Source organism: Podarcis melisellensis (genome assembly GCF_964234715.1).
Source record: "Podarcis melisellensis genome assembly, chromosome: 12".
Classification (NCBI taxonomy): Eukaryota; Metazoa; Chordata; class Lepidosauria; order Squamata; family Lacertidae; genus Podarcis; species Podarcis melisellensis.
Window position 1 is genome coordinate 30,042,520 of NC_138544.1, and position 138,753 is coordinate 30,181,272.

Genomic DNA, 138,753 nt, shown 5'->3' on the forward strand with positions numbered 1-138,753 from the left:
TGGGGCAGGCTGTGCTTAGTGGGAAAAGCAAGCACTTCTGGGAAATTAGTTTTTCTATAGCAGGACAAAAGCCATGGCCAGCTGTACTTCCAGATGATGGCAAACGCTACCAATCTCCATTATTTGAAAGATGAACTGGAAGGCTCGTTGCTCATCAAACTGTCAAACTTTACTTCAGCCAGCACATCCATCACATCGCAACTCTGGCACAAACTTAAAATGAAGCAGTGGACTCATCAGAATGTCAGGTCCTATCCATTGACATCCATTAACATCCGGCCCCACGATTAGCATCTGTCAGATGGGAAATTGATGGCGCTCTTCAACCTTTGTCCTCAAACCGTGACCTGTGTCCAACGCACTTTCATCTCTTCGCCTCCGCTCCACCCGACCTCCCTGGAATGAATATGCTGTAGCAATGAATCCCATGTCAAACTCTTTAGAAGACAGGCAAGAATCTGGCCAGCCCAAATAACAACGATGACAAAAACGACAATTCTCCAGAAACAGATTCCAAGACAGCAACACTGATGGGGCCGGGAGGTTAAGCAGAGCCATCCCTGATGACTGACTGTGGAAATGCAATGAAAAATGACTCGGAAAAATTGCTTTAAATTTATGGTCTATGTCTACACACACAAAAATATATATATACACACATATGTTACACCAGAAGCGGTTTAGTCATGCTGGTCACAAGACCCAGAAAGCTGTCTGTGGACAAATGCCGGCTCCCTCAGTCTGAAAAGCGAGATGAGCATCACAACCCCATACTCACCTTTGACTGGACATAACCATCCAGGGGTCCTTTACCTTACATATACATATATATTCATATATATGCATGCACGTACACACACAGACACACATATATATTCTTAACACCAAGATTTGGTGCTGCTTCTTTTCGAAACAACTGTTGTTAGATTGTTTATTTGTTTAAAGCCTGGGACCCACGTATAATAGCTGAATATTTTACAACATAGAGGCTATAGACTGGGTTGTTGTTTTTTACACCAAGGAACATCTGATCATTTTGACTTTTTTGTATCAGATTATATTGTTATTGTATGTGTGATCTTTGCTGTCTATTTTGTTGTTTCTTCAGCTTGTAAACCACCTTGAGTATAGTAATATAGAAAGGCGGTATACACATTAAAAGTAAAATGAGAAATGAAATGATTGACGGTATGATTCTTGTCCCCTAGGTTGTGGAATTTCCTCCCAACAGAGGTGCATCTGGCCTCTTCACTATATACAACTTTTGTTGAATACAGTCGTATCTTGGACCCCAAATGCCTTGCAAGTTTTGGCTCCCAAACACTGCAAACCCGCAAGTGAGTCTTCCGGTTTACAAATGTTATTTGGAACCCAAACGTCCGACGGGGCTTCCTCGGTTTTCGAATGTTTTGGAAGTCGAACGAACTTCCAGAACGGATTCTGTTCGACTTCTGAGGTACAGCTGTGCATTGAAGTGTCTGGAATTTTGAGCAGCAGCTCTCAAAACTGCAACATTTCATTGCAGCCTGATACACTGTTCCCCATTTCAGAAACACTTGAGCTAAAAGCATACACCCAAATACAACAGCACTGGCTTAGAATGTAAGTTTTTGCCTACAAATGGGTAACAGTGCCATGGGGAACCGTTTCCTGTGAACTCCTGTTCCTTTGGAGACCACCGCCACCACCTCCTCTTATCTATAGCAACACTTTTGCTCAGTGCTCAAAGGGCTCCAAATAAACTATATCAGTAATTGTAAGCAATCCTATATGGCATTTCAGCATTATTATCTTCCTATTGCAGATGGGTTGGGGTAGGAGCTGTAGGGGAAATACAGTGGCTTTTCTTAAGCTCAGCCAATGAACTCAGCTCAGCTGAGATTTGAACTGTGGACTCCAGCTAGGAGAAACGAATGGAACTGATAGAAGCCTCTTCCTCTGTTCACAGTCCGTGCTGGGCTCTATTTCTTCGTCACAGGATCATGTGACAGAATGTAGGAAAATTATCTATCAATAGATAGATAACCGCATGCCATGAATGTCTCTGAACAAGTAAATCTTGGCAACAGCAACTGTCAGAGTTCCCAAAATTGCTTCCCAGCTGTGAAAAATAATGAGGTGCTACTCCCTGACCAGTAAAACACATGACCTTTCCTTTATGAGAGCTCTGCTTATGTTAAGACTTAAAAGAAAGAAAAAGAACTGAACTATATTTTTTATTAGATTTACTTTATCAGTTACCTGTCCCCTAAATCAGAAATATTTTTTTAAAAGCTACGGGGGTTGAGGGGAATTAACTCATGAGAACAGCTTCTCGTCCAATTTATTTGCATGGACAATTGTCAAGTCTGGGACATTCATTTTTAGTGCCTCAACACACATTGGCAAACATTTTAATTTTCAGTAATAATCATGGTGTGCATAATTTCTCTTCACAGCAGGCCAATTCTGCAAGCATAGCACTCTGAATCATTTTGGAAAATAAACTATGCTTAGGGCAGTGGTACCTGCTGCAACGGCTGGGATAAACACCAGCTTTTTTTTCTGTAGCAAACTCAAGAAGCATGAAAGCCTTGAGTAATCCTATGCATGTTAGGTCAGAAATCCCTCTGAGTTTAATGGGGCTTGTTCCCAAGTAACTAAGGATTGAATATATCTGATAAAGAATATTGGTTAGTAAGGACACGATAGACCTTGCAAACATTTAACTGGGTGCCACTCCTGCAAGTAATAGCTCAAACTGGGTAGGGTAGCAATTCCTGAGTTTATTGCTTCTGCCCTGAAAGTCACCATGGATGTTCAAAGGGAAACTATAGCATGAAACTGTTGGATTGCCACACTAAAGTAATACATTTATTAGGACCAGCAAAATTGCACCATTTTCACTGGTCCTAATAAATGTATTACTTTTCTGTGCCATTTGGATTTTTCCCCTGTGACGGGGTGATGCAAGTACCTAATGTCTTTTGAATATTGAAAAATAGTTTGTGTGTGTTGAGTTTTCTTTTAGTTTAGGGCTAGATCAATTATATATTTTCCCAAGCACCTGCTAATTAACATAACACAATTATCCAAGCTTTGCTGTCACCTATTGCTAGATGGCTGCATTTCTGTGTAAATTAGGGCCCCACATTAATGTGGTATGATCCTGTTTGAAATGTTTTAACAGCCATGATTTCTGCTAAATAATCTTGAGAACTGTAGTTTGCTAGGGAAAGATCAGTTTGTAAGGAAAAGATGAGGAACTTCCAGTTCCATTTTTGATTAACCACTTATGTCTGCAAACTAAACTGTCGTTCAATTTAAGTACAGTGGTAAAGGTAAAGGTAAAGGTACCCCTGCCCGTACGGGCCAGTCTTGACAGACTCTAGGGTTGTGCGCTCATCTCACTCTAGAGGCCGGGAGCCAGCGCTGTCCGCAGACACTTCCGGGTCACGTGGCCAGCGTGACGAAGCTGCTCTGGCAAACCGGCACCAGAGCAGCACACGGAAACACTGTTTACCTTCCCGCTATAAAGTGGTACCTATGTATCTACTTGCGCTTAAGGGTGCTTTCGAACTGCTAGGTGGGCAGGAGCTGGGACCTAACGACGGGAGCTCACCCCGCCGCGGGGATTCGAACCGCCAACCATGCGATCGGCAAGTCCTAGGCGCTGAGGTTTTACCCACAGCGCCACCCACGTCCCTACAGAGTACAGTGGTACCTTGGGTTAAGTACTTAATTCGTTCCAGAGGTCCGTTCTTAACCTGAAACTGTTCTTAACCTGAAGCACCACTTTAGCTAATGGGGCCTCCAGCTGCCGCCGCACCGCCAGAGCACGATTTCTGTTCTCATTCTGAAGCAAAGTTCTTAACCTGAGGTAATATTTCTGGGTTAGTGGAGTCTGTAACCTGAAGCGTATGTAACCCGAGGTACCACTGTATTGTTTACTTAAACAAGCCAATCTCATAAACCACAGTTTGAAGCTGGCTTCCTTTTAGGAAGCCATAGATGGGCAAACCATGGATTGTCCAGGTTTGGACATAAGTTGTGGTTAGTTAAAACCAGAAGCAAGAGCTACAAAGCTCCTCAGGGCATTGCTGTAGGAGAGAAGGCAGCAAACCTGCAGCTTGCTCAGGCTCACCTTCTTAAACTAAACCACAACTTAGAATTAAGTGCAAAAGAATCTTATTGTGCCGTTTTAATATTATACTGTCTGCTGCCTTGGGTAATTTTTTTTAAGTGGAAAGGCAAGATATAAGTACTTTAATCAATAAAATATTACTGCTGTTGGTCACTATACTTATCTTGTAAATATTTCAGTTTTACGCAGACTTGTCAAAGACATTACCTCCTGCCTTTCATTTGTTATTTGACTCCACCATTGACAGTTTTCTGGTTTGTTTGTTTGTTTGTTTGTTTATTTATGTATGTATGATGTGGGTGAGACATACACACACACTTGCAGGGCAATTGTATGCACCCCAAAATCAGAAGGAAATTCCCTGGCATTCAGCTCCCATACACATACACACCTTAATGTACCTGCTGAAGTAGCTCCAGTCCATAAAAGCTGGTGCCACACTAAAATCTACTAGCCCTCAAGGTACCAGAAGATCCTTTGTTGTTGCTGTTGCTGCAACAGGTGCTCAGCAGGGAGATGGTCTGGCAAACTCGGCTAACTTATTAGATGGATATCTCTGCCCCATGGGCTCAGAATAGCTTGCAGCAGTTTTCCCAAACATAAAACTTTCTGTCTCCAAAGGGGTTCACAATCTCCTTGAACTTTGGCCTGTTATGCAGCTGCTCCCAAGGTAAGGAGCCTGAGAGGCAAAACAGAAAATCCTCAAACCTAGCTGAGAAACTGAAACTTGGCTGGGCAAGAGCTGGTGGGGGAGGGTAGGAAGGGGAAGGAGGGAACAGGAAAGAACCGATCCTGTTGTCAGCCTGTTGTAATGTAAAACATTGAGATGGTACCCCCCCCCCCCCGAAAAAACCCTATTAAAAACAAAAGGTGAAACTTGGCCAAATGCCAATCTATGAGTTTCACAGTTCAGCAAGAATTTGAACTGCTCTGAAACTGCCAGAGCAGCTTATTTAGCAAGATAGAACCTGAGAACTTGTGTGTTTGACTAAAAGACTAGCATGGGCAATTTTTAAACCTCTAGTATTTCTGCTAAGAACCGTGACCTAATACTATTTCCTTTAACAAGGAATAATCCAATTTTGGGTTATACATATTACAAAAAAACAAACAATGCTCTCTCACACCCCCATTTGTTTGATTTGCCTACACTTCAGTACAAAATGTCAAATTAAATAACTCTCCCCCTCCTTTTTCTTTTCTTTTTTTGAGAGAAGTCCTAAAGCAGAAAGCCTACAGGCCAGGTTTCAGATTAGTATGTGATTCCATGGCTTTTAACTTTATTATGCTTCCTGAAACAGTAACAGAACAGAAATGCTGACAAACCCAAACTCTGAGCCAAATCTAATTGCACTATGCTAAATTTAAAACTTTGTGGCGCTCACATAGTTTGAAAAAAAAGCATAATTACAATAAAAGAAAGAAAGTGAACTGTGTTGTGTTCGTTCTAGTGATTCTATTGCAGGCGCAGCAGTGCATACACAGATATTTCACATAGAAACATGATGCTTCATGGCTGTACATGCATAACGGAACATGTAATGTGATTACCAGACAATTCTAAAAAAAAAACAGAGAAATCAGCATTTTTTATTGATTACCAGCAAAACTGAAAATGTGAATCCTGTATTGTTGCAGCAGCCATCAGGACTCAGGGACAATGGGAGTCAAGGTGTTTGTGAGGCTGACTGCTGAGCTTAACAGATTTTGTACCTTCAACATATTTGGAGAGAAGCCTCAGATTGGGAAGGGTTCCAAAAGTAGCAGGCAAGCATTCACAAAGAAGAAGAGCGCTCTTAAGCACTCCTGTTGTTCCTTGCCGCTAACCACAACTAGTCTTTTCCATGGCAGTAGATTTGCTTTTGAGACAAGTTGGAATAACCTCTTTGAGGGCAGAGGAAGTACAATATATTAAGATGTTAAAAGAGTCAACATGATCTACCAAATAGGACTTTTCTCTAAGGCCGGTTTAAATCTTAGTTCCACCGTAGTGTACACGGGCCCCTGGGCAAGTCTCTCTCTCAACCTTATTTGCTCACCTGTAAACAACAACAAAGGGGACGCAGGTGGCGCTGTGGGTTAAAGCCTCAGCGCCTAGGACTTGCCGATCGAAAGGTCGGCGGTTCGAATCCCTGCGGCGGGGTGCGCTCCCGCTGCTCGGTCCCAGCGCCTGCCAACCTAGCAGTTCGAAAGCACCTCCGGGTGCAAGTAGATAAATAGGGACCGCTTACCAGCGGGAAGGTAAACGGTGTTTCCGTGTGCGGCTCTGGCTCGCCAGAGCAGCGATGTCACGCTGGCCACGTGACCCGGAAGTGTCTCCGGACAGCGCTGGCCCCTGGCCTCTTAAGTGAGATGGGCGCACAACCCCAGAGTCTGTCAAGACTGGCCCGTACGGGCAGGGGTACCTTTACCTTTAAACAACAACAATTTGCCTACCATTGTAAAGATAAATAAGTTTGAGGACAGATGTTTCCCTACAGGAGAGACAGGGAAGATGCGGCCCTTCAGATGTTGGACTCCCATGCAATGCTGACTTAGGGCCAATGGGACCTGGATCCAACAACATCTAAAGGGCTGCAACTTCCTCGCTCCTGTCTTGTAGCACCTTCTGGGCAGGGTTGCATCCTTTCTGCATTGTGTACACTATTTACTACAGTGCTGGAATAAACACTGGACACTGCTTTCAGGCTATACAATAATGCCGCAGCATTCTCTCCCCCCCCCCCAAAGCACGGTTACTTTAGTACAAAGGTAACAATGTCAGGACTACTAGTGGTATGACGTTTTAATTCAGAAAGCAAGGGTACATTATTCCCTAACACAAAGTTCATGCAGCAGAAGCAAGTGTATTTAGATGGATTATCTGCCCCAGTTCCTGTTCTTATTATGGGAAAGCAATCAGTTCTTCGTGAGAATCCAGCACCACGCTGAGCCACCCTGGGGCTTCTGATGGTCCGGCATTTCACTTCGCATTATCATCTGGTAGCAGCTACATCCTGTGCCACAGCTCTATTACAAAGCAACAAAGTCAGAATGGAAGATCTATGAAGCCTCATGTCTGAGTGGAGGGGGGGGCAGTATTTCAACACTCTGCTAGACCTGGATTAAAGGATACAAAGGCACCTCTTTTAAATTGCACCTTTTGATTTTATTTTTTCTTCTTACGGTCCTGCTGCTATAAGGAAAACTAGCTGTTTTAAGAATTCGGGATCACCTAGCTGTGATCTACTTCTTGAATATGGAGTTCATTCATAATTCTCTGTTGCTTATCACTCCCCAGCTTTCTTCCATTCATTCAAAAGTTTCACTGAATATATCCCTCTGTCAGTCAAGGATGGCTTTTCCATTTTGCCAGACACAGGAGGAGGTAGAAGCAGTTTTCTACCTGACAGCAGCATATGCATGGAGGAGATAATGTATGCATACATTTAGTACACGAATCCTCCAAATTCAGCGTGTGCCCAACACATTTTGCTGCCTGAGGTAAAGGACAAGTGCCAAACCACACCACTGTATATCTTGAAGGCAACTGGACTGGTACTTTAATTTTACTTCGGCTCCAGGGGTGAGACGGCTTCCTACACCACATCTGAGGACAACAGACTCAACTTAAGGACTGCAGGGCAAGCTATGTAGCACACACAGCTCTCTTCTTCAAAACCTCATCTCTGCTGGCCATCCCACAACTGACGTCTGACATCGCTGCTGGATGGCCACACATTATTGACAGAAGCTAACAGGGAGGAATTTCCTATGCGTTTTAGGGGAGCCCTAATTGCACAACTTGTGACCTTCCCCCAAAGTGGCTCCTCAGCCACATGCAGATAGTGGTGGCCCCTCCAGGGCTCTATGTGGCAGCGTACACACCATACATTTAAAGCACATCCCACCCCACAATAATCCTGGAAACTAGTTGGTAAAGGGTGCTGCGAATCGTAGCTCTTTGAGGACTACAGCTCTCCGGATTCTTTGGGGAAAAGAAATGTGCTTTAAATGTATGGCATATACATTTTCATTTCTTGACACATGCCTACAACAGCAAAGCAGGGATAGGATGGTGTGTCATGTAGACCAGCCTGGCACATAATGTATGACAAGTGCTGCACTCAGCTTTGTGAGTCACACACAATAGCCTTGGGCATGGCCTTGGAGATTCATGAATCTTTTACCTTATATATTCCACCTTTCTTCCATCCTGAGTTGTATGTGTATTATGATTCCCAGGAGGTCTCCCATCCAGGCAGTGACCAGAATCGGACCTTCTTAGCTTCAGTGAGAGGGTGATCTCATCTGCCTTCAGACCATATATCTAGGAAAGTGGTGCTAGAAGGAGCTAAATACCTCCTGTGGTATGCAATCCCAATGCAACTTGGAGTCCCCTTGAACTGTTACCAGTCTTTGAATGAACAAACGATGGGTAAGTCAGTCAGAGGCCTCCAAGATCTCTGCATTCCTTAGAGGCAATAGTGGAGGGTTGACTGTGCTAAAATGCAAGTGGCACAAAGCAGATCTATGCTACATCTTACAGATGGCAGAAGTGGGGAGAGAGAGAAAGGGAAGAAAATGTCTCCTGAATTTCCAGTGTGGTGTTTAAGTGCCAGGCTGGGGGGCTGCAGTGGTGGGGTTGGGGGAGAGATTAAGGTTGCCACCTTTTCGGCTGGTTTTGTCCCTGTGCTTTTTAACAGCAGTTACATTCACAAAATAATCAAATATAACCTTCCCCCTATCACTTTATCTTCGTGCCAGAAAACCATCCTGCAACTTCTGTTCCTTGCCCGAAGTAGCTGAGTCAGGCACATCTGTTCTGCATGAAAGCATTTCTAGGAGGAAAAGGGAGGAGAACCGGACAAGTCATGAGTGCTGTTACCATTGATAGAGCTTGGGTCGGGGCTAGATAAAGGAAGTAAGGCCCAGCCTTCTTAGAGCAATAGCCTATCATTCCGATGCACACTCTGCAGATGAGTGGGAGCTCCCTGCCTTTCCAGAAATCGCTGCTTCATGCAGAAGATGCTCTTATTAATAATGCAGAAGTGGTATTTTGCATATATATATATCAGTAGCCCATTTCATATGTACTCTGAGCACAAGTTGCATTTCCAAGACTACACAGAGAAACAATTGCCAGATACCTTCGTGCAATGATCAAAGAAAGATATTTTCCCCCCAATGAAAAAGAAAATGGCTCAACAGAGCAGGATGCGTATTCTGGACATTTTCAGCGTTTTGTCTACCACATTAAAGCACGAGATCTGTCATGCTTGAGGTCTGCCAGAAACTACAAGCATTTAACACTGGGTCGCATCACGAGATGGGTGTTAAAAATGCCAGCAGAGCATTTCAAGCAGAGCTCCCGAAGGCTGCTAACACAACGAAGCTCATCTGATCTTAGCAACAGTGGGATATTTTTAGAAATTGTCCCTATTGTACACAAGCTGAAAATACTCCACCTTTCCATTGCTTCTCAGATAAGCCAGCTTTGCATTGGGACTTTCTCTGGCAAACATGAATAGAACACCAACACTGCAAAATGTCCCCCACCCCCCACCCCTGTCCCGTAATAAGCTTCTGAAATAGCCTCATCCCAAAGCTAATTTTGCCATCAAGACCCTGATAATTCTGGCAAGTACTGTAAATACATTGTTTTAAGTTACTTATGGTTCGGGGGGGGGGGGGGTGAAGGGAAAGACTGTTCTACAAAACTCAGGTTTATAAGAGATGGAAAACAAAGACCAAGGTTTGATAGGGAATTGGACAAATGAGTTCTAGCAGGCACCCAGCTGCTCCAAACAGCTGCAAAAACCTTAGCATTAAACAGGAAACTAAACTAATTTTCAATTTGTTGACCAAAACAAGGTGCTAGATAGCTTAATGCCAAACCCACACAGGAATCTCCAATCACTAAAATCCTGACTGCCAAGTTTCCCATTTCCCCCTACTGTTCCCAAAACGTCCAGACCCCACATCTATTTCCTGCTTCCTCTGCACTGCCACAATATTCTCATTTGAAAAGAAACAAAACTATTGCCACTTTCTTTCTTCTTTCACAATCTGCTTACAGGGCAAAAACTCTTTGATGACTTTGCCCCTAAGCAAAATATAAGAATGCCCAAAACCTGCACAGGCCCCATTAACTCTCTTAAGTGTGTAACAGGATAGACTGCTCCTTAAATACTACTGTGGTTTCAAACAGTCTCCTCCCTCCTACCAAGAGAAGACTTGTTCTATACACCTCCTGTCCATCCCAAAGCTGAAATCATCCTATATCCAATAGTGTGTTAATAGTGAACTAATTCTCTGGGTGTTGATCCTTATGAAACCAAAATAGCACCATCCATCTGCAAGAAGGAAGATTATCAGGTGAGAGACCCTCTCCCCCAGCCCATGTCCACACTAAGGGGAAAAACCTACTTGGGGGCTTAAAGACACCCCAATTAGGACTGAACATGCTCAGTGGCACACAATGAGATGGGGAATGAAGTATTCTGAAAGGAGATACAGCAGACTAACTGGCACCGGGGGCCGATTGGACCACTCTACACTGCTTTATTTTGTTGTAGGTCCCACTTCTTCAGTGTTTTTTTACTCCATACAGCCATTGTTGGAAGCTGCCCAGAGTGGCTGGTGGGGTATAAGAAAATTAATCATCATCATCCGAATTTATTCAGTTTGTAAACACCTTTGAAATGCACCCTATATTAAAAAAACAAACTGGTGCTCTTACAGGTAGTTGCTAGAGAACAAACAATGGAAGAGCCAATCATGCTGTTCAGTAAAGAGTAACAACAAAAAGAGATGAGATTTTGTCAGCAGAATGGGTCAGCTCTGAAGTCTAAGCTCAGTTGCCAAGAAAGGAGGTTGTGAATACTGTATGTGCAAAATAATATCAAGGCTGAGAAAGGAACCTACCTATATTATGGAAGTCCATAATTATGGAAGTACTTCCAGGTGCACCTGGAACCTACACTTGCCCCATTTCTCTAGAAGCAGAAGTTTAAAATAAATTCTTAAAATAAATTCCTGTAAACTCGATGAGGATGTGGGGAATATCTAGCAAATTCATTAGGGATTATATAGATTGAAACACTGCAATAAACTTTTAAGAGACTGAAAAATATGTCTGCATTAGAGTACCTGTAAGCTACTTAAAAAAATCAAAACAGATTGAAATAAAGTACCTGTGAGCAAGTTAAACTTTTCTAAATGCTCAATTATGCTCATTGGGTAGGATCCAGACTAAGTTAGTTGCACTTAGATCCCACTACTTTTCACATAACCTATGTTAAAAGTAATGGGGTTGACGTGCAACTAACCTAATCTGGATCCAACCCATTGTAGCTATCTTGGCCACACGTTTATATTCAGCATGATATGGTGCTTATATACAAAACCTTTCTATCTATTGCTTATCAACATAGATAGCATCTCTTTCAAAATATTCAGATAGGGAGAAACAGCCAAGCATAATTTTAATGAATCACTGCAACACAAACAATGGATTTCCCCATAGAAGAGCTATAAACAACTATCTCCCTGGCTGAATTCCCTAATTCTACATGGTTAGATCTCAGAAGAACTAGTAACACTTTCCTTCAGATTAAGATTCTTTCAAATGTCTGGAAACATTCATCCTGCAGTGAATGTCATCCAACTTCATTGCCACACACACACACACACACACACACGTAACTAGTTATTGCTACTGAGGCATAACACATACTACAGATGTGTGGCTGTAATATTGCCTTGGCTTTAATCATGGATGGAATAAACCAATACAATTACAGTTGCACTACCAGAACATGTGTGTCTTGGTGCATCATATCACAAGAACTTCTTTCAATATCATACTAAGCTTTACTAAAATGTTTCATAAATTAGCCTTTAGAAGCACAACAGAATTTCATTTAGTGATTTAAGGATGTGTGGCTGCCCTGAGTTCTTGCAAAACTGGGTGAACCATGGAGTACCATGGATAATATACTGGCTTGTGCCAACAAAAAGAAAATTGGCTGCTTTCCCCTCCCCCTTAAATCTGTGGCTGAAGTGTAGTTACTGAATGTCCAAAGAACCAACCTTATCTACAGAGTGAATCCTATTAATCTACATCAAAGTCTTGCACAGGAAGAGGGATAAAAAAAAGGAAAATGTTTTTTCCCACCCACTAAGTATTTCTCTCAGCAGGTATTTCCTCCCTTTCATGTCCATTTTAGTGGAAAGTTTCACCTAGTCTCAAAGAATCCCTAGCTTTAACCCAGAATTGTTAGTTTCCAGTAAATCTATATTTTGCTTCTAGTAAGTACACCCCTTTCAAGCAAGAGTAAGGAGAAAATGAACCATGTTCAGCAAACCCTGAAAGGGGGCGGGGAGAGACTCAAACAAGCAATTGACTTCCTTCTCTGGCAGACACACAAAAAACACCACATTCAATGGCCTCAGAATGCTGAACGTCTGGCTTGGGCAAACTGGATCTTTCCCAGCAGCAGAATACTTAGTTCTTCCTGGTGCTGCCACACCATGAAGGTGTGAGGTGGGGAGACTAAAAAACACCTTACTGCAAATTCTCACAGCTGTAGTTTTAAGAGGACACACCTTTACAAAAATATTGAAAAGGAGTACTCAGCAGACAGCTGGCTCCATCTAGATCAGCTAAATTGACTATTCAGTCTCTAAACAACACAGCAAAATCGCACTGCTTTAATAAGGCATCACCTTATGTTTGACAATTTGCTTTTATAAAGTATACTTACACATATTGGGAAACCACCAAGACTTCTAAAATGCTTAAAGGCTGAAGTACACAAATGTAAGCAATGGTAGTATGACCCTGTCAGTCACCTACTGAAGTCCACAGGATCAACCTAGAGGAATTCTTGGCAGCTGCAGGTATTTTCACCTCTCACATGCATATGGGACACAGCACTATAGGTGCATGCAAGAATTGTTTGTGTAGCATAAGAGTCTTATGCGAAATTCATTTGTATTGGGATCCTGTGGTGCCCAGTGGCTTAATTCGAACAGTCAGAGTCCTGCTACTTTTGCTTAAACTCCTGTTTGGCATTGGTTATTTATAATCACTGAAAGTGTACTTTAAAACTATGTAGCTAGGGGAGATAAAACCCATGCATACTCTTCTGGAAATGTATTTGCTATCAATGAAGGAAGGGAACACCATGGCTAGCCCCTTATACTTCATATTCAGTTGTGTACATAGGGCCTCCGAGTTAAAGAGCAGTTATGAAGAATGCTGAACTGTGACAAAGCAACAAAGAATGTCACACCTTTTTTAAAAGCAGTTGAACTTTTCCACAATTTAATGAGAAAAACCTATTTTATACCACAGTATCAGGCACTGTAATAAAAAAAGAATTTTAAACCACAAATGACTATCAATAATATTTCTGTTGTAAACATAGAACGTAATGCAAATTGCCATTAAATCTTTAATAAGATACCTGCGATTTTTAACATTGTCACATTTACAAATCTCACATGAATAAAGGGTTCAGTTTCATGCAGACAGTTCTGATAAAAAGTATGATCCGCACAGTAAAATGTTGTCAACTTCTGTTGCTGATGACTCATTTGGAGTTGGGTTTATTGAGGTTTAAGAAGTTATCCACATTTCTATAAATATAGACATTAAGTGACTTTTCAATGTCACTAGTGCAGGTACATATAACCAACGTACAAAAGCTCCATTGGAAGCTACTTCAATTCTTTCAAAAAGGACCAGGATTTCATTTTTTTTTAATTAAAAAAAAGCTGTCACTTTCAGTATTGGAAAACACTAAAGTGCATTTTTGGTTACCTTCTAAGCAGTATCTGGCTATAAAATTTGATTTTATACAAGTATCAATAAGTTATGTTTCCTGACATTCAGATAGCCTCCCTATTTTCCAACTAATCCTCCCTATTATCTGACTAGTAGGTAAGAGAACATGCTAACTGTGTTGTGGGTTGTGCCAAGTGGAGAAGTCTCGTTGCCCCTTGAGCTGTTCTCTTACCATGGAATTATTCTTATGTTTCACAGCACCAGTAGAGTAATACAGGATTCACGTTAGCCCTTTAACCTGCTACCCAAGTTGCCCATTTATTTATTTTTTAAAAAAACTGTACCAGTAAGAAAACTCATTTATTTCCATCATATGCTGTCCCACCTACTTAACACTGTTTGCATGACTGTAAACAAGGAAAGCTTAAAGCATAATTTGAGCAGACACAGGTCATCTTTAAACTCTTGTTTTTCCACAGTGTCAAAATGTTTCAAGTGTATAAAGCTTTGATACATTCCTAAGAGTACTGCAAGGGTAATAAAATAACCTGGCAGTACATTTTAACAGCACTGGGCACGTGGGACATGTAGTTTTGTTGAATTTAGCTTAATTTACAATTCATTATGATCAAATTTTATTGCCATCAATTTCATTTAAAGGTAATATTGCACTATAAAAATCCAGAAACCCAAGTCCCTTATGGTCATAGTTTACTTTTGTCTCATTGTTCAGTGTTTGTTGCGAGCAAACATTTTAGAACATGTCTCCATAGGACAAATAAGTATGGTCCAAACCTGATTAGCACTGCTTAACGATGCACAGCTATTTCTAAAGAACCCCTACACACCAAGACATGCTACATTATCAGGAAACTCATCCATGCTCTTATATATTCCATACTTTTTCCCTCTATCAAGCTTCAGATAACATGAATACCACAGTAGTGGTAGTTCAAATCCTCCAAGCCACAAGTGTTATTCTAAGAGAATAGATCTAAAAGCATACCATACTGCCAAACTTTCATTAAAAACCCTCCACATTCACAGCCTCCTTAAATAATGGTATACTAGCTCCATATATGTTAAAGGATACTATTTTAAAGCTGCATATCTTCATCTAAACACTCCACATACAAGCAGTAGTTGAAAAAACACTGAATGCCTTGAACGCAGTTTTCTTGCAAAGGCACTCTCAAACATAGTATTACACCACCAAGCAGAACACTCTTCATTGTTTTATTTGGCTATTTAAGATATCCAGGTCACATTTACCCACCCATCTGTTTCCTGATCATTTTGTACTATGCAACAAGGGAGCTGTTTCTGTTTTGCTTTCTTTATATAAAAAAAAGTAGTTGTAGTGCCAATAACTTGTGGGGAAACCAGGTAAAAGGGTCTGCGTCTGCAAAGCTTCCCACCAGGCTGAGTGTTTTATTAGGCTGTACAGGATCCAAACAAGCAGGCCAGGTGCTGGGAACTGTTTTAGTTCAATGCCAAGAAGGAATTACCCCTCATGCCTACAGCAGCTCATCTCTTCTTTTTTTGCTGCCTCAGCATTTTCCTTCGCTTAATTATCATATCGTGCAGTTTCTCGAGTCCTTCTTTCAGCCCATCTCCTATGATAGCACAGGTAGGCTGCAGGTGCCACGGCGTGGAAGCGCTCAGCTCGCCTGTGGCCAACATCTTTTCCATCTCCGAGAGCGACAGCGAGTGTCTCAAGTCCTGCTTGTTAGCCACTATGAGCACGGGCACCCCTTGGTTCTCCGAGATCCGCGTGATTTTGTGCAGTTCCGTTTTGGCTTCTTCCATCCTTTCCACATCCACAGAATCCACCACGAAGACGATGCCGTCCGTGCAGCGGGTGTAGGACTTCCAAAGGGGCCGCAGCTTCTCCTGGCCTCCGACGTCCCAGAAGTGGAAAGTGACCGTCTTGTTGTTACCCAGCGTCACCTTGATCTTCTCGGTGTTGAAACCTTTGGTGGGGACGGTGTTGACGAACTCGTTAAACTGCAGCCGGTAGAGGACTGTGGTCTTGCCGGCGCAGTCCAGCCCCAGGATCACGATGTGGAAGCACTGGAAGGAAGGAAGGCTCGACAGGATCGACGTCTGCTCCGACAACCCATTCCCCATCGCAGGGGAGGGGCCCGGGGCGAGCTGGGGGCACCAGTCGCCCGCCGCCGCCTCAAGCCGCCCGCTGCTGGTCTCAGGCTCCTAGTCACGATTCTTCCCTGCCAAGGAAAGAAGCGCAGGGTCAGACCCTGAGGACGATCGCGGGGCCGGGGCGGGGAAAGGACGACGACGAAAGCCCGTGGCGGGCGCAGGAAAAGACTGTCGAGAGGCGCCCACCACCCCCTAGGCGCAGCTTTCCCTCCGCCGCTAACAGTAGCTCCAACAAGTCTCCCAGTGACGCTGCAGCAAAGGAGCGCCGCTGCCTATGGCCCGGCCGCGCCTCCTCCCTCTTCACCTAACCCCACACGCTTCCCGCCCCTTTTCGCACAGCGCGCTTCCCATTGGACGCAGAGAGCTGCGGTGGGCGGGCAGCGGGGCGGCGCAAAGGCAAGCCGACCCTCCAGCTCCCTCTTTTTCTCTTTGGGCCAGAGACACGCCACTCCGCCGGACTGCTCTTGTTCCTTCCCGCCCATTGGTCGCCGCGAAGCTGCTGGAAGGCGGGAGGTAGCGCACGTCGCCTCCTTGCGGCCACCCTCGCCTGTAACCCACCCACGCTTTCTCCTTTGCCGGGAACGGGACGTGCTGCAGCGCCCGGGCCCTTTAAGCCGTCAAGGTAAAGGGAGTCACGTCTTGAAGGTGGAGAAGTGTAATAATGAACCCCCAGCTCTAGCCGCCCACAACCCTTCAGGCCCCGCCCCTTTTCTGACAGGACACCCGACCTGCCTCCGGCAGCGCCGAAGGTCGTCCAGCGCCCCGACACGAAGCCCCGGGGTTTCAGGGCGCCGCCTAACGGCTCTCCTGTCGGCCATTCCTCCCACCTGTTAGCCGCGCCGTGGCCCATCTCCGGGAACGCCACCCTCGACAGCCGTCGTGTTCTTCGGTCACGAACAGAGGGAAGGAAGGGACGCCGCGTTGTCTCGCTCACACGTCTTCGCCTCAGGCACGAGGAAAAAAAAAGACGCGCTGGCTTCAGCCGCGCCACACCAGCCGCCCGCCCCTACGCCTTTCCCCTTCAGACTGGCGGTGAAACGCCGTCATTGTAACGGAAAAGCCTTTCCGTTGAGGCGCCGCCCCCACCGGCGAGTCGTCGCCTAGCAACCCCTTTCAAATGACGCCCTCGCGGAGCTGCAGCTTCTCAACGGCTAACGCCGAGGCCCCGCCCCTCTCGAAAAGCCCCGCCCCTCTCCTCCCAGAAAGAGATCCGTGTGCTCGCCGCAGGCTCAGCTCTCCCTAGCCCGTCTCGGCGGTCCATGTGCCGCGTCACGTGAGCTGTCAGATTGCTGGCCGCGTGTCCGTACCTGCGCCACCGGCGCTTGGGCCACGCCCCCTCTCGCGCCTCTACAGCTGCTAGTTCTAAGCCACGCCCCCGCTGCTGCGCCTGCGCCGCCGCTTCCCAGTCCTTTCCTGCCTGTTGCCTCTGCTCTGCGGTTTCTCCCGGTTTCATTCCGCGCAAGTCCTCGTTTGGGTGCGTTGCTTGCTGCTTTTCTTTCCTGCCCAGGGCTACTGGTCCCATAACTGGGTCTAATGAACTGAAAATGTGATATGTTCATAACGAAAGCGGTAGATTTTAACCCGTAGGGAGGAGGAGGGAGCACTTTTCACACCAGGGGAAAAAAATGGACACCTGTTGGATTTCTGCCTGTTCCATTGAAGGTGCAGGCATCTGGTTAGAAAATGGCAATGATAACTTTGGAGAATTCCTCCAGACTTATACACAAGCGCAGGTCACAATGATGAATTGCAACTGCGGAACAAAGAGAAAGATTCCCCTCCTCCTTACTTAATTTTACTTATCTTTGTCCACCCACCTTCCCACCCTACTCAATATTTGTACTGGAGCAAAGGCTTATTCCTCACAGAAGTGGCTCATGAGGTTGGAAGCAATCTATCTCCTTACAATCTTCAAAAAGCGCCCTTCATTTCTAATTTACCATATCAGTCCACCCTAACATAATAAAACACACTGCAATAAATCATTTTTTTAAAAAAAGACTCTTAAGGTTCTGTTCACACTCCTGCTTACCGTGCACATTCTGCATTTCCAATACTGGGTTTTTAATCCATATTCACATGACATCCCAAATGTGTATGTATCCTGCTTGTATTGTTTTTCAAACTAACTTCACACCCACTGGAATCCTTAAGCCATTTCTAATTCATCTCTAGCTAAGATGTGAACCCTTTTGCATAGGGTAAAGACATCCCCACCCAGTCATCGCCCCCTGGTGTGTACACAAACAAAAACAAATTGAAATGGTGCTGATGTGAATTTAATTTACCTTTCATTTTATCTTCCAAAAATACATTTTTGGCAGAACTCATTTATTTCAGATGCAGAAATCCGGGACTTTGCTCTCGGCTTCCTTTAATTTGTTCTTTTCCAATTTATCTGGACATTCTACAACCTTGTAGTCACCAGAGTATTTGCCCAGGGCTATCCAAAGAGGGCCATATTTTAAGAATGTGTTTCTAAGTGCACAGGTTCCTAATAGATATTTGACATGTCATGTATTAGCCCTACATTTGCAGAGTATATTGAAAAAGCCATAATGAATAAACAAGAAGACTCTTGCGGCCTGAGGAGTTCCATGGTTACCTCAGAACTCCTGCTTTATCGGGCAATTTACTTAAGTTGCTGTCTTTTCTTTTCTTTTTCTTTTTTTGAGTTTTAGTTTAGTGTTTTGCTTGCTGTTACATATGTGTTTTTACATGAATAAAATGTGGTTCCTTTAGCTGTTGTCAGACTTCAACACCCAGCAACCCCAGCCAGCATGGCAAATGGTCAGGGATTGTGGGAGTTGCAGTCCAACAGTTGGAGAGCCATTCCTTCACCATCCCTATTCTATGTTTCTAGAGGGTGCAAAAGAGTTTTCAGAAGACCATGAAAGAACATTGGGAACAGAGAAATATATCGTTAATTTTTTAATCCTCAGTTTAAACTCAGACATTTCCTACAGTGAGTTCATTTTGCAGTATTTAAAAATAAGGGTCTTTCTTGGCAAAATGGCATGCATGTTCTATGGGGATTTTATTACTAGAGTATTAACATTTGACTGAAAATGTGGAGAAGCGCAACATAATGCAAATAACAAGTAAAATTAACTGGCGTGCAATGTAATTTGAACAAAGTAGATTTTCATAATCTCTGCAATGTCTGCTGAACACTTCTCCAATAATTTGCATGTTGCCAGCCTGAGTTGTTTTGCTTTGATATTGGAAAAAGTAGTTGCTGGACGAAAATCAATTTTATTCTTTAGAAAATAACAAAGCTTATAATCAGCAGGAGTTGGCAGTGATTCATATTACGATGGAAATTTGTTTACCTGACTGGACTACTCGATTAACATTGCAATCCTACTCCTTGTTTAAACCAACCCAGGTGGGGTTAAGATTGCTCCTAAATCCACCTTTCTCAACAGAGACTGGAGGTGCACCGACTATGTGGGTACTGCAGAATCCTTATTCTATCAGAGCTTGGTGACGTTGGAGAGAAGGTGGGATGAGGAACTGTTCATTTACATAATAGCAAGCATTTTGTATTGTTAGTGTTTTTAAACTTTCTCTAGTTTTAAGTTGTTATTTTATTCTTGTCAAATTGCTTTGAGGCTTTTTTACTGTAAAAAGCAACTTATAAATGAAAGCAATAACAACAGCCACTTGCCTATTCTCACTCAGTCTCATGTGCGACAACAACGTACCAATACACCTATAAGAGAGGTGATGAAATTAACAATACAGGCGACTCCCAAATTACATGGGGGTTACATTCCAAGCACCACGCGTTTAAGTGAAATTGTGTATGTATATTTGAAACGCCTGCAAACACCACATTCTGCCTCCGCCCCATTCTGCCCCTTTTCGTGGAGCTTTAGTGACATTTTTGGGTCACTTCTTTTTCTTTTAAATATTTTATTATTATTATTATTTGTAACAGTTTGTAAAAACAATTATCCAATTTTACATTTTTCAACCCCCCCCCCCCCTTGACTTCCCTCATCTTCCCCTCCTGGGTTTGTTACGTTTTTTTGTTATCATCTGCATGTTAATATACATAAAATGTTATTGCATTGTTTTTCTCCATGTTTTACTTAAATAAAATTGTGAATGTTTATTCAAAACCTGCCAATGAGTCCATCTCTTTTTGTTGTTTCTGTAGATAAGTTGTAAAAGATTCCCATTCTTTTTTAAAGTCCCTATTGTCATTTTCATGTAATTTGTCTGTTAATTTTGCTAATTCTGCATAGTTCATCAGTTTTTCTTGCCATTGTTCTTTCGTTAGTACTTCTCCAGTCTTCCAACCTTGAACTAATAGAATTCTTGTCACTGTTGTAGCATACATAAAAATTTTTCCACCTGCAATTTTTGACCTGAAATACCTAGCAAAAAGGTCTCTGGTTTTTTTTTTCATTTTTGGGTCACTTCTGGGTTTGGCATGATGTGTGCATGCACAGTTGTGCACCTATCGGACACACCTAAAACTCCTCTTCATCATCAGTACAAAGACTCTGGATTCAAACTATGGTAATTCTGCAGGTAGTCACAGCATATCACCAAGTAGGTTTGTCACTAGCTCCTTATTTAGGAATAAATTTTTTGTACTAAATGAGGAACAAGAAGCAAGCCTACTGCCAAACAACTGTCTAAACAAATCTCCTTTACTCAGAAGGTGGTAGCAATGATGGTTGCATGCATACATTGTAAGTATGCGGGATTCAGAGAAGAGCTTCATTTAGTGGCAAACTCCACACCTAGTATGCACTGGTCTTACTGTGCATGGATGAAGGCTGCAGGGAGCATCTCCTATTTGGATCTTTACTGTTGCTTCCCATTCATCCACTGAACCAAACTTATTGGTCTTCTTATTCTCTTGTGTCTTGCTTGGCCATATTTTCTCTCGCTTTGTTGAGTCCCCATATCCAAGAAATATATCAAACTTTCACGAAAGCAGCGATAAGAATTATAATTGCTGCGGCTCATTACAGGCTGCTTGTGGAGTTATAGGCACTGCTATTTTCCAGATGATTAATGGCTTGTTCTGCTAGGGATTGCCCAGTCATTATACAGTCAAGGCTTGTTCCTGAAACTGGGAGCCTCTCATCTAGGATTAGAGCAAGAAAACAGAGAGGGAAGCTAACACATAATAGGAAGTGGAGGGTGGAAAGGCCTCATCAGAGCAACAAACATTAGCAGTAGTCCTTTCCTGCCACCTGCCTGAAAACTGTATCACTGTTTTCAATCCACTGAAAGACATTAAACCTGATACTGCTATTTTTGTAGTTTATGAGGAGGAAATCCAAATGATGTCAGACAGCAAAGTGAAAATGCTGACTGGGTTTTCTCATGCCAAGTTCCAGTTTTTAAATTGCAAAGTAGAATCCTTAGGAAAAATTATGTTACAATTATCTGTGCTAATTTATAAGGAGGTGCATGTGCATAGGCAAGAAGATGATGTCTGTAAGGAAGTTTTCTTGGTGCCAGCTCTGACTTATTTCAGTGTCAGGCAAAAACTGTATTGCCAGGCATCCTGCTGATTCTTGCTTCTTGGGCTGGAATTAGTTTTACAGGTCAATTATGTGGTGTTCATGACAATGGAATGGGGGTTCTTGTGAAGGTTTTCTTTATGAATACACCAGTGTTTTAAATTTTGAATCCCATGTGTTTTGTATTTGAGATGTGCTATTTTTATATTATCCATCACCTTGAGATGATTCATGTAAGGTGATTCATACCTAATAAATAAATCACATGGAATCTGGTATCCAGCCATTCTTGGCAATAAAATATTAATTCCTGGTTGACATTTTCCTTCAAGACAGCTGAGTCTGAACGAATGCTGTGTTTTGGTGGTTATCCGTCTAACCTAGCCATAAGGCAGACAGAAGAACATTACATCTTGCTGCTTTAAAGTAGATATTGCCCCTAGGTTAATGGATCTGATGTTATTTCTAACCTCCTTCCACAATCCATGCTAGTGAAACAAGGAGTGCTATCCTATCCAGAATGAAGTCCCATTGAGTTCAAATAAGCATATTTCCAGGTTAGTGTTGTTGAGTTCAGAGGCCTGAGGCTATATTAGAAATGAGAACATGGACCGAGACTATGGTTTTAAATGAAGATGTTTGTTTTAGAATACTTTCCTTGCTCACAATTACAGATGGATGCTCTTCCTTCCAGAATTCTCTATGTCCTGGGGTGGACTAGTCTATGCTTAGGACAGAGCATTCTGGAATCCTGGTCTGGATTCTATGGTCTGCCATAGACATTATATAGGATTCAGTGGCGTAGCGTGGGTTGTCAGCACCCGGGGCAAGGCAAGTAATTTGCGCCCCCTAACTGAGAGAGAGTGGGTGAGCCAGGTAGGGGCAGAGAGCTGCGAGTGCGAGCGAGCGCCCCCCCAGATGTTGCACCCGGTGCGGCCGGCCCCCCTGCACCCCCCACGCTACGCCACTGATAGGATTGCAACATTATACCTTATTTTACTCTGAAAGCATATTTTTAAAATGAAACATTCATTCTAACGCATATACATCTTACATTCAAATAGCAGATGCATTAAACGCAAAACCAAAAAATGATCCAAGTGTTACTTGCAGAAACTACATTCCATATTCTATCTGCAAAAACCATATTCCAGATACTATATCAGGCATACAATAGGATGGGTGCCAGTACAACCATCACAGGCATATATGAAAGAAATGCAGCTCTTCATTCGACTCCCTCTGTACAAATATATGCCCATGCACATGGTGTTCTGCTGCACACACGTTTCTGGGGTGACTGCAATTATTTAAACAAACCAGTTTGAGATCATCACCTCTGTATGAGTCACATTTTTTAAGTTCAAGGGAGTGCCACTAACATGCCCATTCTAAAATATGTTTTCAAAGTAGATTGCATGCATCAACTTGATTAACAATCATGTTGTTTTCATGATAGACACTCTTGATGTACAATTTAATGATACAGAAGTATGTTAACACACACTGTACAGATAATGCCAGTAGAAGGAATTGATGTTCAGAGTTTTCGCTATTGGGTTAATGTCAGAATCAGACAACACAGAGAACAATTTAAGTTGCTTACTGGTGGTGGAAAATATAGCATTGTGTTTCATTTGTCTTTTGTTGATTGCATTATAAAAGGAAATTGCTAATCAAGCCTTCCATTGTTGTGTTCACACAAATAGTAATAAACTTTGTTGTTTTCCATAAGGTGACCCCTTACAAGCTGTGCAAATCTCTTGTGAGAAAATGGGATGCAGCTGTACAAATCTTTCTGTTCTGCATATCTGGAGCCAAAAAAAGTAACAGACCTAACAACTATGAAGCAGCTGAAACCCCTATGAACATGAGCTATGATGGCTAGTGTGTTGAGGGGTTTTGACTAACATGGTGTGTAAGAAATGCCAACAAGGTGGTTCTGATGACTTGTTCACTCCCACAAAGAACAGAATTCTGCAATCTCCAGTGCATTGCACCTAGTGATAATCAAATCTTATTGTAGGATCTATATTCATGGCCGAGTCCTGATGTTATTTTATTTTCTTTTGATTTATTGATTTATTTATACATTGTACTTTTATTATATATTTTATTTGCATTAATATATATTGTTGTTCACTGCTTTGGGGGCCTTGAGTTAAAAAAGCATTATATAAGTAAACCATACCATATATTCTTTAGCATTTCAATCTTGTGTATTTCAGTCAGACAGGAGGTTGTAATGGGGTGGGGGGCAGTCAAAGATAATCAGCCATTAAATGGCCAATCATTCCCATGAGTACTAAGCATAGGCCATAAAAGTGGGGTCTTTACCCTTCCAGGAGGAATTGCTAAATTTAGTGAGTTGGGGCGAATCTACACTGGTTGGTTATAACGCTAAAAATGTGTTATAAAAAAGGTGACACCAGAGGCCGCTGCAGAGCAGCAATCTGTTGGCAATGGGAAATTGCATTGAGAGCTATATAACTTTTTATAAATAGCCTTCCATAGCGTTTTCACAGATCAGTATAGATCAGGCTTCCTCAACCTCGGCCCTCCAGATGTTTTTAGCCTACAACTCCCAAGATCCCTAGCTAGCAGGACCAGTTGTCAGGGATACTGGGAATTGTAGTCTCAAAACATCTGGAGGGCCAAGGTTGAGGAAGCCTGGTATAGATCCATCCTTGGACTGGATGGCCTCTAGGGTGCCTTCCAAATCAAATTCTGTTTCTAGACTGAATTCTCCCTTTGCTGAAGCATGAAGAGTCATGGTGTGCAATATGCACTACATTACTAAACCAGTACTAATCTCAGTGTGGTATTTTTGAAGATGCACATTAATTATCCTGCTAGCAAGAGCTAGTGGAACAAAGGGGTTAAGAATGTTAGATTAGCCCCAGTTGGGTAGCTCACTGAGTGACCTTGGAGCAGGCACGCTGTCTTTGCCAAAGCAACTCTACGGGGCTGTTGATGGGAGGGACCACGTACAACACTCTTTGGAGAAAGGTGGGATAAAAATGTAACAAATAAATATAAAGAAATATTTACATCTACCTCAGAAAGCTGAATAAAAGATAATTTCTTCAGTTAGTGGGAAAATAAACTCTATGAATATAACATCATGTCAAAATTAGTTACATTATGATAAAAGAAGGAATACAACAATGTAGTTAGATTGTTCAGGATTGGAAAGCATTTATTTATTGGATTCATACATCTATAAATGTGTTTAATTTTTTTGTAAAAGTGCATAATTTAGAAAATTTATAGTCATCATGGCTGTCACTTTTTTGTAATGTATTTGCTTCTTTGAAATATATACTTTAAAAAACAGCAATGTATCAAAATATGACTTAGCACATAGATGCTCAGGTCCAGAAAAGGAACGCTTTATGAAGAAGCAGGCCTCTACATGCGGGTTTCTTGCTAGATCAGGAGCCACACATTCCCCCAAACAGCAATGCGAATCCACTGTGATCTTCATTCACACTCTATGGTGTGGCATTCATTTGCTCATCCATTCTTTACAGCTATTTCATGAGAACTATTTGACATACATTTTTTTCATTTCCAGTTCTGCAGGCATCTTGTTCACTTTTTGCCTCTACTCATATAACACGCCATGGTCTGGATTATGCAGATTGATCTGGAGAAATGGTAGAGGAGGAGGTGGTCCCAATGTGTGTGGGGTTTTTTGACAGGCCACAAACCTCCACACAACCCTGCAATGACGTGAAAAGAGTGGTAAACCCAAAACAGTAGCATGGCGAGGAACCAAGCTTTGCTGAAATGTGTTTAGACCACAGTTTTGGCACAGAAAGAGGAACAAATAGAGTTTTCAGCAAAGGAGCACAGCTGGAAATAGCTTGAGTATTTCCCTCTAGGCTGTGGCTCTTACTAGTTACATGGGCTAAGAGGAGCTCAAATATAGAGACTCTACAAACACACTGTGCTTAAGCTTTGGCTCACTGGGATCAGGGAATTGGTCAAACAAGTTCAGGGATGATATAGTTCCCTTGAATGGCAACGCCCATCAACTTTGGTGGGGCAGCCCCCTCAAATATTTTATTGGGAGGTTGGAGTGACCTCAGCCCCTAGGAGTTGGCTCCTATGTCAGGAGGTACAGGGACTGTGAATATATATATATATATATATATATGCAGGTTTTGGTGTCCTCGGGTGTCTTCCCGTGGACACCAAAACCTGCATTCCTGTACCCGTGAAAATCTACGAAAGCAAATATATATATATATATATATATATATATATATATATATATATATATATATATATTACTATTATAGTCCCCTGGAGCCTTAAACTTTTGAGAGATAAGTCAGAATTAGCATCCAGTACTTGAACTAAAAATAGGAGACATTTTGAGGGGACAATGAAAATTCACTGAAAAATACATTGTCAACAATAACTAAAGCGAAAGCAATCTAAAAAGACCGTACCAGCATTATGAGCTAGGTGAGAGCTCTGAGAAATCAGGCGAGCTTCTGAATGCTCACTGAGAAGTCATGATTACCAAGCTAGGTCTGAGCTGAGTGTAACTCATCCACCGCTATTCCTAACCAAGACCTGCACTCAATTACATAACAAGCCTTGTCACCGGCACAATGGAATGCTATGCAGGGGGTGTTCTATTGACCCTTTTCAAAACTGAATTAAGCCTTGGATTTGGGGGAGTTATGCACAGACTTGGAACTGGAGAAGGGCCATTTCCAGTTGCATCTGGGAACATGTTTAGAGAATGTGTGCACCTGCAGGTACCTGCCCAGGCTTTTCCCGGTGCTCATAGGGCCCCATTCCTCCCCACCCCACTTTTCACTGAAATTAGGCTTGAAAGAAGCATTGTATTGTAGCCAGCCAAAATAATAGGTTGAGCTGTGTGTGTGTAGTAGCTCAATTGATCAAATTTACACTTTCCGAAACAAAACGAGAACCAAAACACAGCCATGCATGTATCCAAATGTTGTGATGCAGTTCCCCAACAAATGTTTACAAAAATGTATATATTGGGGAGAAATGGGCATAAAATCTAACATTATTAGTGAAAATAGCATGCAAAAATGCATTATATTAGAAGAAAATGCTTGCAAAAATGTATGCATTGGTCAAAACTGCATATGAAAATGTGTTTATTGTGGTAAATTCTTAAGAAAACACTTAAGAATTTTCATGAGGATCTTTTTTTAAAAAAATTGCAAGTTGCTGCAGAAATGTGGAGAACAGAATTCAAAAATGAGAAACTGAGAGAACCAAAGCTGGCAGGTCCTTCACTCTCTTGTGTGTGGTGCCCACAGCAGTTTTTTCCAGTTTAGAAAAATATTGGCAACCTCTGTGCTGTACACACACACACACACACACACACACACACAAACTGGCACATGGACCACAACAGCAGCAACATATACAGTGATTTGCAAACACATGCTTAAAGCTGCCAGAGAATGGCTGTCCTGGGATATCTCTTCTGCAGTTGAAGCTTCAGTTTTTCCATTTGTTGTAATCCCAGCCCAAGAACCAGCCTGTGAATGTGGGGGGTTCGTAACCTTGCTTCACAATAACAAGTGGAGTCCCTTTATCTCGCCCAGAAGGATCAGTCTCAATGTAGCGTTTGGCTGAAACACATGAGTATGCAAGATAGTAATCCGTTAATTTATCAGTGAGGAGGGAAGTAACTTGAACATTACAGTTCAAACACAGATCGCCACCCGCAATCCTAAACTCTCTTCTTTGTTCACTGCAACAGACAGGCTGCTCTGTGTGTACCTCTTTTCACTTATGTGTGTGTGGAGTGACCTTGCCCTCGGTGGAAAGATATGTCTATATATTTTTTCATGCCCCTCACACCCTACCCTGGCTCCAATATGTTGGTTCAGTGCACAGTCGCTGAAAACCACACCTAGCCTGCCCCTGCCCTGATCTGTAGCCTGCGTGATAGACCAGAGGAATTGAAAAATCAGTGCAAGTGGTACGTCCATGCCAGGGTAGCCATTTTCCTGGCACTGCTTCCTTCACTTCTAGGTTCTAAACCAGTGGTTCCCAACCTTTTTTGGGCCATGGCCCACCTAAGCATCTCTAAAATCCTGATGCTCCCTCCTGTGACATATAATTATTATTATTCAAGAAGTGAACTCCTATTCATGTGGAGGAAGCCTAAAAGGCCATTAACTGTTAATAACTCATTCTTGAATTCCCCCCTTAAAAATCAAATTGTCCCCCTGCGGAGAGCGTGCCCCCACGTTGGGAACCACAGTTCTAGACCAAACTGGGATCACTGAATCTTCTCATACGGATATGTAAGCCAGCTCGCACTGTAAATCTTGGCCATTATTCTGTTTCTGACACCACAATCCTATGCATAGTTACTGGGAAGAAATCCAATTAAATTAATTGGGACTTACTTCCAAGTAAAGATGCATAGGATTGTACTGCAATTGACTTATAGTACTATCTAAAACACTCTTGTAAGCTCCATTGATTAGGTGCTGAAGGATCACTCCATCCCTTGAGTTGTAGGGTTCATTCAGACATTTTTCAAAATGCAGAAACATCTGTGAAGGCCTCCTGCTCTTCAACACCCACATCAGCGTTCTCTTATCTTTCAAATAAACTTCTGCAACTTTTCCAAATGAATGGGTTTATTGATTTCATTTTGAGCTGGATAATGTTATTTGGGTTTGTGTTGTTAGCTTTGATTTCATTGTTTGTCTTACTGTAATCTTGTTTGTAAACCACTAAGAGCTTTGCTACAGAGCCATCTGGAAATTTAATAGGTACACATTTTAAAAATGCAAAGCAGATCCTGTCCATACAAAAGATCTGAGTCCTGCAGGCATTTTAATAATCAGCAAAATGCCTATTATTAAAACAAATGGGGAATGTGTGAGCTTTTATACTGCAAGGACTATTGGGGGGCTACAGTCTGTCTCATGTGAGATACACATTGCATTGTCTTAATGATCCCCCCATAGACCACCTAGGGCACCCATTAGGCTCCTTTGGGCAATCAAATGCACACAGGACATGAATCTTAATAAGCCAAGATGCAAATTGAGGTTTCTGGATGTGAGTGCAGCTTCTTTGCTCTTCCTTTTTGTGGAAGAAACAAACAAACAAACAAACCAGAAACTGTTCAGTAAACTATAGTTTCTCAGTTTTGTCGAAACATGGTTAATTGTGATTACCGGTAATGTCTTTGGAACAAGCAAAGATATTAAGACAACTTTGAACCATGGGTTCACAACCTGGCTTGTTAGAAAGCCAATAACCATAGTTTCCTGGTTCAGGTGCAATGGAAAACTACAGTTAATTGAAGACTTTGGCCTGTTCACTTTTGCGAAGAGGATGCATGCTTGGAAATTCTTATCTCAGCTTAGTAAGCTGAGATGTTAAGATCAAATCTGGCTTTTCTCACAACAGCGTCCCCAAATATTCCTTATCAAAGTGAAGAATGCTTATTTAAATGAGACAGAGAAAAGGGGAGAGTTGGGAGGGGGGGTTCTATTTAATAACTGCTTTGATGAATTTTGTGGATTTAAAATGTTGACCCTTTCTGTTGTACAAGGATACAGTTTTAAGTGACTATCATGCAGAGGTCATATGAAGAGGTTCATCAAATAATACATTAGGGGGGGAAATAAGGCACGTTCACAAATGCAGGGTTAATCACAAACACACACCAACTAAACCTACAATTCTCCAGGGTTTTCACTAACTCATACACAAATGAAGATGTCCTATATGGACAGAGGCTATTACTATGCCCCAAAGGTAATGTGGGAACAGGCCCAAATTATTCTGGGTCAGCAGTGGTGGCTGGCACCCAGTGGGGCTGGTCGGGCAGAACTTTAGGAGGCCAACAGAACATGGAGATGAAGGCAGTCACAGGAAGAGCCAAAGAATTCTACCTTTGCCCCATTATCCTCCCTGAGGATTTCTACATGGGCAACACGGAAACTGAGGAGGAGACTGATAGCCAGTGCCACCCTGGGAAAATTGCCTTTGCCTCTCACAATGGGCCTGTCTGGAATCTGGATTGGCAGAAAGTAGGGGGGCAAACTGAGGGCTGACTGAGGAGTTGGTGGGGCAATACCCCATCCGCCCAAATAGGCCCGCCTCTACTGGGGTTGCCTCTGACTACTTTGTCTGATTAGTATAAATAACTTGGGAGAAGCTCTTCAAATATCCCCTTTCATTCATCTAAAAAAGACTGCATCAATTGTAATCATAGCTTACCTGATTTAACTGATTCAGTGCGTTCCGTTTCATTTGCATCCTTACCAATCCAGAGAAATATCTAGGATGTGATGAAGAGAGAGACTGCTTCAACAAAGTGGTATAAATTTGAGGTCTCGCCACAGTTTGACCTGTACATAAAATACTAATGCCCAGCATTCAAAGACAGGGATGATTTCTAGTCAATATTTAAAATTCAGCTCCATGATTTGCCCACCTCTGTGGGTTTGCAGTCCCATGGCCTTGAAAATTTCTTTCAGGCTGCATGTAGTCTTATTTCCACCTCATTTCTCTATTGGCCACCAACTTTTCCCAGTCTTCCCCAATCTGGTGCCCTCTAAATGTTTTGGACTCAGCCCACCCAGCATGGCAGTCATCAGGGATGATGGGAGTTGCAGCACAAAACATCTAGATGGCAAAAGGTTGTAGAAGTCCAGCATTCATCTGTCCTCCTCGCCTTCAAGCCATTTGCACCCCTTAGGACAACAAAGGCTCTTTCGGTGTCCACATCATCAGAGATGTGGCAGGTGGCTTCATGGGACAGGGTCTGCTTGGTGGTGACACTCCATCTATGGCATGCTCTTCCCAGTGTGGCTTGCCTGATGCCTACTTTGATGTCATTTTGATGCACGGCAAAGACCTTGTTTTCTCCATTGCTTTTGTGCACATTGTGCTCCTTGGAGGAAAGATGGGATGTAAATGTAATAAATAGCCTGGAAAATTGCCCCCTCCTTTTGTCTCCTCTTTGTTTCTGCTTCTCCTTAATTTCTCTTTCCCACAGAAAGGAAGAGAGAAAAGAGTCTGAAACTGGACAAAAAGGCAGAAGAAATGAGATGGTTTAGCCCAGTGGTTCCCAGAGTGGTTGGTACCACCCCCTAGGATTCCCCGGGGGGGGGGGGGTCAGGGGGTGATGGGGGACTGGAGGTATAAATGACCATCAGGCTTTGAAGAGCATCTATCACTGGATCAAGTTCATCAGTTTTGTCAAATTAATTAAACTATGTAACTTCAATTGGATTTTGAATAAATGTGCAATTAACAGCTACTGTTTTGAAAAAAAGAATATTGCCCCCTCCCGCATATGCTTCCCCAAACCATGGGCTTCGGGGGGGGGGAGGCTGTTGGCTCCCTCCCCCCAGATGAAGCACAATCCCCAGATTCCCCGTTTTCTTTGATTTATTTTTAAAGAGCAAGTTTTTAGTGTTTGTAGAGCACGAGATACACGACAAAATGTGCAGGCACTCTTCTCCTCATTTATTTAGCAAGGAGCTTGCCTGCTCCCACTTTTCAGTTATGGATGCACATTTGTTGGTTGGTTTGGAGTGTTTACTTGTCCCTCTTCCCAGAAAAAAATCCTTCAGATACCCTTGCCCCAACCCTTAAAATACTCCTAAGAGGCTGCATGCACTGTGGGCGACCTCACCAAGTAAAGGGAGGTGGGTGTCTAGGAAAGTTTGGGGGGTTTTTTGCTAGTATAACCCTGGCTAAGGAATACCTTTCCCAGAGAAGGTTGTCTGGCACCATCTCTATGGTCTTTTGAACACCAGGCAAAGACCTTTTTATTCACCCAGATCTTTTAATTGTGTTTTGAATTCAAGCTGTTTTATACTTCCTCTGGGTAATGGCACTTTTCTGTTATCTTTTCAGCAGTTTTTTGCTGGTTTAATTATGATATATTGCAATTTTTAGCATTATTTTGCTTGCACGCTGGCCAGGGAATATTTATTGATGGGCAGCTAAATAAACTGTGACAGAAGAACTAGAGGAAGAATGATTGACAGGAAGGGAGGGAATGGAGTTGGGACTGACTGCTAGCTTGTGCCAGCTGAGAAATGAGAGTTGGAGAGTGTGGTTGTGAGGGACAGAGAGGAGGAATTGAAATGAGAGAGATATTAAATTACATATTTAGGAGAGTTGGCATAGCTGTTATGAAACGGAAGACAGTTACTATAAAAAAAATTGTATATGAAGACCATTTGTGCTGAATATCATGTTCCTTAATTAAAGATATGTCTTATGTTCAACTGACTTGTTTTCTGGTTTGGGTGGATTCTCAGATACATATATATAAATCGTCATCTTTTTACTTTTGGCAGAGCATCTGCTAAGTTCTCCAGGTCATCTCTGAGAACGTGGTGTGAATGACTCATTTAAACATGTTTTCAAGGGAATTGCTCAATAGTCAATCCAGAGATGCCAAATGTCATGTTGAAATGGGCCCCAAGAAAGCCAAACATCTAGGACATTCTTCTGGCAAATATAGTTATTTCTCAAATACATCCAAATAAACACATTTTACAACTGCTTGTTTTAAAATAGAGGTCTCTCCCTCCCCACATGTCTCCTCCTTTAACTTCACTTCTGTGGAGTTCTGTGTGCCGTTCATTTCCTTCACAACACATCCCAAGATTTTCTTTTATCATTCTTTGAACTGCTTTACACAACAATTCAGGTAAACCAGGGGTCAGCAACCTTTTTCAGATGTGGGCTGGTCCACTGTCCCTCAGACCATGTGGTGGGCCGGACTATATATTTTTTTTGAGGGGGTGGGAAATAATTGGATTCCTATGCCCCACAAATAACCCAGAGATGCATGTTAAATAAAAGCACACATTCTACTCATGTAAAAACACACTGATTCCGGGGCCGTCTGCGGGCCAGATTGAGAAGGCAATTGGGCCGCATCTGGCCCACGGGCCTTAGGTTGCCTACCCCTGAGTTAGACCATGGCTACAGAATGAGCCTGGGATAGGCTATACCATTTCAGACTAGAAATAGGGGTTGCCACTTTTGAAGGGAAAACAAAAACAAACAAACAAAAAAAACAGAAGCACAGCACCCTGCACATAAAAAGCTAGCATTACAAACCAGCCTGCTGTGCCAGTTTTCTATTTGCATGTATCTTTAATGGGATTGGGATTTGAAGATGTGATTACTCCATCTGCAACCTGAAGTGGTGCAGTCCATTCCACTTAATGCTGTGTCCTTCCACTTAATTGTCCTTCCACTTAATGCTGCTATAGGTGTAAACCAGATTGTATGTCTCTTTCATCCCACACAGCTCCGTTAATTACATGTGCCTTACCTGATCCCAAGTATCTAGCAGCATGACGTCATCTTCAGCCAAGTCTTCCTGAGTGAATTCTCCAGGAACCTCCTCAATCTATGTTTAAAAACAACAACACTTGGCAACATACGTTCCTGTATACAAAATAGCACAGACTAGTCTACAATGTTCTCTGATTTATGAGTGGGTGTTGAGGTAGAGTCCATCTTATGCTGGAAGTGGCAGAAGCTATTTAAGAGCTGGTGAAGGTTGGGGGTCAAAATCGCAAGCAATGGACAGTATAGGTTGGACTGTGGGAGGCTGAAAGGGAGAAACCACAGCCAGGAGAACAGCTAGAGACTGAGTCACAGTCAAGATAATGCAGTCAGGCGTTCAGGACCAGCTGCAGCAAGCGGGGAGGCCAAAGTGTCAAGGGTTAGATTATATCTTGTCTTTATTGAGCATTTACTCTGATTATACAGTGGTTATACGGCAGTGAGCACTCATCCTAATTTTCTGGTGGGGTGTTCATATGGCTTTCCATTAATAATTTGTTCATCCCACACTTTCCAATGCATTCCCGCATCACATTCCAAACCTCAGAAAGTCTTAATTCCTTTTTTAAAAAATGGATTTGTTGCACAACAAAATGCTTTAATCTACTTTAATCGCACACACCTAAATTGATGGTATGTGCTCGAATTCCTCCTACAAAATAGTGACAGTCGGGAGGCACCCATATTTTCACAAACCAAATAATGTGGAACACATCCTCCTTGGCCAATCAGAATCTAGGACTAGCCATAAGACAGAGATGTTCCAGGTGGCATTACACCTATGGCAGCGCTTGTTATTTAGCTGTCTGGAAACTTACCCAGGCAGTGAATTTGAGGCTGCTGCTGATTTATTTTTAATAAGCAATGGACATATTGTGCTTGCGCTGAGGAACCAGGTTTAGAAAGGATTTAAATAAAGAATAAAATGCAGTAAATCTGTTAAATTAACTAGACACCCGGTGACATTACTTTATTTTTTAAAACCAATTAGCAGATTATTTTTTTTAAGAGAAACACTTTTTTGGTACAGAACATTGCGTTTTAGAAAATTAGGGCAGATGTGTGTGGGAATTTGCATTGCACTCGTTACTTGACTAATGAGTAAGCCGCCACCATTCGATACAATATAAAGCTACCAAATAAGAGAAAATAGGATAGTGACTACTAAAAAGTTCATCTCCCTCTCCCTTTGTACACAGAGCAACTAGACTGCTGCTAAACGATGAAATTAAACTGGATATTTCAGTCCTTCTCATACAACTTTGAAACTTGGAAACAAAATGTAAGCCCTCTTACACTACAGAAAGTATGTATTTTTATAATCAAGCCAAGCTTTGTTGCATTAATATGTTCTTCCTCAAAGCTTCCTGTGTTTTGTTCTAACTTAATTATATAGTAAAATTGGAAGATCTCAATGGAGTACCAGCTTAGTAGACAAGTATATAGAGCCTATAAGCTTCTTTCCTTCAGAGTCCAGATACACTTGATGGACACAAGGAGCCATGATTTATTAGACATTTAGGTGAAGCAATGAGCAGATAAGAATCTCTCTGTCTTATTTTTATTTAATTAATGTTATTGGTTATCAATGTTTGTATTATGAAAAGTGGTCCTGGAAAATGTTTCTTCTAGTTTTTTAAAAATTATATGTATGTATATGCAGTGCTTTTTTTCTAAAAAAATGTTTAGGGGTACTCTCATTTTGACACAAGAAAATCACCATTTTATAGTTCAAATCGGGGAAAATAAATACAGTAAATGGACAAAAGTACAAAGATTCACAAAATGTTTAAGGGTATGCGTACCCCTGCGTCCCCCCAGAAAAAAGCACTGTGTATATGTATGTTTGTATGTATGGAAAGAGAGAAAGGGAGAGATTCAACAAAGCTTTCCTTGGAAAAAATGTTTTAATCCATGCCTCATGAAGATCCTTTGTGTGACCTACATTTTTATCCACCAGTGTTGACTCAGTTAATCAATATCTTCTTTGCTTATTCTGGGCTTGACTACTCAGAATTCTTAAAAGACCCTTCTGTTTTCACACCTATTACATTTCTCAAGGCAAAAGGAATGTATCGAACTCCAAACATAACACAGCTATATACCTGGAGGTTTTTCAGCTCTCTTTGACAAAGCTTTTGAGCCACAGTATATTACAAATATATATATATATATATATATATATATATATATATATATATATATACTGCTTAGTGGCTCAGTGCACATGGAGAAAAACATGGCAAGAAGGAAATGAAAAGGGAAAAATTAAAAGACAGAATGGCAGGATTGTCAGTGGGTGGGGCATCCGAAATATGATCAACTATAAGGCAGCCTACGTCTGAGCCCTCCATGTTATGATAAATTTGCTCTATGCCCTGCAAATGATGTTCTTCCTTGCTCTGCAAAGGATGTGAGTAATCTCATTTAAGACCCAGAGATGCAATGACCATAGCAATCAAGGGACAGAGCAGAAATTATCTGCCATATACTTACTATAAACCTGCCGGTCTTATTAGAACAGCCATAAAGACGTGGAGGATGGTCTTCAGACTCAGTCAGTAACTGTGCCGATGTCTGGTATTCTTTCTTTCCACCAAGGGCACTCCAAAATGGCTCTGGAAGATACAACAAAAACACTTCCTTGGTGAAATGCCCTGCGAACAAGTGTTGAGGAAACAAGATTGTTAGGGGTGTAAAATTTCAACACTGGGTGCTGCCTCAATACAGCTGTGCTTCCATCATGGGGCTCCTCCATGCAAGCCAGGAAGTGACCTCTCCAGACAACGGAACGACTCTTCTTATATTTGCAGCTGCAATCTCCTGGATGATGCAGACGCTGTTAGGCAGTTGAAAGTGTGTGCATACTCTGTCCGTTTCCCTCCCACCAACCTCCTCCTCCATATGGCCCTGGGCACTGGCAACCCACGTTACACCACTGATACGGCCAGTAATATTAGGAAGCCATTTTTCCAAATGTCAAGGACTGTGGACATTCCCTGCATCAAATAATAGAATGCTAGAATTGTAGAGTTGTGCTCACCTGGTTCCTGGCCTTCTTCAATCCTTGAGGTTTGGCACTTGAGGACACCAGCTACATACTGTGCCCCCTTCTCTTCTTCTCTGCTTGCTCCTTTCCCAATCCAGGTATACCCAGCATTACTTGGCAGTTTCAATACAAAAACATCATTGGAATTCAGCGAAGTAGCATCTGCATCAACCTGAGACAGGAGTGAGATTGCATCAGTCTCCTGCTTCTTCTTTTTTTATTTCTTTCCCATTTTTGCAGTTTGCAACATTAATTTAAGCCCAGAACAATCCCTCTGACTTCACAGGTGCCACTCAAGATGCAAGCTCTTAAAAGGCCAACACAAAGAGAGAGTCCTAATTATGATGTTAAAAATAAACTAGCAGTGAAAGAAAGGTTTTGCTGTACACACATCTCCATTCCCACCCAGCAAAATAAACAACAACTTTTTAGGAAGTGCTTTTGGCAGGACTTTCAACTGACTCATAAAAGTTGGATCTGGATAACACTGAAAAATACATATGAGCTTCAATATAATCCAGTTTCAGTGCGGCAATGATACAACCTAGTCAGCAAACATTTATGTGTGGGACCTGAAATCAGTATACAGGGCCATTCAGCTGAATGGTTGCACAAATGGAAGACATTGCAAGGATGCCCAGTAGCACAACAGGACTCCCTGAATCTGCTCCAGAGGGTCAAGGATGTCTCTTTTCTGAAGCCCTGGAGAGGTGCTGCTTTGGCCCATCCATACCTTGGTTTCATGTGGATTGTGAACCCCTCGCACCCGTTTTAATTCCCCCCTCATATGGCATTCTCCTACGACGACTGCTACTTTACTCTATCTCTTCCCCAAATCTGGAGATTCCCCATGCTATGAAAATCGAGAGGGGAGAGCTGCTTTGATTGCATACATACGGAATCAATGTATTCAGCACTGAGCTAGATGAACCTCTCTCAATAGAAAACAGCTTGCTAGGGTCTTATCACACCTTTCTACCTGACTGGGGCATATCTGCATGCAGACACATGTGTCTGCTACCATCACATCTAGTTTGTCCCCGGCTCTGGAATTTGGTGTCCGTTTCATCTTGCTACACGGAGAACAGGTTTCCGAACGCCTATTTCTTACCTCGACAATCCTGGTGATGGATGCTAGGTTCCTGCGGATTTGGAACAAGCGTGTTGGAGCAGCAGGCTTCTGTCCACCTTTCTTGGACGTCCCATCCTTGTAAACAATGAGCGGTTTGTCTTTGAACAAACTCAACAAGTGCAGGGGCTCCTTGCCTTGGCTGACTCTGATCTGCAGCGACGTTTGAAGGGAACAGCAAGGAAACAGATTTTTACGAGGCTGCCTGCTGCCCTGGCCTGCCCTGGACAACAGATGCTTCGCTGGAAGTTGGCAAGAATGAAGAGTGGCACGTTTCTCTTGAATAATTCAAGCTTACGTGACTGCAGTGTGTGTGTGTGCAGCCGTGGCATTCTAAACCTGCCTCTCACGGAAGCAGAAATGCAGCATGCCATTGCAATCTAAATATTCCTCATATAACATTCTGGTGTGTGCATGTTTGTTTGGTTCAGATTTGAGATTTGCATTTAAATGCAGCAGGAAGCAGCGCCCTGTTTGTGTACCTGCCTGGAGCTGGGAGAAAGGCAAGGAGCATAAAGCCATCTGGGAATGGAAATGCACCAACCAGGTTGATTATCAAGAAGGCTGTCGTTAAAGAAGGAAGCGAGAAGAGCTCTTTCTTACAACTGATCCCTGGAATGCATTATCAATTGATCTTTGGGGTGCATTATCTAATAATAATAATTTATTATTTCTACCCTGCCCACCTGGCTGGGTTTCCCCAGCCACTCTGGGCGGCTCCCAATCAAATATTAAAAACACAGTACAGGTTTAAACATTAAAAACTTCCCTAAACAAAAATGCCTTCAGATGTCTTCTAAAAGTCAGATAGTTGTTTATTTCTTTGACATCTGATGGGAGGGTGTTCCACAGGGTGGGAGCCACTACCGAGAAGGCCCTCTGCCTGGTTCCCTGTAACCTCACTTCTTGCAGTGAGAGAACCGCCAGAAGGCCTTCGGCGCTGAACCTCAGTGTCCAGGCTGAACGATGGGGTTGGAGACACTCCTTCAGGTATACTGGGCCGAGGCCGTTTAGGGCTTTAAAGGTCAGCACCAACACTCCAGTGCATGGAGGACAGAAATACTAATGTCCATCAATGGACCATGAATCCTCCCACTCAGGTACCTGAGATTTCAGCTAGTCCAATGCTGCACAGAAGGGGTTGGTGGACTCCAGCTTTCATCAGCCCCAGCAAGCGTGGCCAATAGTCAAGGATGGTGGGAACTGCAGTCCCACAAAACCTGGAGGGCTGCAGGTTAATTGCAAGCATTCCCTGTTCCTGCTGCAAGTTAATTGCAAGCATCTCTTACGGCCTGTTCTGAGGCACCCAATCTACCATGTGTCAATGACTTGGTACTTGCTAATATTTATAAAGCACCATCAATGTTCCCAGCACCTAACCAGAATACAAGAGGATAGGTAACCCTGCCCCGAGGAGCCTACAATCTAAAATTTGACCCATGGGAAACAGCAGCAGAAGAGGAGACAGGGGTGAACAAGGTGCTTGTTTTTATGGTTGTACTTCCAAGCTGGAACCATGATAACACCTCTTGCTTTTCTGGGATGGAGGATGGAGACCGTGTGCAGAAACCTCCGACCTTTGTGTATCTGGGATGCAGCCTACTGTACCGAGGTAAGAGTCACAGCCGCGCTACCACCCAATTTTTGCCTCTGGCTCCAGCCAGCACCAGCATGCAGCCTCTGGAAGGCTGCTCACAAGGGAATGACTGAAAAAGGCGCCCCCATGGCTGTTTATGGTAGTGCAAGAAGGAAAAGACACAGGCAACAGATGAGAAGCAAACTACAGATGGATAGAATTGGGGTCGGGTGGTGGTTGAAGAACTGCTTCCTTAGAGAGCATGTGGAAATTAAACTATGGGCAGACCCAACCATACATTTAAAACAGATTGCTCCCCGCGCCCAGAATTCTGGGAACTGTAGTTCCCCCCTTACAGCAAGCATTCTCAGTATCCTTAAGAAACTACAGTTCCCAGGACTGTTGGTGGGGAAGCAACATGCTTTAAACATGTTCTGGATGTGGTCTGAACATGTCGCGCTTCTCTTGCGCAAGCGCCAAAGAGCACAATGGCTTCCTTTGGCATTTTGCAAGGGGGTTTAAAAAGGGTAAAGGGACCCCTGACCATTAGGTCCAGTTGTGACCGACTCTGGGGTTGCGGCACTCATCTCGCTTTATTGGCCGAGGGAGCCGGCATGCAGCTTCCAGGTCATGTGGCCAGCATGACTAAGCCGCTTCTGGTGAACCAGAGCAGTGCATGGAAACACCATTTACCTTCCCGCCAGAGCAGTACCTATTTATCTACCTGCACTTTGACGTGCTTTCGAACTGCTAGGTTGGCAAGAGCAGGGACCAAGCAACGGGAGCTCACCCCGTCGCAGGGATTTGAACCGCCAAGCTTCTGATCGGCAAGTCCTAGGCTCTGTGGCTTAACCTACAGTGCCACCCACGTCTATCAAAGTCCTAATGCAGACGTACAAATGTTGTGTCATTCTGCAACTCCACCCATAGAGTCCATGTATTCACCTGAACATTGTTCGGCCTGCCTAGGACTACGAAAAGGGGAGGGCAGGCCACAATAAATGCCAGGCAGGAGTGGGCAGGCTGCGTTTGGACTGACTGCTCACAAAAGGAACAGACCTGCCCTAACGGCTGAACAGCATAGCAGGGGCAGGAGATCAGGAACCCACCTTCCTCACAGGTGAGAAGGGGGGGGGGAAGGGACTGGATTTTCCAAACCCACCACAATAGACATTTCAGCCTGCACAGAGGCATATATTAATCCATGTCAGTCACAATCCCATTGGCACCCTCCATAATTTAGTCCATGTTCTGTAAGTCCAGCATTCCCCCTCAGTGCAACTTAGTAATTGTTCAGATCAAGAGAAATTGTTCAGCTCTCCACAGACTGAGAGGAAGTTCTTCCTTCCACCTCTCCACAACCCGTCCTGTGCTCCTTGCAGTGTTTGCAGTTGAGGGTGCTCTAACAATGGAATGTACAGGTGTGATCAAGGAAGGAGTTGGCCAAATGAAACCAACTTCACACACCACGAATTGCCTGTGCAACGGAGAAGGCAATCATTTGCAGGTCCAGCAAAGTCTCCCAGGGAAACATGGTGCAAAGATACTGTAAACAATATTTCAAGCTTCCTTTTATTGTAATGTAGCCTGCAGTGCCATCTAGTGACATAAAATATACTTGCACCACGAGTGTATTGTGATTAAGGATGGAAGGTCAGTTTTGGTTTCTCTCGGGTTCTCATTTTTCCCAGTGTGAAGCTCAGTTCTCCACATGAGTTTGCTATTTTGTTTTTCCAAAAAGCCTTCCTAAAAAACTCATCAGCACTTTGGATTTCTCCTGACACCCTTCTGTATGCAATTTTGCCTAATATACACATTTTTTGCAAAGCGGCTTCTGTTAATATAACACATCTCCACATGTTCTTTTCACTAATATATGCAACTATGTTAACCTTCTACACTAGCAAATGCATTTTTGTTTATATTACTTGGCTGCAGAACTGTGTCATTGAAGGATAACTGTATTTTACTTCGCATATGGTTTCAGAAAATGCAAATTAGGTCCGACTTTAATTGAATTTCTCTTTCCGCCCCAACCTTAATTGTGATCCTGTTTTTGAATAGGGCTTAACTAAATATGCAATGAAGGGGGGACATACAGAAGTGGGCATCTCAATCTCCCTCCGTGTGACCACAAGTCACAACCTGCAATGGCAAAGCCTCCTATACCCTGCTTTTCTAGGGTTTCCAAAGACACAGGAGCTCCCGCAAGTACAGGGTGCGTGTGTTTGTCTTTCCCGCTCACAGATAGTTGCCCTTAAATCATTTGGGGGACAATAGGGAGCATGGGCTTCCAGCCTTTCTCAACCTGTGGGTCCCCAGATGTTGTTGGGCTACAACTCCCATCACCCCAGATGGACAGAGCTCAGGGATGATGGGAGTTGTAGTCCAACAACATCTGGGGACCCACAGGTTGAGAACCGCTGTATTCAAGAAATAGATTGTAGCTTTCAAGTTGCTTGTGTGACCTCCTGTTTGCACCATCAATATTTTCAGGTTCATCAGGAAGGCACTAACCTGGACTGCATGCCCGTCTAGTGACCGGTCGAGCTGAACTGTCAAGAATGCTGAAGTAGTCAACTCATCTAGAGTGGCATGAGCTCCTTGCCTGTGGATGGAGAAGACGCAGATAAAACACAAGTCCCCTTAGAAAGGTGAAGCTCCTGACTATAGGAGTCAAAGCACAGGGGAGTGGCAGAGATGACCAGCTGGGAGAACCTGCAATTGCCTTCAGAACTGCAAAGCCGACCCCATCCAAAAGATTCAGGGAGGTTATTGATAGGACAGTATTAAGTATGGAGTATGTGGGACCTGAAAAGATCATGGATTAGGTGATCGCTCATCTATCCAAGAACTCCTCAGGTCAACTCCCTTCAGGTTTCGCTCTAGCAGTGGCATAGTGTGGGGGGTGCAGGGGGGCCTGGCCGCACTGGGCGCAACATCTGGGGGTTAGGGTTAGGGGGCGCAAATCCACGGGTTAGGGGGTGCAAATTACTTGCCTTGCCCCGGGTGCTGACAACCCACGCTAAGCCACTGCGCTCTAGAATGTAGAACTGGGTTATGCCCCACAGTTTGAGGCAGGAGGGCTCTTCCTATAGGCCAAAGCTGGAGTGTCCCTATTGCAGATTTAGCTATTTAAAGCACAATTCAGTCCGATTCTGAAGGCCTGATGCAGGCACAATGTTATCAGGCAGAGTGAGGTGGCTCCTTCAGGCGGCAGATTCCGGGGGGTGGGGAGAGGATGTTTCAGCTGCCAATCCAATCAGCTTCCGGTTACGGAATGGGGGAGGGATCTTTCTGCCCTTTGCTCCTGGCACCAAAACATCTTGCGGCCGCCAAAGGGGATACTGGTTTTCAGAGAGGCTCCTTGCAACGCATCAAGGATAAAAACAACAGTACTGTAATCTAAGCAGCAGCATGGCTTCCATTAAACATACCATGTGTAGATTATCTGTCCTTTGGGATAGGTGTACAGTATGATGTAGCAATCTCCACCATAAAACTGCCCATAGCTCTGAGGTTCCACAGGGATTCTGCCGTTGCTTTCGACGCGCCAAATCTAAGACATGAAAGATGTCACGGGGGAAGAGCATTTGCAAAATTCTCAAAACAGAGCATTTTGATAAGGTGACAGATTCAAAAGAGCTGGTTAGCTGTGATAGTTGCAGCAGAAACACTAATCTGATTTATTGTAGCTGAAGCTTTCATGCACTGCAATAAATTCCCATGTAAACAGTAGGTCCAAAAGGCCATGAGATGTATTCTATCACTATTAGGCATCACAATCAATTATCGTTATCAGGGATTGAACCTGAGACCTTCTGCAGGCAAAGCGGATACTCTACCACTGAGCTACATTAATTCCCCTAAATGTAAGTATAGTAGGCTCCAATATAATACTGTTATAATTTTGGGTACCCCCTAGAAATTAATAAATGGTAGGATTTTGATTATTTGAGGTATGAAAGAAGAAATACCAGCTGCAGAGGAATTCCTAGGTTGTGTATGCAAAACGACCTGGCCTAGCAAGGCCCATTAAGAAACACAAGGCCACAGGCAATAGAAAAGAACTGTCCTTTCCCCATTGCCCTGAGGTGTGAACAGAGACTGGGTGTTTGGAAGCTTGTGAGGTGACAGGAAAAGGGAGTCTTTGGCAAAGGTTGCTGTGTAGAAGGAAGAAGAAGAGAGACTGGGATCCATCTTGGGCAGGTTGGCTGCAGGCCTGCTGGGAGAGATGCCTTGGGCTCCAGGGCTGCACTGATGTGGGGTCCAAGCCTGTCTTGAAATGACCATGCTGTAGGATCTGGACTACCCCCTCCCATGCAAACTGAAGGTGTAAACAGGTGAACAAAGCATATTTCTTAAAGCTACAACATACTCCTCTGTGTCTTGATTCTCCAAAGGAGCACAGACCCCGGGGTGAGTGCCTGGAATGCCCTGGACTCTTGCTACTGCTCAGCAAAGATTGGGGGGAGGCACCCAACCTTTGTAACAATGCTAAAAGCAGAAGTCATAAAAAAACCTCTCCACACCTGCAGTGGATTCTGCATTCAGACGACCCCTTCCCCCATTTACAGTGTTCGGATTCCAGGTAGTTCTCAGACTCAATTGTATGTCACATATACAATCTAGCCCCCCCCCCATAAAACCATGTATGGGAGTGGGGGGAAATAGGTGCAAAGTTCAGTCGTACCTTGGAAGTTGAACGGAATCCATTCCGGAAGTCTGTTCGACTTCCAAAACGTTTGGAAACCAAAGCACGGCTTCCGACTGGCTGCAGGAAGCTCCTGCAGCCAATCGGAAGCCGCAGAAGCCCTGTTGGGTGTTCGGGTTCCAAAGAACGTTTGCAAACCGGAATACTCACTTCCGTGTTTGCAGCGTTCGGGAGCCAAAATGTCTGAGTACCAAGGTGTTTGGGATCCAGGGTACGACTGTACTGCAAAACTACGACCGTAAAGCAGAACAGCAGCTAAAAGAGAAACCCGGGAGCTAGATGTCAATAAATACCTCCACTTTCCCAGAGCCATCGTCCACCATGTTGTGCTGGGCTGCCATCTGTGGAGACTCGTGCAACTTGGTGGCATCAAACTCAACTTGCTCAATCCTCGCCACTCTCTCTGTGACGTACACTTTTCCGAAGCCATCGCTTTGATCCTTATCTTTCCAGTCTCTAAAGAACTGCTTGAAGATTGGTGTTTCACCTCCTTCTGGAAGAACCTGAATCTGAAACCAAGAAGCAAAGCCTACAACTGACAGCTCTCCTTCCTTCCTAGAGTACCCGCTGTGTGCTAATGTATGGGAGAAGCAAAACAATCGCCAGTTAACCCAATCTCTAAATATATACCAGGCAGGAGCAAGGGCTCACAAGTATGGCCAGTGATTAAGGATGATGACAGTCCTACAACTTCTGGAAAGCTGCAGGTTCCCCCTCCCCAGTTTACAGTTTTGCCACTTTTTCACAATGGTATATTTCCTTAACATGCTGCCATATCAGAAGGGGGAGTCTACTTGAACTCTTAAGTGAGAGTGTTCCTAGACTGGCCTCATCATTTCTACCTCAGCCCCCTATACCAGGTTGCTCACCCAAGCAAGACAGTTTGAGCATATTACACCGATTCTGGTCAGGCTGCACTGGCTACCAATTAGTTTCTGGGCCCAATTCAAAGTGCTGGTTTTGACCTATAAAGCCTTAAATAGCTCAGGACCACAATTCCTCAAGGACCGCCTCTATCCATATGAGCTTACCCAGACACTGAGATCATCTTCTGAGGCCCTTCTTTGTGTGCCTCCTCCTCAGGAGGTCCAGAGGGTGGCAACACGAGAACGGGCCTTCTTTGCAGTGGCTCCCCATCTGTGGAATGCTCTCCCCAGGGAAGTTCACCTGGTGCCTTCATTACACACCTTTAGGTGCCAGGCAAAAACGTTCCTTTTTAACCAGGCCTTTGGTTGACGTGATCAACATCCCATACCCTTTTAAAATGTAGCTCTTTGGGGGGGGCATTATTGGGTTATTGCTCTTATTTTAATTTTATATACTATGATCCTTTTATGTGAACCACCCTGAGACCTCTGGGTATAGGGCGGTATATAAATTCTAATTCTAATAATAATAATAATAATAATAATAATAATAATAATAATACCAGTGGCTGGCCTTATATAAACTATACTCAGGGTAGTTTCAGACTGCCACTGTTTTCCGGTGTGATTTATTCACATACCAGCAAATTCAGGTTGCACAATTCAATTTGAATTGGTGCTCTTGCACAACAAAAATGCTCCCCACCGACCCCTGGAAAACCACACCTTTTGCAACAAGAGAAGTGGAAGGAAAACGCACCCGAAAGTGTGAGGTATCAATTGAAGCAACATCATCTAGCCTCCCTAGAAACAAATTAGGATGAACAACAGACAAACAGGTCATCTGGAAGTGACCTTAGTCACCTGTGGGGGTTTACTTGGGGAAAAACGGAAAGTACGGTTGTTCCTTGCAGAGGTATACCTGAGTGTTGGCAGGATAATTCATTTGCTGAATGAATTCTTCAGCCGATTTCATGGCTGCTTTTCTCTCACTTGGATTAGCATTTTTACCTTGTTAAAACAAAGCAGAAGGAAAAATTACAACGGCAAAAGGAGAGCGAAACTCCCAGAAGCCTTAGTTGATTATAATAGTAAATTATAATATTGTAATGTTAAAAGAGAAGCAAAGAGATTTGCCACATACCTTTCCACACAAATATCTTCCTGGCTACTCCGTGATCCAGTATAAAGCACTCTTCAGACAAAAGCATTGCCCTCAAGAAGGGATTCTCCTCTGCAACAATCGAAACCTTCATGGATCCACTGGCGTCTGATACCTAAGGATACAGGACATTCACATTTAGATCAGCTACAAATCTGCATTCAAGTAATTAAAAAACAAACAAACACATATTGTCATGACTTCTAAAGTTGAAACAGGGTTCTGTTCAGAAACAGCCCTGCAGCAAGCTGGCAATTCTGCTCGTACCATGTAGAGTTTGGCACTTTTCCTGTTGGTAATATCAGCAGCCTCATCATCGTTATCATCACCCTCACGAAGTTCTGGTTTCCGTCCCAAGACCTTCAGAACAAAAAGAGAAAGAGAAAGATAAAATGCTCACCATCCATTACTCAAAGGTCTGAATATCTTACCCCCCCTTTCTGTATTTGATCATATAATCTTGTTATCATCCGGTTGTTGGGCTATCTATTTGGACAGATGGACTGCTTAGATTAATGTGCCCGTTTAAATTAGGATTGATGGGTTATTCTTGTTGTTCACGTGAGCAGATGTTGTTTCCTTCTTCTTTTCACCATGTTTGCGATAAAAAGAAACAAAAGCCAAGCACCCAGACTCAAGTAAGTAAATAAACAAAATGATTTTTTTTAAAAAACCCAGTCATTTTTAGTTATGGCTTTATTAGCAGCGTCGTGAGAAATCTGGGAAAAATTTGAAATTTGATTTTTTTTTAAAAAAAGAGATGTTGCATGATTTAGGGCTACATTTGGCATGGTGCAAAAGTTCCATGATGGGATATACTAACGTGATATTTTTCTTGGGCAATAAGCCGGTTGGGAGGTGATTTGAATTGGGGCCACAGTCAGGGGCGCCGACTTATAAAAAATATTGGGGGGGGGCGGGGGCCCATACCGACTTATAAAAAATATTGGGGGGGGCCAAGACCTCCAAACCGCTGCTGTTGGGGGAACGAAAGGGGCGAGCCCCGGGTTGCCCCGACCTTAAGTGAACCTGTGAGGGCCCGCCTTTTGCGGCAGCCGATTGGCTGCCGCCGTGGGCGGTGAATATTAATGAGCTAGGGGGAATCCCCGCTTCTCACGGGGCTGACGCCAGCCCCGCGAGATTGTTGATGGGTCAAGAGCCCGCAACCCCGCCCCCTCTCTAGATCGGGAGTGGCTTTGTTTTAACTCATTACTGAATGTATTTTAAAAGGTAACTATCGTCAAACAAGGAAAATAAAAAATACCAACATAATTTTGTGATTTTACAAAGCATAATATAACTAATAATTTTCTTAAATTATTGGGGGGGCGGAGCTAGGCGTGAGGAGGGGTGGGATCCAGGTCGTCACTCTGTGATGACGTCTCTCCAATAGACATCACTCCCAGATCCAACCAGACTCTGCTCTTAGCCATGAAGTGAGGAGGAAGGACAGGAACAGCGATAGCTGTATATTTTCCTGTCCGCCTATAAGCCTGGGAGCATGAATTCCTTTGGGAAAAGAGCATGGGAGAAGAATGAAAGCCCCCTTTCCTCTGTGCCATGGCTGCTCAGGAGTGTCTACATGCAAAGCACCCAAAGCCAGCTGGCTAGCCCCAGCTGGGTCGTCTCCTTCCAGCCACCCCACTGCAAAGACTCATCGGCATCTGCTCCGACATAAATCAGCGACCCGGGCAATCTATCAGCAGATCGAACTGTGCACACAGAATAGGCATGAGGCTTGTGAAAGCATACTACAACTTTTGTTGTTGTTGTTTAGTCGTGTCCGACTCTTCGTGACCCCATGGACCAGAGCACGCCAGGCACTCCTGTCTTCATACTACAACTACAGATTTATTAATCATAAATCAGAACAAAGAAACATGTCGTCTCTCTCTCTCCGTCTTCTCAGAGAGAACAGCTAAAAGCAGAAGCTATACACACAACGGAAGTTCCCAGCAAGCTGTTCTGGAATGTAAACAGACATGTGACATGCAACAGTTCCACACATCTGCTCCTTAAGGTGGAATGGAAATCTCAACAAGGAGGACACTGCCTAGGCAGGGTTGTGTGCTGGGGGAATCTTGCCATTGCCTTCTTTGAGTGCCCTGGCTGCTTCTGTCTGTGAGCAGCATATAGGTGCCATCAGCACAGTTCCTGACTGATGGGCTGTAATAGCCACTCCAGGGATGCTATGAACATGTCTTTCATATTTACAAACTTTTTGCATTTTCAGGTTGTGGGTTTCCCCTCTCCAGGGCTGTTAAGAACTTAACTGAGGCTTTCCCAACCAAGAATCCTACAGATTTTTTAGATTCCCTTCGGTCCTATCAAGTACCTTTTTTAAGAATAAAAGGTGCCAATACTTGCCATGAAGTTTTAATGTTTTGTGTGGGTTTTTTTAAGGTGCCGTACCTTGGATCTCAAACACCTTGTTTCCCGAACAAATCGGCTCCCGGATGATCAAAACCCGAAAGTGAGTGTTCCGGTTTTCGAACGATTTTCGGAATGTCTGGCACTTCTGCTGCTTCCAATTGGCTGAAGGCATCCTGAAGCCAATCGGAAGCCGTGCCTTGGTTTTCAAACAGTTCCAGGAGTCAAACTCCCGGAACGCATTCTGTTCGAGAACCAATATGACTGTACTGCCTACCCTTGAATAAGGTTAAAAAAAAAGTAAAGGACCCCTGGACAGTTAGGTCCAGTCAAAAGTGACTATGGGGTTGGGGTGCTCATCTAACTTTTGAGGCCAAGTGTCAGGGACTGGGCAGAGGAGGAATGGTGGAGACCACCTCCCCATCATGACCCTCCCAGGGAGGAGGAGGAAGAAGACAGTATAGATGTACAACAGTGGTTTGCAGGAGGTCACAGCTCAGAGGCAGATGAGGGTAAAAGTTGGGAAAGAATGGGAGAGGAGGAACAGGCAGAACTGAAGCGGCAGCTGGCTGACACGGTGTCATTAGAAAGCATTCCAGACCCTCCATCTCCCAGAACCCGGCGAGCCTTAAAAGTAGGAGAGCAAAGAGCTCGAAGACAGAGGGCACATAGCAGCACCCGTAGACGTGGGAGAGGAAGTGGGAGAGACGGGTGTAAAGATTCACTCTGGACAACACCATGATCCAAGAGGCTGGGTTCTATAGCCTCTCTCTGTAAAGATTGAAATAAAAAAGGACGGTAAGAAACTTTCCCTTGTCTTTATATTTTTCTGGGCAACTAGCTGGGAGCTGCTGACAGCATCCTGACACCAAGGGAGCCAGCGTTTGCCCACAGACAGCTTTCCGGATCATATAGCCAGCATGACTAAACCGCTTCTGGTGCAATGGGACATCGTGACGGAAGCCAGAGTGCACAGAAATGCTGTTTGCCTTCCCGCCACAGCAGTGCCTATTTATCTATTCACGCCGGTGTGCTTTTGAACTGCTAGGTTGGCAGAAGCTGGGACAGAGCACCCTGTTGCGGGGATTCGAACTGCTGACCTTCCAATTGGCAAACCTAAGAGGCTCAGTGGTTTAGACCACAGCGCCACCTGCTCCTCCTACCCTTGAGTACCCCCAGAGAAAAAGCAAAGCCAATAATCAAGGATGGTAGAATTTGTAGTCAGGCTGGAGAAGCCTGACTTGAATCATTTCTAATTTCAGTGGCTTAAAACAACCTTAGGTTTTATGGTGCTGGAGGAAGGGGGAGTGGAAGAGCAGGCTGAATTAATAACTTAAACACAGATTAGGGTGGGCCAAGGAGCCAGTTCAGATGTTCTCCCACGTGGTCATCTTAGGAGAAATCCAAGTGACGTCAACCCATAGTTTGAGGAAAACAGAACCGAAAATACATTCCTTATATACTGAGTGTATTGAATCCTTTTAATGGCTGCAGCACAAATGCTTCTGTGGTTTAACTCAATTGAACTTCTGTGGTTTAACTCAATGCATGTTGATTCTGAAGGAAGTTTCACTGAATTCAATAGGACTTGCTTCCTTTTAAGTGGATATAGGAATGCAGTACCTTCTGATAGAGGGGAAACTGGTTGAAATGCATTGGACAATTCATCTGGCATTATAATTCTTTTAAAAATAAATTGGAACAACAACAACAAAATAAATAAGCAATTGTGGCTACAAAGAGGGAACCAACCAGCAATCACCCATGCAGGAAAGAGGAGATGAGAGGCATTCAGGAATGCTGTAGCTACAGAGCAAGAGAAAATTAATAAAGAAAAAAGTTATAAAATTGGCTTACAGTAAATTTCTAAATCTAGGTCTCAAGCATAGAGCAAAATAGTAACCCAATATGGCTTGCTGCCTCATATGCACCAACTGATAGATATGACACCATTCCTATAATTCTCCTCCTATTCACCAGAGAAGGGCCGGCTGAATTTGGCTTAAAGTCAAACTAGCTGAAATAAGGTAAGTGCAATGTTGTATCACCCATTCAAAGGAGATACTTGTATTTAGACAAGGAGGGGCATGTTGACAACGTAAATATTTGACAAAGGAGAAATTGCCAAGATAAGGAGTGCAAAGGTAGCTGATGGAGAACACCTTAAATATTTCAAAGAGCCAACCTACCTATACAGCTTTCTCTCTCAGCAAGATAAATATTATTACAGAGTCTATAAAAAGGCTATATCAGGTTAAATGCAAATAGAATTTCATTGCTCACAGGCATATCCAAATAAATAAATAACCTGTATGCATAGCCCTTGTCATTTAGTGGCTGATAGATTTGATAAAAACATCGCCAACAGGCCCATCATGATGTCAGGCAAGAAATAGCCCAGTGAGAGGCTGATTTGTCTTCTCAGGTACAAATCTTTTATGTAAGGCAGTAGTGGACAGCATGGTGGGGGTTGGCGCCCACCTGACCTCTTGTTGCCTATCAGAGGCAGAGCGGGAAGGGTGATGCAACTATGAGGTCAGAGTGGTGCAAGCTCTCCACCAGAGCCAGTTTGGTGCTCCTGCCAGGGCATTTGCACCTTGCCAACTATGCAGCCGCCTCCCTCCTCTCCTTCTCAGTAAGCAGCCGTGATGCAATCGATCAGAGGTCAGGGGAGTGGCAGGTTAGGACTGGATTGTAAGCAATGAGGTCAGAGGAAAATTAAATGCAGAAAGTATGTCGACAGTGAAAATTGCATAATTAACAAAGGTAGTTCGTAATGCAGTTGTTGGTGACACAGACGTCTTGGCTTGATATGCCAATTAAGAAATATAACAAGATTTAGAAATGCCTTTCACCAGATTCAATCCACTGACTCCAGAATATGGGAGATCATCTACTGTATCCACCTGGGTAATCTTGTACACTCCTACTGTTCTCCTCTTTAACAACTTGAGCTCTGCAATTTGCACAGTTCTCATATTATGAATATTTGCTGGCTGTATAAACATTGGCACTTGAGGAAATGAATTCCCTATTGGTATATAAGATTACGAGTAGAATGCTCAGAGATGTAGAATGACAATATCTGCTTCTAACAGAAGGCTTCCCATAGAAATTAGAGCAATAAGACAAAAGACTTCAGGAAGATACTGTTTTTCTGCCCAGGTACTTATTATTTTACCTTCTCCTGCAGTTGTACAATGCAGTCAAATAGGTTTTATTGCACCAGGGCATTCAACCCAATGTGTCCCTATTTAGGATGCTGTAAAAGGCAAGATGGAATTGAAATCACCAGGCAACATTTCTTTTTTTTCAATTTTCAGCTTCATAAGTATTGTGACTCTTTGTTCACAGTGTATCACTCTCAATTTTCTACAACACAAGGCATTCCACTTTGGCATCGTTCCAATAATAATAATAAAACGTTTGCTGCTTGAAAGCACTTTGTAAGGTGCACTTTGAGGTGGCATGAATTCTCTTCTCTACACTACAACACTCTACACATAGATCTTGCATAAATATTAGGAATCTCTTTCCCTTTGTTCAGCAATAGGCGAGCACTCAGCTTCAAAAACCATAACAGATAATGGACCATACTCACAGCTCTGAAATACTCTCGCATCAGTCAAAGTACTTAGCTCTCTTAGTTTCTGGGCTTGTTGTTATGAACCTCTCTGAATATGGCAGCCAATTTTGAGTGTTGAGATTATTGTTGTTATTTCATTATATATTATTATATACTTCAGCCCGACTCTCCGGTTCAAATGAATATCCAATGCAACTCACAAAAGAAACAGAAATCCAATATACAGTAATAGAACTAAAGGTAATGGTAAAGGGACCCCATTAGGTCCAGTCATGGCCGACTCTGGGGTTTCGGTGCTCATCTCGCTTTATTGGCCGAGGGAGCCGGCATACAGCTTCCGGGTCATGTGGCCAGCATGACTAAGCTGCTTCTGGCGAACCAGAGCAGCGCACGGAAACGCCGTTTACCTTCCCATCGGAGTGGTACCTATTTATCTACTTGTACTTTGACATGCTTTTGAACTGCTAGGTTGGCAGGAGCAGGGACTGAGCAACAGGTGCTCACCCCGTCGCTGGGATTTGAACCGCCGACCTTCTGATCGGCAAGTCCTAGGCTCTGTGGTTTAACCCACAGCACCACCCGCGTCCCTGCAATAGAACTATAAGTACAATAATTAAAAGTAGCAGTCATGATTACATGAATGCTTATGACACACACATAGACCAAATCATTCAGTCATATCAGCTCATGATATCCATGACCATAATTTAATTAAGATTTCCTTAGAGCTGCAACTGCCACAGCCATGGGAAGATTCTAAGGCACAAATCACTGCCATGATTAATCCTCCTCATCACAATCGTGCTGTTTTCAAGAATTATCCCTGAAGAGTGCCATGTCTTGACAACAAGGCTTTTGCAAGTCATTCTTTTCTAGCTAACCACCCCATCAAAACAAATATTTATTTCACGCTATGCCACCAAACAATAGGCTTCATATTTGTGCTTGAAAACTGAATTCATTATCGGACAATGGAAAGCGGTTTCAAGTTCCTTGGAACTATTTGCACAAACTAGAAAGAAATGCACAGTTGTTTATGTTAGGGAAGAGAGCCGTGTATTCTACAGTGAGACAGCTGGGAAAAGGATCTTGAGGATTTCACACTATTTAGCAAGGATGGTGTCTTTGGAAGCCCAGGTATCAAGTGAGGGATGCCTTTGCTCAAGTTAGGCTGATGCACCAACTATATCCATTAATGAAGACTTTAGAACTGGCCAAGGTGAAGCACACTTATGGCTTCTGACTAATGCTTTCTGTTGTTTTATAGTTTTGATAGTTGCAATCATTGTTTTACTAATTTGGATGCTGCCTTGAAAACTGAAAAGCAGGGTCATAATGTTTTTAGATATCTGGCAACAAGGGATCAGGAGACTCACCCACTGCCAGATTTACGTATAAAAGAAACAAGCTATAGCTTAGGGCCCCACTCTCTTGGGGGCCCCAAAAAAAATTAAAGGAAAAAAACTGGATGTACATTTCCAAACTATAAGATAAAAAACAAATAAAATAAAACCTACACACAGCAACAGTGTTTTGTGTTGTGTAGGCTCCTATTTGTTATGTGCAAATGGCTTTAGATACCTATTAGGTCCATAAATTACCATATAGCATATATTCAACACAAAAACCAGCGACAATTTGTTGTTGACAAAGGACAGCTGGACATATAAAGGGCCCCATTACCTTCAGTAACTTAGGGCCTCATCAAACCTAAATCCGGCTCTGGACTCACCTCAAGTGGAATGTCATCTTGGCACAGAAGGCTATGTGAAAGTAGGTGGACCATTTGCTTTTAAGCATAATGAATCTGGGCATCCAGCAGTGCAGATGATACAATGCTTTTAAGTGGGTCCTGCAGTAATTGCAGGGACGGGCTTGGTTCCTGGGGAGATAAACCATGACTCCTTCCATGGTAAGGCAGCGCAACACCCCTTTCCCTACCACCTTTCCCAATTCTGATGGGCGGAAGATGGAACCAACAACCGTTTCTATATCAAGTGAATTATAGCCTAGTGCATGAAAGAAAGCTTCGCTGTTTTGATAATTGTAAGGTAAGGGCATGAAAGTAATTTATAACTGTCTAAGGATCTAACCTTCTGTGTAGTTATGATGCCAAGTCGGAGACCACACAACACAGATGAGTAGGTTTCAGCAGATTCTGTATACTATAATTTAATTGTAAGCACTACCCTCCCCCCAAAAAAGAGTTGTAATTGCTTTAGAAAGCTGTTTAAGCACCTAATAAAAGGGTGTCTCCGCTTGCTCAAGGAATTAAAGAGTATTTGCATTGGCAACCATCCACTGTAGAGTTTCTCCTGAAGTCTAAGATTAATGCCTTGCAATAATTGTCAGGCGAAGAAACATTAAGCAAGCCACACAAATTGGCATTTAGGCCTCTGGAGAAGTACCACATCTTGTACATCAGGAACCTAACTTGGCAAATAGCAAGCTGTAGACCAGGAATGGGGAGCTTTTGGCCAGGCTTCCTCAACCTCGGCCCTCCAGATGTTTTGGCCTACAACTCCCATGATCCCTAGCTAACAGGGCCAGTGGTCAGGGATGATGGGAATTGTAGTCTCAAAACATCTGGAGGGCTGAGGTTGAGGAAGCCTGCTTTTGGCCTTCAGGGCGTTGCTGGACTACAACTCCCATCAGCCCTAGTGAGCATGGCTGATGGCCAAGGGATGATGGAAGTTGTAGTTCTGCAAGATCTGGAGGGCCACATATTCCCCCAAACCGTCAACACTATCCACCCATCCCCATTCAGCAGTGGTTTGCAATGGAATTTTTCATAGAGGAACAGTTGGGGCCAGAGGACCAGCTTGCAAGGATGATGGGGGAGGGGATGTCGCATGTGTGATGTCACAAGGTCCCGATGTCATGAGTGTGAGCATTGCACCTCCCTCCCTAAGGTGGGCAGAGGCTTCCCGGGCTTTGGGAAAGAGGTGCCAGCACAACCACACTATATGAACTTGGAATTTAAGGTATGCTCATTACTTACTGACTCCTGGCCAAACTGGAAGTAAGCCTCACACTCCTCTCTCCATAAGCAGAAATCAGCAAGTGAATTGGGACCCTATCTATTTGAACCTTGGATTCTCCTAGTGTTCTCAATACCTTCTTTACCATTGCCTGAAGGAAGATGACCATTGTAAGGGGGAAGATGAAAGCCCAAGAAGTTGTTTCCAACAGAATCCTGGAAGCCGAGGAATGAATAATTGTGCCCCATCCTGAGATCTTAGGATGGAGAGCAGGACAGAAATGTCCAAATAAAGTCTTGCTCCAGAACAACTGAGCTGAGCATCAGGCGAGACATGGAAGCTGCATGATGCTGGACCAAGTCAGACCACTGTCCATCTAACTCCCTACGGTGTGTTTGCTATCTGGCAGTGGGTCACCAGATTCTTGGGCAGGAGTCTCAGACCTCCAAGAGTCTCTATTTTCCAAGGACAGTCCCAGATTTTGATTTGATCCTGGAATGTCCCATTTTTCCTTAGGGCATCCCTATTTTCATCAGAGAAATGTTGGAGGCCAAGGAGATAAGCAACTATACAACCTTTAGAAGACATCTGAAAGCAGCCCTGTATAGGGAAGTTTCTTTTTATGTTGAATGCTTTATTATGTTTTTATATATGTTGGAAGCCATCCAGAGTGGCTGGGGCAACCCAGTCAGATGGGAGGGATGAGGATGATGAGGATGATGATGATTGTTGCTTAGTCATTTAGTCGTGTCCAACTCTTTGTGACCCCATGGACCAGAGCACGCCAGGCACTCCTGTCTTCCACTGCCTCCCGCAGTTTGGTCAGACTCATGTTTGTAGCTTCGAGAACACTGTCCAACCATCTCGTCCTCTGTCGTCCCCTTCTCCTTGTGCCCTTTCCCAACATCAGGGTCTTTTCCAGGGAGTCTTCTCTTCTCATGAGGTGGCCAAAGTATTGGAGCCTCAGCTTCACGATCTGTCCTTCCAGTGAGCACTCAGGGCTGATTTCCTTAAGAATGGATAGGTTTGATCTTCTTGCAGTCCATGGGACTCTCAAGAGTCTCCTCCAGCACCATAATTCAAAAGCATCAATTCTTCGGCGATCAGCCTTCTTTATGGTCCAGCTCTCACTTCCATATATCACTACTGGGAAAACCATAGCTTTAACTATACGGACCTGATGATAGGATGTCCCTATTTTCATCAGAGAAATGTTGGAGGGTATGGAGTTTTTCCCAGCCCTTCTTGCAGAAGTCAGGAGCTGAATCTGGCCACTGAGGCTCAAATTGGTCAAGGAAGTAGAACTAAGGAGTAGGATTTTTAATGGCTTGGGTAACTGTTTATCTTTTCGTTTCTACTGATCTACTGTCTGTCTCATTCTAGTTATAGGGGGTGGGTGGGTGGGTGTGCTAAGCCCCAACTCACATTAAGGCGAAGGCGACTGTACACAGCTGTTTTGCTTGTTAACTTATCTTAATTTGCCTAAATATCATGTGAAACTTTCTAAGCAGCATTTGAGCACATTATGTTTGTCCCCAACCAATGAAAGATGGAAATTACTGGAGCCTAGCCCAGTGGATATTCCCTACTCAAATAATCAACTTGTTTGAAAAAAATCTTTCAGTTTACTTTTCCCAATACAATAAGCAGAAACCCACAACAGATGTGGGAATGGGGTAGAGAGGAATAAGTTTACTTTGAGATTAGCTCAATTATCATCATGTTTAAAAGCTAATCAAATAAATGCCAAAATCCCCATTGTGACAACCACTATGTAATCAAAAAGCATGAGAGGCAAGTCCAGAGGACACCTGTCCTTGTCAGGAGAAGAGTTTATGCTTTCTCAGAACACTGAGGCAAGAGTCTAACTTACAAGTATTTTATGACCAATGGTGCACAACTGCATTGCAATGAGTTAGATCAGATGACTGCTTAACAAGCTAAGATATGAATGAGCCTTTCACCTGTGCTCATATCCGCTTTGTTCCTTCCCTCTGAGCAAACCATGACATAACCAGGAAATTAACCAACCACAGTTTCCCATTTTGTCCAAACTTAGAAATTCTGGTTACTAGCTTCAAAACAAGCCAGAATATTGAACAAACTTCTGGCTTGTTCTGAAGTTGGCAGCCACGGTTTCTCAGTTCAGATCAAATGGGAAACTGGTTATTTTGAAACTTCCTGATTTAATTGTGTCTCACAAAAAACGAGGAGTGAAGACAGGGCCGTCTTAAGCATATCCGCCGCCACGGTGCAAAGCTCCCTCCGCCCCCCCCCCATTTCCCAGAGTTTTTTTAGGGAGGACGGCACTGCCAGCGGGGCAGTGGCTGGAGGACAGCTCCACTGGCAGGGAAGAGGCAGGGGCTGGATGTGGCGCCTCCCGGCTCAGCTGGCCGCTTCGTGCCGCGGTGGCCACGGCAGACAGAGGCTCCGGGCGCGGCACTGCTTTGGCACAGCATGCAGAGGTGGGTGAGGGCGGTGAGCTGATGCCGGGAGGTGCCGCTTCCAGCCTCTGGCACCCTTCAGAACTTGGCGCCCTGGCGCCCCGCACCACTAGCCTCTATGGGTAAAACGCCCCTGAGTGAAGAAGGCAAACATTTTTGTTTTTGTTTTTCAAATCTCAACTGGTCATCTGAACCAGCTCAAGGCTGTAACAGACCCCTTTGTGTAGAAAATGTATCCCAATCAGTCTAGGCAGTGGTGAGTCATTTCCATTTTCACTTCCATTTTCGACTTTCACTTACAAGAGCAAGGATATATCTATTGCGGTTGGTTGGTTGGTTTTTGTTTGTTTGTTTGTTAAATTTGTATACCACCCCATACCCACAGGTCTCAGGGTGGTTCACAGGATAAAAACCACAATATAAAAACACAAAATATATAATCAAAATAAAAACCAGAACAACCCAATAAGCCAAAGTATCTGTTGTTTCAGGTGCATCTTGCTCACACAATTAACGACACAAGTCGTTCTGAGTCCTTGCACACTTTTACAACCGCCCAGGACCAGCCCAAGACATTTTGGCACCTGATGGGAACCACAAGAGGGGGGGGCCCTCCACCAGTGAAGAACTACATCAGGAACAAGGGCCAAATAAAGGTCTACATCAGAAACAACAGTGGGAGGAGATCAGAAGCGCCTCCTATTTGCCAAGAGGCTGCTGCAGAGACGGCATTATGAAGGGCGGCTAAAGAGACAGAGCAGAGACAGCTTCCAAGTCGCATGGCATAGCTCTCGCTGCCACCGTGGCAGCCATGGGTGATGCAGTCCTTGGAGGCCTGATCTGCTGCCCCTGTGGATCCTGCCACCTGAGACGGTCGCCTCAGCTCACAGGTGGGCCAGCCTAGTAACTGCCACATGTTTCCTGAACAATTTGGAAAGAGGTCAATCTTTGCCCAAAGTTCCTCAAGATAAAACCTTCCTAGGAAAAGGTATTTTGAGGACGTGATCCGAAACGCATTGCGAGTAGGAATGAAGCCCCTCTGAGTGCGGTGGGATTTATTTTTGAACGTCCTGATCAATACAACATAACAGCGATATAATTCACTGCTTCCTAAAGATACTGAAACCAAATTGTTTTGTTTTATTGTAAATAAAAAAAATATGAAGCATAGAGACTCTATGAAACGAATACAAATCCATGCACTTCAGTGCAAAAAAAATGGAAAAAGCAGACATATGCTGTCATACATTTATGTTTGACATGTGCCTTTTTCGGTACTCCATGCCCATCTGCCTGAATGATCTGTGATCTTATCTAGAAGTTAACTAGGGAAATGTGCTGTTTGACCTTTATGGCTGAATGGAGTCTATAAGGAAGTTCCCACTGACTTTGGAAGGATGCCAGCATGAGGTTGTTGTTTGTAGCTGCTTAAAGATACGGACCTTTTTCCAAAGAAAAGGACAGAGGAAAACACCCCATATTTTAAACACATGGCTGGTTAACACAGATGAAAACTTTATATGAAATCACTGGGCAGAGGGAATACCCCTGTTTTTTTATTCTGTCCTGGAGAGTCCACCTCCTAAAAAATAAACTGAGAGCGGATTGTACTCATGCAATGCTATGTTCATAGCTTCAAGGTCTTTGCAGCTGTAAAAAGGAGTGTAGTAACTTAGATGGAATTCTGCCAGTCTATGCTAGTTAAATAGCTTGGAAGATTCCTTTGGCGACTGTACCAAAGGGGTGGGGAGCCTTATGCAATTTGAGGGCTGTGTTGGCTTCCAGGGGACACTTGCCAGTGGTGGGGAGGAGACCCAGAGGCAAAAGTGGACAGATCAACGAATGCAGATTTTACTCTTATAGGCTAGTTTCCACACATCCGGCACCCAGGCAAGCAAGAGTCATTACCATGCATCAAGGTCACATCCCAGCTGGGCAAAGGCCCTTGAAGAGGGTGTGAAGCAAGGCTGCTGAGAGGTGTGGCCTGAGGAGAAAAGGTGTGGTTGGGAAGTGGGGTGTGGCCTGAGGAGAGTGTCAAGGGTCAGAGAGAGAGACAGACACGCATGGAGGGCTGCATGAACCCCTGGGCTTAAGGTTCCCCACCTATGAACTAATGGAGCCTGGATAACTCAGTTGGTTCAGTGGTGTAGCTAGCCACTATGGTGCCCGGTGCGGGACACACGTCCTGCAGCCAGGAGTGAAGTGAGCTGCCCATGGGGGTGAGGCGAGCCAAGGCAGGGCGTGCTGTGTGGAGCCTCTCTGCAGCCTCCCCCTCAGCTGTAGCGTTGCTGAGGCGGTGGGCAGACGCAAGCTCCACGCTGCTCGAAAAAGCAGCACGGAGCTTGCAGGCAGTCTGCCCACCGCCTCTCCCTCAGGAGTGACGTGTGGCTCAGGCACGCTGCAGGCCCCGTGGTGTGGCGCCCAGTGCCCCCCGCTTCACCTAGCTACCAGTGGCATAGGAAGGGGGGTGCGATGGGTGCAGGAGTTATTGGGGGGGGAAGTGTCATGAGCACAATTTTTAAAAATTTATTTTAAAAACACATATTTTTGCCATTTTGTCACCCCCTCAGTGATGACACCCAGGGCGGCCTGCACCCACTGCACCCACTGCACCCCCCTTCCTACACCACTGAGTTGGTTAGAGCGTGATGCTGATAACGCCAAGGTTTCAGGTTCAATCCCCATATGGGACAGCTGCATATACCTGCTTTGCAGAGGGTTGGACTTAGATGACCCTCAGGGTCCCTTCCAACTCTACAATTCTATGATTCTAATACCCTGGGCTCATATATTAAGGCAGTGGCGGAGCTGGAAGAGCCTGGCGGTGGAAGAATGCGCACCCCTCCATGTCTCCCTGCAGATGATCTCCAATCCACATCAACCAGGCCCTCATATCATCAGCTGTTCATGTGGAAAGCCTGATTCACACTAGAGGGAACTTGTACTACCTCAACTGTAAAAAGCAGAAGCAACAAGCCTCTGAATGCCTGTTGCATGGAATCGCAAGTGGAGCAAGCATTGCCGCACACAGATCCTGCTTGCAGGATTCCCAGAAGCATCTGGTTGGCCACTGCGAGATCAGAACGCTGGGCTAGATCCAGCAAGGCTCCCATGGTGCGCTGCTCCTCTGCCACGTTGTTTTAGCACCAGCACCAGTTAAATGGTAGGAAGCGGAGCTAAAAGAAACTGGCTTTGAAAAGGTCAACCAGCCTTTCTTCCTTCAGCAAAAATTACAGGCCGTGCTCAACTATGGCCTTCTTCCTTCCCCCTCACCAGCCCAGGCATCAATGAATCATGCATGGCCAACATGCCTCGAGGCACAACATCTGTCATACTCGGTTGCTCAAGCCACAATCGGCACGACAAAGCAGAGACGCAAATATCAGCAACAGTGCTCTCATGCACACTCCATTGGTTTCCCCATGCGGATGTTAGAGGGACTCTAACCCAAACCAATATTAACGTTCAAAACAGTTGTGAAGCCTACCGACTCCAAAAATAAATAAGAAGGGTTCTAGCACTACTATACTTAATTGCTAACTTATTTTCCATTAGAAACCGAGGGAGAATGCAACTTAAAAATATCATTCATTAACCATTTATTACCATCCAGGTTAATAGCTCATAATGTGACCTGGTTCCAGCCCACAAGTGGTGAGCTGCCATGTTTGTTGGCCATGGCACTCCAAGGTTTCAGGCTCTTTCCTGGAGATGCCAAAGACTGAACTTGGGATCTTCAGCACGCACTCCAGGTGGTCCATCAGTGCATGTGGTCCATCACTGAACTCTTGTTCCCCATGTATGCAATAGGCAAGCCCCGTTCTGTCTACTTCACGGTATCTCAAGCCATAGCCTGAGGCAGGGTGACTGGCCAGATAAACAACACAGCTAATGGAGCGGGGGAGGGGCGGTTTCGCCACCAAGTGAATATACAATACCTTTAGGAGTTCTTTTGGCTCACTTCCTTCATCCACAGCAATCAACTGGGCTCTTCCGTTCCGTTCATTGTCCCGAATGCCCACAGCAACCTGTGTAGCTTTCAGGCGCTCAAATTTATTGCATGTAGAGCCACACCACTGGTAGATCTCCTAGAACAAAACACGAGATCTCATCAGTCAGCAGAATTATTCAGGGGAAAGCTTCACATGGACAGCTTGCAACGTTCCAGCGTCATTACAATTCCAAATTCTCTGTTGGAACGCAGTTGCAGATATTTGTTCATACTGACTGCACCTGGATGTTAAGTAAATTTTGGTTTACTGTTATGGGACCAAGTCTAAGGCAAGCCTAGAGCTTACCTGCTCCCCACTTTGTTCCTCTGTTTTTCTAGGATGGCTGTGAGGAGTTTAGGATCACGTCTACACCCTAATCTGTGGCTGATCTTAACTACAGTTTATGGAAACAAGCCAACCCATGAGAGGGGAAAGCCTTACCTAAGTTCATTCCTTACACAATAAACCATGGTTTATTCATTGTGGCATCACAAAGCTACAACTGTGTCTAAAGATTAGTATACAGATCAGTTGCGTCTATGTGGCAGAATGATTCATAACTGTTTCTGTTAAGGACTAGCAAGTATGGTTATTTGACACTATATGCTGGTTGCTACAGGTTCCCAGAGTTCCTTATGAAGAGGGGTTGACTGTGGAACCAATCTGGGAATTGTAGCTCCATGTGGAGAATAGGGGTCTCCTAACAGCTTTCAGAACCCTTAATGAATTACAGCTCCCAGAATTACTGGGGGAAGCTATGACTGCTTCAAGTGGCATCACAGTGCTTTGTAAGTACTTGGTGTGAAGGCAACTCATGTCAGCCCTTGATGCCAGCCCTGCCTAGTGATCCCTTGGCTGCCAAAGATGAAGGCTTCTTTGATTTGCCCTGGCATCCCAGCCGTTGGTTTAGCCAGTCATTTCTGTTTTCTTAATTATTGCTTCACAGTTCACAGCTGGCTCTTCTTAATTGCTGTCACTGTGGCTTTGATTGCTGCATTTTGATTGTTTCATTTCATTCTTTTAATTGTTCACCGCCCTGGGAGATTATGCTAAAGGACAGCTAACAAGCTGACTGAATAAATAAATCCCACAAACTCGTCCAAATAAGCTTGTATGGAAGCAGAAGCCTTAATTCAAAGACAAGCTGCAAATAATTTCATGACAGAATCGCATGGAATGAACAGATTTTGGTAGCCTGAAAGTAGGGAAAAAACCAGAAAGGTGGAATAAGAGGACTCTAAAAGAACTATAGTTCCTAGTTTGCCTAAAATTTATCTCCATTAATAAACGTCTTGTTCCTCAGTCCACAGGCGTTTTGGCATATAATGAATCCATTCTGAGCACACACTCAGGAATACAGCGTTTTCTACTGTCCTAGTGAAAGGAGTACTAAATGAAACTAAGCCCACGCCTGCTTTCTAGACCAAACAGCTTCACTATTCACAATTCACAATTCTGAATTCTGATTCATATTCCAAAAATGCTACTACAGTGGTACCTCAGGTTACAGACGCTTCAGGTTACACTAACCCAGAAATAGTACCTCAGGTTAAGAACTTTGCTTCGGGATGAGAACAGAAATCATGTGGCAGAAGCGGGAGGCCCCATTAGTTAAAGTGGTACCTCAGGTTAAGAACAGTTTCAGGTTAAGAATGGACCTCCTGAACAAATTACGTTCTTAACCTGAGGTACCACTGTAAAAGCACTTGGCATGTGCCTAAAGTCAAGACAGCTATTAATTCCCCTGCCTGCTGTGAATGGGTCCCAGTTGGTGAGGTCTGACACAACTCTTTACAATTTTAATAAAAGCCGAGTATCTGAAAGCCTTTCAGAGTCCCAGCTGTGAAAAGGTTTTGAAACTTTCAGAAAAGCAAGAGTAGATAAACATTCCAGATTCCTAGCCAGCAACATCTAATGCAAATCACCTCCCTTTTTGACCAACAAGTCGGTTTTCGCCAAGCCACATCCTGCATCACCAGGCGTTGGGCACATAAACATGCGGCTCAGCTGAAAGGGGTGAGGACTGCTGTTGTCATCAGAGACAGGCAGGACTCTGAGGGGTGTGTGAGGAGGGAAGGGGGGTGGAGGATCATGGGGCCAGTGATTTGTGCACAAGGCAGGAGTCAGGGCTTGAAAGTCAGGGCTGTCAGAGACAGGGGAAGAGTTGCAGGGAGGGCAGGAAGAGGAGAAAGAGCCGGTCCCTGAGAGAGTTGGCCATTAGGATCTCCTCAGTCCAATGTCTCCAAGGTCAAGGAGAGGCCCTTTGCGCCAGGTGCAAAGGTGGAAGATGCCGGCTACCTGCATGAGCCCCGTCAGGTGAGGGGATTTGAGTTTGGGAAGAGGTGTGGTCATGCTGTTGCATCAGTGATCCAGTTCAGGGCACAAGCGTGGAGAGGAGTAGATGCCTAGCTAGTTACATAGCAGGAGGGGTGTATATATAATATAATAAATAATAATAATTTATTATTTATACCCCGCCCATCTGACTGGGTTTCCCCAGCCACTCTGGGTGGCTTCCAGCAGTGTGTGTGTGTGTGTGTGTGTGTGTGTGTGTGTGTGTGTATATGTCAGACATTAAAAACTTTGCCTTCAGATTTTTTCTAAAAGTTATCTCACTGACAACTCATGGTAGGGCATTCAGTCATTATTCAGTCCTTTTTATCCCCTGCTCTGGTTGCAGCCTTGTGGCATATTTATCATACTGGGGCCCTGTTTTATCATTTAATAAAACTGAATTTTATCCTTTTTTCCTTTTGTGGTCTGGATGCCAGTTACCAGTTACATGATCTGTTTAACACTTGTGTTTATGTGTATCATCATTCACACAGTAAGGAATCCTTACTGGCCTGGAAATGAGGTAGTGGCAATGCAGTCAAGTGAGAAATCTAATTAGCCAATTAACATCATTTTTGAGTGTTGAAAGGCACCCCAGAACAATATTTAGACAGACGAACACATGTCACCAGCACAACCTCTGAACTGATAATGAAAACCTCCCTTTTTCCCCCCCTCACACATACATAAACTAAATAAAAAGAGATGGGGTTATTAAGGAAACAAAAAGAAGAAACAGCAATTGGGGTGTTTCAAAGTGTTCATTGCACAATTCTGTACATTAACAGTGAACTCATTCTGTATGTGTGGATTCTTACGTAGCCAAAATGGAATCATCCACACGCAAGAGGGAAGTATGAGTAGGGTTGAGGAGACCCAGAGAAGTCCAAAAAAGTTATTTTTAAAACTCTAAGCTGGGGAAGACCCAATGCAAACTGACTGCATTCGGTAGGCACAGATTGCAGATTCACTGCTGGAGGGCAAATGGAATATGTGAGGAAGGTAAAATGGAGTTTCCTGGAAGAGCTGGCTGGAACCCTGACAGGAAGCACTTTTACTCTGCAGCATTTTATTGCAGGTCCAAGTTGCTTCAAAGCACATATTGCCTTCTAGAGAAATGTTCTTTCAGCTGCAGCTAATAGCATCTCATTGCTGATTTTACGAAGTATTCTGCATTTTCATTATCTTAGTTGTGCAATGTTTATTGGTGGCCAGTACAAATGGTTATGCGAACGTAGCAGAATATTCTCATTTAGCAACGCTAGTGTGCATTTGCTATGGAAGGCTTGCCAAATTAATCAGATTAATTGTTTAGTAAGGCACCTGAATTTCCAGTTCTTGCTTCATATACAGTAAATGCCAACCAGATGCACAACCACGTAGGGATATGAAATGAGAAAATCTCAACATCTCTTGGCTTAGTCAAGAAACAGAAAACAAAGCTCAAAGCATTTAAAAAATAAATAAATATGCAAATAACATATGGAAATATACTGCATGGGCAAACACCATGGCTCCATGGAAGCTGTGTTTGCAATCCATAGACCTTATCTGGTTACAAAAGTAAATCAACAAGATTTGAAGGTTGTTGTGTGCTTCCTCACCACACGCTCAAAATAATCTGCCACACTGTCTAATAAATTGTATCACTGTGATCCCTAAATTCCTCAGAAGGACAGCAGTACAACAGAGCTGAATGACCTTTCAACACACACAAAAGCAACATTCTGAAGTGACCCAACTGTAATTATGGACATAAATATGTTTATTCTACAGTATTCTTATTCAGAGAAAAGCAAGTCTTTCCTTCAAAACTCTAGATCAGGTGTGGGGGATCTGTAGCCCTCCAGAAATTACTGGACTCCCTCTTCCATCAGCCCCAGCCAGCATGGTTAGAGATGATGGGATTTGGAGTTCAACAACAACAGGAAAGCCATAGGTTTCCCCATCCCTGCTTTTAGCTCACAGCATCTTCCTTCTGCATTCTCTCCAACCTTTCACAATGGGCTGCTTATTCTCAGTTCTTTGTAATGTTAAATCGTGAACATCAAGCTTGAGTCCCATATTGACCACCTGATGATGAATACTACATCCTTAACCAGGTCTCATGCCACTGCCCTAAGTCAAATTTAATCTTTTGACCACACAAGGGGAGTAAACAAGATGAACGGAAATAGCAAATCTGATTCCAATCTTGAGAAATCCTGGCTTTTTTCAATGCCTCTTACATATGATTGTTTCTGTCTTTGAAGATGAAGGTATTCCTTTTTAAAGGGACGTGGGTGGCGCTGTGGGTTAAACCACAGAGCCTAGGACTTGCCGATCGGAAGGTCAGCGATTCAAATCCCCACGGCGGGGTGAGCTCCTGTTGCTCGGTCCCTGCTCCTGCCAACCTAGCAGTTCGAAAGCACATCAAAGTGCAAGTAGATAAATAGGTACTGCTCCAGTGGAAAGGTAAATGGCATTTCCGTGCGCTGCTTTGGATCGCCAGAAGCTGCTTAGTCATGCTGGCCACATGACCCGGAAGCTGCACGCCGGCTCCCTCGGCCAATAAAGCGAGATGAGTGCCGCAACACCAGAGTCGGTCACGACTGGACCTAATGGACAGGGGTCTCTTTACCATTATTCCTTTTTAACCAAGCTTTGCTGGGGCCATTTTAGGGCATCACAAATTCTAGAAAATATTATTTCCTGTTGGTCTTTTATCTGCTTAAATGCTTCAAGGGATGTGGTCAGCAGCAAACCACCAGTGCTTGCGACACAAGTTATTTTGAGATTAATATTGCAGAGGAAGTGTTTGTAATGTATAGAGAAGATCTTGGTTTGGGGCTCAGACTTAATTATATGGCAGTTTTTGTGGGAGATTTTGTTGCTTTGGAAAACTTCATTCCTTGACCACTTACCGTTCCAAGATCAACAATGAAGCAGTCTCCTTTGTTGAAACTGTCCCAGCTAAGAGGGACTTCGGTGGCTCGAATCACTCTCCGGCCTTTGATATGCAGAAGTCTTCTTGCGCTGAGGTCATTGGTGACCACGTGATTAAAGCCCGAGGCAACACCACCTGCCTAAATAAAGTGAAGCAACTTAGGGTTAGTTGGTTTCCATGATGGAGTATATAAGGACCTAGTACACATATACATAAGCAGATCATACATCACACCCAACTAGATTTGCACTAACACGGAAAACTGAGTTTGAAACCTGAGAAGATGGTCAGGGAGATAGACCAGTTGCTTCTTCTCAATGGGCTTGCACTTCCTTGGAAAGGACAAGTTTGAAGTTTGAGGCTGTACCTGGATCCATCTTTGTCACTGAAAGATCAGGTGGCCTCAGTGCCTTTTACCAGCTATAGCTGATACATCATCAACAGCAGCCATTTTTCGACAGGGATAGTTGGGCCAAGAGGATCTATACATAAGTAACCTTAGTGGTGTCCAAAATTTTTTCAAAAAGGGCCAGATTTGATGAAGTGAAGGGCTGTGAGGGCCAACCAAAGGGCCAACCAAAGTTGTTGACCTTTTAAGCTTTTTATTTAGGATTTTACCCCAGGAAATAAACTGCCACAGGGGCCGGATTAAACCGACTGGTGGGACATAGACTTGATTATTCCAATACACTCTACGTTGGGTTGCCCTATTGAACTTCTAGCACTTATTGAAGACTTTTTTAAAAAAATAATCCAGCATGCATTTTAATTGATGTGTGATTTTACAGTCTTAAATGATTATGATTTTTTTGTATCGTATCTTTGTAAACCACTTAGAGACTATTGTTTGCTTCAAGCTCTGCTTTAACACCAAGTCGGAACTGTAACTTCTTTTTAGTTCCCTTTTCAAAGGTTCCAATTATTGTAGAAACATCACGCAATCACACTATTACGTACCTTATACTTTATGCCGCCTTTGAAATATCCAACGAATTGCGTAGACTCATATCCCTGGATTTCCCGATGCTGAACAGGCTTTCCTCCAAGATAATCATCCATCTGAACCGTAAAGATGGCTGCTGCGGTACTTTCATCCTGACTGCACTCTTTTCCTAAAACCAAACAGGAATATTCTTAATAATATTCTCGATTTCCTAAAGTATTTTTCCTAAAGTATTTTCCTAAAATAAGAATATTTAGAGGAGCAAAAATAGCAAAGAAGGGCAAACCATTACAGATTAAATGCCTGCCTTTACAATACAGTTAAATTATTTTAGATGCCATGAGTTCCTCCTAAGGAACTTTGGGTAATCCGGTTTGCTGAGGCCAGCATGGGAGAAGCAATGATGTCCTCCACATACATTGACCAGGTTCCAAAGAGTGCAGTTTTGACATATGTCTATTTATTTAATAGGGACGCGGGTGGCGCTGTGGGTTAAACCACAGAGCCTAGGACTTGCTGATCAGAAGGTCGGCGGTTCAAATCCCAGTGTCGGGGTGAGCTCCCATTGCTTGATCCCTGCTCCTGCCAACCTAGCAGTTCAAAAGCACATCAAAGTGCAAGTAGATAAATAGGTACCTCTCCAGTGGGAAGGTAAACAGCGTTTCTGTGCGCTGCTCTGGTTCGCCAGAAGCGGCTTAGTCATGCTGGCTAAGTGCGTAAACTTAGTGCCAGTAAAGCGAGATGAGCGCCACAACCCCAGAGTCGGCCATGACTGGACCTAATGGTCAGAGTTCCATTTACCTTTACTATTTATTTATTTATTACATTTATATCCCGCTTTTCTTCCAAGTTGCTCATGGTGCTCTACTTGATTTTCCTCACCCTCTTGTCACAGGAGCCCTGTGAGATACGTTAAGCTGAAGCCTAGTGACAGGTCCAGGGTCGTCCTCTGAGCTTCATGGCTGAGTCCAAGTTGAATTCTATCTAGTTGGGGTCCTACTGAATTGAATGCTGCGTAACACTCTTGATGTCTGCATTTCCACACGGCTGAGTCCATGCAAATCCAAATCAAAGCCCCATTTGATGCTCTTGTCTGTACTTCAAAAGTGCTGGTAATTCACAACTTCAAAATATAATCTTTAATCACGAATATAACCTTTAATAATTTCCCGTTACATGCAGCCAAAGAAGGTATCTTCAGGTCCAAGACTTTGTTTTGTGCACCAAACAGAAGCTGTGTGCATGTGTGTGTGTGTGTGTGTGTGTGTATGAGTGGGTGTGTGAAACCTCAGGTGCAACCTCAGGTCAAAATGGAAATTGGCAGATGTAGATAGAGAGTTTTCATCAAGGGATATATGAATTGAGCACAAAACCAAGCAGAAAAAGATTTACACACTGCCAGACCTTCTCCTGAGAGGCCTGGGCCACTTTCATTATTTTAGGCCCCTAGCCATGATAATAAAAAATGATGATACACGCAAACAAAATAAAGCACTCCTCCCAAAAAAATTATGAATGGTTTGTTTATATAATCAGCATATCTGAGACAGCATGTCCATCACAGTCCAGTCTTGTGCCATCAGAACAGAAATATTTTTTAATTAATATGGATGAACATTTTAAACTCAGGTTGGATGGCCATCTGTCAGGGATGCTTTGGCTGAGATTCCTGCATTGCAAGGGGTTGGACTAGAAGACCCTTGGGGTCCCTTCAAATTCTATGATTCTTTAATGTGACAAAACCTATTATCAGCTAACCCAAAAAATGCCTTTCGCCAAACCACATCTCTTCGCTGATTCACTATGCAGCTCTGAGCTGACAAAGTGTGTTGCATTTTGGTCTTGTGTGCATAAGCACAAGCTGTGAAACTTATCGAATGCCTCCAAAATTGACAAGAGTCTAAATCTGAGGGGCCCAACATTTGAGCTTGAGACCCAGGCCAAAGGGCCCTCCTTCTACCCTCCCCCCACTCCTATCAGCCCTGCACACAGCCTCTTCTGCAAACCACAGGAGATACTTAAACACAGCGCAACACAGCACCGCGGGTGGCAAAATTCATTAGCAAAACTGCCAACTCCCTCACCTTGCCAATAGCCTCTGGTTCTTTCTGCAGAAAAATGAGTTTACCACATTTCATGCTCACATTACTCCTTGCAGCATCCACCTGGCACTGTGGAATGAGGTGATCTAGAAAAGAGCTCTTTGGAGGAAAGGTAACTATCAGTGGAATAAATAAATGTTTATTTTGTTTTCAATTGCTTTCAATTGTTCTGCTTTCATCATTTGCTTTTGCGTTACTTATATGCTATTGAGATTTCTGATGCGATGATCTTGATGGAAATGTTGTCCACTATTATTTAGTGCTTTGTCATGATTGTGAGCTGCTTTGAGCTCAATATTGCAGTTGGAAACACAGTGTACAAACATTAAATCAAATTCCAACTCCTACTTAGCCATGAAGCTCACTAGGTTATTTGGGCCAGTCATTCTCTCTCAATCTAACCGACTTTATAGGGTTGTTGCCAGGATAAAGAGGGAGAAACATGTATGGCACCCTGAACATCTTGGAGGAAGAGCGGGATAGAAACATTATTTGATTTTATTTTTAAAACTATTTCTAAAAAGAGAGGTGTCAGGGTTTCTGGGAGAGAGGAGGAGATGACAGAGGAGACGGAGAGCGAGTGGGAGGAGGGGCAGAAGGATGAGGAAGAAGATGACGGAATTCTGAGGGAATCCACGAGTCTGAGCAGCGAGTCAGAGGATTCTCAAAAGGGGGTTACCTTAATCAAGCAAAAGGGAGGAGAAGGGAGAAGCGGAGAGGAGCCCAGTGGAAGACAGACGCAGCAAGAGGCGTCTCAGCCGGAACGGAGTAAAGGGGGTGGGATCGTCAGCCTCTCGGAGGGAGCAGGATTAGGAGAGAACAGAGAAAGGGGGTTGGAGCAAGGTGTTCAGCCGGAAAGGGTGGAGAGCAGAACAAGGGGTGGTGTAGCGGTCGAAAGAAAGGTCAGCAGCAACGTACGCGCGCCAAGTTCAAACGTAGAGGCGCGCGGAAGTGGAGAGAGCTCAGGGGAGGAGCCCGGCCCTAAAGCCAGAAGGAGGGGGGAAGAGGCGGCAGAGGATTCAGCCTCAGGCGAGTCACGGAGAGAGGGAACCCAGGGGGGCAGGAAGACCCTGCGGAAAAGAAAGGAGAGGAAGAGGTGGTCTAGAGCCAGGCTATTAAGTTGGTGTGGAAGAGGGGAGGAGTCAGAGGGGACTTCAGCGGTCTAACGTGACAGACGTACGGCCACGATGCTGAACTGTACGAGAAGCAGAAATCTTCAATAAACTTTTCCTGTAAATAAACTGCAACGGAGTGAGGTCTCTTGTGAGCTGGGACCCGTCCTGGGTGGCCGTGACAGTAAGTCCCCTCTCAGAAAGCAAAAAATTTTTTTTGCGAAGCTCACGAACGGGAGCAGCCATGAGCGCTGAGGAGCAGCTGGTTGCACTGCGGGATCAGGTTACCGCTCTCACATCGGCAGTCATTGCTTCGCAGAAGAAGAATGACGACTTGGAGAAGACGTGCCAGGATTTGCAGGCAAGGTGGGAACACGCGGACAGGGCGGGGGCCCCAGGTTCCAGAGCGGAGGGCATTGCGCTTGGACGGAGGGGGGGTGCCCTGGTTCCGCATTTTAATGGCAACTTGCAAGACTATCCCAATTTCAGAGCGGACGTCGTATATGCACTGCATTTACTCCGTCACGATTTTAAAGATGAGGAGGAGAAAGTGGGGTTCATTGTTTCGCACCTGCATGGGGAGGCCAGGGCTTGGCTACGCAATCTGTGGCGCGAAGATGGACCGGCCCGTCGCAATTCAACTGCGTTCATCAAAGCGATGGATTCTTGTTTTCAATCCTCTGTGGATGTGGACATTGCGCGCCGTCAAATGCACGGGCTGAGGCAGGGGAAAGCGACTGTGCGCCAATACCACTCTAAATTTTTTGCATTGCTCACCGCCTTAGATTGGCCAAAGGACAGTAAGCCGGTCAGAGATCTTTTTTGGGAGGGATTGAGCCCCCCCATCAAGGATGAGATCGCTAGGGGGGACAGACCCCAGACCCTAGAAGACGTGGTGCAACGGGCTTTAGCTATTGGAATTCGACATGAGGGACGTCCGTGGCACGAGGAGGACGGGCCCCAAGCGCGTGCGCAAGCGAGAACTCTCCCTTTTGTGCACAGGGATTTCAGCCGTGCGCACCCCTCGCCAATGGGGAAGGACAGCGAGGGGCCAATGGAGATTGGTGGTGCTAGGGCTCAGAAGCCATCCCAGAGCCCTGTCCCTGGTGCAGCCAAAGCGAAGCCTCCTAGAGGAACCAGGAAGTGTTACATCTGTGACAGTGCGCACCATATGGCGAAAGAGTGCCCCCAGAGGCTCCAGAAGCACACTGCAGCACTGGCAACTGTAACAGCAGAGGTGCAACCAGGGGAGCAGCTTCAGGGAAACGACAGTGCCTGGCTGGAAGCAGAGCTACGGGGGCTCAGCCAGGCGGATCTGTAGACAAGCCCCCAGCATCACTGCAGAGCGTGGACCCTTTGCCTCCCAGACCGGCAGTTCTGCTCACAGCAACACTCCAGTTGCCTGATGGGAGACTCCTCGAGGTTCCAATAACGATCGATTCGGGAAGCAACGCCGACTTCGTGGGACTGCAGTTCGTTAAGCAGCACAACATGGCGCTCCTGCCTGCAACGACGCCTCTAAACGTGGTCACGGTAGACGGCAGGAAGTTGCTGGGGGGGCAAGTGGTGCAGCAAACCCCTCCCATGATGATGCAGATTGGCAACCATCGAGAACTTATTAGTTTCAATGTCACCCACTTATCGGACACACCCATCGTGTTAGGCATGAGTTGGCTGGAGAGGCACAGTCCCGCGGTTGCGTGGTACCAGCGGCAGATCACCTTTTGTTCATCGTATTGTGCTCAGCATTGCTTTCAGACCGATCAGGGAGGAGAAGCCGAGCAGCAGTTGCATCTGGGTATGGTGCAAACAGTGCCTCACAAGTACCAGGACTTCTTGGAGGTTTTCTGTGAGAAGGAAGCTGACAAGTTGCCGCCTCACAGACCTTACGACTGCGCGATTGATTTAGTGCCAGGGGCGCAACTGCCTGCTGCCAAGCTGTACTCCATGTCGGAAGACGAGATGCAAGAGCTTCGGGAGTTCATAGACCATAACCTCAAGCGAGGTTTCATCCAGGAATCTAAAGCAGCGGGTGGCAGCCCTGTGTTCTTTGTGAAGAAGAAAAACACGCCCCAAAAAAGGCTTATAGTGGATTACAGGTTCATAAACAGCTTGACTAAGCCCAAAGCTTTCCCCATGCCCAAGATTGACGACCTTTTAGCGACCGTCAGGAGGGGCAAGATTTTCACCAAGCTGGACCTACGTGGAGCTTACAATCTCATCCGCATCCGGAAAGGAGATGAGTGGAAGACCGCCATGTTCACCCCTCTGGGCACATACGAATACAGAGTCATGCCTTTCGGTCTCCAAAATGGCAGCCACGTTTTTCAAGCATTTATGCACCACGTGCTAGCAGGTCTCCTCTACAAGAAGTGTGTCTGCTTTCTCGACGATATCCTGATTTTCTCGGAATCGCCGGAGGATCACGATAAGGACGTGAGGGAGGTCCTGCAGAGGCTGAAGGACCACAGGCTGTACGCCAAGTTGGAAAAATGCCAGTTTGATGTCAGAGAGGTTGATTTCCTTGGCTACAAGTTGTCCGACGAGGGACTGGCCATGGACAGGGCTAAGGTTCAAGCGCTGTTGGACTGGAAAAGCCCTCGAAATCGGAAAGAGGTCCAGAGGTTCATCGGCTTTGCCAATTTTTACCGCAAGTTTATTAAAGGTTTTGCGAACGCGACGGCGGCTATCACTGACACCCTCAGTTCCAAGAAGAAGAAGTTCGTCTGGACCGAACAAGCGGAGCGGTCCTTCCGGACGCTTAAAGGTCTTTTCGCCTCCGAAGAGCAGCTGCTCCACGTGAATCCCGGCAGACCCATGCGGGTAGAGACCGATGCGTCAGACAGAGCGGTTGGGGCCGTTCTTTTGCAAGAGGATTCACAAGGCAACTGGAGACCGGGTGCGTTCTACTCCCGGAAGCTCAGCAAGACGGAGCGCAATTATACCATATGGGACAGGGAGTTGTTGGCCATTCATGCAGCTTTCAAAGCGTGGCGACACTTCTTAATAGGAGCCAAGCACACGGTGCAAGTCCGCACGGATCACAAGAACTTAGAGTATTGGCGGACGGCTAAGTTACAGACCCAGCGACACATGCGCTGGGCGGAGTTCTTTGCGGATTTCGACTTCAAAATAGAATACATCCCAGGAGACTCCAATGTTATTGCAGACGCGCTGTCCCGAAAGCCGCAATACTTGGAGGAAGCAGCTCCAATCGCAGCAAAGCACATTTTCGCACCGCAGGCGTGGACGTGCGCTACCATCGCAGTCGACCTGGACGCGGTGCGACGCGCGTTGCAAAGGGATCAGTTTGCACAGTCCAAGATGGAGGAGCTACGCGGAGGGTCGCGAGACAACGATGAGTTCCAATTGCAAGATGGACTTTTGACTCGTAAGGGTGCCCTTTACGTGCCCACCGACGATCTTCGAGCCAAGGTTCTGCAACAATTGCATGACGCCCCTAGTGCAGGCCATTTCGGCAAAGAGAAGACGATGGAGTTGGTGGCTAGAGACTTTTGGTGGCCCCAGATGAGAGGAGAGGTGGCGGACTACGTCGCCAGGTGTGATATCTGCCAGAGGTCCAAACCAGTGCACCAGAAGCAGGCGGGATTGCTAGAACCGCTGGAGACACCGCAGCAACCGTGGGAGAGGGTAGCGTTGGACTTTGTTACGGACCTGCCCAGCTCCAGAGGTAAGACGGCGGTGTTAGTGGTGGTGGACTTGTTCACCAAGATGGCGCATTTCATCCCTTGTGCCAAGGTGGCGACGGCAGAACAGACCGCAAAGCTCTTCATCGATCACGTCTTCAGAGTGCATGGACTTCCGCAGTCCGTCTTGTCCGACAGGGGGCGCCAGTTTGTTTCCACTTTCTGGCGAAAGCTTCTGGGCATCTTGCACGTCAAAATCAACCTGACATCGGCGAGACATCCACAAACCAACGGTCAAGCGGAGAGGGTCAACGCGATCATGCAGCAGTACCTGCGGTGCTACGCCAACCAGCGACCTGCGGCGTGGGTGGACTATCTGCCGATGGCTGAATTCGCCTACAACAACACGAAACACGCATCCACCGGGGTGACGCCTTTCTTCGCGAACAATGGCCGTCATCCCAGAACCTTCCCGAGATTTGCGGCACCAGGAGGGGGGGGGCCTCAAGATGCCGACCAGTTTGCAGCGGAGTTGCAAGAGGTGCACGAGGAGCTGCAGAGACATTTGGATCTGGCAAAACAGGCGTATAAGGTGCAGGCCGATAAGCACAGGAGGGCGGGAGAGGACATCCAGATTGGGGACTGGGTGTGGTTAGCAGCCCACGCGATGCCGGCCAGGTCATTGGCCAAGAAGAAGTTAGGACACAGGCAGCTAGGGCCATATCAAGTTGAGGCTAAGATCAATCCGGTGGCTTTTCGTCTAGCCCTTCCGGAGGGTTCCAGGGTGCACCCGGTCTTTCATAGGTCGGTGCTCACTCCCTACAAAACCCCACACAGGTTTCAAGAGTCAGGAGCACTCCCAGAGCCACGTAGGAGGGCGCCTGAGGGGGGGGAATCGCCAAGACCAGAACCTCTTAACGAGGTCACAGAGATACTGGACTCGAGATGGGGGGAGGAGGGAGTTGAATATTTTCTAGCCAGGGAAGGCACTCCGGCCTCTGCCAATAGCTGGGTGCCGGGTTACGCGTTGGACGAACCCCTGTTGAAGGAGGAGTTCCATGCACTTTTTCCGCACAAGCCCATGCCCGAGGAGTATTTTGATGATTGGCTTTTCACGCCCACTTTGTCAGACAGCACGTTCGAGGGTTTCTCCTCACCCGAGGGCCATACGCCCGAAGCAAGCCCGACCAGGGATCCGAGACTGGGGGGGGAGGAGACAGGCCCTTCTTGGCGGGTGGATCAGCCAAGGGAGGCATGGAGTCAGAGATGGATGGTAGGTCCTTGGCAGGCAGCGCCAGGAGAAGCAGTGATGGAGGAAGAGACTGTGAGGTCTGTGGGTGGGGAACCCGAGTTCGAACACACATATACGGAGATGACAGAGGAGAACGTTGAAGTGGACAACTTGTATCCTGAACCGACCCCGGAAGAACCACGTTTTCCTCAACCTGCACCCGGCGAGCGGGAGGGGGGAAGGGGGGGCTTCGAGGGGGGGATGGATGTCAGGGTTTCTGGGAGAGAGGAGGAGATGACAGAGGAGACGGAGAGCGAGTGGGAGGAGGGGCAGAAGGATGAGGAAGAAGATGACGGAATTCTGAGGGAATCCACGAGTCTGAGCAGCGAGTCAGAGGATTCTCAAAAGGGGGTTACCTTAATCAAGCAAAAGGGAGGAGAAGGGAGAAGCGGAGAGGAGCCCAGTGGAAGACAGACGCAGCAAGAGGCGTCTCAGCCGGAACGGAGTAAAGGGGGTGGGATCGTCAGCCTCTCGGAGGGAGCAGGATTAGGAGAGAACAGAGAAAGGGGGTTGGAGCAAGGTGTTCAGCCGGAAAGGGTGGAGAGCAGAACAAGGGGTGGTGTAGCGGTCGAAAGAAAGGTCAGCAGCAACGTACGCGCGCCAAGTTCAAACGTAGAGGCGCGCGGAAGTGGAGAGAGCTCAGGGGAGGAGCCCGGCCCTAAAGCCAGAAGGAGGGGGGAAGAGGCGGCAGAGGATTCAGCCTCAGGCGAGTCACGGAGAGAGGGAACCCAGGGGGGCAGGAAGACCCTGCGGAAAAGAAAGGAGAGGAAGAGGTGGTCTAGAGCCAGGCTATTAAGTTGGTGTGGAAGAGGGGAGGAGTCAGAGGGGACTTCAGCGGTCTAACGTGACAGACGTACGGCCACGATGCTGAACTGTACGAGAAGCAGAAATCTTCAATAAACTTTTCCTGTAAATAAACTGCAACGGAGTGAGGTCTCTTGTGAGCTGGGACCCGTCCTGGGTGGCCGTGACAAGAGGCAATGTCTTTCAGGACAGTATGGGAGTCCTGCCATCTCTCCTACAAGGAAGCCTTGAACCTCAGTTCCAGACATGCAGGGACTTAAGGCAATTGCTCTGTACATGCTCAGGAATACTTTTTCTAATTATTATAAAATATTAATTCATAACTGTTTCTTTAAATATGGAGCAGGACCAAAGCAGGGAAAAGGTGACGCTAAATGGGGTGGACCCTGAGACCAAGATTCACATTACCTGCAAGTTCCTAGTATCTGCAAAGAAACAAACTCTTATGTCACCTTGAAAGCTAACAGATTCATTGTAACAAGAGATTCTCTTTTGCATTTATTGAAGAAGGCAAATCTGGTTCCACCTTTCCGGCACACGTCACCTTGGAAGGCACCGGATTTAGCCACATTGTGGGAACCCACAATAAATATGTTGATAATATCATTCTTTCTACAAAGCCACATGTGTGTGTAGAGCTTTAAAGGGCACAAGAGGGCAGGTCCCCGCCTGCGGGGAGTTTACAATCTAGACTGAACGGTGCCATAAGATTCCTCTTTGTAGCACCTACAACAGATATCTGCTGCTTACAAAACAGCTCGGGTGCTGAGCTCCTTTGCAACTCATCTTCTGGAATCAGCATCAAAGAAGACACACACACACACACATCTCCCCGCCAGTACTTTAAATCCTATAATCTGTGCCCCGAAGGAGAAACATAATTCTGCAGAAACATTATGGCACCAGCTGGGTAACACTGCCAAAACTTTTTGACAGCAAACTCAGGCAGCTGAGAGGAACACTGTCACATCTGCTTTGCACACGAAGGGGCTCAGTTTCAAGACTCAGCATTCCCAGGTAAAAGCTGGTAAAGATTCCTGCCTGAAACCCTGGGCAGTGGATGCCTGCCAGTCTATAACTGAGCAAGTTGCACCAGTGATACCAAGCAGCTTCCTAATAATGTGTAGCAGCAACAAGGAAGGTGGGTGTGTCAGGAGCCAACACAGAAGGAGAGACAGTATGGTGTAATGGTTAGAGCACCAGACGAGGTCCTGGGAGAACAGGATTCAAATCACCACTTGGGATTTGAAGCTCATGAAGTTCACCTTGGGCCAGCCACAGTCTCACATCCTAACCTACCTGACAGGGTTGTTGGGAGGATAAAATGGAAACACCCCGCATTTCCACGAGGAGCCGCTTTCCCAAGCTCCCTTCAGCAAAGCGTGAGAAAACATAGATATGGAAAAAGCACCTTCCTGAGCGTGTCAAACTCTCTTGAGTAGAAGAGACTGGCTCATCCACAAGAAGTTCCAGATCGGCGGGGGAAGCTGCCAAAAACAAAAGCGCATCATGCGGCCCCTTAAAGCCTAGCGGCAGGTGCCGCTAGACAGGAGGTGGCTGATTTTGCCCCCTCCCTTCTGCCCTGCATCCACCCCCGCTGTCCCGTACCTAGCCAGTAGTGCAGATTGTAGAAGGTGGCGTTGCTCCTCTTGACCGTGTGCAGCACCAAGTAGGCGTCGCCCACGTAGAAGTTGCCGTGCAGCGGTTCGGGCACCGGCACCAGATCCAGTTTCTCGATCCGCCAGATCTGCAGCCCAGCCTTGTGGCCCGCACTGGCGAACTCTTTGTGGTACAGCTCCGGGGGCGCCATCGATGCTCCTCCTGCCCCGATGTCAACCAGCGAAGTGCTTCCCGAAGTGGCCCAAAGTTGAGCGTAAAAGCGCACGAGCTTTAAACCCACTTTGCAATTACGCAGCCGGACGGAGTTTGCGAAGCCGGCGCTGCAGCTCCCCTGTTTTATGGCACGAGCGCTGCGTTTGCACAGCCAAGGGGCGAGGCCTGTCAGTTCCCCGAGAGGCGGGTCTTGCGGTTGTATCTCTCCACAGAGCCGACGGGGCGGCCGGGATAGGCCTCGCAGCGCCCTGCCCCAAGCGCACCTATGGCAAGGCGAGGGCGCGCGGAGGGCAGGAGCTGCTGCTGCTGCTCAAAGGCCGCTTGTGCGTCGAGGAACCGCAGGAAAACCTCCAAAGTGCTGCTCAACTCTCCTCTCAATCCCGGCCTTGTTCTCTCTCCTGTTTGGAAGCGATTCATTCTTACAGCAGTTCCAGCCAACGCCTGTCTACAAATCTATATAAAGCTGTCGGGGCCATTTCTTTCTCCAGTTTTAAGGGCCAGAGACGTCATTCCTTGAATATGTGAAATAATAAGTTTTTAAAGTCTCTTAGCATGCGCAGAGCGCTTCCCTTTCCTCTGCCTTTGAGGAGCTGGTGAGGAAAGGATCCCTAGGTGGATTTGCAACTGGAGAAAACTCTTCCTTCATCTATCTGTTTCAGAAATGCATACACTTTAATAAATTTTACACTGCATTGGTGAAGCAGTGCCAGCTCTGGTGGTTGTGCCAGTTTCAGCTGGACAGAGCAAAAGTACAGTGGTATTCCTGTGTGAGAAGAGAGGCAGGGCAAGGTTGATAAAGGGATACAGGAAGTCAACATATCTGTTTATACATTATACACAAGGTTGTGTACATGCTATTAAAGCAAACCTGAAGGACATTTTCCCCTTTCAAAGAATTCCGGGCCCTGTAGTTTTATCCCCCACTGAGGTACACTTCCCAGCAGCCCTTGACAAACTACAGTACTTACCATCTTTTGAGGGAAAGAATGTGTTTTGGACATGCTTGGAAGGTATAAGGTAAAGGTAAAGGGACCCCTGACCATTAGGTCCACTCGTGGCCGACTCTGGGGTGGCGGCGCTCATCTCACTTTACTGGCCGAGGGAGCTGGCGTACAGCTTCCGGGTCATGTGGCCAGCATGACTAAGCCACTTCTGGCGAACCAGAGCATCACACGGAAACACCATTTACCTTCCCGCTGGAGTGGTACCTATTTATCTACTTGCACTTTGAGGTGCTTTCGATCTGCTAAGTTGGCAGGAGCAGGGACCGAGCAATGGGAGCTCACCCCGTCGTGGGGATTCGAACCACTGACCTTCTGATCAACAAGTCCTAGGCTCTGTGGTTTAACCCACAGCGCCACCCGCGTCCCTCTTGGAAGTTATAGGGTGCACCAAAGGTCCATCTAGCTCAGTATTGCATACTCTGACTGGCAGTAGCTCTCCAGGGTTTCTGATGGAGGATATTCCCAAGCAATACCAGGGATTGAATCTGGGGCTTACAAGCAAGGCTCTGCCACTGAGCTATGGCCCTTCCTCACTCACTGAGGCTCCACACTGGTCCCATTACAATGTATATTTCAGAGAATTATAGGCTGAATTATTTTTGTGGGAAGCTAGTCCATGTCGAAAGCACTTTGTTGCTTTACCTGAAGGAGCGTCTCCACCCCCATCATTCAGCCTGAGGTCCAGCTCCGAGGGCCTTCTGGTGGTTCGCTCACTGCAAGAAGTAAGGTTACAGGGAACCAAGCAGAGGGCCTTCTCGATGGTGGAGCCCGCCCTGTGGAATGCCCTCCCATTAGATGTCAAGGAAATTAACAACTATCTGCCTTAGAAGACATCTGAAGGCCGCCCTGTTTAGGGAAACTTTTAATGTTTGATGTTTTATTGTGTTTTTTATATTCTGTTGGGAGCCACCCAGAGTGGTTGGGGACACCTGGCCAGATGGGCAGGGTACAAGTAATAAAATATTATTATTATTACAGCCAGGCCTCTACATGAAGTAAGAGTGTGTCCCCAAAACCCTCAGCAGCCTTGAGGAAATGGTACATGGAAACAGCCCGGCCGCTGACAGTTTATTTTCCCATCTTGTTTGTTTGTTTGTTTGTTTGTTTGTTTGTTATCTGCCTTTTCATTGAATGATATGTCTAAAGTGGATTATGCAGCACCGTATAGTATATCAGTTTGAGAATGGATTGCAGCTTTGGCTTCATCATGCAAGAGTGGATCAGATAAGAGAGGTGTTGAGGAGGATGGTTATTAATATAAATTAATTAAGTTTATCACCTTCCACACTCTCATGTCAAGGTGATGTACAAGTTAGAATAAAAAAAACCCCAACAACCCCAGTGTGATCAATCTCAGCAGCGTGCTTAATTAAAACATAGAGTTCTGAGTGCAATGAATCCTTCCCCCCCTACTTTTGCACCTGTTAAATATTGGCCCAAAGCAAAGGACAGGAGACTGATAGAAGAAAACACACACACACACACACACACACCGAGCCCTGTGGCACTCTAAAGATTAATAGGATGGGGGTGGCCTAAACTCAGGTGGCATACAACCAACTTCTTGAAATTCCAGGGGACCCTGTGTGTGTTTATTGCAACAGACTCGCAAGATCAGCCCTCTGGGATTCACTAGTAAGGGGAACTAGAGCCACCCTAGGTATCTAACACACCACAGCCTTTTACTCCTGTCCAATAATGAAACTGGCACACTGGATACAAAAATGTAAGTGCTGAACTCAGCAATTAAATTAAAGAACCTTCCACTTTTTCTCCAGTATTAAAAGAAGGGGGCGAAATCTAAGGCAGTATATGCAGCTTGCTAGGAAATCAGATGAGATGCTTTGCTTGCTAAGTTCAGGGGTCAAAGAAGAGTTTGACTGACAATATTGGCAGCTAACAATATTGGTTTGAAACAAAACACTTAATGGAACAGGTGGGTTTTGAGCCAGGATCTGAAAGAGCAGCGAGAGACGGCATCGCACAAGGTGAGGCAGTTTGAAGCATAAGGGGTAGGAAACACAGACTGAGAAAAGTAGACCTTAAGCTTGCTGAGGGTGGTGGAGCTGCAGGAACGAAGGTCATGGAAAGCTACATATTTGGATATAAGAGAAGGAAGTAAGATGCTTGTTAACAATATTTGCTAGCGAACAATATCAATGCAGAACAAAATGCTTACTCAGCAACTTAGGCTGCATACCCGCTAATCCGTCTGGAACGCAAAAATGTAGTTTTTCTTGATCTGGAATAATTCAGGCTTATCTTCAACAAGCTTCTTTCATTCATGATTGATTCTTAATCCTGCCATCTGCAAGGGTGGGTGTGGTTGCTAGTTTTAGGTTGTGTTTTAATATTTTGTTTTCATGTAATATTATTTAGACTATACGCCACATAGAGTCTTTTAGACTGCTTTGTGTCTTCTAAACTGCTAACATCCTACCTGTGGTAATCCAGCATTTATAATACTTGTTTATAAGTAGAATCATAGAATCATAGAGTTGGAAGAGACCACAAGGGCCATCGAGTCCAACCCCCTGCCAAGCAGGAAACACCATCAGAGCACTCCTGACATATGGTTGTCAAGCCTCTGCTTAAAGACCTCCAAAGAAGGAGACTCCACCACACTCCTTGGCAGCAAATTCCACTGTCCAACAGCTCTTACTGTCAGGAAGTTCTTCCTAATGTTTAGGTGGAATCTTCTTTCTTGTAGTTTGGATCCATTGCTCCGTGTCTGCTTCTCTGGAGCAGCAGAAGTTTTTAGTCCCCCCCCCCCCCCGCATATGCTAAGTTGTTGAATAAGCAGTTTGGTTTGCACCAGTTCTGTTAGCTACTAATATTGTGAAACTGGCATGCCATATGACCCCTGCCCCCACTGCCAGACCTTAGCAACCATCTGCTGCATATGCTGACTAAGTTTGTTTCATGCTGGAGAAAGTGGGTGTCTTTAACTGCTGACTACCACACTTTCATTTTTGCATCAGTTGTGCCAGTTTCAATATGTCTTGGGCAAGCGGCAGGCCTGGGCAGGACGTGTTCCTGTTATATACCTTCTGGGATTGACAAGGCATCTGACCCTCACCTGAATCTCATGGCTCTCCTGATGAGTGCTTTGGTCTGCCCACCATATACCAGGCCCTCTTTTATTCAAATTAGGCCCCAGTGTTTTTGTTACAAACCTCTTCTCAATTAAGTAATGAATTTTAATCTAGAATTTAAATTCTCAAAACTTTCTTATTTGTTAATTTGAGCAAGTAAACTACTATTCTCACTTCATTACAAACAGTATTTCTACCTGCAACACACCTGAGCAAACCTGCTCCTCTTTTTTTCACAGATATTTTGTTGCCATTTGCAATAGCTGCCTCCTATAACTTGATATTGCTGGATAGTTTTGATGAACTGCAAAAGCATTTTTAGTTTGCTTTCTCTTGCCACCCTGGAACTTTTATTAGTGCCACTTTGTTTTGTACGATTCATTGCAAATGAAGAAAAACAACTTTTCTGTTTGTATATGTTGATAATATAATTTTGGTTACTGAGGAGAAACAAGATTGTACAAAAACAAGATTGGGCACAGGCCTGGCCACGACATAGGTGTCCTGACTGTGACAAAGGTGACCTGTGAGCTTGCTTGCTTGCTTGCTTGATTAACAGCTGTTGGGAACATCAAGGTCCCTGCTTGCTCTCCCTTCTTATTGTCTCTTTACTGGACCTGGAGACTCAAATAGAGAGCATTCCATGTCAAAAAGGAGGGCAAGTGGGCATCCTATCAAATGACAGAGCAGGAGCTACATGGAGCAGGGCCTTTTCACTGGTGGTGCCCATTGTATGCCTCGCTCTTCCCAGACCTGCTCTCTTTTGGCCTGTATTTTGGAGCCTTATAATTTAAGAAGACTTTGGAAGAACTGGTTGACAAGTCTTATCAGTCGCTGACGTATGAGCAGATTTTATTTGCTGCTATTCTGGGCTTCGGGACGCGGGTGGCACTGTGGGTAAAACCTCAGTGCCTAGGACTTGCCGATCTCATGGTCGGCGGTTCAAATCCCCGCGGCGGGGTGCGCTCCCGTTGCTCGGTCCCAGCGCCTGCCAACCTAGCAGTTCGAAAGCACCCCCTGGGTGCAAGTAGATAAATAGGGACCGCTTAATAGCGGGAAGGTAAACGGCGTTTCCGTGCACTGCGCTGGCTCGCCAGAGCAGCTTCGTCACGCTGGCCACGTGACCCGGAAGTGTCTGCGGACAGCGCTGGCTCCCGGCCTCTAGAGTGAGATGAGCGCACAACCCTAGAGTCTGTCAAGACTGGCCCGTACGGGCAGGGGTACCTTTACCTTTACCTTTATTCTGGGCTTCTGGTGTACCAGGGTTTACACCAGCATAATAGAGTTGGCCAGAATGCCAGAAGGGATACAATTTATGAGCTTTCTCCATTATCTGCACAGCAGGGGGTGTTCAGTCAACAGTGCAAAGGCTGAGCTGAATGATTCCCTGCTGGTTACCTGCTTTCAGCAATAGGGGTCTCTGTTTGGTAGTACCCAGTTGGTTAGCTGTCAGATTCTAGAGCTCCCTATTGGTGGCTCTTAGGTAATTCACAAAATACAGAAACATAGTGTTCATTTATAAAGCAGTAACATAAATCTCCATTGCTACGTATTGGATGTATATTTCAGTGGTTGAACGTACAGGTTTATGGCAATGCTGTAGTGTTGTGCTTATGCGACTGTGAATAAAAGGTGGCTGGGCTCATTGTCTCGGGGTTTTGTGGGGGGGAAGAGATGACAAAACTGATTTCCAATAAGTGCCCCCCTTATTTCCATAACAAGTCCTTGAGTCTGTACTCTGAATTGTGACACCAGGGACCTAGAAGGTGCAGGGCTTGTCAGTCCAACCCCTGCACAGTCTCATCAGGGCTGACCTTAAGGCAATTGGAGCAATTTGGCCAAATTGGGCCCCGCATGCTGCTCCTAAGGGAGGCCCCGTACCAGGGCAATCTAGATGGATTTTATTTATATCTATTAGATTTTGCAGACTTTGGCTGTGAACTGGGGCCCTACAAAAAAAAAATTCCAGTGCCTCAAATTGGGGAGCTGGCTGGCTCATGAGGCCCCCTAGATTTAGAGGACCTAGACTTCACCCTGCTTAGCCTATACATAAATCTGGCACTGGGTCAAGGCGGGGGCCGCCCCTCTGCCACCACCATCGCTGCAGCATGAACATCCTGAACGTGTACTGTAGTATTTATTTAATTATTTATTTAGCCACGACGATGCCCCCCAGCTGACCAGATTGGTCGACCCAAGGAGTGACACAGATGGGGACTCCCTAATGGTGTGGGGGCTGACCATGTCTACCGCGCAGTGGGGAGAGCTCGTGACGAGCCCACAAAAAGGAAATGGCTTTGGTGGGCAGGCGCTCAAGGGCCGCAAGAGATTGCTTTTTCAAAATTGCCTGGGGGCATGGTGGACCAGAGGGTGGTCAAGAAAGATAGAATTTTCTTTATGTACGCTACTACGGCAGCAAGGATCCTGATGGCAAAGCACTGGAAGACTCAAAATCTACCCACATTGGAAGAATGGCAGACGCAGCTGATGGATTATATGGAACTGGCCGAGATGACTGGCAGAATCCGAGACTTGGGAGAAGAAGCAACGGAGGAAGTTTGGGAAAAATTTAAGGACTATTTGAAAAAGTATTATAAGTTGTATGAATGTTAAAAAATGCTCCTTTTTAGGAAATTATAGCTTCAGCATTGGTAAATTTTTGAAATGGAAAATAAGATACAACAAGACAGAAGTGGTGTAATGAAATAATTTTATTGTGTTGAAACTAAAAACTTATGGATTTGGATTGAAATATAGAGACCAGATATCACGATAAAATGAAAGATACATTATTGGGTTTGAAATAAGTTAACAATTTGCTGAGGTTTTGAACATACAGAGAATGCAGTGTTCGGAAGATGGGGGAAGTCCATTAGACCTATGGAAATATGTATCTGGAAATTGGATTTTGTATGTTATAAACTTAATAAAAATTATATTAAAAAAAAAAACAAAATTGCCTGGGGGGCTGTTAGAAACCAGCCTGGGGGCTGCAAGTGGACTTTGGACATGCCTGCATTAAATGAAATCCGGTGACATTCCAGGGATGGATTTGGTCAGGGGACAGATTTGTAAATCTGGGGACTGTCTCAGGGAAATGGGAATGTCTGGTAACCATAACATATTATCAGGCAGGTGTGGATACACCTTTCACTGCCGGGACCACCTACATCTGTTTTCCAATAGACACACTGAAGGATGCCAGAACTCACCATGAACACCTCCCTTGTTCCCTTAAAATGGCAATGGTTCCCACCTGAGAGGTGTTGAGTTTCTGCTGAAAAAAAGCCCTGGATTCACAGCGGACGGCAGGGTTTGTGTGTGAGTGTGTAGCAGAACTTGCAAAGGTTTTCGTTTCTTTACCAAGCTGAAATTTCTCACCTGAAAGCAGTTCCAGGTGCCAGCGCTCAATAGATGCCTTTAAGTTCTGAGAAAAAGGAAGCTCTGCTTTGAAGAGCTCTCAATTGCTGATTGCTACATTAGCAAAAAAAAAAAAAACCCTCCGTTTCCCACAACATCCTCCTAACAAGTTATTACAAGAATGTGACAGAAAAAGGGAAGGCTGGTTCCTCTTACGTGTCCCACCAAAGTGCCTGTGTACCCCCAAACAGTATGTGTATCAACACTGATGCACTTTAAAAAAAGTTTTGGTCTCACACCAATTGGTGCAACCTTGGCAAATATCAAGGCTGAGCGGGTCTAGGCTATGTTTGTTGTTTAGTGAAATGGTTGTTTAATTGATTCAACACTCTCTCAACTTGTAGAGCAACTTCCTGGTTGCCTTAGTTCACTTTACTTTTTAGAAACACTGTATTTCAGGCATTGCTGAGATACTTTAGACAGAAACTAAAAGCCCACTACTTGCATATGTAGGCCAATACAGTGGTAACTCGGGTTACATACACTTCAGGTTACAGACTCCGCTAACCCAGAAATAGTACCTCGGGTTAAGAAATTTGCTTCAGGATGAGAATAGAAATTGTGCTCCGGCGGCGCAGCAGCAGCCAGAGGCCCCATTAGCTAAAGTGCTGCTTCAGATTAAGAACAGTTTCAGGTTAAGAACGGACCTCCGGAACGAATTAAGTACTTAACCCGAGGTACCACTGTACTAAAGTTGTCAAGAGTAGACTGTGACTTGTTGTTTTTTAAATGACTAAAGATATGCTCAGAGTAGACTGGAAATTACTTGGGAAACATTGCATTGCAAACTCGTTGCCTAACAATCCATCTGATGACTGCTTTTGCTATGTGGCAAACTCAGCGCAGGTCCTGTCATGCCACATGCTGACAACAACAGGGTGGTCCTATCAGTTGGCCTTCTGTTCCTATTGTATCTCCATCATTGACAACGTATTATGACTGCCTTCAAACTGTCAGTATTTTGCAGGTCAGATTCAAGTGCATGCTGGAAATTAGGTTAGCACGATTAAAGTGGATTAGAGTGCTCTTTTGCCCTGGTGCAACAAATGTGCTTCTTAAAGAAACCTGAACTTTTTACGGTTAGGAAAGTGAAACATGGGATGAATGAATGACTAGTGAGAAGTCACAGAAGGGAAAGCAGATCAGAATGCACGCTCATTTAATCTTACTTCCACATAAGCTTTGGAGGAGCTCAAAGGTTTTTTTTATGATATATTTCTCACTCTGATTATAGAGGGATCCCCAAAGTAAAAGTCACTGCTAAATACTGGGCTTAACGCACGTTATCACTGAGAGTCTAGCTTGCATTTAAACCTGGAATTGCCTTTACCTTTAATTTCTTTTACCTGCTTTTTCTCACTGCTTTATAATCTAAACTCAAGCCAACTATTGCTCACTATACTCTTCAAAAACACCATTATATGCTTCAGATTGAGTCACTATTCCTGAGTTACTTTAGACTGTGCTCATTAATGGCCACTGTTTGCATACACAGCAGAACATTAAGGTCATTCAGAGCAGGTTATGGGGCTTTAGGTATACAAATGCTTTTAAGAGCTACTCCCTCCAGAGAATTGCACAAGGAAGCATTTATGTATTCTTCCTGCTTTTAATGGGGGAAATGGGGAGAGGGATTTACTGGTCAGCAGGTGTGTTGGCCTGTAAGTCACGTGGCCCTAATAACAGGCTGTCAAATGGGCCACGGATGGGACTGCAATCTTCTGGTCAGTGGTGGAAAAGGAGAAATCTTTCTGATAGTTGGTCAAAGGGTTCCCCATGCACTCCAGGGCTGATCTTTCCTGACATTGCTTGGAGCTGTATAGGTGGCCATTTATGCGTTATCAAAAGAGGAAGCATGTTTAAAACACACACACACACACACACACACACACACACACTGAACAACAAGTTTGTAGGCTGTGAGGCCTTGTCAAGTCAGGCTCCAAAGACACTGGGTCCCTGTCAATCATAGTGGGACAAAAGCAAATCATAGAATCATAGAGTTGGAAGGGATCCTGTGGATCATCTAGTAGTCCAACCCCCCACAATGCAGGAATATGCAGCTGTCCCACACAGGGATTGAACCTGCAACCTTGGCATTATCAGCACCACGCTCTAACTGACAGAGCTATCCAGCTATGTGGTCCCAAACAGGCAGGAGGCCTGTTCAAAGACAGCAGTGAAGAACTGGAGGGGCCAGAGGAAAGTTTCTTAACAGATCTGGGCAGGAGTTTAGGTCCAAAGCAGTCCATGTCTTCACACAGGAAACACCAAAGTTGCATAGACATGTGTTTATTCTACTTTCCCAGCTTGTCCTTACGATTTCCACATGTCCACAGAAATGCCTCCTGTGGAGGAGTTTTGTAATGAGTGAAGTGTGTGGGATATGCATTGCAGGGGGCTGGACTAGTTCATGGGTAGGCAAACTAAGGCCCAGGGGCCGGATCTGTCCCAATCGCCTTCTAAATCTGGCCCGCGGACAGTTCAGGAATCAGCATGTTTTTACATGAGTAAAAATGTGTCCTTTTTTTTAAAAAAAAATGCATCTCTGGGTTATTTGTGGGGGCATAGGAATTCATTCATTCTTTTCCCCCACAAGGTCTGAGGGACAGTGGACTGGCCCCCTGCTGAAAAAGTTTGCTGACCCCTGGACTAGATGTTCCTTGAGTCCCTTCCAACTCAATGATTCTATTATTCTGAGTCACCCTAAGTATGGGGTATCCAATATGGTTGCCTCCTTGATGTTCTGGACTGCAGTCATCATGATCAATAGTCAGGTTTGATAAGGAGTCACAGCCCACAACATCTGAAGGGTGCCACATTGCCTAATCCTGTCCTAAATGATCCACAGTGCTGAGGTAACAGGGGTCAGTTTTGTATTTTCACAGAATGTATAGTGTATAGTGATATAATGTATAGTGATATCACTTGGATTCCCACAACTTCACCCTACAAAAATCCAGAGCAGTCAGACTCCATGAGATACAGTCCACCAGGGTCTTGTCATAAACAATGCCTGCTGAAGTGAATGGCATCATAGAATCATACAGTCATAGAAATGTAGAGTTGCAAAGGACCCCAAGGATCATCGAGACCAACCCTCTGCAATACAGGAATCTCAACCAAAGCATCCTTGACAGATGGTCATCCCATCTGTTTAAACAGAGCTATGCTGCCTGGCTTTCAATTTGAACTTAGCCTGATCTTTTATTCCCCTTCCTTCCCTCCCTCTCCCCTTTTTATGAAGATTACCCGCTCTGGGATCCCACAGCTAATTCTCCCCTGGTCTCCTCGCTGGTCCAAATAGGACTAATTTAGCCAGCTAACCCTGGTGATCATCTAATGTTTATTGGATGGATTTCCCCCCTAAACTGATTTTTGAATTCTGAGTTTATTGTTATTCACATTTTATGCTGTTTTTTGTTACATCAATTAAGTGTTTTAAATTTGTTGTTAGCCACCCTGAGCCTGGTTTTCTGAACAGGGAAGGACGGGGTATAAATAAAAATTTATTATTTTATTATTATTATTAATAAAAAACTTCCAAGTCCACCACCTCCCGAGGGAGTCTGTTCCACAGTTGAACAGCTCTTCCTGTCAGAAAGTTATTCCTGATGTTTAATCAGAATCTCCTTTCTTGTAACTTGAAGCCATTGGTTTGGGTCCTAGCCTTCCCTGTGACAGCCCTTTATATATTTGAAGATGGCTATCATATCTCCTCTCAGTCTCTTCCTTTCAGGCTAAACACACCCAACTGCCTCAACAGTTTTTCATAAGGCTTGGTTTCCAGACCCTTGATCATCTTGGTTGCCTTCCTCTGCACAATATCCTTCTTAAACTGTGGGGCCCAGAACTGGACACAGTACTCCAGGTATGGCCTGACCAAAGCAGAACAGAGTGGGATTAGCGTTTTCAAAAAACAACAACAGCATTAGCCTTTTTTGCTGCTGCATCACACTGTAGACTCATGTTAAGCTTGTTGACATGATAAGATCCCTGGATCCTTTTCACATGTACTACTAACATGAAGTTGAATAGCACCTGGAAAGCTTTGCTTTGCTGGGTGATATGTCCTCTCCCTGCTCTTTGAGTTCCTTTGGAGAAGGGATGGGATATAAATTTAATAAACAAATAAACCCCTCATAGTTTGTTCCCGCTCGACACAGTACACCACAGAACATTTTCACCTTTACTTTCCAACATTTTGTTTACACCACACAGTTTGTCTCTCACTGAACAAATGTGCGAAAGGCGTGATCTTTACCAACTATGATTCTATTATTCTTTGAATAGACACTTCCCTTTAACTTGCCATCACTGCCTGAAGAAAACCACAGGAGTAACTGTGAGAAGCATCTAGTCTGTATAAACAAATAGCAAGCTGAGTTTTCTTCAGTACAGCTCCCCTTGACTGTCTCAAAATCCAAGAATCCAATGTTAGCAGAACATTAAGCAGCAGCTGAGACAACCCTCAAGCTATTTAGAGCACTTGCATGGTTCTGTGATTAAATCTCACGATCATGTTATGATGTAACAATCTTTACGAGCTAAGTGGCCAGAATTAAAATCGTGTTTCATATTCTACCGAGCAGAAATCAGAATGGCTGGTGCAGATAAACTGCAACTGTACAAAGTCCGCCTAATTTATTTCCAGTTCTTGTTTTGCAAAGCGTGTTCTCCCTAAAATGAGAGTGCGTGTTGCGGGGGGGGGGGGGTTGCCAAGCCAACCCTCTGTTGCCAGGCAGGTAAAGGGGAGCTGGCCTGGGGCAACGATTGGATGGCCGGGTTGCTGGGGCTAATTGCATGTTGCAATGTGGTGGGTGGGACCAAAGGCTTTAAATATTGGGGCACTCAGCTTTTGCTTTCTCTTTTGCTGAGTGCATCGGATCACCCACCTGCCCGCCCTGAGTTCCGGTTGACCTTGCTCTGCCTGTCATGGGGTTGTCTGCTGTTGGGGCAGGGGCCTAGTAGGAATTTTGTCCATTTGGCTGATTGGCTGGTGTCATTTGGTTTTTGTCTACTACTTAGCAATTCGTCACAACTTGTAAGGTTGCGCTTAGGCATTGGTTATAAAATTGGTTGGAAGAGGGGTACGGATAGGCTGGGCCTGCCCCTCCAATGGTGGTGTGGAAGGGAATTCCGTTAAAAGAATCCAGGGGCTTGCCACGATTTCGTCCAATCCCTGAAATGGGACCAGGGCCGGCAAGCCCTGGGGAGCAGGTTGGGTGAGCGGTGAGGGCCTGTGACTCAGCTCTGTTGCTCCCCAATATTGTTTTCCCTTCACTGGCTTCTGAGGGAGTTTGGAAGTCAGTTCTGTCCCAGGCGGGGGGACAGATAGCCTAAGCAACCACTCACAGATTATGTATTTTAATAAAGTTGTGGCCAAAATTATGCCAAAAACCTTAAACAAAAATTATGTGTGAATTGTGAATTATTTTGAGGGGTGGCTTGGGGACCTCGACACTCAACGGCTTTTCCCATAGTATTTTGCAAAATGGATGTCAACAGCTAGCTTAGACAAGACATGCACAACAATGCCAAACTGCTTCAGAGCCCAGGAGCCTCTCTTGTTATAAAAGCACTCTACAAACTTTCAAGTATTGTGTTTCCATTAGAACAAGACAGGAAATGAACTGTTCTACAGCTCTGTCTTGCAAAGGAAAGGACAGATTCAAATTCCATTAAACTCAGCGCTTGGTCTTTCAACTGATTTCAAAGGTATCAAGGCCTCACAAGGACAGTCCAGCAAATTGGATCAGAGGCGAGAGGGACAGGTCTATTTCCAAACTGTCTCAAGTGGCATTTACAGAAGATCTGGCTCTGTCTTCTAGGAATAGAAAGGAAAAGAGTGTTTACTTCCTACTCCCCAACATGTTTTAAGGTCCTGAGAGAAGCAAGCATGGTATGCTAAAGAATGGCCAAAGCAACATTGCCTAAAAGCTTTCCAGTGCTAAGGAAGATCCCTTCTGCATCAAAGCTTTAGATGGTTCCTGTTTCCAGATATTAATAAGCACATCTCCAAAACACAAGGAAATTCCTGTTCTGTTTCTGACGGCTATTTTGACTCCAGGGAACAAGAGGAAGCTGCCTTGACGTTAGAAAGAGAGAGAAAAAACTGCCGTCGTTTTCAGAGTTATGTAACAAGCCTAATAGAGAAAACAAGGATCCCTGTCAAAAATGTGGATTATCGGTCCAAAAAACTACATGTATTTGACTTGTCTTTAAAAACCTCGTTCGTACTGTTAAAAATACATGAAAGAATTTAAGGCCTCATCTCATGGGTCATGAATGCCAACAAAAAGTACTTTGAATGGGGCACAAGATGATCATGACAACTTGTGATGTGTCAATGTAGCAAGCTGACCAGTCATCTCCATTGGAGCAGCTACATCATTTTAGACCCTGGACTTAATGGTCTTGCTGGGGTGGGGGGAGTGAGGGAGGGGGAGTGAAGCACACACTGTTTCACGCTTTACGATTGCTTCCACACTCCTTAAGAGTGTTACAGCAAAAACAACCGTGAGCTCTTTTTTTAAAGAAGAAATACTCTGAGCATGTGCCCAGTTGTAGGTCCAGAGTGTAGCCTGCCAAATGGTGAAATGTGGGGCAGCCCCATGGTCATCATGACAGCCATGAAGCAACCCCAGAGCCAGTTGCCTTGTCTTGGATGTTGACGTCCCCCAAAACCAGCAGTCTGGGAGTCCTCAACAACATATCTTGAGACCAGCTCAATAAAAGAATGAAGTGATCTTCATTGAAAGTTCTTCATTGAAGAACTTTGAGTGCTTTTTATAGTTCAATAAAGAAAATCTACACAGTCAGGGCCGGAGCTAGGTTTGATGAGGCCCTAAGCTACTGAAGGTAATGGGGCCCTTTATATGTCCAGCTGTCCTTTGTCAACAACAAATTGTCACTGTTTCTTGTGTTGAATATATTCTATATGGAAATTTATGGACCTAATAGATATCTAAAGCCATTTGCACATGTTGCCATGCAACCAGTCCTTCTGTAAATAGACCCATGTTGCAATATAGACAAGCTGAAAAATATAATACAACACGATGGCCAATAACAATGGCACTAAACACTATTATAGACTAATACAGATGATCAGAAATCACAACTCATATGATACTGTAATCACTGATGCAACCAGTCCATGCAGAATACAGGCACCCTATATATAGAAATGAGCAAATCAATGATATTTTAGGGAGCAGGCTAGCAGGTGGGGCCCATTATTTACATCATAGGAGCCTACACAACACAAAACACTGTTGCTGTAGGTAGGTTTTATTTTATTTGTTTTTTTATCTTATATTTTGGAAATGCGCATCCATGGTTTCCCCCCCCCCTTTAAACTTTTTTGGGGGCCCCAAGAGAGTGGGGCCCTAGGCTACAGCTTGTTTAGCTTATATGCAAATCTGGCACCATACACTATGAACATCTTTGTTGTTCCCCTGCAGTAAGCACTGAATGGACTCGAGGCTTAGAGACAAATAGCAACCGCTGACACAGCCTTTCATTTGGGTGAGAGCTTTTTGGCGCACGTGATGTGCTTTTCCAGGGAAACCACCTTTATACTCATTCATGGAGCTGTGAGAATTTTTTTCAGCAGCCTGGCAAATGCTGTGTCTACAGTGTGCTTCCATACGCATGGGACAGATAACACTCATTTGTGGTAGGATCGTTTCCCCTTTGTTTTTAGATGCATGCATCCTATTGCCTTTATGTGACATGAACTTCTTTTACACACCTGCATGTGTGCTCATGCATGGGCTGAGTGCATATGCGCCTGAATTTCTGTGTGGTGTGCTGGAGTGACAGCTGTGGCCACGCCCACTTCAGCCACACCCACCTTTGCTTTGGCCACACCTTCTGTGTGGGCATGTGCCCACTCTCGGAAGTTGGCTGTAAAGAAGAGCTCTGCGGCCGAAAAAGGTTGCCAACCCCCATATGCAGTGGGGCATATCAAATCCATCTGATCCAAACCCATCTTTATATGTTATATCAAACGACATGTTCAAATCTCCGAATGCGCTATACAAATTCATGCCTCAAGAGGCATACCTAGTTGGGATGAAGGATGCCCATTCTGCTCCAGAAGCCATTAACTATCATTGCACCTTTGTAAAATTATTCTGTGAGGGCACATCAACTTTCATCTGTTTCTAGCCTGTCCCTCTGATTTCACATACTGTGTGATTCCGTTTGCTCATTCTGCTGTGCTTAAAGCCTGTCTCTCTACCCCACACTAGTACAGCTGTTGTGAAGCACCTCGTGTGAGACACGCTTCGTAGAATCATAAAGTTGGAAGGGACCACGAGGGTCATCTAACTTAACCCCTGCAATGCAGGAATCTGAGCTATCCCAGATCTTTCACACCATCATGGTGCAGATTCTGCAGCAGGCCCATTGTCTTCTCCGAAGGAAGTTCTACCTTATTCTCTCAGTATTAAAATATATATACAGTGGTGCCTCGCAAGACGAAATTAATTCGTTCCGCAAGTTTTTTCTTCTTGCGAGTTTTTCATCTTGCGAAGCACGGTTTCCCATAGGAATGCATTGAAAATCAATCAATGCGTTCCTATGGAGACCGTCCGGGGACAGAGGGGAAGCGCCGCGCGCCTTCCCCTCTGTCCCCGGAGATTGCGGGGCTGGCAATGGGGAGAAGCGATCTTCTCCCCGCCGCCCCTTGCTTCAAAAGAGGTCCGGGGACAGTGGGCAAGCTTCGTTTTGCGAAGCAAGCCCATAGGGAAATGCGTCTTGCGAAGCGGCTAAGAAAACAAAAAACTCCTTCGTCTAGCGAGTTTTTCGTCTTCCAAGGCGTTCGTCTTGCGGGGTACCACTGTATATATTTGCTAATTTCCCCCTATTTGAATACGTATTGATGGTTTTGATTACAGTGGTACTTTGGGTTAAGAACTTAATTTGTTCCAGAGGTCTGTTCTTAACCTGAAACTGTTCTTAACCTGAGGTACCACTTTAGCTAATGGGGCCTCCCTCTGCCACCGCACCGCCACCACACAATTTCTGTTCTCATCCTGAAGCAAAGTTCTTAACCCGAGGTACTATTTCTGGGTTAGCGGAGTCTGTAACCTGAAGCATCTGCAACCCGAGGTACCACTGTATATCATTTTTAGCAAAACACTCCTGTGTGCCATTAGATGTGGGAGTGTATTATATAGAGAAAACCACCCCTTGCTGCACTTGTATGTATGTTTGTTTATTATTATTATTTTTTATAATTATTACATTCACTGTGCTAAAGAGAGGATGAGATTTATCCCCCTGCAATACAGAACCCTACTGGCACTAGAATAGCAGCAATGAGTATAATACAATCCAGGTGTTTGCAGAGTGTTCTGTGGTCTCTCCCTCATTATTTGCACCTCAGTTCCTCGACACTCTGGGCAACGCCGCTTGGCAGCAAGAAGCCCAAAGGTTCTGGTTTTATATGCATTGACAGCTGCAACCCCAGTGTTGCCATAGGTGGTGGCTGAGAGAGCTGTCCTTTTTGCAGGCTTTTCTCCTGCTGCCTGCCGGCCTGTTGCTGCATCTCAATATCGCTGTCAATGGAAACAGCTGTGCTTGGCGTTTTCTGCCTCAGCCTAGATGCAGCTTTTCTTCTGTCCTGGGCCTGCTTCTGGGCTGCCTGGAAAGCAGGGAGGAAATGTCACAAAAGGTCAACATCCATATCTAGAAAGCCTGCCTAATTTCGTTCTCTCTCGCACACACAACGCTATAATTCACGGGCATTCGATGAAGCCAAAATTTGGGCAGATTGAGGACATATAAAACGGTACACTGCTTCACACAGAGTGCAGTTCAGCTGTGGAACTCATTGCCACAAGAGGCAGTGGTAGCCACCAACTTGGAAGGATTTAAAAGCGGAACGGACACATTCGTGGAGGAAATGGCTACCAACCAGCTGCAAAGCTTGTTCCTCTTCCTCCACAGCTGGAGGCAGTAATGCTTCTGAATGGAAACCACAGGAAGAGGAAGTTCTCATGGGCTCAGTTCTGGCTTGCCAGATTCCTATAAGGCCACTGTGAGAACAGGAAGCTGGACTAGATGGGCCTCTGGCACGATGCAGAGGGCTCTCCATATCCTATTTACGTGACCCATGAAGGCTGTAGGTATGTTCCTGGAGCACGTTCCTCACTTCTTCTCAGTGAAGGCTGGTCCTCAGTCTGTCCTCAGTCAGCCCCCCTCCACCTGTCTTCTTACTTAGAACCAATCAGGAGGTGGCACTGCCTGTCATTGGCTCTGACTCTACCTACTGCTGGTCTACTGGCCTTCTGCCCCACCAGTCCCAAGCACAACTAGCCACCACAACAACTTCTATCCCAGGGGCGGGGAATGGAAAATGAAGCCATATGAACAAGTTAAAGAGCATGTCTATGATTGGTTGCATTATCTTCAGGTAAATGAAAGGTTCAAAATGGACCTCAAAGAGAGGGGATTTACAGAGAATGAATCGAAATTTCAAACGGAGATAATTGACAATGATGTTAAGATAATGTCAAAAATGTACAAAATACTTTTGGAATGGCAAACAAAAGATGAGGAGATAAAGTCGGTTATGATTCACTGGGCCAGAAATTTTGGTTATAATATACAATTGGATGATTGGGAAAAGGTATGGAATGAAAATATGAAATTTACTGCATGCACGGTGTTAAAGGAGAATATTATGAAAATGGTATACAGATGGTACATTACACCCGCAAAGTTAGCAAAAATGTACAAAACATGTAATAAGTGTTGGAAATGTAAAGAAAAAGAAGGTTCTTTTTTTCATATGTGGTGGGAATGTAAGAAGGTAAAGGGTTTCTGGGAAATGATATATAATGAATTGAAAAAGATGTTTAAATACACGTTTGTTAAAAAACCAGAAGCCTTTTTGTTAGGAATAACAGGAAGAGAGATAAAAAGATGTGATTATAAACTTTTTCAGTATGCAGTAACAGCGGCAAGAATATTAATGGCCCAAAAATGGAAACAAGAGGAATTACCGACCTTGAACGAGTGGAGGATGAAACTTATGGACTATGAAGAATTGGATAAAATGACTGGAAAAATCAGATACCAGAAAGATCACAAATTCATTGAGGACTGGGGAAAGTTTACGGAATATCTGAAAACTATATGTGATGAACAGATAACACTAGTGGGTTTTAAAGAGGCTTTGTGACAATACAAGGTATATTGCAAGAACGAAACAGAGATGGAAGGTTAATATTAAATCGGCAATACTACATAGAAAATGCGTGAAGATAAGAAAAATGAATGATTGAGGGAGGTGTTGGTGGAAGTTCAAAAATTGCAAATTTGTAATCATGGTTGTAAGAATTATTTGTAAAAGAAAAACTTAATAAAAATCTATATATATAAAAAACAACAACTTCTATCCCAACTTTCCTTCAGTTCCTCCCCTGATGTGGGGAACCTGTGGCTCTCTATGAGTTGAATGGAACCGGTGGGAGTTGTCTAAATATTCTCTGTACTTTATACCATAAGAGTTCCTTAGAGGGGAATAAACTGGTTTTAAACTGGGTTGCTAGATTTCCTGAAGGCAACGTACCTCTTTCAACCACAGCTGGCTTAGCGTTTCTTCTACACGTTCCAGAAAGGCACTGTGTGCAGCTCGTTGGCTTCTGTGCCTCTGAAGACAAAATCATTAAAATAATATAAGAAAACTACTGACGAGCATGGTTTTAACCAAAAGGGGATTCACAGATATCAAACATCTTAAAACAAAAGGGCCTTGCTCTGCAGCTGGCTTTATAACATAAGCATAGCCTGAAGGGAAGATACACAACATTTACTGGCAAAAAAGGCTTTAGCTGCAATAATTGAATACCCATCCAAATTGAATATCATACAGACACCCATTTACTAGTGAGGATATTTACTCGGACTGTTTCAAGTGTTTTTAATGCTAGTGCTTCACAGTTGCCAAATATGATGAGAGCCTGTCAAAAAACTTTCCCCAGCAGGCCTGTCTCCTCACATATCTCTGGTTGCCTGTGAGGAGCACTGGCCTCAGCAGATATAAGCCTAACAACAACAACAACAACAACAACAATAGTTGTTTTATTATTTATACCCTGCCCATCTTGCTGGGATTGCCCAGGCACTCTGGGTGGCTAGCAGCATATCCAAAAACATAATAAAAACATCAATCATTAAAAACCTTCCAATACAGGACTGCCTTCTGATGTCTTCTACAAGTTGCTAAATTCTTTATCTCCTTGACATCTGAGGGGAGGGCATTCCACAGGGAGGGCGCCACTACTGAGAAGACCCTCTGCCTGGTTCCCTGTAACTTCACTTCTAGCAGTGAGGGAAGACCCTTAGAGGAGGACCTCAGTGTCCGGGCTGAGTGATGGGGGTGGAGACGCTCCTTCAGGCATTCAGTACATGCCTAACATGAACATGCAAGGGGTTTGGGGAGAGTAGGTGCGAGCAAACTCTACACCATCTCCATTTGCCTGGGAATAAGCCCCACTGAATTCAACAAGGTTTACATCAGAGCAGACATGGTTTGTACTGGGGTGTTAGCAATCCATTTATGTAACGGTGGTGGCAATGTTTGTGTTTTGGCGCTGTTTTTCCTGCAGTGCAGTTTCTTGGCAAAGCCGAAGTTCCTGAAAGCCTCCATCATGTGTGCTTCATTTCAAGCGATTGAAGTCCCTTCAACAACAACAGGAAGCACCTCATCCAATCATCCATACAGAGGACTGGTAAGATTTGTACTGCGATATGATTTCGCACAATGCCTATAAATATGCCGTGTGTTTTTTAAATCTAAAAAATCAAGCTGAACACAGAAGAACAAAAAGAGAGAGGAACAAATAAAATAACAGAAAGCATAGGTTGAGGGCAGCAGTAAACATCTGAACTTACAGGAGGGACAGGATAATGTACAGGGCAGTGAATCATGGTGGGTCGGAGGGGCCCAATCTGAATCACACTTGGCCAGGCGTAGGCAAACTCAGCCTTCCAGATGTTTTGGGACTACAACTCCCATGATCCCTAGCTAACAGGACCGGTGGTCAGGGATGATGGGAACTGTAGTCCCAAAACATCTGGAGGGCCAGGTTTGCCTACACCTGCACTAGGCAGGTGCAGAGCCTAGGAGACTCCAGAAGGCAGCCCTTGCTATTTCCTCCCTAGGGGAGGGAGAAGACCAGCAGCACCTCCTATTAGCCAAGAGACCACTATAGAGTTGGCATTGGGGGGGGGGGCTCCCAAGGAGGCAGCAGACCCAGCTTCCAAGGAGCGCACCGCAGCAGTGGCAGTGGGCAATGCATGCCTTGGAGGCCAGATCTGTTGCCCCTGTGAATTCTGCCACCCAAGGCAGTCACCTCCCCTTGCCTCATAGGTGGGCTGGCCCTGCTTTGCAAGAAAAGTCTCTGCCCATTATTTTCCATGTGGCTCTAAAAAGTTGCTAAACCAGGTTCTGCATCAGAAAGTTGGATTCTGTGCTGCCCAGCAAATGCTGGCATGTGAATACATGTATCTGTGGTTATACCTACTTTATGTAGCATCTAAACAAAGCAGGAACAAATTCAAGCATTCACCATAAACGACATAATCGTAGTATGTTATTACCTAAAGTGACTAAAAATTCTTAACTGATATCTTCATAGCTATGATCCAAAACTTTGCATGTGCACCCGGGCATCCTCACCCAATGTCAGGGAGGTGCCCCATTCCATATGGGGCATCAATGGGGAACATGCGGGCATCTAGAGGTTTTTGGATTCCATCAGCCCTGGGCAGCATGGCCAAAGTTCAGGAATTATGGGAATTGTAGTCTGGAAACATCTGAAGGGTCAAAGGTTCCTTATCCCCAATATAGCGTATCTATAGCAGGGGATCAAACGGAAACCTTACTGGTTACAATGGAATTTTCTTCCACATGTATTAGTGCTTATAATTTAAGAGCATTTGCCGCTCAAGCAATATTAAACAGTAGGCAAGATTCTACACTATTTGCCGACATGCATTTGAATCTCCAAGACTAGCTCAGGAAAATTACGCCTCCCACATTCTGAAATGGCTCTGGCTTGTTTCCGTTTAAAACAACACAAGAGTCATTCATGCCTCATTAGGAAAAGTCTATAATTTGTCAGAAAGCCCAAGTCGCTTCTGATCCCTGGAAAACTGGGTGAATCTGTTCCTTTCAGCCTGCAATGTAGCCAATGTACCCAAGGTTCTACAGTGTATTTTTTGCTTTTTCTAAAAAAAAAATTTTTTTTTTTACAAAGTATTCCCATATCTGATGGTGTGAAGCAACACACTGTCATTCATGGCATTTTGCAAGAGAAACAGTTACAGTTTTCAAACAAAACTATAAATAGCAGCAGGCCTACAAATATCTTCCACCTGTGAGAACCTGCATATGAGACAGACATTTAAAAAAACAACCCACAGCCTGTCTTCTAATTATATCACCTTAGGTTAGAATCTGGCTAGCTATCAGCTTTGCAGAAACTCCCAAGTACTCCAGCAAAGCAATGCCCTTATTTTATTTTACTTTAAAAAAAACAACACCATTCAGAACACCCACAGATTTCTATTCCAAATATGAGCTCAGTGGAAGAAGATGCGGAGAAGGGACAGGAATTATGGAGTGTTGTACTAACTGTGAAGGAAACAGGTTTAGTAGGCCAAGGCTCCTTTGGCAGAAGTAACTTTGAATCCCACTTGAGTTCTTGAGGCTTGTAGCAGGTGGTGAATCTTTCCTTGGATCGGGGTCCCCCCTTTTCTTCCGCGAGAGGATGGAGTCCGTGGACTGAAGAGGGACAGCAAACAAAAGGCAGTTTGTGCTCAGAATCCATATTGTGCATTGCTGCTGACAGGGAAAGGATTTGAAAGTGCATGAAGCACAATCCTATGGTGTTTACTTGGGAGAAAGTCCAACAAGAGCCAATGGGACTAATAGTATTGCAGCCAAAGCAACTAGCCAGTTTTAGGGGAGACACACTGGTCTGGCTGCCCTGGGTGCCAATAACCGCAAGGGGTGCCACAACCACTATGCAGAATGGAGCATGAGAGGTGGGGTTTGTGTGTGCCAATTTTTAGCGTTGCACAGGGTGACACAAAAATTTGAGAGCCCAATGTCTGCCACTGGGCTAGATTTTGGGTAGATTTATTAAAGGGTGTGATGTTGGATTACTGGTATCAAAGTGCTTGGAGATTAGCTTTAGTAGAAAAAAGTACATATAAATTGAAAGTAACTAGGGGACAGCCAGGGGCCTTCTCTGTGCATGGTAAAACAGTTTCATTTAGGCAAGCCTACCAAGATAGGTAGAACATCGATATATGTTTTATTCTGGGGTAGGGTTGTTGTTTTTGGGGGGGTCACCCCCCCAAAAAAAATGTTTTAAATAGTTGTTTTAAACTCTCTTTTTTTACTGATAATTCCATTCTTTTACTCATTTTGCAAACCACATTAAAATTATTTGCTTTTATACTCAAGTGCCATGCATATCTTAATAAATCAAGAATCAGCGGCCAGATTTGCACCAGGCACATCATACACCTGTGCCTCTTGCTGTATCCCATTTACCTAACAGGTGGACACATATTCGCATGAAGTTTTGTAAATGCAACAGCAGATGTTCGGCCTTCTGCCGAGTTTGCTGCTCCATAGATCGCAACCAGTTAGCGTAGATGTTCAGTTCTGAACTCGTCTATCAGTGCCACTTACACATTCTCCAGAGCACCTAGGACACTGCTAAATGGCAGCAGCATGGTCAAATATGGCAAGTGAAATTTACGAACAAAAGAGGAAGCTTTGGACTGCCCTAGCCAAGCTTCACAATCACCCATTTGTAATGATATGTTGACTTTTGAGTGTTATAAACAGTCAAATGAGAATCTTAACATTAATGTTTTGTGTTATAAATATGCCTGAAACTAACCTTTATTACTACTGTTCCCTAAAGGAAATAATGGCTGTTGTGAGGGCCAACTACTTAATATGTCTGCTTAATGAAGATTAATACTATCAGTGTCGAAGAAGAAGAACTCTGGGCGGCTCCCAACAGAATATTAAAAACACAATAAAACATCAAACATTAAAAACTTCCCTAAACAGGGCTGCCTTCAGATGTCTTCTAAACGTCAGATAGTTGTTTATTTCTTTGACATCTGATGGGAGAGCGTTCCACAGGGTGGGTGCCACTACCAAGAAAGCCCTCTGCCTGGTTCCCTGTAACCTCACTTCTCGCAGTGAGGGATCTGCCAGAAGGCCCTTGACACTGGACCTCAGTGTCTAGGCTGAACAAATGGAGGTGGAGAAGCTCCTTCAGGTATACTGGACCAAGGCTGTTTGGGGCTTCAAAGGTCAGCACCAACACTTTGAATTGTGCTCGGAAACATAGGTAAAGGTAAAGGGACCCCTGACCATTAGGTCCAGTCGTGGCTGACTCTAGGGTTGCAGTGCTCATCTCGCTTTACTGGCCGAGGGAGCCGGCGTACAGCTTTCAGGTCATGTGGCCAGCACGACTAAGCCACTTCTGGTGAACCAGAGCAGCGCATGGAAACACTGTTTACCCTCCCTATTTATCTACTTGCACTTTGACGTGCTTTCAAACTGCTAGGTTGGCAGGAGGTTCGGAAACATACTAGGAGCCAATTGCAACCCTCTTTAACTTCCTGGATAGCTCAGCAGGGGGTTGTACTACATGATCCTCTGGGTCCCTTCCAACTCCATGAGTCTATGATTCTATTATTTATTAGAGGGATGAGGAGCCCTTTTCAGCTTATGGGGGCCACATTGTCATGTGGGCTACCTTTTGCAGGGCCAGCAGCAAAAGTTGGTAGAGCAGCAGACATTAATGTTACCTTTATAGAATCATAGAATTTTAGAGTTGAAAGGGACCAGTGGCGTAGCGTGGGGGGTGCAGGGGGGGCCGGCCGCACTGGGCGCAGCATCTGGGGGTTAGGGTTAGGGGGCACAAATCCACGGGTTAGGGGGCGCAAATCCACGGGTTAGGGGGTGCAAATTACTTGCCTTGCCCCGGGTGCTGACAACCCACGCTACGCCACTGAAAGGGACTCTGAGGATCATCTGGTTCAACCTCCTGCAACGCAGGAATAGGCAGCTGTCTCATGTGGGGATCGAACCTGCAAGCTTGGCATTATCAGCACCATGCTCTAACCAACTGAGCTACTGAGTGCAATTATACCGTAGGCCGCTATACAGTATATAGTATATCGACTCATACACCCCTATCTATTCTCCACCCAAGTAAGTAAGAAGCATTATCAGATTTCAAGGACATATTTCAGCTGAGGAAGGAGGGTGCAAAGCAGGAACAGGAGGATGAAGCACAGCCTGGAGAGAGTCTTGAGAGCCACACCCCACACCACACCCCATGCCCAGCACAATGCAAGCTTCCCAATCCAATTTATTACTGAGAGAACATGATGTTCAAACTATAATGTTCCTCTGATGCACTAAACGGGTGTCATACCTTCTTCTGAAGATCAGCGAGGACTTACCTTTGCTTAGACACTGGGATTTCAACTTTAGATTCAGAGGGTCTCTGGCATAGCTGGTCACAAAATTTGGTCTATCTGGCTCATACTGCACGGGGAAAAACATGAAGAGGGAACACCTGGATTTGCTGGCAAACAACTTGGGAGCAATGCTTTGGCGCTTGTCATTCTTACTGCCCATTCACAGCGACTTCCTTGTGTATATAGCAAACAAGGTTATTTTATTTTGACATACTTCTAATTTTTTTTAGGTTTGTCGAGTTTTTTTGCCTCCTGCTGTGGCACTGTACTTTTAAAGCAAAGGCTATACACCACACATTTAAAACACACGACTTCCCCCCAAAGAATTCTGGGAACTGTAGTTTATCTTTCACATTATGACAATTCCCAGCATACTCACAAGCTACAGCTCCCAGGATTCTTTGGGTGGGAAGTCATGTGTTTTAAATATACACTGTGTACATAGCTTTAATAAGTGAGCCGTTCTACATTTCTTTCATGCTGCTGTTTTTAATGGATTTATATCCCATATTTTGCTTTATTTATGTTACTAGGGTGGGTTTGGGTTTTTTGTTTTTGTTTTTTGGTATTGTTGTGTTTCAGTCTCAAGGCAACACCGGGGTCCTTTTACGGCACGACAGTGGTACCTTGGTTTAAGAACAGCTTAGTTTATGAACAACTTGGATTAAGAACGCTGCAAATCCGGAAGCAGATGTTTTGGTTTGTGAACTTTGCCTTGGAAGCAGAACATGTTCTGTTTCCTGTTGAGTGTGTTGCATTTGTAAACTCAGTCCCCTGCTGCTATGGGAAAGCACGCCTTGGTTTAAGAATGCTTTGGTTTAAGAACGGACTTCCGGAACGGATTAAGTTTGTAAAACCAAGGTACCACTGTAGTCTTCAACTAGTGGGTGGCAGCCTGATTCAAGGTGGGTGGAAACAGGAGCACTCTGCAAATATAAAGTAAAAGACTAAGAAATGGGTCTCCAAATGCATGTTTGGGTTAAAAGTGGGTCATGGGTCTGAAAAGGTTGAAGACACTTATTTTAGCAGATTGCAAGGTAAGGTAGAGATTCTCTAAAAGAAATAAACAAACAAAAAGTGATCCTGGAACCGGACAGAGCTCATTTCTTGCCACATACTCAGTTGTTAAAGCTCAGCTAACATCAATAAAACTGATTTGTAAACTTCTGAGGCTCTCAAAAGTCAACAGAAGACACACAGCTGTCGTTAATAATATACAGTCACTTCCTGGTTTAAGGCAGGAATAAGTTATCCAGTAAGTTTAGAATGGAAATGCTAATCTTAGCTTTTCAAAGCACCTCAGATAATCATCTCCATATACACATTCTTAACCGGTTCTGCTAGTAAACACCTGCTCCTTGTTAACATCATAAGGTTCACATGTGACTGCATAAGCAGGGCCGTCTTTCAATGAAAAAAAAAACACTTTTAAGTCAGGTCTGAGGACCAATTTCTGCTTGGGGCCACATTTTCTTTTAAGCAACCTGCTGCATGCTAGTGGTACATGAGATGAGAGGGGAAAGTAGGAGAACAACAATTCTAAAGTTAACCTTTGTATGGTAGGCTACTTCCTACATGTATTCATGCACCCTTCTCTGTCCTCCATTGAAGTATGGGCTGAAGAACATATTCCAGCCACCCAGAAACCCTCATAGGGACATGGGAAGCTGCCTTCTGTTGAGGAAGACTGTTGGTCCATCTAGCTCAGAACTGCCCTACACCTCTCTGCATCCTTCAGGCCAAACACTCAAGAAGGGTGCAGATCCAGTGAGGGGTTTGGCCTGGGAAGGGATGAGGCCTAGGAAGAGTCCTGAGGACCAGGTGGAAAGGCCTCCTGTCCTAGCTGCAACCTTACAAGTTTGGTGTGATAAAAGTAATGATATTGGGTTTTTTTTTTTTAATACCACAGAGAGGGTTAACCTGTTAATTTGTCTTGTGGTTGAATGGAGAAAAACAATGAAATGCAATAGAAATGGCTGTTTTGGACATTAATGTGCCTCTATAAAATAATTTAAGTCTCATGAAAAAAATCCAGTCACCAACAGAGTGCCATGATTGAAGATGAAGATCTTAATGTTTAAAAAGTTTCTGAAGAACCCTGAGGCTTCAAAGACATTTTTCAAAGGCTAATATAACCACATAACCCAACTACATTATAAGGAAAAGATAAATGTGAGCCACATCACTGAATTCATTTGACCAAAGCATTTGTTGCAATAGTGCCATCTTGTGGAGACACTAAATTCTGTTGCTTGTGTGTGTTTCTTGGTGTGTGTGTGTGTACTTTATAGAACAGGCATAGGCAAACTCCAGCCCTTCAGATGTTTTGAGACTACAGTTCCCATCATCCCTGACCACTGGTTCTTTTAGCTAGGGCTGATGGGAATTGTAGTTCCAAAACATCTGGAAGGCCGGAGTTTGTATATGCCTGTTATAGACACACCAAACAGTGATGAAGTTAGCTTCTTTGTTATGTAGGTAGGTCTAGGTGAAACTGTCAATTTAGAGTTCTCTCATTTTCTCATTTTTCTAATATTTATTTTGGTTCTTCACATTAGTTTTTTTTTAAGTCCTCATGAAAATTCGTCAGCATTGTAGCATACAATTTTGCCCGATACTGACATTTTTGCAAAGCAGTATTCCCGTTGTATCTTTTTTTTATTTCATGCTTTTATATGCATGCTTTCCTCTAGTACATTTTTGTACGTATTCCTTGGCCAGAGAAGCACACTGCAAAATTTGGAGAAATGCAAATTTCAAAGGATGGCTGTGTTTTGATTCACATATTATTTCGGGAAGTGTGAATTACATAGGTTCACCCCCCCGATCCCTATGTGTAAAGGCAGAAAAAAACCTAAGTTTTAATGGTAGATTTCTAGGTGAGTTGAGTTAGATTGCAAGGGTTTCTGACATCTGGCTCCTTAAGAAAAGCATCAAATGAAAATATGTGCCTCTCTCACTGCTGAAATGAAGAAAACTTGTGGGGGACGGACCAGGATTGAATTTCTGTGAGAAACCCACCCTGGTGATAAAAGCAAATTTCTGGGCCAAGCATGTTCTCAGAAGTACCCTTTAGCCTTTTTCAATTCTATATGTACATCTGTCTGACTGTGTAAAGACTTGGCTCCAACTTGTAGATCTTAGAACTCCAGTGGTACCTCGGAAGTCAAACGTTCAGAAACCAAGGCGCGGCTTCTGATTGGCTGAGGGAAGCTCCTGCAGCCAATCGGAAGCCGCAGAAGCCGCGTCGGACGTTTGGGTTCCAAAGAACCTTCGCCAACCGGAACACTCACTTCTGGGTTTGCGGCGTTTGGGAGCCAAAACGTTCAACTCGCAAGGCATTCGCGAACCAAGGTACGACCGTATAGTTAAAACAAATAAATAAATAAATAAACCACCCCAAACGGTCCATCTTGGCTGGTTGTTGTCGTTTGCAGGTTATTCTGCAACATGCCATTGATGCAATAATAACACATTTGTGGTAGATTTATGCTGTGGACCATCCACAGGTCATTTTGCTTTATTAGTTGCTCTGTGACGCTTCCCTGATGTTAGTTACTATTGCTGTCTGGAGGGACAGTCTTGCGCTGCAGCACAATGAAAGCAATCAAACAAACCCGGAACATTTGTAGTATGAAAAATTAAATGTTTTAAGCAAGAAGTCATGGGACATGCATTGACTGGAAACAAAGCGGTATGTCCACCCCAAAACAGTGTAAAAGGTATTGAAAGTGAGATTGTGCATAAATGTCCCAATACATCTGGGGCAGCACAAAGTCGATTCCAGAAGCCTTGTAGTCTACCCACACCTGGTGCAGCGCATTGCCCCCTCCCCACCAAAGGCCACCCTTTTCCAGTTGCCTCTATCTCAATTCATCCTTCCCTTTACCTGTCTATAGTCAAATGGTTTTGGATCTTGGTATTTGCTGCTCTTGAACTTTCCCATTTTCACAAACATTAGCTGGGCTTCGTAGGGACCCATGTGGGGAAACCTTGTGATGATCTTGGGCTCCTGTTCGCGTTCCACGATGGAGAAAAATAAATTGGACCTTATCCTCTGCAACTCTTCCTGCACTGTGCTTGGGGGCGATTTCTTTTTCAGCTCTTTCGACTTTCCTCGCGGCTTCCTGAGAAGGCCTCGGGTGATATAAAGCCTGTAGCTGAAATCGGGAGGTTGTTTTAGGCAGCTATCCTTTTCCAGAGGGGCTGTGAGTGGCTGAGACTCATTGACTCGATCTCGTTGTAAGGCTAGCTCCAGGTTTGTAGCAAATCTCCCCTTCAAATCGAAAGTACACTTCGATTGGTTCCCAGCATGGATATTGGGGAACATTCTGCACTCGCCGCTCTATGCCTAAACAAGGTAAAGAGGAAGAGGAATAAGAAGAAAGATTTTGATTATTACTGATTTATCATGCAAATTTATTTTTAATACAATTCTGCAGAAAACAGCTGTTTAAAAACAACAGCAACAACCCATGAAAATAAGCCCGCTGCATCGCTTCCTTTGGGCTAACAGAAGAAGTCACCCTCGAAAAAAACTGGCTAGCTCTGGATTGAGACACATCAAAAAAGTGTTTCAGTTAAAAACGTTGTAAACTTCAACAAGGGAAATCGTGTTTGCAGAAGATGGGACTCCATATCGCCATCTGGTGTCACAGTGTTATAATGCATATAAAGCGCTTTTTCATTCCGAATGTAGCTGATTATAGTGGTACCTCGGGTTAAGTACTTAATTCGTTCCGGAGGTCCTTTCTTAACCTGAAACTGTTCTTAACCTGAAGCACCACTTTAGCTAATGGGGCCTCCTGCTGCCGCCGTGCCGCCGAAGCACGATTTCTGTTCTCATCCTGAAGCCAAGTTCTTAACCCGAGGTACTATTTCTGGGTTAGTAGAGTCTGTAACCTGAAGCGTTTGTAACCTGAAGCGTATGTAACCCGAGGTATCACTATACTAAGTTGTGCTCAGGCAATGAGCAAATTGAAATTGGGGTTGTGGCAATACATGGTACCCAGCAAAACATCACCACATACATTCCCCCAACCCCCCCAAAAAAGAATGCAAAACAAAACCCAAAAATGTCCTTCCCCCAAGGAAAAATGCAATCAATAGCTATCTTGTATTCCCATATGCAGATATATTCACAGCTAGATATTTATGCCTTTGTAGAAGTATATCTGTACTGCCAAGATATCAAGGCGGTGTACATGGTTAGAACACTGTTAAAAGTTAATATTTAAGGTGACTGGCTAAGCAAAAATAAAAACTAGACAACTGCAAAGGCCTGTCAGCTAAACAAGTCTGCAAGGGACACCTGAAAGTCAGTAGCAAGGATGCTTACTGAATCTCTCTTGGAAAGTGTTCCAAAGCATGAGATCAGCAACACTAAATGTCCAGCCTGTAGTTCATCCAGGCGGGCCTCTGCTACGGGGAGGAGTGGGAGGTGGGACAATTAACTGTACTCCTCCAGAAGATCACAGTGTTTGAGCTTTATATTAAGCTATCCTGGGGCTAAGTTGTTCTGGGATTTGTATATCAGCCCAGGAACCCTGAACCTGGCATGGAGTAGGCTGGCATGGAGTGCAAACTTGCATTTTTTAGGAATTGTGGTGAGAACTTTTGAAATCTCCCCTAGCTATATACACAGTTCTCCCTGATACCATCGCAATTCTTTTAAATGTTGCCCGAGTTATTAATAACAGTAAAACTGCAACCCTTTTAAAGGAGGCAGAGCTGAAGAAGCAAGGAGATTCTACTCACCCTCTCTAAAGCCAAGTCCTTTCCCAAGTGTTTCATGCCGGATCACATTTTTCCCTTTGCAGCCCTGGTTAGAGCAAAGCAAGCACACACACAGAGAGAGAGGAGAGTCTCATAACAGCAATGTTTGTTCTGGGAGATGTTTGTGCTCTTCTTTTATCTTTCTTTTTTGTTATACAAAGAGGTTTGAATGCATAAATGTATTCAACCCATCTGGGTTGCTAAGAAACAGGACAATTCTTGCCTCGGGACGTCATTCAAAATTCAAAAAAGAGGGGAAAAACAACCCTGAAAAGAGTGCCTCTCTTGGCTGTATAAAATGAGCTTGAAACCTAGCAACAAGCTACACCAGTTCAAGGCTATTTTTTTCAAATGCTAGGAAACAGAAAAGTTCACGGAGGGAAATGAAACAAGATGAAACAGGCCATTGAGAGAGAACAAAGACAGTCGTTTTATTCCTGTTCTTATAGGACAAGCTCTCTCCCATATACCAGACTCTCTGAGTGTCACTATTTTCCTGTGACAAAGCCACTTCCGGCCTGCCCAGGAGGTGGGGTTGCGGGCTTCACGCCCACCCCCACGTGAGCGGGGGCTGATTTCAGCCCCCGCGAGAACAGGGGAATCCCGGCCGGATCTGCCCTATTTAGGGCCGGCTCAGAGGGGGCTCGCCCTCTTTCGCCGGCTAGCCCTCACGTTTTCCCACCCTCCCTCCCTTTAGGTATGCTTTAGGTAGGTCTTTGACTTTGCTATGGACTTCGGTCTGTCGCCGCAAGGGGCATGGTAGGAATTTTTCCCAATTGGCAATTTGTAGCCTTTTGGTTTTTCGCCTACCTCGTAGCAACTCGTCACAACTTTTCTGCATTGGCGGTAGGCATTGGTAAGAAGGGGTTAAGAGGATGTGGGGGGGAGGGACGCCATCACCTCCCCCCAGTGAGCGAAGGGTGATCCGTTAAAGGACTCCGGGGGGCATGGCCCTGTCCAAAGCCTATGGAGGTGTGGGCCAAAGGCACGCCCCAGAGCGGTGATCCGGGGGAGCTGCTAGTCCACGTGCCTTGGCAGGAGATTCCCCCGATAAAGTGTTAACCCTTCCCCGTGTCTCCAGCAAATGGGCTGGAGCCGGATAGTCGATAGGACCAATGCCTAAGCCAATGCCTCTCATTCCTGAATTCAATAAAGTTGTGGCCTAATTCGCCCAATTAACCTTAATTATGGTGTCTTGTGTCTTTATTTATCCTGGTGGGGGGCGGGAACTCGCCACGCAATCCCAGGTTTACAGAAGCCGTCCCAGTTTCTGAATGTCTCGCTTTTCCTTAGGACATCCCTATTTACATTGGATAAATGTTGGAGGTTATCCAGTTATCCGTAACATCTGAAGGCAGCCCCATATAGGGAAGTTATTTAATGTTTAATGTTTATATAATATATGTGTAGGAAGCTGCCCAGAGTGACTGGGGCAATCCAGTCAGATAGGCAGGGTACAAATAGTAAAATTATTATTATGGAATAGGACGTCCCCATTTCATCAGAAAATTTTGGAGGGTATGGTATACCTTTTGCCAAGTTAGTTCCTTTGTACTTGAGTAGTACAGTACTCCACAATTTATGGCCAATGGATCTAGTTTTAAAATATGGAAAACTAGTTCTGTCTCCAGGAACAGCAGATAGAAAAGGGCCAGTAGTGTTGGGAGTTGCAACACTTGCAGTAAGTTATCTGAACCAGCAGAAGGCAATAAACAGAAAGGCAACCTTCTCTTCCCTTGCTGATGATTTGTTTTCTCTCAGGCTTTACTTTCTTTCTCCTCCTCTCTCAGTCAGTTAGTGTTCTGTCTTTTGTTATGACTCCATGATGGCCACATATAAGCTTGTACTCACAATGGCTTTGCTTGCCATTCGTAATAAACCATAAGTTTCTTTATTCTTTCAGTCTCAAAACAAACACACACACACACACACAGTGGTACCTCTGTTTACAAACTTAAATCGTTCCGGAGGTCCGTTCTTAACTCGAAAATGTTCTTAACCTGAGGCACACTTTCACTAATGGGGCCTCCTGCTGCCGCGTGACTTCCACTCACATCCCAGGGCAAAGTTTGCTACCTGGAACACCTACTTCCGGGTTAGCAGAGCTCATTACCCGAAGCGTTCATAAGGAGGATGGTACGTAACCCGAGGTTCCACTGTCTCTGTGTGTGTGTATATATGTATGTGTGTGTGTGTGTGTGTGTGTGTGTGTGTGTGTGTGTATATACACACACACACACACACATACACAGTATGTGTGTGTGTGTGTGTGTGTGTGTGTGTGTGTGTGTATACCAAATGCAAATGAATACATAGTCTGAATCTAGCAGTTCTAGTTCCATGCTGTGGTAGCACTTAGATGTTTTGATTATCGTTGTGCACAGCCCTTGGCTGCTTTTGGAAGAAGTGTTGTATCCAGTGCTTTTATTCTAAAAAATAAAATAAAAAATGTTTAGGGGTACTCTCATCTTCCTACTCATATTGAAATACTGCCCCTCAATGAGGCCAAACTTAGATTCACAAAATGTTTAGGGGTATGCATCTTGTACCCCCAGAAAAAGCACTGGTTGTACACCATCACCAGTGACATGCAAAACTCCAAGGAGCACTAGCGGCAAAGGAAATATAGGGCAACCAATTTGCTGCAAGCAAAGAAATGCTAAAGACAAAAAACATTTCTAGGAACAAGATGGACACATCCACTAACACATCACATAACAAACCTGCAAGTCAAAAGGATGATATACAAATAATAGTGAGCCTTTATGACAATCAGCCTGTACTCAGAGTTCCATTTTCTGCTCTTGCTGTGTTTCTTCTTCTTCAATGAAATGCACAGAATATTAAAATGTATAAAAGTTGTCATTTTAAATAGTCGATGTTACAGTGATTTAAGCTGAGAATAAGTACTGGCATCAAACTAGCATTAGCCTGAGATTTTCTATCCAAATTTATTGATCACAGGCATGAATCTGAATGCGTGAGCATGATATTAACTCCTAATCATAAGGATTGATTCCTGTGTATTAAAGGTGAAGGGAATTCATATATTCGGCATCATCAGAAGTGTAAAACTGGGTGGTTCTTTTCTCCACTAGATGGCAGGGTATTACTTGCTATAGTAATAATAATAATGAAAAAAATTAGAAAAGCAAGCACAAATAGTTCTGCAAAATAAATCGATATTTTTCTAACCCAAGGCATTATTTATTTACATCTAAATGAAAGCAGAAATATTGTGAAATGAATAAAAGCAAGATGCAATGGCATCCAGTTTGGAGAAAGACGAAAGAAAGACAGAACAAAGTATTCCTTCTCCCTCACAGAGTTCCCTGTGAAGAAGGATTGATTGTTAAACCTCTCTGGGTGGGAATGTTAGCTCTGAGGAGAGAATAGGGATCTGCTAGCAACTCTCAGCACCTCAAACAAACTACAGCTCCCAGGATTCTTTGCGGGAAGCCATGACTGGGTGGCCATCTGTCATGGATGCTTTAGCTGAGATTCCTGCTTGGCAAGGGGTTGGACTAGATGACACTATGATTGTTTAAAGTGGTACTGTAGTGCTTTATATTTATGGTGTGAATGCAGCCAAGGTAGGAGTGACGCGCATGGCCAGAAGTCAAAGAGGGGTGCAGCCAGATGCAAGCATGGGCAGGGCAATGGATGCAACTTTCTTGCCATTCAAAAGTCAGAGGTTTTGACAAACACAAACCCACATATCCATCCTCCATCCACAAAAACTAGAAGCAGAGCAAATTTGAGGAACCATTCCAGCCAGCCAAAAGGATTCATAGAGGACTTGGAGCAAAGTTGGTCAGAGGTTTGGCCCAGTGACGGGGGTGGGGGCAGATCTCTAGTGAGCACTGAAAGGTGCCAGAGGCCAGAGTGGGGGGCACATTAAATCCCTGGTCCTTAGACCCCCCCCCCATGATGAAGTAATTGTGAAACTGAGAATCATAGTGCTAAAGGGAATCTGAAGGAGTATACCTGAAGGACCATCTCCACCCCCATCGTTCAGCCCGGACACTGAGGTCCAGAGACACTTTCTGGTGGTTCCCTCACTGTGAGAAGTGAGGTTACAGGGAACCAGGCAGAGAGATTTCTAGGTAGTAGCATCCACCCTGTTGAAGGCCCTCCCATCAGATGTCAGGGAAATAAATAACTATCTGACTTTTAGAAGACATCTGAAGGCAGCCCTGTTTAGGGAAGTTTTTAATGTTGGATGTTTTATCGTGTTTTTAATATTCTGTTGGGAGCTGCCCAGAGTGGCTGGGGAAACCCAGCCAGATGGGTGGGGTATAAATATATTATTATTATTATTATTATTATTATTATTATTATTATTATTATTATTATTATTATTATTCAGAGTGATTACACAAACACTAAGGTTGCAGGTTCAATCCCCATATGAGACAGCTGGCTATTCCTGCATTGCAGGGAGCTGGACTAGATGATCCTCAGGATCCCTTCCAATTCTACAATTGTATATTCTAGGATTACATGATTCCACTGCTAAACATGCTCTGCGTTCCAGAAAACATAGAGCTAGATGAAGGATTTTGTGAGGCTGTATGCGGACATCATCACGCAAGGTGCAGACACGCTCCTTGTATAAAGAGGGCGATTGATAGTTTTGAGCAGGCATAGGCAAACTCGTCCCTCCAGATGTTTTGGGACTACAACTCCCATCATCCCTTGCTAACAGGACCAGTGGTCAGGGATGATGGGAGTTGTAGTCCCAAAACATCTGGAGGGCCGAGTTTGCCTATGCCTGGTTTTGAGTTTTGGTAGACATTCCTGTACAGTGTATTTGTAACTACAGGCTACCATCTCTGTTGCTACAATTTCAAAGGTCTGGATGTTTCCATAAGGGCTAGTAGTGCTGTTGTATTCTCTGCACCAAACCATCTGGAGGATGGAAAGCCCTCCTGATCATGCCATGTGACCAGCGTGAGCAGCCATCTTGGATGTGTTTATAGGCTTCTGCATTGGTTTATTGGCATGAGTCTTCCAAAACAACAGCTGCAGGAGCAACAAAAAAAGACACCCAAGATTCACACTTTTTAGCAAAAGGTCCAGAAAGTTACTGGAGTTATTGTTACTTGTACAGTGTGAGAAGCTGAATGATAGTATACATGCCAAATAAAACTATGACAACTGGAGGGGGGGAATAGTACATAACTGATTGGAAACAGACTAAAGTCACTGCCAGATAACCTCACTGAATGTTCATTGTTCGTTTGCATGAAGTTGCTGTTCAGCAACGTTGGCTGTTATTTATGGATCATTTATGCTGATCTGCTTGTGGAGAGGGTAGACAACACTGCACCAGGTGTTCCCTCGCACTTTTAAGTGCATCTCCCCATCCAGTATGGGCATAGCTGTCAGCTTTTCTCTTTTCTTGCGAGGAATCCTATTTGGAATAAGGGAATTTCCCTTTGAAAAAGGGAAACATTGACAGCTATGAGTATGGGAGGGGGAAGTGGGTTTGTTGTGTAAGAGCTTTAAATCTACCTTAATTATGCAACCTGGATTTGTCAACAGGTAATTAAATCCTAACTTAGTTGAACCTGCATTGGTCATTACTTACATCCCATTGATTTCAGTGGAGAACAAGTGCAATCCCAACCATGTCTACTCGGAAGTAAGTCCTCCTGGGTTCGGTGGCACTTCAGTGGGCTTAGGTCGGACTGCAGCTTTTGTCGGGATCCAACCCAATATAAGATGGTACTTGTCTTAAACGTTCATTATGGAGAAGGATTGAGTTGTACAAATCCTTTCCCTCACCCCCCACCCAAAAAAAAAAGCCCTCAGAGGACAAAATTCTGACAGAATTTTTAAAAGTAGACAGAAGCAGTGGTACTACTGCTCCACAGTCGCCATCCCATAACAGGATGGGAAAAAATCTAATTGTTGTTAATATGGTATAAAATTATGTGCCATTAAGTTACCATTAAATCAATTACATTCTCTTTCCTAAACTCTGAATATAATGGATTTGGATGTTCACAGGCTGTAGGTTAATTGGAACCTGCCGTGTATAAAGGATAAGCCACGGCTTTCCGGATATATTTACTGCATTATCATTCTATGTGTGTAAATAATTCAATCTGTTTCCTGTAGGCCCCCATCATCCTAGCACTTACTTTTCCTGATATTTTCTCCGACAGGTTTATATTATCTTTTTTTTTACTCAATTTCACTGTGCTGAAAATGCTTGACTACACAGACTTCCTCTCATTTCAAACAGCCGTATATTAAATGGGGTTAACTGATGACTGCTCATCATCTCCTGAGGATACAGGATTAGGAGATTTTGTTACAGATAATTAAAGAGGATGTTTGCGCCATCTTCAGCTAAAAATACCTACAGCCTGGATTCTCAGGTTGCAACCAAGTTTGGGTCAACCCTTCCATGTTAGCTTAATCTATAGATTATACATTATTATATTCACTGGCAAAAACCATACATCATACTTAATACATTCTTCAATACATAATTTGTTTTTCCATAACTAATTAAATAGTGGGGAACCCGATTCTCACAAGAGGTGCAAGTACTTAATTTCAGACCCTGGACGTAATGATCTTAGGAGTCTATAAACCATGTTGCAGCCTGAGGCCATCAAAGTGATGCAAAACAAGATTAAAAAAAATGCAGGTAATGACCGATTGACATGTGTTTGATATGTGCGCAACTGCGCATATCGTGGTGACCTGGAAGTGGCTAGAAAAGGGGGGGAACTGGGGGGGAGTGGGGTAGACCAGGCTTATACACCTTCCCCGTCACATACAATGACCTAGAATGCAACCCCCACACCAATCAGGGGTTGCCTGTACAGAAAACACAATTTCTAAAAACAATCAAACCCATTTCAAACAACAAACCAATTCATACAAATGTTCAGTTAGTATTTCCTAATATTTCACACTTCGGGACAGCATTCTTAAGCAAAATCAACTTCTGCAATAGGTGCCTATTTCAGAGGACTGGAACTGCCAACACTAAAAGCAGGATCTCTAGTAGGAAATTTAGAGACACCCCTTGTTATAGCCTAAACAATCCCTTCATACCTCAGATTCAAGGCCAGAGCTAAGAGACATTTAGACTTTTAGTTCAAAAGTGTTATTTTAAGGCTGCATAGTCCTAATCTATATACTGTTAAAGAAACTGCAAATCAAACAACACACAATGTTCCATTTTCAGAGACTCCAAGATTAATCTATCGGTCCTTTAAATGGAAATAATACCAGCTTAAAGAACTATGTATTTGTGATTTACTTATTATAAAGTTTGGGGTTTTTTATCGCATGTTGCAATTTAAGTGGCGCCCAAGGCTCCTACGAATGAAGGTTTAATATCAACAATTAACATTGAGCTAGAAAGTGACATTGAAAGCTGAAGCCAAACGGCAATATCCACCATAAAAGTAAGCAATAAAATGAGTGAAATAGCAAACGCAGGAGTCAATTGTACATCACTGATTAAAAGCTTGAGAGAATAAAATTGCCTTCAATCTGTGCTCAAAAGGTCACGTGCTAGGTGGCAGCCAAGATCCCTGGAGAACCTATTCCACAACTGAGGAGTCACCACCAAAAAGGACCTGCCTTCGTGGGGTCACACTGATCACATCTGAAGATATTGACATGGGATGTACATGCTGTTAATAACATAGAACGACCTACCTCTTCCCACCTGTACTGTAGATCCTGTGCCACATGGTGATTCCCTATAGCAACGGAGGGTCCAAATCCCTTGTTTGTCAACCTGAAAACAGCAATATGTCCAAATCAGTTTACAGCAGAGATGGAGAAATTGTGGTCCTCCAGATACTGTTGGACTATACTTTCCAACATCCCTGACCATCATCCCTGCTGTCTGGGGTTGATGGGAGACAGGGTCAGCAGTGTCTGGAGGCCCACAGGTTCGTTCCCTTCTTCTGTTTTTCTACTTTGGCAATGGATAGCTCCAATCTTGCCAGCCTCACTGATTTCAGAGGTATAGAATTAGGTACAAGATGGAGTCCTACGTAGGATTAAGCCCGGTCACTATATGCCATATCAACATCATCATCATCATTATTATTAAAACCCTAAAAAATCCACACCAGGTCATGAACAATAAAATTGTAGGAATATTGTCTGTGTCTTTAGCTTGCCTTTTAACAAAACCTGTGGGAGAGGCTTAAAGGGGATCACTGTACCAAGTATTTAAACCTCATGATTGTCTGCAAAATCTCTCTTTATGCCACTGGAAGGGGAAAGCAGGCCAAGTGGAACATTTTGTTAATCGGGTATGTTAAAGTTTATATACTCTTGCAATTCAAGGGACACTGTACTGCCCTTTGTGGCCATTGCTGAGATTTATACATTTATTTGCAGTAACTTCAAATGTCCTACAGGCTGCGTTATCAATCAGAATTGTGGACAAACTATTTCTTTATTGGCAGTGCCTCACCATTGGGCGAAAGTTAATTTGGAATATTAGTCACTCATGTTGGAATTCAGAAAATATCAAGGAAGCTTGGAAATGAAGGAGATCATTAAAGTTCCTACCTATCTGCACTCTTTCCCTGATCCCCCTTTCCCTCTGACTCGGTTGCTTTTAGAACACATACATTAATTCTACCTTTGTCTGCGTGCAGAAACAAAAGACACCCTAACAACTCCCATTGGATGAGACGCAGAGCCATGCAGGCGAATGGCTCAGATCACGACGCTGCTCGATGATGTAGGGCTCCTTCCATCCGGAAGCATGCCTGTGACCTCACAAAAGCCAGTTCATGACAAGCAACCCAAAGGAAGATCCATGCGTGACCTCACAAAGGACAGCTAGGAGAACAGAAATTCCAGGCACATGTTACTCTAGGCAACTCCAAAGCATTTTGCTGCACCTTTCCCCCTTCCAGACACAGAAGCCAATCAGATTGGCAATTGAATCTCCGCTCAACATGGACAACTGGACATCCTTCTCTACTGTATTCTCTAATCCTGAACCATCCCTTTTATATTACTGATCACCAAGAGGTGCTTAATACGCTTGACTGAAGTACACTATAAAGATTCACCCTTAAGAAGCAGCTCCGAAGTGACCTCTCCGGGGTGCAAGCCTAGGCAGTCTGTATGGTGACAAAACCCCCTTCTTGGCCTTGCCGATGTGATCCAAAGGAAAGCAGAGCAATATGTTTGGCACCAGCTTGGCTGCAGGAGTTGCAGGAAGGAGGTGTACAAGACACCATCCAACAGTCTTAGGGACTCCACTCCAAATTTGTGTAGGGTCTACTCCCTACTCTTTTCTTCTCCCAAAGATATCCTGCAAGGCAGAAGAGGTTCAAGATCAGAATTTCCCTTCTCTTAGATGAGCTCCCTTTCCAGGTTGACAAGCCCCATCTGCTTCTCACTTCCCCCCATAGGAGCCAGTTCCTTGGGGCTTCACCCCCCCTTTAAATATTTGAGGGGTCTGGGAGCTCCCAAAGTTGATGGGTATTGCCATTCAAATGGTGTGCATGCACCATGTGTTGTGATCAATTATGTGGGGCGGGGCTTACCTGGGTCCCCCCAATATTTTATTCCACTTGGCAGGCACCCTTGCTTCCCTCTACAGCACATGCAGAAACTGCCTTCTTGATCATTGGACCTATTCTTGGTCTCGTTTGCTCAATCCACCAGAGCCTGTCTTCACATGCAGGGGAAGCAGCCCAGTCAGGACTTAAGAAAAACATTCTGCACATCCCCAGAGACTGTCTCTCTTTTCTGCTTTAAGTGCAGAGCCCTGGCATTTGAAATCAGCCTCTGGAGCTGAGTCCAGTTAAACCCTGGCTCAGATTAACTCCACAGACACATATAAGAAAAAGCATATATAGGGTTTTGGAACATACAGTATTCCCAAATATCGGTTTCCTCTCTCTTCATTGTTTATTTGGCTTGAGACCAGGTTGGAATTTCACAAAAACAGAGCCAGAGAACTGTGGGCGGAAGGGAAATAGCTTGCTAGCACTCTTGTGCAAGAGCTTAAACAAGAGTCCAGCCCTGCAGTTGCTACACAGATACGGTTAGGTACTCTGGGAATGTGGTCTGTCTGAAACCTTGGAGAGTCGCTGCCAGACAATGCAGACAATCTGGGTCTGACTTGGCAGCTTCCAATGTACGTTGTTGAGTATAACTTTTCTCATGCAACATTCTAGCACAGATGCACTTTGAACTCCAGCGCCCATCATCCCCAACCAGCAAGGCCAAGGGTAAGAGAGGATGGAAATTGTAGCTCTGCAACATTTGGAGGGCCACAGGTGCCCCATCCCCAATCTAATAAACCAGCCCTTTTACACATGGATGGGGACTTGGGGACAATCGAGAGACTGACATTCTGTTTAGGAGCTCCAAGGAAGAACAGCCTTTGAAGACCAGTGCAATTTCTGTGGAAGCATATCAGACAATTCATGGTTTCTTCCATCCACGGAGACACTTGCCTCACTAAGCTCCTGCTATTTATGCTTTTAATGTCCTTGTGGGAGTCTTTCTTCTTTTCTTTTCTTTTTGTTTTTTGTCCAAGCTGTAAACCAGCAAATGATTGAATACACAGGAAATTTGCCATATCTTTTTCACAGATGCTGTCAGATGGGTGAAACAAGGAAATGGAAGGAAGCACAGATCGAAGGATTATCACTACAAGCGTTTGGTACGATTCAATGGCCACTTGTATTGATGTAGATCCATTAGCAGAGTCAGTGAATTGCTCCCTTGTGCGAGATTTGCCGGCTTTGTGGATGCTGTGCAGAGACGATTCAACAATCAGCTGTGAGGCTGGTGGTGCATAAGTTGCATGTGACCACTTTGCTAGTGATGGAAAAGACAACACTCCGATTCCATAGCTTATCTCAGCAAAGAAAGGGGTACTTTTTATTACTGGCAATTTATCGTTTCCCAATGTTTGGATTTGAACAGAGATATTTCCTTTGGATCTCAGAATTCAGAATGCAATGGTGTCCTCTTAATAAACACAAAGGGACAATTGACAAATCTTAAAAGCTTAACATTTCCATGAACAGGAAACGGAATCAAAGTTCAGCTTTTATGAACTACTACCTGGTGCTGACACATATTATTATTATTTTGTTAATAGCCTTCAACACTGAGAAACAGGAAATTGAGAACAGAATGACCGTTTTAAAAGATCAGGAATTTCCCCACCTTGGTTGGTTGGTTGATTGATTGATTGATTGATTGATTGATTGAATGAATGATTGATGCTTTTAAAAGAAAATCTATGTGCTATTTTACCACACCATACCTTCATTAGTATCCTTAATATGCAGATGCTACCTCATTAAGGGGCTAGCAAATGTTCTAGTGATACAAAGACACTTAAAAACTGACCTAAAAGTGCTTCCAGGCTTCTTTTTAAAAACAAAAAAACATGAATTTTCTACTAATAACTGGGCTCCTTCTCTCTCCCCCCCCCCATCTCTCTTTCTCTGAGTTAGTGTTTCCCTTCTTCTTCTTTGGCGATCACTCATAACCAAGTAAGATTGCCTTCCATAAACATGGTTTTAACAGTGAGCCCGCAAGTGACTGTGGTGGCCAATTCTGGACCCACACGTCCTTCCACAGTGGGGACATAGGTTTCCAGGCGGAAGTTGATCGTGGTGAGGGTTTGCCAAGCTTGCGTTCCTCTTAGTGCGTTTCTCCTTTTTGTCCTGAGTTCAAGTGTCTTCAAAGCCCATGACACCTTTGGTAAAGGATGTTCTTCTTTTTTTAAAACATAATTTTTATTAACAGGCCAATCCAATCACATTATTTCCAAATCATATTACTTCCAAATTATACAGCCAGATTTTTAAATTTTGTTGGGGGTACCCTTACATCAAGCTCCGAACGAGAATCAAAACATCACTTCTGTTACTGCTTTTATCAAATGGTTCTATCCAGATCTGTCCAGATAGTCTCTTTATTACTTCTTCATCTTCTTGTTGTTATCATGTATTCCTTTCTTTGCAATCTCTGATAGTCTTCACAAGCAGGTTAGGAACAAACAACATCTGTGTGGGTTTTGCACACTCCAAGTCATATCTCATAAGGACAACCGCCATTCCTCCCCTTCTTCGAAAATTTATCCTCGGTCTGTCCTATTGTCAGGGAACTGACATCTAAAGCGCCGGAGGCGCAAAGGCTCACTGAGGGTGAGAGAGCAGTAGCAGCGGAAGAGGGAACCAGTAGAGGGCGAGCAAGAACTCCAAGGGAAAGTGAGTCGGAGGGATGGCTCAGAGACGCTTCAAGCGAAACCAGTGGGGAGGTCTCAGGACCTCCTATAGGGACACCCACACCTCGACGGAAACTGTCACGCCGAGAGGCCAGACGACGTGTTTCCGTTAAGGAGCTTTTATGTTGGAAACGTTTCCGAAAGCAGCCACTTTCGGATTCTACTAGTGATTGACGCAGCCATGCTGGAGGGGCTCCGTCACAGGCAGAGGTTTGAAAGCCTGATCAAACTCTGAGGGACTTGCATTTTACGCACAAGCAGCTCATCGTTCCATCACAGCAATCCGAAAGTCTCCGAAAGCCAGCTTGTGCAGGGAGAAGCATCATGAGCAATCCAGCCGGAACCGGGGAAGCAGGAGCAGCTGGAGGAGGTCCAAGCCTGGAAGAAAGGTACAGGGCGTTGGAGATCCAGTTGGCGCTGCAAACGGCGAGGCTTGAGGAGAGGAGGGCTCAGGATGCAGAAAAGGGAAAGGAGAAAACCACCCCGCTCGCCAGAAAGGTGCCAGGATTGGTGCAGAAATTCGGGGGGGATCCCAGGAACTATCATGCCTTTAGAACAGAGATGCAATACGCTCTAAACTTGCAGTTTGATGACTTCCCCGATGAGGAATCGCGAGTGGCGTATGTGATTGGCCATCTCGAATCCGGGGCGAAAGATTGGGTTAGACCCCTGATGGCAGCGAATAATGAGATCTTAAAGGACACGAGGAAGTTTTTTCGTGCCATGGACCTGATGTTTTCCAGCGATATTGAGCAGGGGGTGGTGCGAAGGCAGTTAATGGCTTGCCAGCAAGGAAGCAGATCTGTCCGTGAGTACTGGACTGAATTTACCATGTTGATTCACAAATTGGGGTGGGACCTATCGGCGGAGCCCATCCAAATGCTTTTCGAAGAGGGGCTTTCTTCAACCGTCAAAGATGAGCTTTCCCGGGGCCCCAGGGCGGAGTCTATGGACCAGTTAACCAAATCTGTGCTGGCCATAGGAGCGCGCCAGGAGGCGAGGGCTATGGAAAAGCGGGAAGGGAAAGGAGACCGTTGGAGGGAGTTCCGCATTCCAGACATTCCAGAGCCACCTTTCCCGCCGGCAGAGCCGATGGAAGTTGGAACAGCGCGGGCGCGCGCAGTTTCAAATCCCAGTGAAGGGCGGAAAAAGGAGGGAAAGAGCGCCAAGAGATGTTATCTCTGCCAACAGCCAGGGCACTTTGCCAGAGTTTGCCCACAAAGAAAGGAATGGCAAGGGATGGCAGGAGCTGTTGGGGGAAAGGAAGAGGAAGGCAAGGAGCAAGTAAAAGCCAACGCCTGGCTGCCACCGTTGGGGCACAGCAGCCAGGCCAAAGAGCAATGAAAGTGCCCATGCCAGAACCCCCCAGACCCGCTTTAGTGATAGAGGTGTTACTAGAACTGCCAAACGGACACCCACTAAAGGTCAAGGCGCTTTTGGATTCAGGCAGCTCCTGTAATTTCATGAGTAAGGAGTTTGCAGCTGAGCACCAGATACAGACTATCCCTTTAAGTAACCCCTTGCAGGTGACTACGATTGACGGCAGAGAGCTGTTGGGGGGAGAAGTTAGCCAACAGACTGTCCCGATGATAATGAGAGTGGCAAGGCACACCGAACAGATAGCGTTTAATGTGGCCATCCTGGGAGGAGCGCCCATCATTTTGGGGATGAGCTGGCTGGCGCTACACGATCCGCTAGTGGGCTGGCATCAGAGGGTGGTCTCCTTTGGGTCAGCGCATTGCCTAGAACACTGCAAGGAGGGGAAGGTTTCGGGAGGAGACAGAGTCACCCTAGCGGGGATGGAAGTGATGGACAAAGGGAAGGTGCCCCCGCAATACGCAGATCTGAGCAACGTATTCAGCGAAAGGGAAGCAGACAAACTGCCACCGCATAGACCCTTTGACTGTCAAATCAACCTACTCCCAGGGGCCCAACTCCCAGTAGGCAAGCTGTACGCCATGTCAGACAGGGAGATGCAGGATCTGAGGGAGTTCATTGACAAAAACTTGAAGCGAGGTTTCATCAGAGAGTCCCGAGCGGTGGGGGGCAGCCCAGTGTTTTTTGTGGACAAAAAGAACACAGACAAACCGAGACTGGTGTGTGACTTCAGGGCCCTCAATGCAGTGTCGGAGCCCCTGGCTTTCCCTATGCCCCGAATTGATGACATTTTGACCAGAGTAAGGAAGGGAAAGATTTTTACAAAACTGGACCTGCGGGGGGCGTACAATCTGATACGCATAAGGAAGGGAGATGAATGGAAGACCACCATGTTTACCCCGTTGGGAGCCTTTGAATACCTCGTTATGCCCTTCGGTCTACAAGGGGGCTCCGCGTGTTTTCAAGCTTTTATAAACCACGTTCTGGGACCTTTGCTCTACAAGAATTGTGTGGCCTTTTTAGACGACGTGTTGGTGTATTCGGAAAATGAGGAACAGCATGTGAGGGACGTTCGAGAAGTGTTGGGCAGGCTGCAAGCCAACCAGCTGTGGGTGAAACTGGAGAAGTGCCAGTTTCATACCAAGGAGGTGGAATTCCTGGGGTACCGCTTGTCAGACAAGGGATTGGCCATGGATCCAGGCAAGGTCCAAGCGGTACTGGAATGGAAGACACCGAAGACCAAGAAGGACGTGCAAAGATTCTTGGGATTTGGGAACTTTTATCGGAAGTTCATCAAGAACTTTGCCCACTTGACGGCGCCCATCACCGACTGTCTCAGCAGCAAGAAGAAATTTGTTTGGACGGCAGAGGCGGATCGAGCCTTTGAAGAACTGAAAAGGGCTTTCGCCTCGGAAGAACAACTTCTGCATGTGGATTTACGAAAACCCATGAGAGTGGAAACAGATGCATCCGACCGGGCGGTAGGGGCGGTCCTTCTTCAACCGGGGAGGAGTGCGTCGGAGTGGAGACCGTGTGCCTTCTTCTCGCGGAAGCTGAATAAGTCCGAGAGGAATTACACGGTGTATGACAGGGAACTACTTGCCATTCACGAAGCATTCCGGAGGTGGAGACATTTATTAATTGGGGCACAACACAAGGTGCAAGTGTGCACCGACCACAAAAATTTAGAGTATTGGAGAACAGCTCGAGTGCTCAACCAACGACAAGTGAGATGGGCACAGGAATTCTCCAAATTTAACTTTGAGATTTGTTATGTGCCAGGCCCAGAAAACGTCAGGGCGGACGCGCTCTCACGCAAACCAGAATATTGGGAAGGGGAGGGGGTGATCGAAGAGAGACATGTCATCCCGGAGGACCGCTGGGTGTGTGGGGCGGCGATGGTGGGGCAACGAGAACTGGTGGAGGAAACGGAAAATGATGAATATGCCCAGGATAAGCTCAGAGGTCTCAGGGGGGAGGGCGAGAGCCCCGGAGGTTTTGAGGAAAGAAATGGGGCATTGTATTACAAAGGGGCACTGTATATACCCGAAGGTGAATTGAGGGGGAGAGTACTCAAGCAGTTGCATGATAGCCCCACGGCGGGACATTTTGGGCAACACAAGACCATGTGGTTGGTTACCAGGGAATTTTGGTGGCCTAAGGTGAGGGAAGATGTAAGGGAGTATGTAAGAGGGTGTGACCAATGTCAGCGAGCCAAAGGGGAAAGAAGGGCGCCGGCAGGGTTATTAGAACCTTTACCCACACCAGAACGGCCTTGGGAAGCGATATCAATAGATTTTATGACGGATCTGCCAAGGTCCAAGGGGAAAACAGCCATCATGGTAGTAGTAGACCTGTTAACTAAGATGTGCCACTTTGTAGCATGCTCACATGCAGTCACAGCGGAAGAAACGGCGAAGTTGTTTGTGGAACATATCTTTAGGTTGCACGGGGCTCCCTCGAGGGTGATCTCAGATCGAGGCAAACAATTTACTTCCAGGTTCTGGAGGAAGCTCATGAGCTTGTTACACGTGGAAGTCAATTTTTCAACTGCCCGGCACCCTGAAACCAACGGGCAGGCGGAAAGGGCAAATGGCATTCTTCAACAATATCTTAGGTGTTATGTCAATGACAGAGAGAACGATTGGGTCGAAAAGTTGGCGTTGGCAGAATTTGCCTACAATAATGCGGAGAATGTGTCCACAGGGATGAGTCCCTTTTTGGCTAATTACGGGTGTCACCCCAGGGCATTTCCAGGGGAAGGAGGGGAGAGATGGAGCGTCCCAGCGGCTGAACATTTTGTAGAAGAGATGGAAGCCATCCATCAGCAGCTCCAGCTCAACTTAGAAAGGGCTAAGGCACAATATAAGAAGCAGGCAGACAAGAACAGAAGGGAAGGTGAAACCATAAGGGTGGGGGATCAAGTGTGGTTGTCAACCCAAGGGTTGCCGTTCAAAGGGGGTTGTAAGAAACTGAGGCCCAGAAGATTGGGACCCTTTGAGGTGATTCAGCAGGTCAACCCGGTAGCTTTCAAACTCCGATTACCCAATCACATGAAATTGCACCCAGTGTTCCACAGGTCGTTACTGTCACCATACAGGGGAGGAGGTGAAGGGGAGCACGTCAGGGGACCAGCCTTGGAAGAGAGGGAACGCCGCAACCATGTAGCGGAAATCCTCGATTCCAGGTGGAAGGGAAATCAGGTGGAGTATTTAGTGGCGTGGGAAGGGGAACCGGAGTCAGAAAACACCTGGGTAAGTGCGCAGGAAGTCAATGACGAGGTTTTAACAGAAACGTTCCATCAAAGGTTCCCGAGGAAACCTCAGCCGATAGCAAGGTTTAGGAGGGAGTATTTCGGCACCACCGATGAGGAAGAGGAAATGGAAGGGTTCGCGGAGTCGGAGTTGGAAGAGGGAGTGGACTCTGATGACGAAGAGTACCTAGAGAGTAGGAACAGCAACAAGTGGAAGGAAGTGTTCGCGACGTCGGAAGATGAGGGAGGTTCTTTCAAGGGTTTTACCTCCTCACCGCCAGTAGGAGAGGAGACGGGAGGGGGTGAAGGGGGCCCTGGAGGGGAGGTGGATGTCAGGGAACTGACATCTAAAGCGCCGGAGGCGCAAAGGCTCACTGAGGGTGAGAGAGCAGTAGCAGCGGAAGAGGGAACCAGTAGAGGGCGAGCAAGAACTCCAAGGGAAAGTGAGTCGGAGGGATGGCTCAGAGACGCTTCAAGCGAAACCAGTGGGGAGGTCTCAGGACCTCCTATAGGGACACCCACACCTCGACGGAAACTGTCACGCCGAGAGGCCAGACGACGTGTTTCCGTTAAGGAGCTTTTATGTTGGAAACGTTTCCGAAAGCAGCCACTTTCGGATTCTACTAGTGATTGACGCAGCCATGCTGGAGGGGCTCCGTCACAGGCAGAGGTTTGAAAGCCTGATCAAACTCTGAGGGACTTGCATTTTACGCACAAGCAGCTCATCGTTCCATCACACCTATTAATTTTCCCAAGCTTGCCACGTATATCACAAAAGGGCTCTGCCAGGTTATCACATTCAATCCATCATTTACATTCCAATGACCCTGGTCCTCCTCCCCTCGTCTTTCTTCGACAAGCCTGTCTTAGCAAGACGCCATTACAAACTGCGTCATAGAATTTTTCCTCCGCACTCCATATTTACCAGTCCTCTCTTCAATCAATAATTCACTCCACACAGCTCTTAAATTCTTGCTTGCGATTAGTAAAAGGTGATGATTCGTCTCTCTGGGGTGGAGGTTTATAAATACTCACACGAGGCAAAGAAAATAAAAGTTTTTTCCTCCACCCCCCCTCTTTTTTCGCTCCGCACATACCAGTTTCGTAATGGTGGACATTGCTTGATTTATTTGTCTCCTCCCGTCGCTCCAAACACAGAGATGCATTAATCAGCAGTCTTATCTCTCGAACTTTGCTTGATGTAAGTGCTTCAGCTTCATTCCAATTATATATTTCCAATTATATTTTCGAGCTGAAGCGAACCAGGGCGCTGATTGGAGACAGCGTCAGGAAGTGCCGAACCCATCGAGGGCTGATGCCAAATGTCCTGCACCCCCTTCTTTCGAATCCGGGGGTGCATTATGGACGTCGCTGGCAAGGCTGCCCCCCCATCTCCTGGGGGGGGTAGGAAGACTGCATACTTCCCTTAGCAGCCTCTTTATTACCTCGTGTGGGTCGGAGAGATGTTATTGTCGGCCATCTTCCAATGCGCCCCCTGGTGGCCCCCTGGTAAAGGATGTTCTTCAATTGGAGCACTTGCAGGCCAGTGTTTCCCAGTTGTCGGTGTTTATACTACATTTTTAAAGATTTGTCTTGAGAGAGCCTTTAAACCTCTTTTGTTGACCACCAGCATTACACTTTCCGTTTTTAAGTTCGAAATAGAGTACAGGTAGTTGCTTTGGAAGACAATCATCCGCACAACATGACCAGTCCAACGAAGTTGATGTTGAAGAATCATTGCTTCCACTCTGGTGATCTTTGCTTCTTCCAGTACACTGATATTAGGTCTTCCCAAGTGATGTGTAAAAAATTTTTGGAGACACTGTTGATGGAATCTTTTGAGGAGTTGGAGATGGAGTTTATAAGTGGTCAATATTTCACAAGCATACAGTTGGTAGAACAAGTGTTTCCCTAACTTGCACTTCGCTAAACCTATGGGTGAACCTATAGGTGAGGAACCTCAGGCCATGCAGCCAAATAAGGTTCTCCATGCCTTTCCTCAGACCATTCTCCTCCTTGTCCAGGAGGCAAGACTGTGGCCGCACTACAACTACCTGTGTTGGTGCACTGAGACCCAAAAACAGCCACAGTCTGAAAGCGCCCTGGTGTTTCTTCCTGTTTTTTCTTCCTGTCCTCTTCCTAGTTTTGTGGTCATTTAGCTAAAAGTAAATATATAACACAAAACAAGCAAACTACAAGATATAATTGAAAGTGATTTAAATCCCACTCTTGTTTACAAGGAGCTCTGCTGCTGGCTGCAGCCAGACTAGAAATCCCCACAAGTTGGAAGTCTGTACTGGATCTCTCTAGGGATGGATGATTTGAGAGGGTGTGGGACCGCTGCTTTGTCTGAGAATTTAACCCATCACAGGAGGGTGATAAGAGGGGTTAAGAAATAAGACCATTTTGAGTTGCATGATCTCTGTTTATATGCCTCACAAATAAAAATAATGTGCTGCATAGGCCCCCCAACAACACATGCCTAAAATTGATTCCCTTTGCAGAATCTATTTTATTATGTCTGCAAAAATGTACTGAACCTTCTGTTTATTTCATTCTAACTGCAACAATGTGCTCCACACACTTGTTGTTCTTTATTCATTGTTCGTCTTGTCTGCATGTTGTTGTGTTTGAAAACTCAATAAACACATTTTAAAAAATAATAATAATGAGTTATATAGAGCTGATGCTCAGATTTCCCTTCTGAATTACAGGGGGGGTCAAATAATCCATTTGTAATTACAAATCTGAATGAAAGCCATTTTAACTCTCTGCAGATCATCCATCCATCAACTATCTATATGATGATACATTTTCTTCTCTATCACAGCTGTCCAGCCCAGGTCCTAAGCAATTAGTGAATCACTCAAGCTCAAATTTGTGGCTTTGAACAGCAAATCTTCCCCTCACTAAGTGTTTATTATCATTTTAAATACTTAACCTGTCCGCAAGACAATTTACTTTCTTAACCAAATGGCATTAAAAAGTGCTTTGTCCGGCCTTCTGTGAATCAGAGATCTTATCTCAGGAACGATATTTCGAAAAGCTCCTAGCTATGAACAAAGACGGTGTTGTGCTCACATCGTGTTAAAAGAATCCTGCGAATTATGATTGAAAAGTGAAGCCTCTGAAATCCCATCGCTATAGGAGGCAGAGTGGAAGGAAGTCTAATTTTACCAAAATGTAAATGGGGAGGGGAAGCCACACAAAAAGAGAGAGAGGTATTGTATCTCGGAAACCCATTTAGGATTGGAAAATATGTCAAACTCTGCTCCAACACCCGCAATGCTAAAGATTCAGATTTGCATAGAAATTTCCATCCGTGGTATTTTGATTATAGTCAGCTGGTCTTCCTTGCAAGTTTCAATCAAGTCACATCCCCTAGCCTAATGCATGGCAAACCTGTTTTGCCTGTGGATATCAAGTCTTACGGTCCTGGTAGAGAAATTTCACACCTCCATCAAAATATGTACGTAGATCTAACAGTACAATCCTATAAGTGTTTAGTAAGCCCTGCTGAGTTCAATAGGATTTTAGCAAACCTTAAGAACAAGAACCAGCTGCATCAGACCAGTGTCCCATTCAGCCCTACATCCTGTCCCACAGTGGCCAACCAAGTGCCCCAGTGGAAAATCTGCAAGTAGGACATGAGCACAAGAGCCCTCTCACCTCCTGTGGTTTCCAGCAACTGGTATTCAGAAAAATTACTGTCTCCAACCATGGAGGCAGAGCAGAGCTATTGTGGCTAGTGGCTATTGATAGTCTACCCAGATTTCAGCTTGACCATCCAATTTATAATAGAATCACGGAAGGGGCAAGCAGAATATAATATGGAAGAATGGTATAAAGAGGAGTGGGATGTATCTATTACTGATAAATTAACATGTGCCACTGAGGTAAGACGAGGACTGCACAGGAGAAATTATTTTGAGGAGATAACGGAAGGTGTTTGTAGAATTTGTACTGCTAAAACGGAAAGGGGTCAAACCATCGCAAGAGGTGTTGAAATTTTGCAAGGTTGGATAGTTACAATGGAATGCTCTCAGTGGTGGGTGCACATTTTTATTCTTATTTATTTATGGTTATTACTTTGTCAAAAGAAGAAGAAGACGGGGAAGGGGAAAAGGGGGGCAGGGATAGAATCTTCCACAGCCATCCCTAGTTGTGCACAAACCACCAAACCTCCAGTCAACAGCCAGCCAAACTGACCCACTGCACCTATGGCCTTTTCCACCCATCCATTGTATTTGAAGAGGGTGTTTGGACATCTAAAATAGTTTGCTGTTGCAAGAGCTCCTAAACTATTAGTCTCTGTTTTAGTTCGTTTTTAAAAGGTCATTTTTATAGGTAAGCCTGGGTTTCAAACATGTCAAAATCAACTTCATATATATATGGAGCCTAGTTGGCATTTTATGTAGAAGCTTTTAATGAAGTTTTACAAAGAGAGAGTAGCAATGACTGGAACCGAGACCACCCTGCTGAACATGTAGTTTGTGGGACTTTCAGGATCTGCATGGGAGCAACCTTCATGCCAAAACAGCAATCATAGCTGTACCCTGCCCACAGTTTAGTTTCATGCCATGCCAACTTCTGCTACTCACTACACATGACTCAATTTGTGCCAAGGCTCAGTCATGGCATCCGTTTCCAGTGCCAAGTTTCCAACTCCGGAACACAAGCAGTAAGAACAGAATTTAAAAGGGCCTCTGAGCAAGTCCAGAGTGAATTTCTGTCTCCACCCAAATAAGGGTCTCGATTCTAGACTGGAAGATGACCTTTCCAGACTGATTTGAGCCCCAACATCCTTTCCCCACTCTAAATTAAGTACCGTCAACATGACTGCGCATGGAAACTTCCCATTTTGCAGTTCTATTTGTGGTCACAAAAATGTGGGGAACTGTTCCAGTATTCCTTGCATGATGTATTAATTTGAATTACAGACTAAATAACGTCTGGTGTGATCCACTTGGGCTGTGTACACATTAATGTTTACTCTGGTTCCAGTGTGCTCTCACGCCTGGCCTTTGAAGCTGTGTCCCAACAACATGAGTCACAATCCATATCTAGCCTGGAGCTACGTGATGCACTTCCTCTCAAACCAGCTCCCATCCTATTTGCCACATTCACTTCACAGTTAAGCTGTGGTATGTGCATTTGAGGTAGCCGTTGTGCGTGTGCAGATGAATCTCACTGAATATGAGTTTGGTGTGTGAGAGGACATCAGGTAATGCACATTAGGAGAAGACACTCCTACCCCTTCTCTTGTGTGTATAGAACAGGCATAGGCAAACTCGGCCCTCCAGATGCTTTGGGACTACAACTCCCATGATCCCTAGCTAACAGGACCAGTGGTCAGGGATGATGAGAATTGTAGTCCCAAAAACATCCGGAGGGCCAAGTTTGCCTATGCCTGGTATAGAAACATGCAAATGCAACTTGGAACCCTGCGGGAGAAGGGGGGCACAGTTTTAAACTGCTAATGGGCATATAACCTTAGATAAGTTGGCTGTGGTGCAAATAAGGAGGCATTAAAATATCCAGGCTTGGAATCTATATATTTGCATAAGCTACTTTACTACAGAATCACTCTGGTACAAGTAAAAACGAAATGCAGGATTCAACTTTTCAAACTTTTTTTAACCATGCATTTATAAAAAGTGCTTTTAGAAGCTGCTTCATGGAGGTTTCAGGTTTTCCAAGATGCTGCCTGCTGTTCCCATCCTTAAACACGAAGGTTTTTAAAGACATGATTTGTTTTCAAGCTGCTAAGAATTAGACATGCATGACATAAATTTACCTAGCTGTGTCAAGTTTGCTCAGGCACTGCCAGAGTGACTTGCTATGATGACTAAAACTGGGAGAGGCATTAAGCAAGGCTACAGTTAAAAACAGGGTGTTTTAAAAATATATAGCAGAGAGGCGACAAGTGCCTATGGTTGCCTATGGTTAACTTTCATTGGCTTGTCCTATAAAGGTAACGGTAAAGGGACCCCTGACCATTAGGTCCAGTCACGGACGATTCTGGGGTTGCGGCGCTCATCTCGCTTTATTGGCAGCTTCCAGGTCATGTGGCCAGCATGACTAAGCCCTTCTGATGAACCAGAACAGCGCACGGAAATGCCATTTACCTTCCCGTCGGAGTGGTACCTATTTATCTACTTGCACTCTGACGTGCTTTCGAACTGCTAGGTTGGCAGGAGCAGGGACCGAGCAATGGGAGCTCAACCCATCAGCAGCAAATAGTTGGGGGGAAATAGTGACTTTAACTGCATCCGTTATAAGTCGCACTATACGGGTTCTGAGACTCTGAGTCATAGAGTCAACGTTGGGCTGCTTGTGGAAGAACCAAGAGAGTTCTTAATGGATTGGTGGGAAATCTGATAAAGCTTTTTGTTAAAAATGGGTGCGTCACTTTTAAATAACTAGCTCTGTTATGGCTGTTTCTTAAGATAAAACACATGGAGCTTTTACGTTTCAGAAACACACACCTTCCTTAGGATTCTGAGTACAGTAACACTTTTATTAATGGATGCCTTGGATACAAAACAGAAGGTTATAGCTTTGCTAATGTTTCCTTTAAAAAAAAAAAGATAAACAAGGAAATTAAAAGATCTGAGGCTTATTGTTCAAAGTTATGGCTGCAGCTGCATCACATGAAATAGAGCTGGGAAAAGGATGCTTCGGAATAGGAGCTATAGGCATTGCTAGGGTGTGTGTGCGGCTTGGGGGCTTCCTATTGGGGCATCTGGTTAGACACTGTGAGTACAGGATGCTAGTCCAGATGGGCCTTTGACCTGATGCAGCTCTTCTTATGTTCTTTTGTGACTTTACTGCAGTGGTGTCAGATCTTGGGGGGTGTTTGTTTGTTTGTTTGTTTTCTGTTAGAATCAAAATCAGAAGAATCTTTATTTGCAACAGCCACTAGCCATAGCAATACAATAAAATAAAATATACTGAAGATAGATGTTATGTACTGAGTTGAATAGGATCCAAACTGCAGCAGTCTGATTGGTCCTAGAACAATAGGCTCCAAAAGGCAGCAGTCTGATTGGTCCTAGAACAATAGGATTCAGAATGCAGCAGTCTGATTGGTCCTAGAACAATGCAGCAGTATGATTGGTTAGCAGGAACCACCCAATCATGCTCCAGATAGCAGTGAATCCACAACCTGATTGGCTTACAGTAGAATTCCGGAATTAGCCAATCATGTGCAGCCCATTGTGTAAATAATGTATATAAAGCAGATACTTTGAGGGGACTTTCATTCATTCCTCCTCACCACTATGAGCTGAATAAAGAGCATGAAATCACTTTGTGACTCTGAGTATATTTCAATAGAGGTAAAAACTTAACTGTGGAAAACACATTTTGGAGGTTTACGTCAAAAATCAAATAATAGATCTTATTCTATTTGCTCCCACTCAAAACCTTGCAGTTTTTGCTGCCACCTGATCATCTTGATCCGCTGAAACAAAGGACACAGTAGCAATGGTTGAGCGACCTGGCATAGACAATAATAGAGGGGTAATAACCTCACTCCTCAAATCTTCATCAAGAGTGCAAGCCAGAAGCACATGAGCCACTCATTCAATACTGCCATCTCCACAGGGACATACCATATTTTTCCGTGTATTGGATGAGGTTTTTTAATTAAAAAATCACGTCAAGGAACTGGGTTCGTCCAATACACGGATAGTGGTATGGGGGGGAGGGGAGAAGCAGGGCACCGCCAGCCATCCAGTTGGCAGGAGTGCAGCTTCAACCAATGCCGCAGTGAGCGGGAAACAATCTAGGGAGTATTTCCTGCCTGCAACTGCCTGGGGGCAGAGGCTCAACAACTCTGAGCCATCTCCCCTCATTTTCTTAAAATTGAGTCCCCCAAAATAGGGGGTCTTATACATGGGGGCGTCCTATAGACGGAAAAATACAGCAAATTTCCAGTGGAATTTTTTGAAATCGACGCTCAAGAACAGCCGAAGGCAGTATACCCAAACTTGAGAAAGTGAAAGCGCGTCTGTATTTTAGGATTGTTAAATTTTGCAAATAGGGTGCCAAAGTGTCAAAATGGCTAGGTGGGAAATAATCATACCATGGACAAAATTTCCTAATAGTGGCCAGATTATTCTGTCACTCAATAGCATAGTGAAGTCTAATTAAATTATTTGCTTTACTGAAGCCCAGTGTAAATAACTGTTGTGCTGATAAACCAGAAAAGTAAATCTTTTGGTTGACAATTTTAGTTCCAGTGCTCTCATGACAATCTTGCGATACTAAGGTAGAACAGGGCCTGCATTAGCATCTGGAATCCTTGGCCATCTGCTGGAGCTCTGGCAGTGCTCACAGATAACACTTGCATACCCTTCAATGTTTCTCAGATGAAAATAGGGATGTCTTATTCCATCATCATCTTATTATTTATGCTCTACCCAACTTGACTGGGTTGCCCTAGCCACTATGGGAGCCTTCAAACATATATAAAAACATAATAATACACTAAACATTTAAAAATCTTCCCTGTACAGGGCTGCCTTCAGATGTCTTCTAAAGATTACAGTGTTACTTATCTCCTTGCCTCGGGCGTCACATAACTCCACACCCTCCAACATTTCTCCAATGGCAATAGGAACCTCCAAGGAAAAGTAGGACATTCTGGGATCAAATCAGAAACCAGACTGGCTTCTGTAAATCTGTTCCTGGAAAACAGGGACACTTGGAGGGTCTGCAGCACTTGCCCTGGGCCCTCCTTAAGTCTGCATGCAGCCTATTAGAATGATGGGCAGCAGAAGTAACTTGGGAAAGGTTTAAGGGAGGTAAGGATGGGAGGAAGGGTGACCCACAGGACAGGGACTGACTTGCAAATGAGAAGTTAGTTCCTCTGAGTAGGTGAGAGGTGCATTTAATTAAGATTCAATTTATTTAAAAATTGTGATAATTGTAGAGAGGTGGGATGAATGTCTCTTGCCAACGCCAAACTGAATCAAAATGGCAAAGCAGGATGAGCACTCTTCATTCAGTACAGGAAAAGTTTCATGGATGCAATTAGATTCTCCTTAGCTTCTTATTGTTGACTTCATATCACCAGATCACCATCTGCAAAGCCCTTTACTTGCTTTTCATTACCTCTGGGATCAGAAGCTGCCACTCAGCGAACCTCTCTCTGTGGCAGAACAAGATGACCAAAGAAAGAAAAGCCCTGAAGCAAAATTCTGCCTTTGTCTTGGTCTAAAGAACACAGTAGTTTCATTATACTCTGAAGGCCATCATTATCGTTGTTCTAAATAGCATCCTCTACAAGAAGCCACATGCTCTTTTTTAAAAAAATGCTGCACACTTTACACCTTCTGCATAACTCCTGCTAGGACTTAAGAACACTCTTCAAGGGTAGTGAAAAAGCTGCCACAGAGGTAAATTGTGTGTTCTGATATACAGTGAGGTTACAAAAGGTACAATAATGATAAAATCAATTAAAACTAACTATAAAATCAGAAAACCATTCATGAATTCATATTTTCTTTAACAGGAAAAGGGAATAGCGATGGCAAAATTCAGTTTCAAGGAATTAGTGGCTGAAAGGTCCATTCTCAGAGAGGATGCCTACTCAGAAATAAGCCCTATTGAATTCAGTGGGGCTTACTCTTAGGTAAGTGAGGTGAGACTTGAAGTCTAAATTATAAAGTCTTTTAAAAAGATCCTAAAACACCTCCACCTTCTTTTAACATTTACTAACTGGCCTCACTGCAGGAGGCAGTGGAAGACAGGAGTGCCTGGCGTGCTCTGGTCCATGGGGCTACGAAGAGTCAGACACGACTAAACAACTAAACAACAAAACTGGCCTCAACTGCTTTTGGCCATCTCAGAAAGTTGTTTTTTAACAGGCTTTGAAGTTTATAGTGAGACTTTTATGGAAGTTCTCTCAGAACTACCATTGAGATAAACCTTGGCTCAGATTTACACCAATGGTGGCGTTGCAGAGTTAGATTAACAGCAGGGAAATCCTTCAGGGTGATCATAGCAACAAATGGTTAGGATACAAAATGTAAGCTTCTTACAGAGCAAAGACCAGCAGTATAGTTTTAGTGCCTGACAACTCACAAAAGATGAAGACCAAAATGGTGAGATGGGCTGTTTTGTATAATAGGAACAATCCCTGCCGTGCATCAGTCCCTTAAGAAATGCTTCCAAGTGGTGAAAATCTAATGCAAATTTGTTTTACTGCAATCCACCATAATCTTGCCATTTCTCACAACATCTTTTCCCTTTAATAAGCTCTCCTGTCCTCTAATTAAGAATGTCCACAGATGTCTACACACAGAGAATTATAAATTTTGTTGTTACTAAAAAGTTGGCTCCCTCGGCCTGAAAGTGAGATGAGCGCAGCTCCCCAAAGTCACCTTGACTGGACTTAACCATCCAGGGGCCCTTTACCTTTTAACTTTAGTGGAGGTTATACATTGCTGCAGCCTGAAAGTAACATAATCGATGACCCTAACACAGCACAGATTTACCACTTCACTATTTCTTTTATCAATGTGAGTGTTAAGTGGTGTTTGGATTTTTTCAAAATCATTAAAAAAGAAAGAAACAAAACAAAACAAGAGTATGTTTAAATGTTACAATGATGATAACCAAGTATCTACAAAATGGCCAAGAAACTGGACAGCTTATTGCCTGTCGCTTGCACAGCTCCTTAGACAAAGCGTGAGGGACAGTTGACTGTGAAGGGAAAATTACCCTGGCCGAAAAAAGGTAACAAGGACAGGATTGACAGAATAATTACCGTAAGTTGTCCAGGAGACTAATATGCATGAATCAGCTCCCCTGGAGCCTGCTGTTCAGATTATACCTTTGGAAGTTGGCCCGATGTTGTTTTCTAGTGATTAATGTTGCACACTGATGCCTGGTCCTGTAATCAACATGTCAGATTTCTTAGAAAGAGCGGTTCCAAGTTTTAAACAAAGTCTGGCCCTCTGTTTTAAAGGAGTACCTTTTGCTAACTTTGATTTAAAATAAAAATACACACCTACTACTCAGCAAAGTGGGATTCAGAACAGTTTTGTTGAGCACCCAATGCAGATGCAAATGATCAAAGTGATCAGGAAAGGCAGGGAGAAAAGGAACAATTTGGAGTGGGAAATAAGGATAGAGAGGATAGAAAGGGAAAGAAACGTCAATAAGATTGAAGCCGAGTAAAAATTTGCTGTGGGACATTGGAGTATTGTCAAAAATCATATAACAATGTGTGATCTTAAGCAATCTCTTGTAAAACCAGCATACATCTGCAGAGTTCAATATCAAAGCAATGTGTAAACCAAGGAGATTTACAGAAGAATCCTGTGTGTTTAAGAATTAAGTCCCTCTGAGTTCAGTAAGACTTACTCCCTGTTAAGGGTGTTTAGGATTTCAAGCTTAGAAGGATAAACAAAAGGATACACAAGAACCCTCTTAAGGTGTTCTGGCTACTGTGTAAACTAACACATAAGCAGGAGGATACAGGGACAAGTGCATTAACTCTGCCCCCTCCATTCATCTCCCACAAGCTCGTAGAACTGTAAAGCTGGAGGATTCCACAAGGGTCATCTACTCCCCCCCCCCCCTGCAATGCAGGAATCTTTTGCCCAATGTGGGGCTCAAACCCACAACCCTGAGATTACAAGTCTCATGCTCTACCAAGTGAGTTATCCCGTGGCGGGCAACATAGAATCATAGAATCATAGAGTTGGAAGAGACCACAAGGGCCATCGAGTCCAACCCCCTGCCAAGCAGGAAACACCATCAGAGCACTCCTGACATATGGTTGTCAAGCCTCTGCTTAAAGACCTCCAAAGAAGGAGACTCCACCACACTCCTTGGCAGCAAATTCCACTGTCGAACAGCTCTTACTGTCAGGAAGTTCTTCCTAATGTTTAGGTGGAATCTTCTTTCTTGTAGTTTGGATCCATTGCTCCGTGTCCGCTTCTCTGGAGCAGCAGAAAACAACCTTTCTCCCTCCTCTATGTGACATCCTTTTATATATTTGAACATGGCTATCATATCACCCCTTAATCTCCTCTTCTCCAGGCTAAACATGCCCAGCTCCCTTAGCCGTTCCTCATAAGGCATCGTTTCCAGGCCTTTGACCATTTTGGTTGCCCTCCTCTGGACACGTTCCAGTTTGTCAGTGTCCTTCTTGAACTGTGGTGCCCAGAACTGGACACAGTACTCCAGGTGAGGTCTGACCAGAGCAGAATACAGTGGCACTATTACTTCCCTTGATCTAGATGCTATACTCCTATTGATGCAGCCCAGAATTGCATTGGCTTTTTTAGCTGTCGCGTCACACTGTTCCTTGCTTAAGGCAATGAGCCGCTTTTCACTCTTGTGGGCTCTCTGATTTCCAGGATTTTGCATGACATGGGGAACCTACATTAGAACGTAAGAGCTGTGCTGGAATAGCCCAAGAGCCAACCGAGTCCAGCATCCCATTCTCACAGTGGCCAACCAGATGCCTATGAGAAGTCCACTAGCAGGACTTGAGTGCAACAGACTCTCCCCCACTTGTCATTCCCAGGTTATTTGAAGGTAGTCTTTCAAATAACCTGGTCCGGAAAAATCTAGGGCTTTCCATATCAATACCAGCATTTGATTTTGGGCCCAGAAACAAACAAACAGGCAATGCAACTGGTGCAGTTATAGGTGCATCGTGTTCCAAACATCTGGCTCCAACAAGCAGCTGGGCAGCTGCATTTTTACCAACTGGGAGTCTAGTCTGAGTGTAACCAGGGCATGAGAAATTGAGGCAAGGTCCATATTCTAGAAAGGGTTGCAGTTGGTGTGTTACCTGCACATCCAGAAATTGCACTGATATCAAGGCACAAGCTTGGAAGAATGACACTAACTAGAACAGGAGTCAGCAAGGTTTATCTTGCCTGGGCCAGATCAGTCCCGCGGAGATCCCTCCATGGGCCGGATCGCGCGCAGACCAGTGTGCAGACGCAATTTTCGGCGTCGTGGAAGTGGGTCCTTGCGCCGTGCTGCGCAGATTTAGTAAAGCGCACGAGTGGGCAATTTGGTTCGGGGGTGGCTCATGGACCAGTCAAATGACCTCCGCAGGCCACTTCTGGCCCATGGGCCCTAGGTTGTTGACCCCTGATCTAGAACCATTTGGAAATGGTCATTGATTTCCCAACCCACACCCAAGGACCTTCATCTTATCTGAATTAAGTTTAGCTCAATCGCCTGTATCCATCCAAAAGCCACCTCTGGACACCTGGTTAAGATTTCCGGTAACTCCCT

The 138,753-nt window shown here is 44.6% G+C and overlaps 3 protein-coding genes across 11 annotated transcripts; all 3 read right to left on the minus strand.

The window, feature by feature from the left end:
* Positions 1-13,549: 13,549 nt before the first annotated feature.
* ARL4A (ARF like GTPase 4A) lies at positions 13,550-16,029 on the minus strand. The gene has a single exon (XM_081883473.1). It carries the CDS (start codon positions 16,023-16,025, stop codon positions 15,423-15,425), a length of 603 nt encoding a protein of 200 aa, XP_081739599.1. The 5' UTR covers positions 16,026-16,029; the 3' UTR covers positions 13,550-15,422.
* A 10,644-nt stretch (positions 16,030-26,673) lies between these two features.
* SCIN (scinderin) lies at positions 26,674-77,898 on the minus strand. The gene is made up of 16 exons (XM_081883253.1): positions 77,533-77,898; positions 66,983-67,137; positions 66,003-66,164; positions 60,712-60,861; positions 45,660-45,752; positions 45,375-45,507; positions 45,153-45,241; positions 43,658-43,873; positions 42,088-42,209; positions 41,168-41,258; positions 37,057-37,227; positions 35,940-36,117; positions 35,393-35,514; positions 32,880-32,957; positions 29,795-29,855; positions 26,674-27,174 (listed from the first exon to the last, which is right to left on the minus strand). The coding sequence occupies exons 1-16, from the start codon at positions 77,732-77,734 to the stop codon at positions 27,041-27,043; spliced, it is 2,157 nt and encodes a 718-aa protein (XP_081739379.1). The 5' UTR covers positions 77,735-77,898; the 3' UTR covers positions 26,674-27,040.
* A 16,644-nt stretch (positions 77,899-94,542) lies between these two features.
* LOC309353501 (uncharacterized protein C7orf78) lies at positions 94,543-117,320 on the minus strand. Of its 9 annotated transcripts, none has more exons than XM_081882823.1 (8): positions 117,225-117,320; positions 116,292-116,363; positions 108,575-108,638; positions 106,707-107,168; positions 102,800-102,884; positions 99,934-100,082; positions 96,864-96,944; positions 94,543-94,931 (listed from the first exon to the last, which is right to left on the minus strand). In XM_081882823.1, exons 4-8 carry the CDS (start codon positions 107,145-107,147, stop codon positions 94,659-94,661), a joined length of 1,029 nt encoding a protein of 342 aa, XP_081738949.1. In that variant the 5' UTR covers positions 107,148-107,168; positions 108,575-108,638; positions 116,292-116,363; positions 117,225-117,320; the 3' UTR covers positions 94,543-94,658. The 9 variants fall into 9 exon arrangements, with proteins under 9 accessions (XP_081738949.1, XP_081738946.1, XP_081738950.1 ...); XM_081882820.1 differs by having other exon boundaries at positions 116,282-116,363; XM_081882824.1 differs by having other exon boundaries at positions 117,214-117,315.
* Between the last annotated feature and the right edge of the window lie 21,433 nt (positions 117,321-138,753).

Excerpts from the sequence above, each read along its gene's own strand:
- SCIN (XM_081883253.1), bottom strand. The coding sequence starts at position 77,734 with ATGGCGCCCCCGGAGCTGTACCACAAAGAGTTCGCCAGTGCGGGCCAC. Across the intron at positions 60,862-66,002 it reads TCATTGTTGATCTTGGAACG|GAGATCTACCAGTGGTGTGG; the intron begins GTAAGTGGTCAA and ends GTTTTGTTCTAG. Across the intron at positions 41,259-42,087 it reads GGACAGATAATCTACACATG|GCAAGGAGCTCATGCCACTC; the intron begins GTATGTTTAATG and ends CTCCATCCACAG.
- LOC309353501 (XM_081882823.1), bottom strand. The coding sequence starts at position 107,147 with ATGTTCCCCAATATCCATGCTGGGAACCAATCGAAGTGTACTTTCGAT. Across the intron at positions 100,083-102,799 it reads ATCCCAGTGTCTAAGCAAAG|TCCACGGACTCCATCCTCTC; the intron begins GTAAGTCCTCGC and ends GTCCCTCTTCAG. Across the intron at positions 96,945-99,933 it reads CTAAACCTGTTTCCTTCACA|AGGCACAGAAGCCAACGAGC; the intron begins GTTAGTACAACA and ends TTTTGTCTTCAG.
- ARL4A (XM_081883473.1), bottom strand. The coding sequence starts at position 16,025 with ATGGGGAATGGGTTGTCGGAGCAGACGTCGATCCTGTCGAGCCTTCCT.